This window comes from Pelobates fuscus, chromosome 10 (genome assembly GCF_036172605.1).
Source record: "Pelobates fuscus isolate aPelFus1 chromosome 10, aPelFus1.pri, whole genome shotgun sequence".
NCBI lineage: Eukaryota > Metazoa > Chordata > Amphibia > Anura > Pelobatidae > Pelobates > Pelobates fuscus.
In genome coordinates this window covers 92955978-93100156 of record NC_086326.1, presented here as the reverse complement: position 1 = coordinate 93100156, position 144179 = coordinate 92955978, and the positions used below count along the sequence as shown (strand labels likewise).

Below are 144179 nucleotides of genomic sequence, written 5' to 3'. Positions count from 1 at the left end.
ATTGCAAAATATGTTTAATTTAGAATGTCTTATCTCCTGTTCTGTTAGTAGCCTGCTAGGCACTGCATGAGCCTCCTATTTCTGATTAAAGTTAAATTTTCAGAGCAGTGAATAAAAACTCCTAAAGCAAGTTAATATCGTATTGAAAATGAAACCATACTTTTTTCATGCAGGCTGTGTCAGTCACAGCCGGGGGAGGTGTGGCTAGGTCTGCATAAACAGAAACAAAAGTTATTTAACTCCTAAATGGCAGTGAATTGAGCAGTGAGACTGCAGGGGCATGATCCATATACAAAAACTGATTTATTAAGCTAAAGTTGTTTTGACTATAGAGTCCCTTTAAGCCAGTCATATATACGACAGTGTACCTCCCAAGAAAATTATGAGGAATGAATTCATCAAGGAGTGTTTATTTTGGTTTGAAAGCAGTCAATGTCCTTTCACTGTACCTTCTCGGTCTCTATCACCATGTGTTAATCACATGCCTACTGACAGCAGATTTGCAAACCAAATCAGCTTGTCATGAAAGAGAGATACATTGAGCTCCTGCAATATAATTTTATACCAACTCTGTGAGGATATGCAGAATAAGAATATTGATGTCTTACCAATATTGCAGATATCAAAGTAATGAATCTGTTAATCATTACTAATATCTGGGGCAGACACAGCTTCTTCATGAACATACAATTTAAAACCCTATCTCATGTCTCAGTGTCTGACACTCTTTGTGTGCCAAAATCGCACTGCAAATTGTATAGATGTTACATAAAAAAAATATATAACAATAGAGACATAGCTTCCAATCTCAGGCTAGCTAGTGGGGCTATTAAATAAAATGAACAGAGTGGACCTAGAGTCTCTTGCAGTCTCCACCCATTATATGTAGGTGGGGGCTCTAATACAATAATCAGGGGGAGGGAGGTTAGCCAGGGTTTAAGAAACACTGTTCTAAAGTTAGAAATATGTCGTTTATGGGAATATATATATTTTTCCAATTTAATTAACAATGTAATTTTTAAAAATATGTTTATTGAGGATGTGGAGCAGTAATTTTGCAGATATCGTGGTGTAACAACAGAAAAGCAGTCATGGTTGTATTTCAATGCAGAAATACAATTGTTATTCATGTTTTAGATATAATACAAAAAGTAAACACAAACAAACATACACCAAACAAAACAAAACAAAAAATTAAAATAATACAATTCCATGAGATGTTCTAAATACAATGTCTTAAGATGTTCTAGATACAATCGGAGTCACCTATTCTGTATCCCTCTAGCGCCCCACCATTAATTATTCTTGCCATTGTCCCCATGCTATGTCTCTATTGTTAATTGCCCCACCAGGAGGGCAAGGATTATCGTCGGGGCAGTAATAGCTACCCAGTCACTACTCTCTTTCATGATAGTTAGAAGCCACTGGGGGAGATAAAATTTACCTTACACTAAAGTAATATACTATTAACTAACAGCTGAAAGACCAAATTAAATAAAAGGGCTTTTCTTACTATTGATCTTCCGGCTGTTTAATACAGGGAGCCCCGAGTTGTATATGGGGTAGATCAGGGGTGCCCAAAAAGTAAATCCCCATGTGTTTTAAAACAACAGCTTCCATGATGCTTTGTCTAGTTCTAGTTTTACAACATATGGGGATCTACCTTTTGGACACCACTGGGTTAGATATATAGCTCAAAGCTCCCTAGGTACAGCTGCAAAATGCAAACGCGAATTGCGGAATTTCTTTAGTTGGAATGAAATTCGATCGGAAAATAATTCGCCAATTTTGTCCAAATCGAGCAGTTTAATGGAGGAGTATCGGCTTTGGCAAACAAAACTTCTGTCAAATATATGTTTAGTTGCAAATGGGTATAATATATACCCCTTAAACCTCTGCCATTAAGAGGCATATTGAATAGGTTTGGCACTCCCAATGAAAACACGAAGATGACGTATAAGAATTCAGCTTTGCCTGGACCAAACTGTATTGTATATCACTTGCTAATACTTTAATATACATATACAAATAAAACCGAGCATCACATAAAATGTTAACATAAATTATAAAGGATTTTCTGAATTGTAATGAATTATGTAATTTCCAGAGAAGTGACAGTTTTACTCTAATATAATATGTTGATGTTATTTAGTTAAAGGGACTCTCCAGGCAGCCATTTTTACTCGCCTGGTTCCAGCGCCGGGAGCCTCGTGAAGCCGCGCCCCCTATTTCGTCAAATGACGAAATAGGCGGGCGCTGCAGGGAGCAATCAGACGCTTCCATTTGGAAGCATCATTGCTCCCTTGTGCGCATGCGCGGCTTCGCCGTACATGCGCACATACGTCAGAGGGCGGCATTTGTGCCGCCCTCTGAAGTCCTGAGCGGACTACCGCGCATGCGCGCAGTGTGCACGGCCGCGAACTGAGCTGACTGACAGCTCAGCTCGCGGTCTTTGCCCGCCCCCTCGCCTCTGCTGACAGGCTGGAGAGAGAAGGCGCGCACACAGTGCCTTCTCTCTCCTGCACACGTCAGACGGATTTTAATCAGGCTGAGGTGTACAGGGCCTTTTTAGGGCCTACATGATAGGAAGTCCCTCTAGTGGCCGTCTGAGTGACGGCCACTGGAGGTATTCCTATCAATCAATGTAAACACTGTATTTTCTCTGAAAATACAGTGTTTACATTAGATTGCCTGCAGGGAGCTATAGATCTCACCTGAACAAATACATTAAGCTGTAGTTGTTCAGGTGACTATAGTGTCCCTTTAAAGGTACATACGTTTGGTAGGAAGTTCAATGGCATAGAATTATTTAGTTTTTTTATAAATGTCATATATATGTTGGCATATCCAGTGTTTTTTTTTTTAGAAAAATATATAGCTTGTGTTTATCTAGATATGCCAAATGGAGAAACACGTTGGTGTATTGTTGACAATGGTTGTTATATAGTTTTTAACCTGTTAAAAACCCATTTCCCTTTTATGCTTATGCAATTAGCTTGATGATTTTTCTTGTTTAATATCTCCTATTTGGTGCTATATGGTACCCATTGCCACATATAGACTGCCCAGTTAAAATGTAAATAGAGCATTAGGGAATGATTGCTTTACTAGTTATTAACGATGCACAGAAGGTGACTGCATTGAGAAGGAGCCCACTGAAAGTCCTTCAAGCTTCAAAGTGTTTCCATTATTAATTATCTGAGTTTGGTAACCCCAAGTCACGGATGCTTAATAGCCTTCTGCAAATATGTGAACATTAATGAAGTGTTTTGGAATTTGCCCCTTTAACAGCTGTTCTGCATGTATAAGCTCAATGTAGAGCATCCAGGGCTCTTGCAAGCTAATTGGAAATTACTTGACACCAGTGAACACGTAGGCATGTGAACATATTGTTGCTCTCACTAGCTGCTGGTCCTATGCACAAGTGACCAAGTATTAAATCTATATTCAAATGGCAAAACAGTTCAAAAAGAGTAAATAGCTTTGTACATAAGAAAATGGTGCATGTGCACAAATGAGGGAAAAACATGAAAATGATCACAAGAAATGTTATAGATAACCACCATCATATCTCAGAGTCTTTAAAAAAAAAAAAAAAAAAAAACAGATAAAAAAGATGCAGCTAGATTCACTTCATTTACACATTTTGCCTTATCATTCACTGTGATTAGCATACCACCCAAGTGTCTGGCGTTCGGGAGTGTCAAGTGCTCAGGACGAACAGTCCATGTTTCAGGCACTAATCCCTCTGTCCCTCTTTTCAGTTCTAAAGTCTCCCTTATTGTTGGTATTTCTGACTTCATAACAGAGCTCTACGTCAATACTCATAGTACTGCGTCTTTAAACTGCATTAAAATGTGTTTAGAAATTCGCCTGTTTAAATAAGGCGTTGTTATTGTTATAAATTACAATTTAAATGTGTAAATTGTTATTAGTAAGCCTCCTAAAGATTCTCAAAACAGCTCTGTCACACCACCACTAACACCACTAAATAAGTGTCCCTTTGTCCATTTGAAATATTAGTAGGCATGTCTACCTATAATATTGTACAGTAAACAAAGAACAGTAGCTCAGAGGTCCATATTTTGTTTAGCACCTGTTCATTGTATGTTCATATAAGGGGTGGAAGGATCACCTGGAGATGTCTTCAGGTGATAGAGATATAGAATGATAAGAAATTACAAAATTAGAGGTAGATAGTGTAGTAATTGTATACCCATCAGCCATGAGACAATTCTCTTTAATGTTCTAATGCATACTAAATTCAGCTATGTCACAGCTGGCTAGAGCATAATTAACAAGTACTGTTTATTTTGTGTACTTTGTTTGTCCGCATTGGACAGTGTTTACAATTAAATGTTGTAATTAGGAGCTTACACATTTTAATCAATCCATGTTTCGTTTATTATCAATTATATAAATCTGCTGTTGTATACTGACTGGCCTGAAACTACCATGTATGTGACATCTAACAGTTTAAAGAAAAAAAAATCTATTTTTTTTATTTTTAAGGTTTTATATACAGAATTCAATATCTAACACAGAGTCACTCAATCAAGTGTAAATTTGTGGAAATTAAAAGGGAATTTCAAATTTAGGCTAAAATCATTGAATTGAAAACATAGTGAACTTGGAAAAAAATTCCAGTTTGGCTGTTCTGGTGTACAATTTTACATTTATTTAGAATTTCTTCAAATGCATGCTTTAGTTAATAACCCTGATGAGATTTTACATAAAATGAAATGTATCAATTGGCACAGTGGTTCCCTGCATGCCCCCCATAATTTAATGGGTGAGATGAGATACAACAGTAAAGTCCCATCTTCGGTGAGAGAAGCAGATCATCAATCTATCCTTCTATTCTTGTAGAACCGTTGTGTATCCACCATATGGTTTTCCGTGACCGTGATGATGTCAAGTGTCGTGTTTGGATGTCATTTTTCATCTTCTACAGTGTACAAGAACAAGAAAGCAGTGCAAAGGATATGTGACAGTGGAAACAGAAACCCAAGCCCTCACATTCGACTACATGCAAGGTGGAGTCATCATCTGTGTAGAACCAACTAAAATCTGGTGGGGACAGCCTTTATCTCTTGGTCACTTAGGGATCATATATTAAGCCATGCAGTTTTCTACAGACAACATTAATATAAGACAATTATATATGATTGTTAGAGAGTCTATTAGTAGAATGGGAAAACCAATTATTTTAAGTTTTGTTTGACTTATCATCCTTGAACACTAAAAATATATGATCTTTAAAACTACACCAGATTTTCTTGAGGCATTCACGTCCCCCGATACCCTTTGTCCGTACACCCATGGGAATCACCAATACAATGGTCCTGCTGGTTCCACTAAGAGCACTTTTTTTCAACAGTGATAGTTTTGACAGCAACATTTGAGTTAGTTTTAGTCAATGTCTTTTGACTAAAATGTAATTTAGTCATCTGAATTGTTTTAGGTTTAGTCTAGTTTTGGTCGACTAGCATGAGTACCTACAGTAGATTTAGTTGACTAAAATCTAATGGGTTTAGTTAAATTGCAAAATGCATTATTTAAACATTTCTCTAGAATTTCCAAACTCATTATATACTCCTGGAGGAGTAAACATTGATTAACCTCTTATTATTCATGGTATTAAGGTTTGAATGTGCAATACAAGTTGCAATGATAAAGACAGGAGCCGCACTCAATCCCAGCAGCCACCCAAACTGTCAATACCACAACGATAATAAAAAAAAAAAATTCTCCAGGCAGTATTAATAGAACAGGAAAGCAGCAACGTTTCGACCTGCTTAGAGGTCTTTATCAAGCTTGACAAAAACCTCATAGCAGGTCGAAACGTTGCTGCTCTTTTCTGTTCTATTAAAACTGCCTGCGGCTTGAACACTTTGAGTGCCTGGAGAATTTCTTGTTTTGTCTGAACTGCTTTGATGTAACATGTCTTTATTATTATCAATATTATAGAAGCCTCAGAAAGAAACAAAAGAGGACCTTGTTTTTTCACAAAACACCAGTAATTAGATATGTATTGATTATAACAAGTTGCAAATGATATTCTTTATTCTTTCAAGCAGAAGTGCAACTCTAAAATATTAATAAAAAGAAAAATTGTATTGGCTGTAAAATACTTTTGCACCTATTACCTGAACCTGAATATAGAAAATGAAACCGTTATCTATTAAAGAGACACAGTGGTCGAACTCATGTACAGAGGGCCCTAAAGCAAGAATTTGTTTGGGCCCTCTTTAGCACAAACATGTCCAAAAGTTAGTTCTCCATCTGTTGTACATCTCCCACAATCTACCATGTAGCTATTTTTGCAGAGTTGCATTTGTGAACAGCGTTTGTGTTTTAATGAGGGAATGTCATGTTTTGTGTGAGTGTTTGAATGTATGTATGTATGGATGTGTTTGTGTGTAGTGTTGGCATTTGAATGCAATTGTATGTTTGTATGTTTGTACTGTTGCTATTTAAAAGCACTGGTGTACTTGTGTTTAGTGTTTGCGTTTGAATGTGTTTGTATGTAGAGTTGGCATTTGATTGCTGGGATGTATGCACATGCACATGCACTGCCCTGTACATACACACTGAAACACACAGATACACACACTGTCACATAAACACACATATATGCACACACAGGGCCGGCCTTAGGCATTTGGGCGCCCTGTGCAAAAAATCTTCACAGCGTTCATTATAATTTTTGCCATAATGATTTTATTTTAATTCAATTATAGTATTGTTTTCATCACTAAAAACATAGTTTTAACGAAAACTATGACGAAATGTTCATGTCTACGAAGTGAACCCTGCTTTTAAGAACACAATACTTTTTATACATACCTCGCAGGGTTCTCAATGGAACTAAATAGTGAACCTGGGAAGCTTTATGCATATTGAATTTGAGGAACCAGTAAGTAGCTATGCATTTTTTTTGTAGAGTATGAGCAATAAACCAGGTTGATAAACACAAATAAAAACACATACATAAATACAAAGACGCAGAGACACACAAACGTATTGGTTTATCTACTAGACATCAAACTGTAGTAATTGAAATGCTAATAGTAACATTTAAGCAACAGTTGCTGATTTGTTAAAAAAAAAAAAAAAAACAACTAAGCTCCACTTGACACAGCTTGGCTTTTTTCTGTCTTCATTTAACAATTTGTTTTTCAATTTACTACAATTTGTTATTAAATGAATAAATCCCTATATGAAATTTCCTGCTCAGGTGACAAAACAGGAGAAAATTTACCAAAACACGCAACCTTTGACTTTTTTATTGGTATTTCCTAATTTTGAATTTAACACGTTTACTTCCTGTGGGAAACCATGAGGTAATGTTGTAATTCAAAACAATGTAATAAAGTTTTTTATATTGTGATTGGATGCATATTTTCAAGCACAATATGCTAACAGCTAAACATAGCCCGTAGCACATTTTTTTCCCTGAAGGTTTTGTGTTACTTTGTTCATAATTATTGCATCTTTTATCATTATTTGCCTCTACTGTTTAAGGTTACTTGGTCAGTTGAAATGTTTTAAGCTCGACTCACTCATAATTTCTGTTTTACATTTCTGCATCTATAGTGAATGCTTTAAAATATGTGAGAATCGGAACTTCTTATTCATGTATAACATCGCAACACATGTTAAACTTGAACTCCGAGGGCAGGCACTTACGTAATACTGTGTATACCATTTAATATAACATGTGCTTAACAGATTTTCATTGAACCTTTGAGAAAAACATTCAGGGGAATAGAAAATCCACTTTATTACAAGAGTCAAGACATAGCTTATATATTTTAATATTATATATGTGTGCGTAGATAGATGGATAGATAGATATGCTTATATTTTGCAAAGCTCTTGTTCCATTTGAAGTACTACTTCCAGTCTAGTTTCCTTGCTGATTCCATCACTTTTATTTGTTTGCCCTACAAGTGCTCTTTATCAGGGCCAAATAAATGTAGGAATTGATGCTCTAGACCAGTAGTTCCCAACCCAGTCCTCATGTACCCCCTAACAGTCCAGGATTTAGGGATTACCCAGTTGGGTCTAAGGTGTTTTTTTTTTTTAGAAAGAAAAAAACAAAACCTTTTAGACACCACAGTGTAATCCGTAAATCCTGGACTGGTAGGGGATACTTGAGGATTGGGTTGGGTACCCCTGCTCTAGGCCCACACCATCCAACAGACTCAAGTTGCCTGCTGCGGATTGTTGGGTGCCAAAGCATAGCTTGTAGCCATGAAGGCACAGATATCTTACTTGACCTGGCTATGTATGAAATGTCAAGTGCCAAAAGTAGCTTTGGCTTAGTATATCCTAGTCATTATTTGATCTGTATCTTTGTTAATAACTGAAGGGACCCAAAAGTGCCTTAGGCCCATTGCACATATGAGGAGTCTGTCTCTTCTCCAGACGCAAGTTTGTCCTATAACCCATAGGGTGTATATTCTGACTAGACATGTATGCCACCATATAGATCCCTTGATCCTCCAGAAGGTTTCACTGTGCTTCAGCTTGAGTTGTGAAGATGGACTTTATACTTGAAAACTCCAATTTATAATGCACATAGAAAATGTGTTGCATATAGCTACGGAGTCTAATTGCAGATGGAGATCAGGCACATGATGTTCTAAGCACAAATTAAATGTTAGTATTTAGGTCCACTTTAAATTTTAGCTCTAGGCCAATGAAGCTCGTAATCCTGTTATGTTCTTTATACATTACTCAGAGTGTGCTCTCTAACATACCAGCATTCTCATTTCAATGAGACTTGACACAACACTGTAAGTAAATTGTATTATTTATAATCTTTATGCTGGTCTGTTTGTAAGTATCTGCCGATCCACTGAACTATCACTGCTTCTAAATGTAGCATGTACCTTTTTCCCTTGTATGATAATTACATACTTTGGGAGACATTTGTTAGTAAAAATGCACTTAATAAATTAGGATTTTATGTATGTATCTATGTATCATAGCATCAACTGTTATTCAGTTTAGTACATTTAATAACACAAATGAAAAATATTTTGCATGTTGCCTTATATCATGTCAAATACATATGGTATTGTGTGTGTTGAGCATGTGTATTTTTTCAGCTTGTAATTTTATATATTTCCCATGCTTTTTCCTATTAACAATTTTTACAGTAGTGTAATCATAAACACTATTTACATTTTTAGAAACAGAAAAATAGAGAGAATTATCCTTGCTGTGACTTTCTTGATTTTATTTCTATAATTATAGTTTGATTTGTTTATGGTTACTATAGTATTAAATATTTAGCTTTTCTTTATATTTTGTATCAGTTCTCTGATATGATAATTATATAGTACATGGACTTCTGCTATGCACTGAAGAATAACATGTCACTGATATTAATCCTGATCTCTTCCAGAACTGTCTTATTTTTATTTAGGTTTTCTTAATAGTTTTATATATATATATAATATAGTTTATTATATATAGTTTATATATATTTTTTATTATATATAGTTTATATATATTTTATTATATATAGTTTATATATATATAATATAGTTTATTAATAACTTATAAACTTTAATAAACTATACATATAAAAATTATAATATAGCATTATTTCCATTATAATTGTACACTTGCCCTAACTGGGAAGATCTCTAAAACATCTTGGGGGTAAGTTGTAAACAGCTTTAAACAAACAAAAAAAATGAACAGTGTACAAAAAGGTCACAATAAGGAATATTTTATCTACTTTAGACTTCGATTTAGTATTGTTGGATAAGCTTTTCAAATTATTGAACATTTTTGGATGAACTTCACATGATTTAAAAAATATATTTAAAAAATTTGAAAAAATATATAATGTATAAGACCTTTAACAATATATCAACACATTTAAAAATATCACAACATTAAAATATTTTTCATAATATTAAATAATTTTAAATGTTTATCCAAAGATATTAAATAATTTTATGAGCTTATTCAATAATATTATATTGAGGCCTTAGTTATTTGCACCTTAGCTGTCAAAAAAATATATAGTAAATATCATAGCACTGCTGTAATGAATAGTGAATAAAAATCTGCATGGTATCGATTGCACAAAATAGCTTGTTAAAATTATACATTACCGTGTGTTTTTAATGTGTGATCACCCAATGCATTAGAAAAGGGATATCCCATTCGTACCCATAGTAAATTATACTACTATTATTTTTAGCCAGAATTCTCACTCACCCTATACAACAACTGACTTCACCCCTCAATGTATTTAATGTAGAACTGAAGAACAGTGGTGGGAGTCTTGAAATAATTTCTGTACTCCCTCGCCTCCCCAATTAGCTGAAGTATACTTCAGAGATAGTCATTTATTTATAGTTTAGTAACATTAAGACCTGCACATTCCCTAAGAAAATAAATTACCAAATCTACATGCTCTAGCATTGAGTATATAATATATAGCTTTAGTATTCTGGGCAGTGGGGAGCCGTGCCTATTACAGTTGTCCTATAAACCAAATGGTCCATTTGGAAGAAGTCTGGACCTTTGGGCTCTGTGAATTCAAAGTTTGAAAATTGATCAGAGAAAGAAAATCTCTTTTTCTCAGAAATATTTTTTCAGCGTCACATCAAAAGCAGCCTATGAGAAGATGAAGAAGCTGATACTTTAGGGTAAATTCGAGCTTGTAAATGCTACGGTAGCACAGAGGTTAAACAAAGCCTCTTCACATAGTCAAATCAATGAAAACACTTAAGATTATAGCTAGGACATCTGTCCCTTTTAGTCTGTGATGCTGACGGCACATATATCCATCCTTGCTTTTGTGTATTGACTGGTCATCTTATTTCTTTACCATAGGGGATTATCTTGGCCATCTTAACCAAGTTCACAAAGGATGAAGGATTTATTCCCATCAATAAATATCTTCGGTAACTTATTTGAGTTCCAGCTGAAAAAAAAAATGTTTCCACCAAGAACGATTAATGGTCAACTATTTATCATACTTTCTAAATATCATCTGTTGACAGTGGTCATCCAGAGTCGTCCACCAACGTGAAAACAAGAAAATTATTACCATTAACCTTCGTTGAAACTAATTATGTTGTTTCTAAAAGGCATCTGTTTCTGATTGATTTTTTGGGAATGTAAACACAGAATAAGTCCATGTAAGCTATACCTTGCATACCGCAAAAGTACTGAGCTGTTAAATATATTGCATACACAGATCATGCCATATACAGTACAATACTTCTGTAGGTAACCAGTGTTTGTATGTGGGGATGAATGTTCTATTTATCAGCCAGGAAGCAATATTTTAAGCCTATGAAACTATGCTTTACAGATGATCAGAACAGTATGCAGTCAATGGGAGGAAGTATATTTCTCAAATTCTGATCTCTGCATTTTTAAATTCACTAACATGTAGTAAGCTTGATAGATTTATATTATTTTATTTATAAAGGTCTATTTCCAATAGCAATGCAGAGTAAGGAGCCAGAAGGCATTTTATCCATAGATTGATCTCAGATATAAAGCATTATTTAGAAAATGTGGACATCAGTGGACATCATTTGTTTTATTTTAAACAATCAATCAAAGCAAAAGTCACTGCTGAAACCATATTCTTCCTGTTATTTAAAATGTTTATTAAATATTAAAGACAGAAAAAAAATGACAATGTGTAACAGACAGCAGAATCAACGTCTTTATTAATACCATTAAATAATTAATAGTCCTTTGATTACAGCATAGCTGGAGAAATGGAAGAAACATCATTTATTTGTCCATCAAACTGCTTACCAGCACAAATATACGCACACACAGTACAATGCTGTGCAATGTGCACTCTATACAAGCCAAATATTATATTGGGATCTTGTTACAGCTGTTTGTGTCTACTCCAGGGCATACCTCAGTGGGCAGAATTTGTTGCAGGTTCTTAAATTCCAAATGGCCCCCAAATCTGCAGGAACTGGATCTCCTAATCTTATAGATACTTGTAACACAAACTCACTTTAGTTTTAAAGGATGCGTTCTGAAGAAAATAATATAACCATAACTTTACTATATTTCAGTACAGGGCTGCTCGGGATATTTTTAAATATATATTGTCATTACTATACTTATAATGACTCGTGTTTAATGCGGATATATTAATTGCTAAAGGCAAAGAGACCAAGTCTCAATTGGTCACCTTGGTTTTCTCTAATCCAGTGGTTGCCAAACCAGTCCTCATGGCCCACCAACATTCCATATTTTGTCACTATCTCCATTGGAATAAAAAAGGGAAATATATAAGTCTTGGATTATTGGTGGGGCACAAGAACTGGGTTGGGAACCACTGCTCCAATCTATCTGTGATTAGATCAAGCATTCTACAGTATAAGGAGGCAAGAGAAGTGTGTCTCTCAATCTTCATGGTTCTCTGGTACAATCCCTTATTTTGTAGGCTGGTGATCTGCAGGCTGGTTGAGAGGAGTTTAGTTTAGTCATGATGTGTACAACATTATCATTGTATGGTACCATTCAACAAACAATAAAGAACAATATGAGTAATACAGGTATGTTACATCAAGCAAGAACAAGAGCTGGGAAAGTCATTACGAAGACTATTTTAGTTCCAGAACTTCTTAAAGGGAAACTCCAGTGCCAGAAAAACGATCCGTTTTTCTGACACTGGAGGGTCCTCTCCCTCCCACCCACCAATCCCCGGTTACTGAAGGGGTGAAAACCCCTTCAGTCACTTACCTGAGGCAGCGGCGATGTCCCTCGCCGCTGTCTCCGCGACGCTCCTCCCAGTGATTGCGTCGGCCGGTGGGCGAGACTGATCTCGCCCACCGGCCGAGGAGACCTAATGTGCATGCGCGGAAATGCCGCGCATGCGCATTATGTCTCCCCATAGGAAAGCATTGAAAAATCATTTCAATGCTTTCCTATGGGGTTTTGAGCGACGCTGGAGGTCCTCACACAGCGTGAGGACATCCAGCGACGCTCTAGCACAGGTTTCCTGTGCTAGAACCCAGGAAGTGACCTCTAGTGGCTGTCTAGTAGACAGCCACTAGAGGTGGAGTTAGCCCTGCAATGTAATTATTGCAGTTTATAGAAAACTGCAATAATTACAGTTGCAGGGTTAAGAGTAGTGGGAGTTGGCACCCAGACCACTCCAATGAGCAGAAGTGGTCTGGGTGCCTGGAGTGTCCCTTTAATTATTTTCCTGACACTTTTAAAATTGGAAGGACCCTACTATGTATATTAACCACTGTGTGTAAATAATTGGTTTGAGGGTGTGTCATTTGAAAAAGGGTCAACTATGCTCTTCGTAAGGCAATTATTTCTCAAGGTTTAGTGTGAGAAAATGGACATCGGTTTCCCAGGAGGTATAAGGCCCTCTTCCCTGTTCCCTCCCTAAAATGTTCTAGGGAAGCCTGACTGTGCTAGGAATTGATAGTTGTAGGATGGATTTACACAAGGGAACAGTGAAGACAGAACAACACAGTAGGAATGCCTTGAAAACCCGTGTGAAGCTGCCATGGTATGCACTAAGACAGAGGTTGCCCCCAACATTTTCTTGCTCTGTTCTGCCAAACCCGTCATTAAGCTGCTGTCGTGATTTACAGGCACCCGAAGCAGCTCTATTTACCTCTTTTTGTCTAGCATTCTTACACCCAAGAAAGCACTTGACAGCTTTACAGGAGAAGTGAAAATCAATACACAGCTACTTATAACCATTCAGTATGCAGATGGTGCAGCCAGCTCTTTTACGCAGAAATAAATGGCTTTTAGGAAGTATTAAAATCAAGTAGTATAGATGAGTACTATCAAGGAAGAGGTACATGTTGGAAATGTACCATGGCGTGATTTATTTAATTTCTATAATGCATTCACTGTGTGGGTCCTGAACACGGATTGTAATGTTCAAGCGAGAAATGCATTCATGTGAATGAGGGATTGTTACAAAAATATTCCAAATTGTAATGGATTGAAATGTAAACTGAAATATGTCAGAAAAAATAACTAATCTGGAAAATTCCACCAATACCGCCATAATTGGCGTATGTAATTAATCCTTAATTCTGAAATTTGGTTTTTAATTCGATTTTCAATTAGATCCCATTTGGATTTTAGTGAATAACACAGCATTTTGTAGAAAAGGATAATAGAATATTTTATTGTTGGGCTGCCTTTTTGTTCCCAGACCAGATTCGTGTTGCCTTCTTTTCCCAAACAACAACACACTATTTTATTTCTCTTCCCAAGCTTCACTGTTTCCCCAGCAGAGAATTTTGCTGCTTTCCCCAGCTGTTTAATGCTTTGCCTCTCTTCTGTACTAGAGCATCTTCTCACTGTGAAATGCTCTTTCAGTACTCCACAGTCCCGATATACATGAATCAACGCCACTATTGTCTCCCAGTTCCAAGCCAACTCTCAAGGATCTCAAGCATCAGTAAAGCCTTAAAATTATTTAATATAAATGCACTCTTCAACAATTTGAACCAGGTATGTAAAATGAGAAATGTGTCTGCATTTTATAGCTGCAAAAAGCCTTGTATTTTTAGGGCTGTTGTGGAAAAAAATTATCCATTTGAAATCAAAGGTCTATTCGATTGTCTTAAAGCTTGAATCAGTAATAAGATGCTGAAATGCATCCAGAATCCAAATAATGGTCAGTGGGTCCACAGTAGATGATACATTCATGGCAGTCAGAAGCCAGTCTAAAATTAGATATATTCTGTGCATTTGGCATATTTGTGAATGTCACTTAAGTATTCCGTTACTTAAAGGTGAGATACTCAACTTCCCATCATTCTGTCCGTATCCTAGATTAGCTTTCTCCAATATATTCTCTAGATCAGAGGTAGGCATCCTTTGGCACTCCAGATGTTGTGGACTACATCTCCCACAATGCTCTTACAGTCATAATGCTGGCAAAGAATCATGGGAGGTGTAGTCCAAAACATCTGCACTGCCATAGGCTGCCTATCCCTGCTCTAGATCCACCCACTTCTCACCACCATATAAGATCTCTTGCTCCCTGTTAAATCCACTCCTTTTCCATCTTCTATAAGTGTGCCTTTCTTCCTCACCACATCAGTTTTTCCCCGCAGTTGTTTTACACAACTTCTTTTTTATATTTCATATTAGTAACCACACTCTTCCATTAGCTTCTATTTATCAATATGAACTGCCATGCCCCCATAAGTCCCTTCTCAAGCAGGCTTACTTCTAATTGCCTGCCTCTAGCTTCCAAACTGCTGATATCAGACCTGATGATATCGTATTTAGTACCATGCTTGCTGTACTTATTTTAAGTCACATCCCCATTATTATGTTACTGAGAGCTATTCCAGCTGTTGAACTGCCTTTTGTGGCACCTGTGCCATACATTCTCCATTCTTGGTTCATGCACATTTTGCTACAATTAACACAATTTTATGCTATTTTCAATGGGAAGCACCTTTAGCTCATTGCTTTCTCAAAGATGGCAAATTGGTGAATAAGTTAAATTTGGTTTAGGTGAAAGAATTGTTATGATTCCCAGTACTAAATATCAGCTCAACTCTTAAGAATATTTAGATGAGTTCTTCAGGACTGACCGTTTCCTGGCTATTCCCTACCAATAAAATAACACGAAAGGGTGGGTAAAGTAGTGTTTTTAGCAGTGGACACATTTGTCATACTCATTAATGCAGTGAACTAGCAGGGTCTGTACATTACATAATAAATCAAATGTTGTTCCACGTGGCATATGTCACATAATGTATCTAACATAGTTCCATGGATGAGATGCATGCTATCTGCTATAGGGAAGCATTTTTTTAAGTCAACTCATTAATACATGCTTGCTTCCAGACCTGCTTTAACTTTAGAATCATTCCATGGACTGAATGACAGAATGTGCTTAGATAAATGATACACTTAGACTCCTTTGTCACAATGCTGGGGTGCTTATTCTTTTTCCTGCTGTGCCTAATGTTTTATTTACAATTGATGTGAAACACTGGTGGGTAGGTCAACTATTCATCTATTCAGGTTCTAATTCAGCTTCACGTCTTCTGTAAATCAATTAGTTCTGTATCTCGTTATAATTATACAATTTGTTTAAGACTTTTAGAGGATATTTTTTGTCTGCTTTTTCAATGATTATTCTTGACTTGTTTTATTAGTAAACTTAGTAAACACTAAGAAAATGCAATGATAGGAAAATGCCTTTCGGATCAAAAATAAGCAGAGAATTAATCTAACTATGACCATATACATGATGATATGGCAGTGCTCCTCAATGCTCTCCTCAAGGTACACTTAACAGTCCAGGATTTAGGGATTACCCAGGTGTGTCTAAAGTAATTTAATAAAATAAAAAACAAAACACCTTAGCCTCTAAGGTGTTTTTCTTCTTTTTCTAAACACCATAGAAACACCCAGGTAATTCCTAAATCTTGGACTTTTAGGTATGCCTTGAGGAGAGCATTGAGGAGCACTGTGATATAGGACCAGTTGTCTGATTGAAAGCCAGGGGGTGTAACAAAGTTAACGTACAAAAGTGTAAATTTCTATTGAAATCACTCTTTAGTTGCATCCCCAGCACACGTGGCATTGGCAAGGCAGAACTCTGGATTCAAGATGAGTTGTTTGCAGGTTTTACTGCAAATCGAGGGACAGAGGCGGCTCTCTAATTAGGCGGTTTAGGCAGCCGCCTAAGGCCTTGAGCTGTGTGGTGCCTTGCGCTGTGTGGTGCCTCGCAGCCGCCTAAACCGCCATAGGGCAGACTGACATGTCGGGTCCTCGAGGACCCGACACTGGAGGGGGCCCGGCGGCTTGCCCTGTATGCCGCCGGGTGCGAGGCCCCTCCTGTCAGTCTGCCCGGGAGAGCCAGCCTTCAGTCTGCAGCTCCGCCGGGTGTGAGCTGCAGACTGAAGTGTCTCGCGATCTCTAGCCAATCAGAGTGTTGCCGCAGGCTACCATGGCAACGCTCTGACTGGAGATCGCAAGACATTCACCATGTGGTCTGCAGCTCTGTATCCGGCAGAGCTGCAGACCGGAGAGCCCACTGGACCACCAGGGAGTCTGACTGCCACCACTGGACCACCAGGGAGTCTGCCACCCCTGGACCACCAGGGAAAAAGGTACCTGTTCTATTCCTGTGCCTGGAGGGAACCCCCTGTTCTGTTCCTGTCACCCCCCTCACCCCATCTGTCACCCTGCCACCCCACCTGTCACCCCCTCACCCAGTCACCCCCCTCACCCCATCTGTCACCCTGCCACCCCACCTGTCACCCCCCCTCACCCAGTCACCCTCCTCACTCTGTCACTCCCTCACCCTGCCACCCCACCTGTCACCCCCCTCACCCTGTCACCCCATCTGTCACCCCCTCACCCAATCTGTCACTCTGCCACCCCACCTGTCACCCCCCCTCACCCAGTCACCCCCTTACCCTGTCACCCCTCACCCTGCCTCCCCACCTGTCACCCCCCTCACCCTGTCACCCCATCTGTCACCCTCCCACCCCACCTGTCACCCCATCTGTCACCCTGCCCCCCCAGCTGTCACCCCCTCACCCTGTCACCCCATCTGTCACCCTGCCAACCCTCCTGTCTCCCCCCTCACCCTGTCACCCCACCTGTCACCTTCCTACCCCTGCCACCCCACCTGTCACCCCCTGCCACCCCACCTGTCACCTCTCTCTCACCCTGTCACCCCCTCTCACCCTGTCACCCCACCTGTCACCCCCTCACTTTGTCACCCTCCATCACCTCTTGTCACCCCACCTGTCACCTCCTCACTTTGTCACCCCCGTCACCTCTTCTCACCCTACCTGTAACCCCCTCTCACCATGTCACCCCCCTCACCCTATCACCCCACCTCTTACTCTGTCACTCACCCTGTCACCCCCCTCACCCTGTCACCCCCCTCACCCTGTCACCCCACCTGTCACCTCACCCTGTCACCCCCTCTCACCCTGCCACCCCACCTGTCACCTCCCTCACCCTGTCAACCCACCAGTCACCTCCCTCTCACCATGCCACCCCACGTGTCACCCCCGTCATCCCTTCTCACCCCACCTGTCACCCCCTCTCACTCTGTCACCCCACTTCTCACCCTGTCAACCTGCAACCCCACCTGTCACCTCCCTATCACCATGCCACCCCACTTGTCACCCCCTCACCCTGTCACCTCCCTCTCACCCTGCCACCTCACCTGTCACCTCCCTCTCACCCTGCCACCCCACCTATCACCCCCTCTCACTCTGTCACCCCACTTCTCACTCTGTCACCCCACCTCTCACCCTGTCACCCACCCTGTGACCCCCACACTGTAACCTCCCCTAACACTATGTCACCCCCTAACACTGTCACCCCCTCTCACCCTGTCATCCCCCCTCTCTCACTCTGTCATCCCCCATCACACTCTGTCATCCCCATCACACTGTCACCCCCTTTCACTCTTTAACTCCCCTTTTACTCTGTAACCCCCCTTTTACTCTGTCACCCCATCTCTCACACTAATGTCACCCCCCTCTTACTCTGTCACCTCACCCTGTCACTCCCCAAACAATATGTAACCCCCTTTCAGCCTGTCACCCCACCTCACATTGTCAGCCCCTAACACTATGTCACCCCCTAACACTGTCCCCCCTCTCACTCTGTCATCCCCCTGCCTAGGGCAGCACAAAACCAGGATACACCACTGCCTATCACACTATTACCACATCACACTGTCTCCCCCCTCTTACTCTGTCACCCCCTCACACTGTCACCCTCTCTCACTTTGTCACCCCTACACAATGTAACCATCCCTCTCACGCTGTCATCCCACTTTCACTCTGTCACCCCCCCACATTATGTCACCCCCCCCTACATTATGTCCCCCTCCCTCTCACACTAGTTCTCCCCCTCTCACACGGTCACCCCCCCTCTCTCACCTCCTCTCACACTATGCCACCATTTCACACTCTGTCACCCTCCCTCTCACTCTGTCACCCCCCTACATTATGTCACCCTCCCTCTCACACTAGGTCTCCCCCTCACACCCTGTCACCCTCCTTTCACCCTGTCACCCCCTCTTACTCTGTCACCCACCCTGTCACCCCCCCCACACTCTCACCCACCCGTACTCTGTCACCTCACCCTGTCGCTCACCACACACTATGTCACCCCATCTCACACTTTCACCCCCTCACACTATGTCACCCCCTCTTATTCTGTCACCCTCCTCCCCTTACACTAATGAAACCCTCTCACACTGTCACCCCCCTCTTACTCTGTCACCTCCCTACACTATATCACCCCCTCACACTATGTCATTTTACCCACACACTGTCACCTCTCTCTGCACACACTGACACCACTCTCGGTGCACACTGTCACCCCTCCATACACATTGTCACCCCCCTCCATACACACTGTCTCTCCCTCCAAACACACAGGCACCACTCTCCGCACACGGGCACCTCCCTTTATTCTCAATGTCAACTTTCAACACTCTGGCGAAGAAAAGGAATAAAAGGAGAGGAACTGATAAAATTTACTTTACCCTAGAGGGAACAAATGGCATTGAGCAGTGGTTCCCAAATCAGTCCTCATGAACCACCAACAGTTCAGTTTTTGTCAGAATCTCTTTTGTAATATAAAGGAAAATGAATCCCACTCTGTTGGTGGGCCATGAAGATTAGCTTGGGAACCACTGGCATTGAGGATAGGGAAGAGATATACAGGAAGAATAGACAGAGGCATTTGCATTAAATTATTGAAAAGAAAGATGCTTGCTGATATGCTGTATGTGTCTGAAATATCTGTCATATTTGCGGCCAGTGTTAATTTTGTCGACTAATATTCTTAGTCAAATTTTAGTCGACTAAAACTAGACTAAAAGTAAAACAATTCAGATGACTAAAATGGCTTTTTTTTAGTTAATAGGACTATGACTAAAACAAAAGTAAAATTTGCCCCCAAAATTAACAGTGCACAGAGGGGCTGTGGTAGGGGCAAAAGAGACAGACCAAGGCTTGGGAGAGAGACACCTAGAGGGGCTGGGAGGACACAAAGAGACACAGAGGCAGTGGCGGATCCGGGGGGGGGGGGCAACGGGGCAATTGCCCCCCCCCCCCCGAGATCCGATGCTTTCTCCTGCAGGGCCGGTGCTATCCAAGCGCCGGCCCTGCTAAGTGTCTTCACGGACTGGAGGGGAGATCAAAGATCTCCCTCCCCGGTCTGCAGGCACATTACTGGCGGCCGGCAGGGAGGGAGGAGGGAGAGGAGACCCGGGAGCTCTTTCCTGCAGCTGAGCTCCGCCAGGTCTCCTCTCGCGAGCACGGAGTGTTGCCGCGGTTACCACGGCAACGCTCCGTTCGCGCGAGCGTGAACTCTAGCCTGAGCTGCAGGTTAGAGTTCACTCCCACTAGAACCGCCAGGGATTCACCACGAGGACCAGCAGGGATTTGAAATAATATCCCCCTCCCTGGGCAAAGGTAAGAAGGGAGGGGGGATATAAAAAATATAAAATAATGTATTTTTTATTTTAAAAAAAATTGTTTTTCTCTGCCCCCTCCAACTACACACACACTTCCCCCACAGCCCCCCATACACACAGACTTATCCTCCACACACACTGCACCCCCACACACACACTGCACCCCACACACTTGTCCTCCATACACACTGCACCCCACACAACACTGCTCCCACACACACACTGCACCCCACACACAGTGCTCCCCATACAAACACTTCACCCCCACACTCACACTGCACACCACACACACACTGTATGGGGGCACTGTGTGTATGGGGGTGCAGTGTGTGTGTGGGTGCAGTGTGTGGGGGGGTGCAAACACTGCACCCCCACACACATCTCCCACACACACACACTGCACCCCCATACACACAGTGCTCCCCATACAAACACTGCACCCCACACACACTGCACCACACACACACTGCACCCCCACACACACTTCTCCTCCATACACACTGCACCCCCACATACTTATCCCCCCCACACAAACGCTGCACCCCCACATACATCTCACACACACACACACACACACACTGCACCCCTATACACACAGTGCTCCCCACACAAACACTGCACCCCCATACACACACTTCCCCAACTGCACTCCCATACACACATTGCCCCCACTACAATCCTCATACACAAGCTGAGCCCATACACACACAGTGCTCCCACAGCACCCCACATATACACACTGCACTCCCATGCACACACTGCCTCCTACACACAGTGCTCCCACTGCACCCCCATACACACACTGTCCCACATGCACTGCCTCCCATCGACACACACACACTCTGCACCCCTCACACACTGCCTCCCATACCCACCATGCATCCCTCACACACTCAGTGCCTCCCATACACACACACACACACACATTACTAGAGGCCCTATCCCCTACTACAGCCCCTATCCTAGCAGACAGCAGGTAAATTGTCAAACTGTTCTTCAACAGTTTGACTATTTACTCTGGGAGGGCGCCACGTCACTCCTGGCACCAAAACCACTACAGAGAGCTGTAGTGGTTATTGTGCCTGGATTGTTTCTTTAAATAATCTGAGTGCCCCTCCCGAGATAAGACTCTGGATCCGCCAGTGCACAGAGGGGTTGGAAAGGGGCAAAAGAGTCAGACAGAGGCTTTAATTAAACCCATTTTTAGTCACGTCCTCTCACACTCCTCTCACACTATGCCACCACCTCTCACACTATGCCACCATTTCACACTCTGTCACCCTCCCTCTCACTCTGTCACCCCCCTACATTATGTCACCCTCCCTCTCACACTAGGTCTCCCCCTCACACCCTGTCACCCTCCTTTCACCCTGTCACCCCCTCTTACTCTGTCACCCACCCTGTCACCCCCCCCACACTCTCACCCACCCGTACTCTGTCACCTCACCCTGTCGCTCACCACACACTATGTCACCCCATCTCACACTTTCACCCCCTCACACTATGTCACCCCCTCTTATTCTGTCACCCTCCTCCCCTTACACTAATGAAACCCTCTCACACTGTCACCCCCCTCTTACTCTGTCACCTCCCTACACTATATCACCCCCTCACACTATGTCATTTTACCCACACACTGTCACCTCTCTCTGCACACACTGACACCACTCTCGGTGCACACTGTCACCCCTCCATACACATTGTCACCCCCCTCCATACACACTGTCTCTCCCTCCAAACACACAGGCACCACTCTCCGCACACGGGCACCTCCCTTTATTCTCAATGTCAACTTTCAACACTCTGGCGAAGAAAAGGAATAAAAGGAGAGGAACTGATAAAATTTACTTTACCCTAGAGGGAACAAATGGCATTGAGCAGTGGTTCCCAAATCAGTCCTCATGAACCACCAACAGTTCAGATTTTGTCAGAATCTCTTTTGTAATATAAAGGAAAATGAATCCCACTCTGTTGGTGGGCCATGAAGATTAGCTTGGGAACCACTGGCATTGAGGATAGGGAAGAGATATACAGGAAGAATAGACAGAGGCATTTGCATTAAATTATTGAAAAGAAAGATGCTTGCTGATATGCTGTATGTGTCTGAAATATCTGTCATATTTGCGGCCAGTGTTAATTTTGTCGACTAATATTCTTAGTCAAATTTTAGTCGACTAAAACTAGACTAAAAGTAAAACAATTCAGATGACTAAAATGGCTTTTTTTTAGTTAATAGGACTATGACTAAAACAAAAGTAAAATTTGCCCCCAAAATTAACAGTGCACAGAGGGGCTGTGGTAGGGGCAAAAGAGACAGACCAAGGCTTGGGAGAGAGACACCTAGAGGGGCTGGGAGGACACAAAGAGACACAGAGGCAGTGGCGGATCCGGGGGGGGGGGGCAACGGGGCAATTGCCCCCCCCCCCGAGATCCGATGCTTTCTCCTGCAGGGCCGGTGCTATCCAAGCGCCGGCCCTGCTAAGTGTCTTCACGGACTGGAGGGGAGATCAAAGATCTCCCTCCCCGGTCTGCAGGCACATTACTGGCGGCCGGCAGGGAGGGAGGAGGGAGAGGAGACCCGGGAGCTCTTTCCTGCAGCTGAGCTCCGCCAGGTCTCCTCTCGCGAGCACGGAGTGTTGCCGCGGTTACCACGGCAACGCTCCGTTCGCGCGAGCGTGAACTCTAGCCTGAGCTGCAGGTTAGAGTTCACTCCCACTAGAACCGCCAGGGATTCACCACGAGGACCAGCAGGGATTTGAAATAATATCCCCCTCCCTGGGCAAAGGTAAGAAGGGAGGGGGGATATAAAAAATATAAAATAATGTATTTTTTATTTTAAAAAAAATTGTTTTTCTCTGCCCCCTCCAACTACACACACACTTCCCCCACAGCCCCCCATACACACAGACTTATCCTCCACACACACTGCACCCCCACACACACACTGCACCCCACACACTTGTCCTCCATACACACTGCACCCCACACAACACTGCTCCCACACACACACTGCACCCCACACACAGTGCTCCCCATACAAACACTTCACCCCCACACTCACACTGCACACCACACACACACTGTATGGGGGCACTGTGTGTATGGGGGTGCAGTGTGTGTGTGGGTGCAGTGTGTGGGGGGGTGCAAACACTGCACCCCCACACACATCTCCCACACACACACACTGCACCCCCATACACACAGTGCTCCCCATACAAACACTGCACCCCACACACACTGCACCACACACACACTGCACCCCCACACACACTTCTCCTCCATACACACTGCACCCCCACATACTTATCCCCCCCACACAAACGCTGCACCCCCACATACATCTCACACACACACACACACACACACACTGCACCCCTATACACACAGTGCTCCCCACACAAACACTGCACCCCCATACACACACTTCCCCAACTGCACTCCCATACACACATTGCCCCCACTACAATCCTCATACACAAGCTGAGCCCATACACACACAGTGCTCCCACAGCACCCCACATATACACACTGCACTCCCATGCACACACTGCCTCCTACACACAGTGCTCCCACTGCACCCCCATACACACACTGTCCCACATGCACTGCCTCCCATCGACACACACACACTCTGCACCCCTCACACACTGCCTCCCATACCCACCATGCATCCCTCACACACTCAGTGCCTCCCATACACACACACACACACACATTACTAGAGGCCCTATCCCCTACTACAGCCCCTATCCTAGCAGACAGCAGGTAAATTGTCAAACTGTTCTTCAACAGTTTGACTATTTACTCTGGGAGGGCGCCACGTCACTCCTGGCACCAAAACCACTACAGAGAGCTGTAGTGGTTATTGTGCCTGGATTGTTTCTTTAAATAATCTGAGTGCCCCTCCCGAGATAAGACTCTGGATCCGCCAGTGCACAGAGGGGTTGGAAAGGGGCAAAAGAGTCAGACAGAGGCTTTAATTAAACCCATTTTTAGTCACGTCGACTAAAACTAAAGCAATTTAGATGACTAAAATTAACACTGTTTGTGACAATTTTTAAAAGTGACAATTTCAATAGACATCAGAACTTGCATAATTAATTGGGGGCAGAAACACCTTCCTGACTGTCACTCAGACAACCTGGGAGATCTTCTTCTGCTTCCATTAATCCCACAGTGCACAGCAAGCATATGTTTCACCTTTCTCAATGAACTGTAGTACAACTCATTGAGAAGCATTGTCAAGCCACAATTTTCATAAAGGATCACTATAGGGTCAGGAACACAAACATGTATTCCTGAAACCTATTGTGTTTAACCCACCATATAGGTGGCTTGCCCCTCTCAGCTCCCTATAAAAGTATAAAACTCACCTTATTTCCAGCGCCTTGTGGGTCCGCCGGCGCTGGCTCTTCCCCCTTTGTGACATCATCAAAATGGCTGATTTTTAGCAAATCCAATGCTTTTTTATAGCGGAAGCATTGGATTGGCTAAAATCTGTTTTGGCTAATCAGGACCTCATCATAGAGATGCATTGAATCACTGCATCTCTATGAGGAAAATTCAGCGTCTCCATGCAGAGCGTGGGGACGCGGAACGGCAGGGCTGCTTACTGTGCAGCCCTGAGCCAGGAAGCCCCCCCCCAGTGGCCATCTGAGGAGAAGCCACTTGGAGGTGTCCCTAGGGGCAATGTAAACACTGCCTTTTCTCTGAAAAGGCAATGTTTACATGAAAATGCCCGAAGGGAGCTATTGTACTCACTAGTAGTAGTAGTAGTAGTTAAGTAGTAGTTAAGCTGTAGTTGTTATGGTGACTATAGTGTCCCTTTAATACGAGCCTCTGATTGGTGTACTGTCAGTCTGTTCCTGGGAAAGATAGAGAAGGCTTGCAAGAGCTGCAGATAGCAGGTCTGCAGCTCTTGCAAGCTACTTTTGTCATATATTCCCAAATAAAACATGTATGAAAAATATACATGTTTGGTTTCTTTGGGGGTATATCTACTAAAGTGGTAAAAAAAAATTATATTAAATTGAGTGTTTTTTTTTTTAAATGTCATGAAGACAAAAAGCTCTGATCTTGCCCAACAGTAAAAATGACTTTACCACATTCACAGGTTCAGGTTCTAAAGACATAACAAACCCACAGCTTCCCCCCTCCCCCCAATTACATTATGGGGCGCAAGCACAAGAAGCCCTAGATTGCCAATCACGAACTGGGATGTGACCTTGCTGGAGTCCTGTCATAGGCAAGGTATACCTGAGAAAGTTAGTGGGGATGCACTACAACCATCCGTCCACAGGCTGATCACCTAAATAAGCCTCAGGTGTTGCACGGATCACACTATGCTGTGTTCAACTTTCCGAGTTCGCAAGGCTGCAGGGGCTCTGACTGGGGCTCTCAGAGACATTATAGCAGTTACAAGAGACGTTGCGGTTCAACCCACTATCATGGCCCACTCCAGAGAGATGGGAAATATACAATTTCAGGAATGCTCGGTTGCAATTTATGATGGTCTCCCATTTAATGGCAAACCTGACTCCCGTTGCCAAGAAGCTGTAGGAACATTCAATTAAGTACCGCTGGGGAACTGCAGGCTTTTTAGTAGTTCCGCATGGAGAGACGATACTCACATTGTCCTCCTCTGGAGAGTCAGAGGCATTCTTGCAGAGAATGAACCTGTAGGCTTTAAAACCATAGGGGGTAGTGGCTCAGGAAGAAGGGATGGCATAAAAAAACTCTGGGGAATGCACATCTCAGGGCAAGATTAATCTACCTGTTATCACAGCTTATTGGCAGTGATCCAAGTCCAAGTTAAATGAGTCCACTTGTGTTGTTTTCAATCAGGTGTTACTTACTTTAAATGTGTTTAAGAAATTAATAGGAAATTCCAAACTAAACAGAATTTACAATAAAGGAAGTATAAATATTAGATGACTCTTTACAGGAAGTGTTTAGGAGAGATGTGCAAGTCACATGTAGGGAGGTGTGACTAGAACTGGATAAATAAAGTGATTTAACTACTCCTAAATGGCATAAATTTGATCAGTAAGAAGGCAGGGGCATGATCTATATATCAACACTGCTTCATTAAGCTACAGTTGTTTTGGCGACTATAGTGTTAAATTCTTAGGAACTTTCTATGTTTTTGTTTCTTGCTTTGCTTGATGCTTCATACCTGTAGTTAACATATAATTCGTAATATTCCTATACCATGAAAATGACAAATACTGTGTGTACTAATTCAAATACCAATAAGAATACCAATAAAAAAAATAAAAGGTGACTTTGAATAAATGATAAAGAGAGGAAAGTAGGAAAATAGCAGGACATACATTAAGGGTTCTGACATAAAAGGAAGACAGGATTGATGGCCTAGTAGAGAAGGAAGGGACAATGCAAGAGAACTGACATCAAAGTAATATTTCTATATAATGGACAGAGTGGTGTGGTGATGGTGGGGGTAACATGGGGAGTCACAATTAAAGGGATGGGTGAATATGGTGGGCTAGTATTACATGAAAGGAGTATAGAGAGAAGTGGCATAAAGGAAATAGAGGATAGAAAGGAAGATAGAGCAGTCAAGACGAGAAGCGAGAAGGGAAGTTAGGTATAGCAGGGAGAAGAAACTAACGAGGTCAACATAGGGGGGAAGAGATGATGATTTTGTAGTCCGTATGGCCCTGTATGGAGCTGGATGGTTTTGCCATAGGAATTTGATAAATAACCCTGAAAGAAAGCAAAATCTGCACTTTGCGTATCAACACAGTAATCATTTATTATTAAAAGGTGCATAGATATTCACAGTTAAAAAAAAATACACATATATAAAATAGAGTAGATGTTACAAAAATAAGCACAGTGTTATCAGACAAATAACTAAATATTTCATGGGTATTGTAAATTAAAGCCTCAGAGAGCTTGCAATCTAATTTCACATGCACCCTTAATGATCTGATTACTAGAAACCACTAAGGCTTTGGAATTAAGATCAATGGCTACAAGCAAAATATCAGCAGAAAGGACCATAAAAACAGAGTGTCTCTTGGCCCTGGGAAATTTGTCTTTTTAAATTAAAAATACCCCCAGCTCAAGAACAAAAGAGACATATGGTAAATGAGATCAAACCCACCTTACAACACAGGGTAGTGACAAAGTGACATCAGATGTGCACTTCTCACCGAAGGGTTGCATAATGATTAGAAAAGGCATGCGGCCCATTCATTTCTCATGTTATCCCTCCAGGGACATCTTCAGCCAATTGAATCTCACACCCACACACTGTCCATATTTCATAGCTTGTCGCCCCCTGTGTATTTTCTGGGAGCAGAGGTTATACCACTCTTTACACAGAGAGCTTGCAAGGCACTCTTCAAACGGCCTGACATTTATTTAGCCGAATGAAATAGAGAATTCCACAGCGAGCCTTGTATTCCATGTTTGAGTTTCATTAGTATAATACAGAAGCATTAACTACACTCCTTCCTCTGTCTCAGTTCTGAGCAGACTGGCAGATAGCTGCATATAACTGCATGTTACCAATAAGGTAAAGGAAAAACACACTTATTTCAATATTTAAAGGCACATTTTAACGAGTTATCACCATTTCCAGTGAGACTTCTTGGATTTACATCTGGGGCAACATTTAGATATCATAAAAGGACAAATTAAAAAATTAATGGGAAACTATCGGGTAAAACTATTCCCTATTTTATATGGCTATATAGATAATGCATTAAAAACTGCAACAACAAAAAATTTAAATAAATGTAAAAGATAGATTTCATTACATTTTCCCTTGATGTGTAATTTGGTGGATCTGCCTGTAAGCTTCATTTAGATCTCACCTAACCAGGAAGAGTTTATTATTACTCCATAAAAGTCTCTCCAGCAAAGGTCCCCAAAGAGCAGTTATCCCCGAATATCAGTTATTCAATTAACTTTCCCACAGCCGTTATTATTTTACCTATAGTCCAGTTCATTGTTTACTGAATCGGGCATTGATCCACAGTGTCTACGGAGTGTCTACGGCTTGAAACGAGAGATGGCTTAGCCCACATTGTGTTTTAGATATATTGATGCCAAAATGTGGACATAATTGATAGCAGGTAGCTGGTACGAGAATTCCAGCTGCCTGGCTGCTATGAGAGGCTTGCTTAGAGCTGCAGCAATTTTTACCAATCGATCCAGTTCCAAACTACTCTCAAAACCGAGAGTCGACTTAAAGTGCTCTAGACACCATCACAATTGCAATCATGCAAAGTTGTAATGATGATTAGAGTGACCCTTTAAGTATATATTTTTTCCTAATCTATCGATGTGTACCCTTTTCTGCTAGCACCTTGTTTACATAATACATTTGGACTATGTTTATGTCACTTTAATGAAAATACCCTGTTCTTCTCCATAAAGCTTTGGGCATACACTTTTTATTTAATATGCATAATATATATAATCATGAATTTGTCTTCTCTTCACGGGGGATGAGCAGATGTGGAATTACACATATAATCATATTACAAAAGGAGAGAAGAGGAGACTGTCCCTAAATAGTATGTAAGAAAATCCAGAAAAAATAATAAATAAATAATAAATATTTTATTAGGTAAGACTAAGAACACACACAATTACTGACAAAGTTGCTAGTCACTACTGTCCCAATAATGGATAACTGGGGCAGACACGGTGGCTGCAACTAGACAAACTAAGTGAGAAATATATGCAAACGGGAAGACAGTGAACAAAATGTAGATAGACAATGACAGGGCAAAAACCACAAAGAGGTTTAGTAGATAAGTTCCCACCCCAAGAGTAGTACAGTGCACACGATACTATTGCCCCGAATTAGACAGTTATTGGGACAGTAGTGACTAGCAACTTTGTCAGTAATTGTGTGTGTTCTTAGTCTTACCTAATAAAATATTTATTATTTATTTATTATTTTTTCTAGATTTTCTTACATACTATTTAGGGACAGTCTCCTCTTCTCTCCTTTTGCATTTATCTACTTAGGGTTACCCCCTGTGCTGTTCCTTCATTTCTTTATCCATCGCTATAGGGCCAACCGATTACTGATCTGGTCTGATAGCAGTACAAATATTTGGAGACTTACTGCCAATTGCACTCTAACTATAATGTATTCAATGTATACATGGAATATATATCTTGAAAAAATAATTCATTTTATTATCATATAGAATTATTAGATTTTATGATCTAAATTACATTGCCATTTTTTCTCTTAAACCTAGGAATTAATTCAATCTTTGTGTATATTGGCCATTCCCTTCATTTGGGTGCTCATGTCATACTCTACAAGACAAAGTATTTCTTCAGGATCTGAGGGCCTGATTCCTGCCATTGCCTTGTGTTTTAACTGCATGAATTCTTATGTACTTAACCAATGATACTAATTCACATTTCTTTATGATTTATACAAGAACACAAATACTATATAGACACTTGCATATACACAAAAATATTAACCATATAAAACTTTAATATGCTTTTTCTTCTGTTCTTCTGCTGTAAGAAGTATATATTCTAACAATGGATATCCGCTCTTTAAAGGGATACTATATGCAAAAAAAAACTTTAACCCAATAAAGCCATTTTTGATTTATAGATCATGCCCCTGCAGTCTCACTGCTGGATTCTCTGCCACTTAGGAGTTAAATCACTTTGTTTATGCAGTCCCAGTCACACCTCCGTACATGTGACTTACACAGCCTTCCTAAACACTTCCTGTAAAGAGAGATCTAGTGTTTAAACATTCTTTATTGCATATTTTTTTTTTAATTTAGAATTTCTGAGCTCCTGCACTGTTAATAGCCTTTTAGACACTAAAGGAGCCTCCTGCGTATGAGTAAAGGTCAATTTACTGAGCAGGAGATAAAAATGTCTAAGGCAAGTTAACATCTGATTGAAAATTAAACCATTTATTCATGCAGACTGTCTGAGTCACAGCCAAGGGAGGTGTGGCTAGAGCTGCATTAACAGAAACAAAAGTAATTTAACCCCTAAATGGCAGAGAATTGAGCAGTGAGACTGCAGGGGCATGGTCTATAAATCAAGACTGCTTTGATGTCTATAGTATCCCTTTACATTAAATGACCACATGAAAAACATAATTTAAACCACACAAAAATATCTCACAATGTAGCATTAAAGTATTGATTTCCAAGGCTCGGATCTTTGCAAGTAGTAGTAATACTGTTAATAATGCCATATTTAGCCATTATTGCTTATTTTAAGCTGAGTAAGTGAAATACCACCTTTGGGCCCCTTAGAGACAATGACATATCAGGCTCATCATCAAGAACGACATGATGATCAACGATGTGCCTGTCATTTTAGGCACTTCATGTTTTGTTTTTTCATTCCTCTTTGTTCAAGCAGCCATTCCATTTATAATTTTTGACATTGCTATCAACAACATCGAGCCTATAGAGTTACAATATGTTGTGTATGATACCAAATCTTGACTCAATGACTTGCATTTAAAAGCAAAGTTACAAAATGAGAAAAAAAAAGAAAGGACATCTAGTAATACTACTTTATTCGGTTAAAAATCTAGCATTATATAAATTACATGAAAATTATAATTTAAAGTTTATGATTTAACGTTTAAATTCACAGATAGCACATGAATGGGGCAAAAGTTAAGTGTGTACATTATTGTGAAAATTGTATTTAGAGAGACCGTTAGTTTTCCATGCAATATCTGTAAAATAAAGTATAACGGTGGCTGATTTGTTCTTACAAAAAGCAAGATGCATTGCATGACATTTTCTCAGTAGCAAAAAACAGGCAAAAGTTGAGTCAAGCTCAAATTAAATTCCTACGACTTAGAGTTGTATGTAAAATTGAGAGTCATTTTCAGTGTAGCCATGCCTTTCACATTATTGACCTCAGCAAGTATGCTATAGCTGAACTCCTTAAGGACCAAGACTCGTCTGAGATGTAACATGTTTGTGACCAAGGCATGATTCATTAACTCGTCCTGATTGTTAAAATGCCCAAAATATCTAAAATTTCAACTAATGTTTAGAAGTTATAAAATAAATATTGCAAGGAGGGAATTGCGTTCTAAGGCTAATACTTTGCATACTTTGGCATGCAGAGATTACAACTTTAAAAGTAGTTACAAAATATAAAACCACAACAAAAAACGCATATATTTGTAGAAAGTAATTTCCCCAGGCTATTTGACTACTTAAAGAGTATGTTGACACTTTTCATTTAAATATTTTATTTTAAAAACTCAGTCAAATTTGCTGGTTATTTTTATCTTTTTTTCCTCAAACCTTTTTGGGAAATTCACAGACCACATGTATCCCACTACTGTAAAGATCCTAAATTTATATTCAGCTACTGTTCTCGAGTACCATTATACACCACATGTATACCGATGACCCTAATCTTACCCACATTCCTACCCCAAATCCCCCATTCTAACACCTTATCCAACTCATAACCTAACCCCTAATCCAGCCTCTAGTACCACCAGTAATCCTAACACCTAATCCCACCCTAGAGGGATTCCTTCTGATGATGTCAGTACTGACATCAGCAGTGGGATTTTCCCAGTTTATACAGTACAGAGCGCTCTTTACTGTGTGATTGCAGCATGACAAGGAAATCTCCCTCTCATTCTGATTGGTATCTCTGCCAATCACACATTGATCAGTGTTGGGCAGTTGGCATGGATATTCTTAGACCCTGGGATCTCCCTCTCTCTAGGGACAGGCCCTGAATCACTGTGGCTGAACATAAGCCCTTATCAGTCAGTATCAGGCCACTGCTGACAGAGAGCACCCTCAGGTATCAAATGATACCTGGGACTCCCGGGTGCCAGAAATGGTTTAACTCTGCTGGTACTTTTAATGCATGGCATTCTATGCTATATAGGGGCGTTAAAGCCCTGCACTGCATGATGACATAGACAGTCGTGTTGTCATAGCAACATGTTTATTCTCACATTACTATGCGGCTGTAGTCTTTATTGCTTTATTTGCCAGAGAGCATACTGTGACCAGGCAAAGTGCAGTTTGTCCAGTTGACCATGATGTGTGCCTCAGCAACCATATCTCACATTCACAGGAATAGTGCTACATTGCCATCTGCAAAATTCACACACTTTTCAAGACGAAAAATTACCGAAAAGTGTCCGACCTCACAGAAAAGGCGTGTCTTTAAAAAAATGTAACTTGAAATGGTACATAAGGCCTTTAAATGTCTTGCCACATACACAAGGGCTTAAAGGGCAAGTAACATGCAAACACTGTGTTTATTTCCTGCTGCCTTTAAATCAGGCTGTTAATGTATACATCCGTCTGTGGTCATATCTGTGCTGCTCAACCTCTGCATGTACAAATCCCACTCGTTCCTTGATAGTATCTCTTTAAAGAGTTGATCTCATCTAGCTGTCGGAATAGTAAGAAACTGTTTCTGATAAAATTTGCTTTGGTTCTACATTGCAGTAATGTATATAACAAATAGCATTTGAGAAATATTGTAATTTTATTCCTAATTAAAAATAATTTAGATGCAATTTGTTCCTATTGAAATATATATTTTTAAACAACCATTTACTTCTAAAGATGTTATATTCTGAGTTATTAGTCCTAAAACTTTAACTTTTGTATGTCCTTTCAACATTCACTTTGTTTAACCCCTTAAGGACACGACATGTGTGACATGTCATGATTCCCTTTTATTCCAGAAGTTTGGTCCTTAAGGGGTTAATATATATAAAAAAAATTGTCCGGACATAAACAGGTGTCAGAACAACAGGGTTAACCCAAGTGTAACTAAATTAGCATTTAACCTCCAAGGCAAAATTACAGATGAAAGTTTCCTCTGTATCCTGACAGTGTGATTACGGTACAGCTTGCCAATTAATATAAGAAGACATTGTGTGATTTATATCTGTTTGGGACGTGCAGTTTCCCCGCTCTCCTCCTTCCTTAAACCTTTTGCTGGGCGGTAATAATTCTACTTTCTCTTGCAATATGTGTATGTTTTAATTAAGGAGGGCAAATAAATCTTAATACATGACTTGATTTGCAAGTACTGTCCTGTGTATCTAGCTAAGGGTGCTCAGAGAACAGAGATTAATCAGAAAGCATGCTTATCATATACACAAACATTTAGGGCAATTAAGCATCTGTTTCATTTAACAATCATGTATCTACAATTCTGGTGATCTGAGTGGCTTTTGAAAGGCTTGTGATCTACATAGGATAAGATATTGCTGCAATACAGACATTTGCGTCGCTGCAGAGGGTAAAGTGGGGGCAAATGCCTTGCTCCTGTGTGCCACCTATAAACATCTATCTCAGAGGGCCGTGGCAGTCAGGGGCTCAGACACATATCTACGGCCCAGCTGGGGAGATCAGAGGAGAGCCCCAACTGTCCTAGCATAATTTAAGCCAGCAGGCTTTAACTCATGTAGAGCGAGACCTGGCAAACTGTGTTCTTCCTGACAGATTTCTACAGGTGCTTATATTACACCCTATAGCCCCTACCTCCCGTGCATCCACTACAGCCCATAGTTCAGGGGTTCTCAACCTTGTCCTCAAGGACCCCCCTACCAGTCCAGGGTTTAGGGATTACCTGGGTGTGTCTAAGGTGTTTAGAAAAAGAAAATGAAAAAAAAACACCTAAAAACAGTCTAAGGTGTTTTTTTCCCCTTTTTCTAAACACCTTAGACACACCCAGGTAATCACCAAATCCTGGATTGGTAGGGGGGTCCTGAGGACTGGGTTGAGAACCCCTGCCATAGTCCATGCAACAACTACAGCCCCTATTACCTCCTGCACCCACTACAGCCTATGCTATCCCCTATACTCACAACAGTCCTATTACCCCCTGTCCTTACTAAAGCCTATTTTAATCACTATAGCCTCTATCACCCCTGAAAAAACTACAGCCCCGATCTCCCTGCACCCATTAGAGCCCATATTATCCCCTGCACCCACTTTAGCACCTATGAACCCCTGCTACACTACAACCACTATGCTCTCTATGCCCACTAAAGCTCCCTGCACCCACTACTAGACATGTGCAATTCATTTCATTCCGAATGTACATTCAGATGCTTACGAATGTCCGAAGTGCAGAAGTTCTGAAGTGCTTTGGATATCTGAAAAGTGGTAAAACATAAGAGAGGTAGGAAAAATAACTTGAAGGATGACAGGAATCTTGACCAATAAGCTAATTCCTGGCACTGGGAGCCCCATAGATGTGTAAGTTGTTGTGATGGCAGTCCGGGCACTGGGAGCCCTATAGATGTGTAAGTGGTTGTGATGGCAGTCCGGGCACTGGGAGCCCTATAGATGTGTAAGTGGTTGTGGTGGCAGTCTATAGATGTGTAAGTGGTTGTGGTTGCAGTCCTGGCACTGGCTGTCCCCTGCCCATTAGAGTAATGGGCAAGGGGCTCCCATTGCCAGGACTGCCACCACAAGCACTTACACATCTGTAGGGCTCCCAGTGGCAGGATTGCCACCACAACCACTTGCACATCTATAGGGCTCCCAGTGCCTGGACTGCCACCACAACCACTTACACATCTATAGGGCTCTCGCCTCCTAGTGCCCAGACTGCCACCACAACCACTTGCACATCTATAGGGCTCCCGCCTCCCAGTGCCCAGACTGCCACCACAACCACTTACACATCTATAGGGCTCCCGCCTCCCAAACCCAGGACTGCAACCACAAACACATCTATAGGGATGCCGCCTCCCAGTGCCAGGACTGCCACTACAACTACTTACATCAATAATGCTCCCAGTGCCCGGACTGCCACCACAACTACTTACTAGACATGTTAAATTTGTTTAATTTGTTTCATGTTCCAAATTGCCAAAGTTCGGTAGTTCGGAAGTGCCGAACCGAATGCCATTGGTCCGAATTGCCGAAGCAGGCAAATTTTTTTACTAACCCAAATTTCACTACAGCACCTTATACACCTTGCAACCACTACAGCCAATAACCCTCCCTGCACCCACTACAAACTCTAACCCCCTGCACCCACTAAAGCCCCTATTACTAACTGCCCCCACTACAACCCCTAACCCTCCTCTACACCCAATGCTGCCCTGCAATCACTACTAATATGATTTAGTGGTGGAAATTATTAGTGCCCATCCCTCTAGTTTTGACTGTGGTATATTTGTGCCCCCCACTAGAGTCGCCACTGCAAACAATGGATGAAGTCTGAGATATATAAACTGCGCACAACAGTTAGTTCTGAATTTGCATCAATCATGTTTTGCTCTCACCACAACATTTTAATACTCATGCTATATACTATAAACCTTCTACACCAAAACCAACCCCAAAGCCGTACAGACGATGGTTGGTTCCTGGTCCTTGGTCTCTTCGCACTATAAATCATGCTTTGAATTAAAAAGCTGTCAGCAGAAATGCAGAGTGAAGTCTGGAACACAATGCTTGCTTGTGCTCATTTGCGTATCCAGCAGGGCATTCTGGAAGAATTGTGGAAACGTGGGTTCTCTGAATTGATGTCTGACCTGAGATATGTAGATAATACACAACAGCACACTTTTAATATTAATGCTATATAATTTCTGCATTTGTATTGCAGACCGTAAGCCTTTATAATTTTTTTCTAAGCTCACATTGAGTTATTTCACTTTTGTGCATGGATGATGTGCAATAGTAGTTTATTTATAGACTTGCATAGAACATTAGAGACAGATGGGTGCATCTAAATGGTAAATGGTCCCCAGTTCTGAGCTCTCTCTTAGGCCAATTTGTCTTATTTTTCTTCTACAGAGTCAAAACTATCATCCAGCCAAAATTCAGTTTAATTGTTGCTTATAATACTATTTTGTGAATGTGATGGTCCAGTGCAATATTCTTTTATACGGGCCCTTGGGATTGTAATATATACTAATATTTCATTATTGGAGAAGGTAAGTAGGTAATGTATCAAGCATAGGCAGCCTTCAGCACTCCACATGTTCTGGACTACATTTCCCCTGATGCTTTGTAAGCATTACGGTTGTAAGAGCATTATGGGATGCGTAGTCCAAAACATCAGGAGTGCAGAAGGTTGACTATTCCTGGGAGGTTATAGTTGTTTTTTTTTTTTTGTTTAACCCCTTAAGGACACATGACATGTGTGACATGTCATGATTCCCTTTTATTCCAGAAGTTTGGTCCTTAAGGGGTTAAGCAATAAAGAACTCACTGTGTTTGAAACCTCTACTGTAAATTAAATTAAAAGACGAAGGCCGGTACAACAACCAATCACAGAGCCAAAGAGCTGTCCAATGAGAATGTTAACAGTATATTCTTGGGAAATAAATGTAGGTCTTATAGTGCCATAATCTTTATTGATTCTCCACATGAAGTAGAACTGTAAAAGAGTAAATCAGACTAAACTGAGCATTTAAACCCTAAAGACTGGAGCTGGAAGGAGGGGGGTGTAGGGTAAGGTTCTTAGTAATTCCTGATATTTCACATTAATACTACATCCTGCAAATTAATGTTTTATTCTTCTGATTGTTATCCCTTCTTTATTAACTTAAAATTGTCTCTGCACTTTTATATTTCAGAATGAGTGATGACCCATATTGTAAAAATCCCCTTGATCCTATTAAACCTATTGTGACAAAAAGGAATAACTCTTTCTCTTACTAAAAGCCCTTGGAATTCAATGCCAACGTGCCACTTTTTTTTTTTAATAATCTCTAAATTGTATCAAATGAAACCTCGAATTACAAAATTTAGGGGAAAGTCTCCTTTTTCGCTATAGACACAGATCGTTTTATTCAACATTAGTTTTATCATTCGTATTTCAATTTGTTACTTTCCAGACTCTTGTGAATAAACCTGTTTGTTAGGATTTGAGAACTCGAAGACCCTTCAATTAGAAATTCATTATTTAAAAAAACAAAACCTCCTCTAACGATAAAGTTATTAGAGTAACATAGCAAATAAGAGTAACTGCTAGAACACACAACAAAAAAAATTGTTTGGCGATGGTGTCAGAAATGTGAATTATGCATTATGCATTGGTGATGCTGGTTATACTGTTTACCAAAACTTGGTTTGAAGATAGACAGAGGCAAACAGACTGGGAACTTATTTTAAAAGGTGTACTTAAAGGGACACTCCACTGCCCAAATAAAAAAAAAATCACGGATTTGTAGGTGATCTGAGCAATGGCTGTCTCTTTAGGTCAGCTGCATTGAGCTAATGAAACCAGGGAGTAACAGGATCTGTTTTCTGCTTGAAAACCCGGGGGGTGTAACCAGGTTAATTTATAAAAGTCTCAATTTCTATTGAAATCTGCACTTTTTGCAAAATTAAAAAAGAGGACACACTCTTCACACATAAAGCTTTTCAGAAAGCTGAAGTTGTTAAATAGATCTGTCACATTATTAGACTCACTTCAAAATATTTAAGAATATTTATTAATTAGGTATTTATCTACACCACGCTACGTAGATAAACCTGCTCAAACAATAAATTCATGAATCCAATCCATTTTACTTCTATGACTGGATTCAGGATTGTGTGTGGCTATATTATAAGTAGTCCTTTAAATGATGTACTGGGTGAATTACTATCACATGGTTATACTTGCTCTTGTTTACCGTGATGTTTACCCAGGAGCATTGAGAATGTGTTATGTCGGCATGACCTGATTAACTAGGCATAAGGATTCCACAGTGACAGACAACACTAACAGACACCAACCACAAATCTGCCCTCAACTACAAATAAAGGAATACATACCAAGTAGAAACTGATGTTTTGTAATTTGCAAGGAATGTCTAGTTAATAATTAGCCATTTATTGTGAATCAGTTAATAACTCTATTTAGTCATCTGTTAAAAATGCAATTTACAATGTCGTTGTTACATTATGTATGTGTTACATTAGTAAAATCGTATTAAAAAATAACTGTGTGGCAATGATCCTAATGTATATGTGAATGGTTGTCGATAGGAGCACGCAGGGCTGTGACCCCCAAGTTGGGATACTGGCTTCAGAAAATTTGAGGTGGGACATTGGAGATCCCTGTCCACAGGAGTACAGTTCTAGGAACAGCTAAGATACAGCCCAGAAATTCCCTCTGGTAGTGGAATCGAGAATGAGGAATACACAAAAATACCACCAAGATGGGTGAGTGAGTAAATAAAAATGTTTTATAGTATAAATATACATTCCTGGCTCATCCTTAATAAAATCCAGATAGACCAGCAAAACAAACCTATTTGAGATGTTAGGATTGCAAAGATGCAAAGGGATAGAGGGCAACATGCTAGTCAATACGAAATGTAATAAAGAGAGCTTGTGGTGCACCCTTCAGTATACTAAGTTACATTTAATGATTAAAATAAAAAGCTGACACTTACAAATCAAAGTATTTTCCTTACCCATAGCTCTTGGCAGTCCTGTCTTTACTTGCTGCTGGTTGACATTCTGCCAACATTCGGATTTTTCAGGTGCCTTTTGTGCCACATTGCATCTTTGGGGTTAATATTAATGTAATCAAAATTAGCTTTGCCACATGATATCCTTCATTTCTTTTCACCCTTCACAATAATTTCCCCCCCCCCCCCCGTTCCTCTCTTTACTGCAGTCAATATGAAGAATATACTACAGCTTAAAAGAACACTTTAAACACTATAACCACCTCAGTGTGCTGTAGTGCTGTAGTGGTTATGGTATCAGTAGTGCCTCATGTCAGTAGCCTATCTGTTTTCTAAAGATACTTGTAATTTTCTTATCTGGGGTCGTCCAGGCAATTTGCATTTAAACTGATTCCACTTGTAAGGGCAGTTCAGAACCGAAATGCCAGCAAGTTCTGCATGAGATACAGGAACACTTCAGGCCTTCTTTGGGCCTCGTTAGCAAGGTGTGGCAAATATCCCTCTAGGCACAGTGAGCATGGGGCCCACCTCTGGATTTTGTTTTAAACTTACTGAGGGCCCATGTATTATGATTACATCTAATTTTCAATATAATGATTTTTTTTGTTTATTTTAAATTTTATTGATCAATGCTAAAAATTCTAAAAGTAGAAGTATAGACAAGCTTTTAGATCTAACTAAATTGTCTTGATCCAAAAAGCACCCATTGTATTAGCTTAATCTCTAGAGGATGATATGTTGCCAAAACATCTATTGTGGTTAGAAAGTAGATTTTATAAGACAAACTAGGTGTGTTATCAAGACATTTACTAGGAAAACATCAAAATAAGACTGCAACATATGCACCTATCATCCCCTTCTGCAAAATAAATTGTTATGCTCTTGATGAGGATTTGTTGTATTTAAAAAGATCCAAAGTGCTCTGTGCATATATAAATAATGTACAAATATGTCAGCAGCTACTACACAAATTTGAGTCTTTCCCTGACTCAACACAAAAAATACAAATACCACAAATGACCTGAGTGGCATGAACTACCACCAGCCTATATAGTGGAGCACTTATGAAAAACACTTACCCTTATATAAGGGACAAGGTCACCAGAAATGCTTTATCTAGCACATCTGGTAACCATTTCTAGATCTAGCATTTTTGGTATTTTTACCATTACATGATTAATAGAGCATTAATGAATTTTATAGGACAACAGCATGATAATAAAGCAGCAAAACTGATTTGCATGAAACAACTGTGATGTCATGATGTCATAATAACGAGAATTCCAGTCTTGTCTCTCGTGAAAAGCAGGACAATTCTACTGTCCATTGCTGGTAAAATCTAAGATGGAAAAAGCAAACTTGCATAAGAGAAAACAAAATTACAGCGGATATGTCAGCTCAGCCTTTGTCTAAAGGTGAGCTGCAGTGCACTATGAAGTTCTCTCAAAACAAGAGTTTTCCTTACACCATGAAAGACTACAATCAGATGCCGGTGAACTTTCTTGAGTCATTGTGGCAGCAGCAAAAATGAATTGGTGATTAAGAGATTCGTAATTGGCATTCACCACTAGGCAAAATGAAACTGAAGAAATCACAGCAAGAAAAGAGAATAGAGTGATTTCCAGGGCAAATGTGGAAGAGCAACATTTCGAGTATTTCAGAAGGAAGGAAGGAGGAAAGAACGTGCACTGATATCTACAAGGAGATGGCCTAGGAACGCATGCGTTTCAGGGGACACAAATCACCAATTTGGGGGGGAAAAAGTAGGAATGATGTTTGGCAATTAATAATTAGAGCCCAGTTTGTCATGGAGGTAAAAGAGGAAGCGGTTGGGGATGTCAGATAAACAGAGGCAAAGGATAATTTGGCCACAGGAGAAGACAGGATTTGGAAACATGGCCCAGTCATCCTAAAATAAACAGAGTAACATAGGAACTTGATGAGAAACTGGCTGCATTTACCATTAAAATACAGAATGCTGGGGGCCTGACCGCCGGCGGGATCAGACGTGCTCTGTCTGAGCTCCCGCTTCAGGGCCTGAAGAATCGGAGCCAACTAGGAGCCAAAAGCAACTACAGCTCCATACTGGTGCCCACCGGGACCTCCAGCTGATGGGGCACACGGGGATACCTCATAACCTAGACTGGCATCCAAAGTACTCCGACGAGGCCCGAAGCTCGCTGGAGCTTGAGCCGGGCAGAGACGGCCGCTCTCCCGGGTCTCCGGCCGGCGTCTCGCCTTCCCCCCCCCCCTGGACCGGGGGGGTTATCCCGGTCTCCACGGGCTGCTACAGAAACGCTGACCTGGGCCCAAACAACCGCCCTACTGCAGAAGACTTACAGGGCAGGGCCCCTCAAGATGGCCGCCGCACGTCAACCATGTGCGCGACCAGCAGGCACGAACAAGCCGAACGCAGGAGAGACCACCCAACACCACCCGACCTTCATGACAACCTGCCCAGAGCATGACCGGATCCAGGTACATACAACCAAAGCTCAGCAGAGAATAAACGGGGAGCAAGTCGTGCGGGACTCCACTGACCTAGCCTCCTAACGCAGACTCACTGCTGCACTCGGAGGGCCTGCTCAAGCTGCACTTCACCTGAAAAAGGTACCTGGCACAGCACCCTACGTATGCCTACAAGCCCCATTACAACCTCCCACCTTTGCAAAGCGACCACCTACTTACCTGCCCGCAAGCAAACCAGCGCCCGCGCAGCCGCCCAACACCCACACTCACTGGGCATGGCGCCAACGCAGACCCTCTCACCAGCCTCATTGCGGCTTTACCACACGCTGGTTAGGAATAGACCGACCCCACGCTCCCAAATCAACCTGGCAGAAGAGACACGTGCAACAGCGCCCACTACAGACACGGAATAGACCATGGGGAAATGGTCTGAAACAAGAACCTTGCTGCCTGACGGCAGCCAAGAAGCAGCGGTGTAAAGGACTTTGGGACTTTGAGACCTTGGTGCTCTGGGGTGGTAGCCTACCGGCAGTGGGCATCGAACGAGCCACCCAATACACAAACTGTCAGGGCAGCGCGCAATAGTGCAGGGACAGCTAGGCATAAGGCGGCTAACCTTTCAGATTAAGCATCCCTGCTGACGAAACCTGATAGTCCACAGTGCCTGATTTTAAGCTCCTACTCACTAACATGCTGGCAATATTAATATTTACCTGGTCCACTGTAGACATGTGCAAACCACACAGTACAGTAGTGCAGTCTAACTTGAGGGTAACCTGAGAAACGATTCTCAGACAGTAGACCAACCCTATAGCCTGGAAATCCTTGTTAACCTTGCAGAGTCAATCTAATACCACAACACACTCCTGCATGTATATATAACATGTAAATGCACAGTATCCGCTTTAGCAAATGCAGGAGTGCATGGGCTAGCATGTAACCTCACATTTATTTTAGACTCCAGCAGTTCCACCCAAGCGTTGCTTATCTTACTTGATTCACAAATGCTATTCACAAATGCTATACTACTGCTTCACAGCTAAGAGATACCAAAGCGTGAATAATCCTACCAAACTGCTTATTACTTATAAAATTGTGCATGCATCAACATACCCCTTATTGTTACAAATGTTTATTAAAATAAAGCATGAGGATTGCCGTTGGGGTACCCCATGTACGTTGTTAACTCATATGCACTGCTAAAATAAAGAATATAAAAAAAAAAAAAGTAAAAAAAAAAAAAAAAAAAAAAAAAAATACAGAATGCTATCCAGATACTAACATATCCAATGCAAAATGCTCTTCTACTTAAAAAAAACATGGATATTGTCCCATTTTTAAAGTCCTCCTGAGGTTGAGAAATATGCTGGAATTTTCAACAATCAAGGTCATCATAATGCACCGCAGTATGACAGCATGTTCACCTCCATTACAATGACCTGTTATGTGAAAAAAATGTTTCAATTAAACATTGAATGAATTATACAGCATTAAAGGCTGTCATCAGAAATTTCGGGGCTCCTTTCATAACTCAAGGCCTGGGACCCTGGAGCCAGTGGCGGATCCAGGGGGGGAGGGCAACGGGGCAATCACCCCCTCCTCCCTGAGATTCTCCCCTGCCAGCTATGCCAGCCCTGCAATGTGCCTTCAAGGATCGGAGGGTAGATCAGAGATCTCCTTCCCCGGTCCGCAGGCACTGTGCTGACAGCCGGCAGGTGAAGGAGGTAGGGAGGAGAGAGGACACGGGAGCTCAGCCTGCAGCTCCTCCGGGTCCTACTCTCGCGACCACGGCAACGCTCCAATTCTCGCGAGAGTGAACTCTAGCCCTGGAGCACGGGGACCACCAGGGAATCCCCACCGGACCACCAGGGATGGAGAAACGTCCCCCCTCCTCCTCAATAAAGGTAAGAAGGGAGGGGGGACATAAAGTACATTCATTTTATTAATAATAAAAAATAAAAAAAAGATATATTAAAAAGCCTCCCTACCCTCCTTCCCCCCATACAAACACTGCCCCCCATACACACACTGCCCCACAAACACTGCCCCATACACACACTACACACACTGCCCCACAAACACTGCCCCCATACACACACTACACACACTGCCCCACAAACACTGCCCCCATACACACACTACACACACTGCCCCCATACACACACTACACACACTGCCCCACAAACACTGCCCCCCCATACACACACTACACACACTGCCCCACAAACACTGCCCCCATACATACACTACACACACTGCCCCCATGCACACTACACACACTGTCCCCATACACACACTGCCCCACAAACACTACCCCATACACACACTACACACACTGCCCCACAAACACTGCCCCCATACACACACTACACACACTGCCCCACAAACACTGCCCCCATACACACTACACACACTGCCCCACAAACACTGCCCCCATACACACACTACACACACTGCCCCACAAACACTGCCCCCCATACACACACTTCACACACTGCCCCACAAACACTGCCCCCATACACACTACACACACTGCCCCCATACACACACTGGCCCACAAACACTGCCTCCCATACACACACTACACACACTGCCCCACAAACACTGCCCCCGTACACAGACTACACACACTGCCCCACAAACACTGCCCCCATACACAGTACAAACACTGCCACCCATACACACACTACACACACTGCCCCACAAACACTGCCCCCATACACACACTACACACCCTGCCTCACAAACACTGCCCCCCATACACAGTACACACACTGCCCCACAAACACTGCCCCCATACACACTGCCCCGCAAACACTGCACCCATACACACACTGCCACACAAACACTGCCCCCATAAACACACTGCCACACAAACACTGCCCCCATACACACACTGCCCCACAAACACTGTCCCCCAAACACACACTGCCCCACAAACACTGCCCCCCATGCACACAGTGCCCCACAAACATTGCCTCCCATACACACAGTACACACTCTGCCCCCATACACAGTGCCCCACAAACACTGCCCCCATACACACACTGCACACCCATACACACACTACACACAGTGCCCCCCATACACACACTGCACACCCATACACACACTGCTCCACAAACACTACACGCACTGCCCCACAAACACTGCCCCCCAAACACACTGCCCCAAACGCACACACACAGCAACTCTCACACACACTGCCACCCTCACATACACACTGCACCACTCACACACACACACACACTGCCCCCTAACACACACACACTGCAACCCTGACATACACTGCCGCCCTCACGCACTCGCACACACACTTCATCAATCACACACACACACTTCACCCCTAACACATGCCACTGCTCCTATGCCCTATATCCCAGCAGACCCCAGGTAAGTTGTCAAACTGTTCTTAAACGGTTTGACTACTTACTCTAGGATGGGATCCTGGCACTACTGGCACCATAACTACTACACTGAGCTGTAGTGGTTATTGTGCCTGGATTATTTATTTCAATAATCTACAAGTGCCCCTCCCGAGATCAGGCTCTGGATCCGCCACTGCCTGGAGCTTGACCCCAAGTCCACCCACAAAGATAAGTAAAGTTGATGCAGTGTGTGTTTATAGTGGGTGCAGTGGGTGTGTGTGTAATGGATGTAGTTTGTGTAGTGGATGCAGTGTCTGTGTTTGTATAGTGGATGTAGTCTGTGCTATGGATGCAATGTCTGTGCTTGTGTAGTGGATGCAGTGTGTGTGTGTGTTTGTAGTGCATGCATTGTCTGTGTTTGCGAAGTGGATGAAGTGTGTGTAGTGGTTGAAGTATATGTGTAGTGGATGCAGTGTATGTAGGTAGTACAGTGTCTGTGTTTGTGTACTCCATTCGGTGTGTGTGTTTGTGGTGATGGATAAGGGGGTTCAGGGGTCTCAACTTCTACCTCCAGCAACAGGTCCCCTTGCAAGCCACAAATTGCCAGGCAAGCAACTGTGTATGTGTCTATATACACACACACACACATATATATATATATATATTTGTGTGAAGGGCTCATGATGGTATAGAGTAATAAGACCTTAATAAGTGTAGGATGGTATAAAAGTAGCAAGTCGGTTGTGGTGTGCCGGAACCGACGATGAGGTAGGCCTGTAAACAAAGAGGGCCCACCAAGAAGAAATGTAATAAAAGGAGTTTGATAAAGACGAGTGGGTGGGAGGGTGATGCAACGCTGACGTCGAAGGTAAGGAGCCAGGTAAGGGGTGTCCCTTAAGTAGGGAAGGGGTGTGTCATACGCCCCTCCCACAAACACAGGCCAAAAGGCCTTACTACTTGTGTGAAGGGCTCATGATGGTATAGAGTAATAAGACCTTAATAAGTGTAGGATGGTATAAAAGTAGCAAGTCGGTTGTGGTGTGCCGGAACCGACGATGAGGTAGGCCTGTAAATAAAGAGGGCAAAAATAGAAATTTCAATATTTAATACAAACCACCAAGATACATACTTTTAACAAGACATGTTCTGAAAAGCATTTCTTACTTCTTGTACAGGGTTAGGAATGTATCGTGTGTAAGCGGATGATTTCCAGCGCCCCAGTGTCTTGATAACATGAACCGGTATGTTTACACTGGAGGCTGTGGAGGCTGCTCCTATGCGGAAGGAGTGGCCTGAATAGTTAGCTGGCTTGAGTCCCAGCTGTGTCAGTAATGACCTGACGTGGGTCATGAAGGTGGTAGTAGTGAGTACTGAACCTCGTAGCACAAAAAGTGGTTGTGATGGCGGTGCCTTGTTATTCTCTGTATACGAGTCCAGTATTTGGACGGGGCACCATCTGTTGTGTGTCGGATAGTACTTAACCTCTACTGGCGGTGCATGTTGATTGTTTTTAGAATGAGGTAGTGTCAGGATATAATAGTCCATATGTTTGGTTAAGTGCAAATGAAGCAGGAGGTGAGTGGATTGTGTTGTATTGATGGCGGTAAATTCTCTAGGTCTCAAAAACCCATAAAAAGCTACGTAAATTGCTGTGTTGATGACTAGAGTTGTGCTGATGGAAAAGGGTTTTAGATCTAGTAGTTGTGATAATTCTTTAAAGATATGAAAATCTATAGGAAGCCTCTGTGCTGTATGCATGGGTTCGGATCTTTGTATACCCCTAAGGATGTTCTTAATTTGGTATGATGACATAAAACTTGAGTTGTTGGGTTGTAATGTTAGCATGTGATGTTGGATGCCTGTTAGATATAGTTTGATTGTGTTGTAAGAAAGTTTGAGTTTGATGTGGCAAAAAGAGGCAAAACCTAAAAATGATGTCATGATGAACGGTTGTAATATGTTGTGTTCCAAAAGGAATCTTTTAAATAAAATGAAAGCTCTGTCGTAGGTTTTCCGGGTATTTGTAGATAGAGCTAGTTGGGACAACGTTCTGCAATGTTGCATGTTAACGTCTAGTCCATTACTAGCTGATGGAACAGTGGAGTGGCCGTGGCTGTGAGTGCGGCTGACGGGAGAAGTTGATGAAAGGCCTGGAATTTAAAACGAGACAAATTATCAGCTGCCTCTTACATATACCTGGAATATGAACACAATGCAAGAAGAAATTATGACATGCTGCCAACCAAGTGAGTTTCCTCAGAAATCTCATGATAGTAAGGGAATTGGAGCGACCTTTGTTAATAATGTAACAGGTTGCTTGGTTGTCTGAGTAACACCTTACTGATGAACCTGTCCATAGATGGCCCCATGCCACGGCAGCCGCCACGATGGGATATATCTCAAACAGAGCTGAGGTAGAGGAAAAACGCTCCAGGTCCTGAACCTCTGAAGGCCAGCTGCCCCAAAGCCATTCGTTCCCAAATATCGCTGCAAAACCTGTGGTAGACGCCGCGTCTGACCAAACAGTAGGAGAGGTGTCAGACAATGGAGGGAGGAACATGCTTTTACCATTCCAGGTGGTTAAAAAGATTCTCCACATGAGTAGGTCTGCCGTGGCTTGGGTATCTAGAGATAATCTGTGTGCATCATGTAGAAACAGTGGGAACAAGCTGAGGAGACGTGAGATGAAAGCACAGCCTTGAGGTATAATACGCATGGCAAAATTGAGTGACCCCAGTAAAGATTGTAATTCTTTGCGGTTACAAGTGCGTAGTTGTATATAAAGATTGATGTTTGTCAGGATGTTTTCTACCTTAGTGCGTGGCAGGCTAGCTTGCATGTTGGCCGAGTCTAGCATGATGCCCAGGAATGTGATGATGGTATCTGGGCCTTCGGTCTTGGTAGGGGAGACTGGGACCCCCAACTGGTTGAATAGGCTGACGGTTTCTTTGAGGCTACTGGGAGGGGAAGAATTCTCCTCGACCAGTAGGAAATCGTCCAGATAATGTATGACTGTAGGGCATCTGGATATATTGAGTAGTAACCAGCATAGGGTTTCGGCAAATGTGTCAAATATGGCTGGACTACTTTTAGAACCAAAAGTTAGGCGTGAGAAAAAGTAGTAGTTCCCTGCCCATTTGATGCCATGTAGGTGCCACAGTGTGTGGTGGATTGGTAGTAGTTTGAAAGCATTCGTTATGTCAGTCTTGCTGAGCCATGCACCAACTCCTGCCTGTATGATAGCTGTAATGGCGTGATCTATGGTGGAATATTGCAGGGAGCATTCCTCCGATGGTATTAGGGAGTTAAGACTAGGAGTGGGAGAGGTGTGTGGTGCCGATAAATCGATAATAAGTCTCTGCTTGTTGGAAGATTTCCCTGTGACAACCCCGATAGGGTTTGTCCTCCATGTAGTGAAAGGAGGGGATTGAAAAGGTCCCAATAAGAAACCTTCTGTGACTTCTTTAGCTATGAGTGTGTCAACAGCTGTAGGGTTGTGTTGGGCGGATTGTAGATTTGGACATTCCAGGATACCTGAAGGCATATGTATGATACCCGTGTGGAATCCTTCTGATAGACCAGAGATTATGAAATCTACTAAATGTGTAGATGGATGCTGTGACAGAAATATCGCAAGTAGGGATATGTTTATAGACGTTAGGTATTGTTTAGGATACATTTTATTGGGACACATGATTTTAGCATGTGCCCTAAAACATTTTGAGCATATATGCAATAAACGACAACCGCTGTAATTACATGTTCCAACATTAAAGTTATTACATATCTGGGATTTGCCCAGAAACTTGATAGGCCTTCCCAGTTTGTCTTTAGATATTTTCTCCATAGGACCAGCGGAGCTAGGTACTTGCAAGTGGGTATGCTCGTTAGCAGTGGTGGGACAAAAATTTGCGGAATGAGACATGGAGGAGCAGTATGCACAAGCCGGCGTCCTTAGACCTGCAAAGTGTCTGCAGAAAATCACTGTGTCAATCTTGCTCCAGTTGGACCTTGTCCCGTACTGTGAGAAGGCGCCTGACACTTTCGCAGAAAAAGATCTATGGTAATCATAGAATGCCGATCCACCATATTTATTGCCCAGGTCCACCAGCCTGTGCATATACATGTCAAATTCCTCACGCCTGTGTGGGTAAACTGCACATATGACATCCCGGTAGATGCCAAAGGCCAACACAAATTCCGGGATGGTGAGTTCCCTATTTAGGCGTGCATCCCTGGACTTGACCACCAGAAATATCCTCATACGCATAAGTTTTATGCTCCACTACATCCTGGGAGGCAATAAGTAGTGAAGCTAAGTTGACATCTTTACCTTCCAGGATGTCTTTCTTAAGGTGCTCAGGTATCATATGGGCAGGATTAACCTCCTGCTCGTCAGAGGTGGTAGCTGGAGAAACTAGTGGCAACTCGACCAGTGGCGGAGGGGTCGCGGTGGCTGACCCAGCCAAGGTAAGGGCTGTGGTGACCGATTCCAGTTTCTCCAGCCTGGAGTTGACCTTGCCCATGGATGACATGAGGGATGTTAGCATGCCGTGTATGTCTGTCGGGTTAGATTGGCTAGTCCCTTCCCCTGCATCAATGTTATCGGTTGAGGCGTGCAACAATTTGTACAGTTCTGCTTTCCTGGGCGTAGCGGGGAAAGGAATATGTCGCCTCCTGAGTTCTCTGGTTATGCGAGGGATTGTCCAGGACTTGAATGATGCAGGACTAGCCATGTCTTCTTCCGGTGATGGGGTGTTTGGTCTAGCCGGAGTGCTCGGGATGGAGAAATCCTCTACCCCTTGAGACATACTAGATGAGAAAATATATCGTTAGTGTTGAACCCCAGGGGATGTACTGGCGGGCTAATTATGCCGTTTAAGGCGAAAAAATTAATCTTGTTCTTTGGTGACAGGTGAGGCCCTGCTAGTTGCCAAGTGGCTATGAGAGGCTCTATCTATGCGTTGGCGCGAGGGGATATTGAGGCCACCCATCGTAGTGGCAGGAATTCGTAGGCCTCTCGGTGACAATAAAAGAAAACAGGGGAAGGGAGTGACAGGTGACGCCCTCTCTATACTTTGCGAGGCGGCTAACTTACGTGTGGCTCGAGGGGTGTTTGCCTCCGAAACGTTGAGGCGGGGTGTTGGCCTTGCGGACCTCTAAACTATAGGCGGTATGCCAAGAGGGGAGATACCTATTTGGGCCTATACCCCTAACCTGCCAGTACTCTATGTCCTATTTAGGGAGAACGTATGTGATACGTGAGCAGGCTTACGTATCTGATAGTATGTATACGTATATGATGCGTCAGGTATAGAAAACTTGGATAAACCTAAATGGGTAGAAATAGATATGATAGTATGAGAATGGATCCTGTGATACTAATGTAGACTAGATATGCTGTAGTTGATTTTATTAACCGTATGTGTTGAAGGGGGAAAATATAGAGCATGGTAGTAACCAGCCTGATTGTTATGGAATAAAACCGTAACGCAGGGATTACGCTTTGTAGTGGCTACGTATAATGTGTTTACATGGTGACCAATTTAAAATATATATATATATATGGCCATGCTACTGTAGTAATCATGGTGCAGGGAGTATTACGTGATTTATCCGGTATGGATTGTATAAGTCTGGATGCAAAACGACAGATGGTTTGGGTGAGGTATAAAATATGAAAATTGACCATATGCAGAAAAAGTTGACGTAAGAGAGGTTAAACCAAAAAGTGTGATTCAACCCGAAAGTTTGTGATGTTGGGACCGTGTTCTTGTATACTCGATATATTGTTTGAGTACATGCAGAAAGGTCAGAAATTGTACGTGCCATGTAATCGGGTGTACATGGTTGTGACAACGTAATATACAGAAATAACTTTAAAGAAAGCTTATCACATTTATGTACTATACCTATTATCTGATTTAATGTGAAACCAGAACTATAATACAAAGGCAAAATAACATGAAACATAATGAGATCGAAGTAACATATCATAGATTGTACCTAAAACGGTTAACTAACCGACCTATATCTATATATATACGTATACAGTGCTGTATTGAAGATATGAAAGGAATAGCGATGTGAATGGCCCTGCCGAAAGCATATATATCGCTGAATGACCTGAACTGTATGATACAGAAATAGGCGAAAGATATGTGTTTTGGAATTACAAAACCGACAGCCAGTCATTCAAATAAGTACATATGATATGAGTAAGTGCATAGAAAACGAAGTGGGTACTTGGTAAATGAGTACCAATCGTATAAAAACAACCGAAAGGATTTTAGCCGAAAGTGCGGCTGGCCGCAAAGTGTTAAGGCCGCAAAGTAAGGCCCGTTTAACAGCGCGACGCCGTGGGAATGATCCAGGCGTCGAACTTACGATTTTGAAGTCACTAGGACGTAGTCAGCGACGAAGACCGGATTTGTGAGGAGCTGGACGGGCGGAAAACCTGTAAGGAATCCTGGACACAGCTACACCAGACGAAAATCGCGGGTTTTTTGAAATGCAAGATGGCGCCGCACGTGAGCCGGAAGTGGATTCTCATGCAACGTTGACCTCGAAGGTAAGGAGCCAGGTAAGGGATGTCCCTTAAGTAGGGAAGGGGTGTGTCATACGCCCCTCCCACAAACACAGGCCAAAAGGCCTTACTACATATATATATATATATATGTACATTGGTGGTATAGGGCCTTGGCTCCACAGGCGTCCCGGGTCCTGTTCAGCTTTACCCCCCTGATGGCGGTCCTGTACAGTCTTATGTGTTTTACCTTTTTACCTGTATTCCTCCCCACATTACTACACTGGTAGTACTGGAGCTAATTCCTGAAAGTTGCATGTTTGAGCCCTGAATTTCTATGTTGCCACTTAGATAAATTGGTGGCTTCTAAGACAAGTGCAGTTTTTCCACATCAATTGCATTTCATGGCTTTAGACTGACGTACCCATTTTTTTTTTTACCAATTGAGCACTAAATATACATTAAGATAAAAGGATGGTTTGTGTAGGCGCTTCAAGAAATAGAGTATAATAATAATAGTACAATTGGGAGTAAAAAAAGTATACTCCCTTATCACCTTTATATAGAAATCATAAAGTATAAAACAGTATACACCCAATGTGAATACACACTAAATATACTTATGTGTGTTGAAGCAGAAGTTGTGGCGAGTTGTGGCATCTAGATATGACCTCCATCGTGTCTTTTAGTCGATAAGGCTGGATCTGGGGGTTCAGGGACACTTGGGTGGAGATAACACTTTTTAATTGTAAGTACTGAAAAATACAAGAGTTAGGTATATTAAATTGTGATTGTATGACCGGAAATGGCTTGAGTCCCTTTTGTGTACATAAGTCGTTGATAACTTTTATATCGTACCTGGCCCAAGTTTTTAAGGACAACCAATGGGTCAGTCTCACTAGAGCTTCAATAGGAGCATTTATGCAGAATTTCCCCTTCTCTGTGATTGTAGCCATCAACCTGTCCCAATATTTGAGCATCAATATGGAGGTGGGTTATAGTGACAGCTTTGGTGGACGATGAATCTTAGGAGACCACATAATGTGAAGTAAGGAGTGTGGGCGGGATTTATCAGATTCCATGTCGGCTCATTGAAATGTGTGTTTAGGGGCATGGAAGCGAATGGCAGAGTCTAGAATGGCAGCCTCGTAGTACGTGGTTAACTTGGGCGCCCCTAGACCACCCCTGGATTGGATCTGCTGCAGTATAGATATATGGAGGCGTGGTTTAGCTTTGTTCCAGATGAATCTGGATATTATGGATTGTATGGTCTTGAGAATTTGTGGGGGTACCTGTAGCGGCAACATTCTAAATACATAGAGGATTTTTGGTAACAACACCATTTTGACAGTGTTTATTCGTCCTAGCCATGATATATTGTAATGGATTTTATATGTCTAGATTTATATTTTTATTTAATAAAATATTTAAAAAGACAAAACTTTATTGCTTCTAAGACAATCCGTATTTTATATTGTATTCTCAATTATTTAGATATTTTGAGATCTGATTTAAAATTAATTTTACTTAAATTACATTAAATTTGAACAGAAACAAAAGTGATTTAACTCCTAAATGGCAGAGAATTGACCAGGGAGACCCCATAGGCATGATCTATAAACCAACACTGTTTAATTATGCTAAAGTTGTTTTGATGCCTGTGGTATCCCTATAAGGCCATTGTCGCCAAATTGAAAGCATAGTTGACTTACCGTATATATTTTCCAGTTTGGATACTTTGATCGTAAAGTAAAATTTCACTTTGAATTCACCTAGAATTCTCACTTTCGTGAATAGCCCTGTATTAATTTAATAAGCGCAGCTACAGGTCCATATCTTTGAATTGGCATGTGTTAAGTAGTCCTTCTCTTCCTTTACTTTTTAGAACTCAGAAAAAAAAATTTATCTTCAAGAAAAATATTTTGCTAAACACTAAAACTATTTTATCTGTAGAATTATAACAATAGCGTATGTTTGTTTTTTTAATCAAAAACCTGCAGTAGAAACAGAGAAAATTAGAAGAATAAGCTGTGTCATTTTATAAGTTGGACTGTCAGGTCCTGATATATCTCCAGGCCTCATACAATGTCTTTTGAAAAATGCGATAATGTATAAGATTAAACATTTTTTTTTAAAGAGTGATTTATGCACAACCCCTTATTTTATATTCATACAAAGAGATCTTTGTCACTGATATCTTAGTTACCAGTAATTTCACTTTAGTGCACTTTATTATGATTTAGTTTTTAGATGGCAGAGGGCTTCATCAGTATGACCACAAAAAAAAAAGCCCAGCCCTAGCCAACCATACTGCTAAATGAGTGCTTACATTCCCCACTCTCCTTAATGGAATGGGTTTTTGCACAGCTGACGTCACGTTTTCATGATAAAATGAGTCAATTTCCCTGTCTTCCTGCTCCCTGGTCTTTACCTGGTTCCATTTGCATGGTCAAAGTATCCCGCCCCTATTATCTCTAATCTATCAGTTGTATCCTTGAGAACTCTATTATGTCACTCAGCCGTCCGGCCAGTTTCTTCTATCAGTCTTCTCATCAGATTGTTTTCCTTGTGTGCTCATTTCCTCCTGTGGTTTACCGCTTACTTAATTTCTCAGCAATCTCTACATTCAGAGCTTTTGACTTTGGCTCATTTCAAGGGTTTCCCCTTTATTATGGCAAATCTGATTCTGCTTCAAATTTCTTTTCAAACTGCTTTACCTTGAGGCACAGATATCATTAACTCTGTTATGCAGATAAAAAATATAAGCGTCATTTATTCTCTAAGTTTGTATAATATCTGGATTACTCCATCCATAAGTTCACTGAACCCATCAACAATCTACATTTTCTAAATTTCTTTAAATGTGCGCAAATAAAGTGGTCATTTTGACTGTCTGTACATTTCTGAAACACAGAGACTTCGGAGGTGTCACTAAGACTAACAATACATACCTGGTCCTCGCGCTGATCAGGAACCTCGGAACGGGCTGCATGTGCCCAACAAAATAACCATCTGTGCGGGTCGAATCCCAGTATTGACCTTAGCATAGTTCTTGAATCTGAGTTTCTCTGTAACCCTTTCCTGACTAATTTACCTATTCTATTGATATACCGTTTACCTGACTCAGGCTAGTTTTCGTTAATTCTGTCTCTCTGTTATCCTGACCCAGGCTTGTATTTGACCTCTCTGTTGTACATTAAGCATGGCCACTCTAAGGACTGGCAATACGTTTATTCTATCCAATCTCCCAATCTGTTATTGTTAGCCTTTGCCAAAAAATTAAGTTACATATAAGAAAGCAAAAGCTTGACTAAATAAAGTTTCTGAATATGTAAAATTGTAATTTTTCCAACATATTCTAATAATCCTCTCACACTGGTCCCATTTATAACCTGTATCCTTTCTGTATATACTCATATCATCCTTAATTGTCATACATGTTCCTGTTGTGCAAAGACATTGGCTCTTTGGACACTTAGACACATACACACAGATACAAACATGCACACACGCTTACATCTTGACAGGAAAATACACACAGTTACACAGACACACACACTGATAGATGCAAAAGACCCTTTGTGCCACTTTGTAACCGTCTGTCCCCCCGTCCCCCCTCCATAGACCTCAGGGACTTTCCCATCCCTCTGTCAGATACCCACTATGCTCTACACTCACCTCTTACCTTATTTTGCAATAACATTTTTTATTTGCACTTATGCAAATTGTGTATACACAACAGTAGGGTATGACCAGTGGCGTGCCTACCACGGTCGCAGGGGTTGCAGCTGCGACCGGCCCCTCACTCCAGGGGGCCTGGCCGCAGCCACGACCCCTGCGACCGTGGGCCGCCTGGATACCTTCTAGACCAGTGCACAGCCGCACCGGCCAAGGTCCACGGCTGTCTGACAGGAGGGGAGAGCTGTGTGCCAGGAAGTGCTCACTAAGAGAGCACTTCCTGTCATACCGGGATGCCACCATTCCCCCCAGTGTTTCCCCTGTCATGGACCCCCCTGGCAGGTGGCTGTGTTCCGGCAGAGACAGTTTTATCCCTGCTCTGCTCTGGTCCCTTGCACGCCGTTTGCTGATGCCGGAATATGACATCATATTCCGGCTCCCGACATCAGTAGACATCCCACGCGGTACGAGGGAGCAGAGTAAGGAGAACACAGCTCCCTCGCCATCTTTAAAGCCCTACTGGGCCCCAGGGACAGATCCACGCCAGCTCTCCAGGTAGGGAGGCTGGGTGGGCCTTTTTTAATTTAAAAAATATGATTCATTTGTGTGTGTCTGTGAGTGTATGTGTGTGTGTGTCTGAATGTGTGTGTGTCTTGAGTGTATGTGTGTGTGTGTCTGAATGTGTCTGTAAGTGTATGTGTGTGTGTGTCTGAATGTGTGTGTGTCTTGAGTGTATGTGTGTGTGTGTCTGAATGTGTGTGTGTCTGTGAGTGTATGTGTGTGTGTGTGTGTCTGTGTTTGTCTGTGTCAGGGTATCACTTCCGCTTCCCAGCTCGTCCCGGTTCATTCCGCCCGGTGGGCGTATCTGAGAGGGGGGGTACTGTCAGGGTACCTGAAGTCTCTACCTCTGGGAGAGGTAGAGACTTAGACGTCTATCCATCCGGACGTTCTGTTTCCCCTGTTCCTCGCGGTCCACCCGGTCACATAAACGCCGGCCGCGAGGGAGTCACTTCCTTTTGTAGCATGACGTCCGGAAGTCGACGTCATGACGCCAACCCGGAACGACCTGTCACTCAATTGTTTGGAGACTAATCAGGACTCGTCGGAGGCGTGTCTACCCTTCTGAGCCAGGGTATTTAACAGTGCTTCTCTCATTTGCTCATTGCCCTGTCGTGGTTCTAGCCTGCCTAGTCACACAGTGCTCTGGTATTTTCAGTTATCCCTTTGGTTCCGACCCGGCTTGTTTGACTTACTCTGTTTACCTCTGTTATCCTTGACCTGGCTTGTTCCTCGCTTACCTGTCCTCTCGTTCCCTCGACCTCGGCTTGTCTCTGACCATTCTCTATATTCTCCGTACGTTAGTCCGGCCATTCTAAGGTCCGGTATACGTATCCTGTACCTGTTTGTACTCTGCGTGTTGGATCCCTGTCCCGATCCTGACAGTCTGTTAGTGTATGTGTGTGTATGAGAGTGTGTGTGTCTGAGTGAATGTGTGTGTGTCTGAATGTGTGTGTGTCTGGGTCTGTGAGTGTATGTGTGTATATGTCTGTGAGTGTGTGTATATAAGTGTATGTGTGTGTCTGTATGTCTGTGTGTCTGTGTGTGTGTGTCTCTACATATCTGTCTGTGTGTATCTATGTGTGTCTCTACATATCTGTCTGTGTGTATCTATGTGTGTCTGTATGCATGTGTGTGTTTGCATTTGTATCTGTTTGTCTACATGTGTGGGAGGGCGGGGACGTGTGGGGGGGCAGGGATGTACGGGAGGCGGGGACGTATGGGGTGGGAGCTAGATGTATGGGGGGGAGGGCTGGGCAATTTTTGCACCGGGGCCCTGTGGTTTCTAGCTACGCCTCTGGGTATGACTGCACAACCTGTAAATGTTATATATACAAGTGCTGGGGTGAAGGGGCTAATGGTCCCCAGCACTCAGCCTTTACTATGCACAGTAACTTGGTTTGATATTGTGTGCACAGTTTCAAAGCCATCACAATCACACAATTACATTACAATCAAATGGGGGAGGGGAGTCCAGAGGTCATGCCTCCAGCAGTAGCCTTGCATCATGTCACACATATAGTGCATACAACTACGACAATCAAACCTTAAATTATCTTCCGTCATTAGGCCAATCAACATTTTCAGCTCCAGGCCTTTAAGCCTTAAATCCAGCATTACATACTGCATACCTTAATCTTAATGTAAAAGTGATTTATTCTGAAAAATAAAAACAAAATTCCCACCTTATTGGTAAGTATTACCTTAAATATCATAAAATATTATTGTTTATATTCTATACATTTTTAAAAAAAATAGATTTTTATTGTAAACCGTTTTAAAATAAGTTGACTTGAAGAGTTCTTGAAGAGAAGAGCAGTATAAGTAAACATTATATTCTTAATAATAGTGTTTCAATAATAAATCACATTGTGGCACAGCATATGTATAGATACATCGATCAATCCCTGTCTTAATACTCACAATTGTTTATTGTAGAAAGATCCTATATTCCAGATATACACCTTTTTGTTGGGTATCGCCCAGCCTAAACGTACATATTCTAATCCTTAGACTGCAATGTCACTCAGGTAGATCCTTGTCAACGTTTTTCTACTGCACCAAGGTAAGTCAAAATCTAACTACATCCACTGCAGGAGTTGCAAGATATCTCTTTCTGTACTAGTCATCATTTATAATTAGCACATGTTTCAAACTCGCAAATAAACTCTCTTTACTTGTGTATATTGCTAGGTTTAATACGGAACTAACAGTACAGTCTGTTATACATTTATAAAGGTTTAAATGCTGCATTATCATTATTTAAGTGGGGTAAAGGTCTGTTCTTATCTACATAAAAAGGCCTGGTGTCATTGCGCAACCAGTATTGACTGGCATCCCTCTAAGATAGATCATTTCCAATAATAGAAAACTAATATTTGCTATTTGTTGTCATGGAAAAGCAGAAAAACTGCAAATAGAAAAAGGAGATGATTAGCAGGTCCCACTTCAAAGTCATGGGGACTTCCTGAGGACCTCAGGTGATGCATGGGTCTAGTCCACAGAGTTACTGGAACTGCTGATTCAATTCCATTCACAAATTATTTCAAATGACTTGCTGTATCCAAGCCACAGCTATAAATTAAAATTAGCACTCCAGAAAAATACAGTGTAAATCTTGTCTAAGTGTAGAAACTGTAACAAAGAATGACACATATAGATCAATAAAAATAATGCTGTGTTTCCCATTCACTGAAAACCTGGATCCCCTTATGTTTCATGATCCTGAAGAGGACTCCTTCTAAGGAGGAATTCTAAAAGTCCAGTTTTAAAGTGATTGTTAGCAACATAATCTGTATCTTAAAATCTGATAATATATATATATTGGTTTTCTCACTTCATAGAAAAAAAAAGTTTTGAAAATGCCTTTTTTTTTTTTACTTTTAAAACCTTATATACCCCTTAAGCCTGTTTTTTCTGTTTTGTTTTTTTATTTGTTGTTGTTTGTTTTCTGAAATCTGTTCTGCAGGTGTTTTGGCACCGAATGGGTTAATCCCAGCTCAGTCCAGGCAGCCTGCGGGTTTGGCAGTGCATTTTCTGCCTGATAGATTTTGATTGTTCTGGCTGCTCCTTCCTTCTGCCCTTTTCACTTCAGTATAGTACGTATGTGAGTGTTTTTCCCCTGTGCCTGTCCCCTCCCCTGCTTGCTCCTGGCTGCAGTTTATTAATTAGACTGGGTGTAGCTGGATACCCATTTGCTGCTGGCTTCATTTGCTCTCTGCTTCACTTCAACTGAATGATCATCCCAGAAGCATCAGCAGCCTTCTTTATCATCAGTAGTGAACACTGAGTACAGCATCTCAGCTAAATGTGCTCTCAGGACCTTTGGTAGGTTTCTCAGAGCCTTATTTAACCCTGAAACCCAATACCTCCCATTCTCAAAATTCCCTGAACATCCTAACTAGTATTTAAGAAGCAGTCAGTCTCTGTTTAAACTGCAAGAAAACTAGCAACAAGCTGTTTTTTTGTTTTTGTTTGTTTGTTGTTTTTTGTTATCATTATAAGAGCATCAGACTGTGTGTACAGCTATAGAACCCAAGACAAGCCATGGTCCAGCCTTTTGAGGGTTAAGCTGGTATCTTGCAGCATCTTTGGAAGATTGCTAGTGATCAGGGGAGTGTGCATTACAGCTACATTGTAGCAACTTTAGTTCTGGTGCTTTGATTTGTGGTCCTGTCTTGTGACATCTAACCTGCTGCTTCTGCACACCTCAAGTTGTCTGTCTCCTTGTCCTCCAATTGAATCCAAGGAAGGGACATGCAGCCTGTTCAATGCCAATACACAGTGCAGCTCCTTGGTGCATGCTGAATCCTGTCCAGTGTGCTGATTGTGATGAGATAGATACATCCAGAGCTCAGCCTTGGTCTGGGCGCATCCACACCTTCTTCTGCTCTTGGCATCCCATCCCTTGTTCTGGGGAAGGGGCTGGATGCTCTTGGACAGCATGGGTCAGTCTAGCTGAGGAATTACAACATCCAAATCCAATTCTAGACCCTCTAGAATACTGCTCAGACTGGTTGCAGACACGCCCTGGACACACCAGAAGTGGACTGTTACTTACTGCTGGTCAACTTTCAACCACCTGCAGTGAACCAGGATGTTGGTCGGAACGTTGGCACTCTGCGTGCTCTGTTTATCTCAAGGTAGGCTGGGGATGCTTAGGTAATGGGGGAGTGCCATGCAATCATGTATTTTGACATTGAGCTTTGGTGATTTACAAAATATCCCATATTATTTAATTCAATTATTTTGCTCTTGGGCTTTTCAAAACATGCAGCCCTCACTTAAAAAAAAATAACAAATAAATGAAAAAACATGAACTAAACACCGCTGCAGTAGTAAGGTAGTGCAAAAATTAAATAATCAAGTATGATGTTATAGCATTGTCTCCTGGTTTCTTAATTGAGCTGCTCATATCTATTTCCATTTGCTTCTCCTGCCAATATGTGTTTTTTGGCAAGACAGTAGTGTTAACCACTTGGCTTCCAAGCTAATGCCTTTTATGTGTCCACCTTAACACTAACAGCATGATGTGTTGGCTTTTTTTTCTGTGTTTTTTAAGATGGACCTGAGTGATTTGTGAAGATGCTGTTTAGATGTTGTACCAGCTGTGATGAGTAACTGACTGTCAGGATACTGCATGTCACGTTGCAGATTTAATAGAGTTTATCACACTGTAACTTTGTTTGTTTCTTTACCTGTACATCCATAGATGGAGAGGCCAGTTAGCTGGATCTCAGATAAAAGCCCATAGCAGCTGCTAGTTTTAACAATGTAAACACACCAGGCTTGCTGTGTCATTATCACCATATGCCAGTGTTTGCTAAAAGCATGCATACAGGTGTATAAATCAGAGCTGGATCCTCCTGTACAGCCTTTATGACAACCTATTAAACCATGGATTCAGCAAGATGCAAAACTTTAGCACATGCTTAACACCTATTCATTTAACCCATACCCTGCCAGACACTTGCTGAAGTTATTTTGTCTGATTTTTATATATATTAAAAAAAAAAACAAAAAAAAAAAAACTGGCAATTACAGGGTTAACGCCTCATCCCTGTTAAAATAATCTGGACTATAATATATATATTTTTGTATTTTTTTTTTTTTTAAATGGAAGTTTTGCAAAAAAAAAAACTCCAGGTTACTCGGTGATCTCCAACTTGCCATTTCCGTTTCATCCTGTGTCATTAGAGATTTTATGGCTTGAAATGAATTTTATGGAAAGCGCCCTCTTTCCCCCCTGTGCACAGTCATTAACACCAGTGATTCATTAATACTCCTCTTTGTTGCCAATTTGCGTATTAACGTGGCTAATGACATATATCAAGGTGGCTAATGCTTTAGCATGAGCAATTTATTTATATGCATTTTTGCTTGCATATACTTTCAACATTATCGGTACAAGACTGTGTGTCATACATTGCATTGTCATTATTGGGAAACTACATTCTGTGAGACCTGTTTTGTCTAACACAAGTGAATCTTTCAATACATGAACCTTGAACTGCATATGGTTGGTGTAAAAACAAATTCTATGTATAACATACTCAGACCAGAACTACATTTTATACTTTTTTTTTTTTTTTTTTTTTGTAGTCAATGATGTTGTTTACGAATTGTGATCTGCCCCTTTACCTGTTCTAAATGTTAATACTATTACACATAGGCTGCCATGCCAAATACTTGTTACTGTACATTTGTATTCCATTATTTAAAGAGCTACAGATATTTAAAATAGTGTAAGAATTTGGTTAAAGTATGCATGGCTACACATAATTAGTTGAGAATTTTCTCCACAGTTTAGCATGTAATTACAAGCAACGTGATGTTTTGGAACATTAAAAATTGCAGGATTTTACAAATGATAATGGTAAATAAAGTGACAATATTCTGAATTTGCCAAAATAATCCCACTCACAAATTAGAAACATTGGTTAAATAAAATGTAACATACAAAGCAGCTCTCTTTTTTGGCAATCCAACCCCTTAAATATAAAGGTAACATTATATAAAAGCAGATCTGTAGTTCTTTGCGTTTTCATTAATGGAACAACAAACTGAATGTTGAACTGGAAGTTCTAACACAATTCAGATATTTTCTAATACACCTTTGCATCCCTCCTGTAGCAATCTACTCTAGGAACCTTTAAAACAAAGAAAAAATGTCTCATAGCTTTTCCTGATGTTTGCCCCTTAGAAAAATGGCTAAGGTGCTTATTGTAAAATTGTACAATTTCCTAACAGAAGTCAGGGGATGAACAGATCATTATTTAAAGTGGTTTTATTATTTTACCTACAAAAGCAATCTCTCCGCTTCCTACAGATTTAAAAAGTATGCAAACACAAAACTAGCTAAGTACAAACATTGAGATTCGGAATAGATTACTCCAAAAACAGGACCTAAAGTTATCACCTCTCTTTCCAAATGACTGTTTGCAGAACGTAATGTAAATAACGTGTGAGTTAGTTATTACAGTTTGAGGATCAATTACATTACAAGCACTGACAAAGTAACCCTGAATTTCATAGACATAACAGAATAGTGTTGCATGCACTGAAAGGGTTAATTAAGTATAACTTAATGCATGGTACTGGGGTCAGAAAAAATCCATTGGACAAGAGTCGTGACTTTGAGAAGTATTAATGCTTCTGCCAAACTTTTAAAGCATTTTTTTTTTTACTTGAGCTCCCCTAAAGTATATCTTGCTTAGGATGACTCCTAGTTAGGCGTTTTGGTTGTTAAAGGGCAACGTCACTACTTTTGGAATGTTACAACACTGAATACAATATTGAAAGTCCCCTTTATTGTGTTAACGGTCAGTTGTCATGTGATGCATGTTTTCTTAAATTTATATTAAAGATTTAACACATGAAGCCTCAGTCCAGTTTAAACAAGGCGAGAAAAGGGGAAATATTGTAAAAGAAGAGGAGAAACAGAAGCGTTGATTAATTTTTCCTATTCCCTATATGCTATCAGGTGCTAAACACAAAGCTTCTACCATGTCTGATAGAGAGCTAAGATGGAGGCGCCCAATTGCAGGTTAAAGAGATGTCTTTTTCTATTTTCTACATTTAATTTTTCATATCGCACATATACATATTTCTTAAATATATGGATAAGTAAACATAATGTTAAATACCCTGGAAAATGACAGTGCCCCTTTAAGACATCATCCTCCCCCGAGCTAAACTAATCCCAGTCCACTCTGTAGAAGAGGAATCTGGTGCTGCTTCATTTAAATGGCATTGTTAATGACCATTGATTTATTACATGGTAATGATTGCATTTGTCTATTTGTGTGCTTGTCCAATGACTGTGTGTGTGCACTGTATTCTCTCTTTACCATGTTGCAATTGATACATATTCTGTCTGCCTGAGGCAAAGATGCAATGATTTGACCTTGCCAAATGTAGTTAATGTGTGATCTTAGCAATGTCAAGCTGCTGTTTGACATCACATGGGAAATTAGAAGGCATTTATTAGGGTAGTTACTGTGTTGTATCACGTGCTCTCATTACGTTCTAGGGTGTGATGCATGTTACTGGACATGATGAGAAGACTTAACAAAAGGTCATTTTTATACCCACAATATCCGTTCAGTGGGAATAGAAAGTGCTAATAACTCAGTAATGAATGTAAATGGATACCTCCCCACTCCCCCTCGCACTCCCCCCTTTTTGTTTTGTTTTGTATTATCATAAAATACAGAAATGTAACCTCCCCACTGCCCACTAAAAACATTTCCTACCAAATTAACCAGATCTGATAATTCTTAGCCAGTCCTGATTTCCATTGCTTCCAATGCGACTACTACATAATGACATTATGAGTTATTGGAATCCCATAACCAGTACTAGGTCTGTTGAGCTTTTACATTCATTGTACTTCTACAGAAACACAGAATAAGAATTGTACATTTTCATTAAAAGTTTACACAATAGGCTATAATTGGAAACTACACGTTGTCATGTATACACTATCTTGTTCCACTCTTTCTTTTGGAAGTTGCAGATTATTTTATTAATCTGTATGGAAAACATCCAAACTCCACCATCCAATAAAAATATACACTTTATATGTGTTTGTGTTTAAAATACAAAAAAAGTTTTTCTACAGTTCTTTAAAATGTCATGGTGTCACTTATAGTGTGTCGAGTGCCGCTATGTTCACAAATTTCCACTAGCACATTCGAGTTATTTTTATAATAAATACCGTATTGCTACCATCTATAAAATGTGTTCATTTATCTGGGGTTTATCAAACTGAACCAGGAATTGTAGATAATTGACCTGGAAATTTCAAATTCTAGGCAAAATAGCCAGTTGGCGATTCTTTTCATGTTTGCTAATTTAACCTAGACATTTCAATCCCCCTGTTAATTCTTCACTGCCCTCAGTTAAGTGAATAACTCCAATTAAGCTCTCTGTGCATTTTAACTCAAAAGGGAAATGTTGACTTTAAAAGCCCAAAAGAATGTCATCTGCCAACACCAACCATCTTCAATTAAATGTTTTCTCTCCCCCCCCCCCCTTCATTGTTTCCTGCCACTGAAACTGTCACAACTTGTATTGTTTTGTTATATTGCAGTTTAAATGATGCCTCATGGAGTACTCCAATAGTAATCTATAACTTTATAATAAATACATCATTAACAAAACAAATTCCGGTGTTTTATTATATATATATATGTCGCTTTAAGGGACACTGGGATAATTCAATATAATATACTATTTAACTGATGAAGACTTATTTGCACAAACGCAACATGTGAAGAAAGAGAATTGGTTGGTGTTAACATGTTGGCAACGTTTATCCTTCATTGTTAACTTTATTATTTTATAGCGTCACTTTTACCACCACTACCTATCCCTGGGATGTATCCCAGGTGTACACAACCCACCCATCATGGGTAAAAGAACTTGGAAGCCTGTGCAAACTGTGATTTTTGGCCCCCTGTCTGCTAACTATCCAGGTTAAAATCCCATAATCGGGTATGAATTGGATAAAAAAGAGTCAACAGCAGTTTTAGGCAAATGGTTACTTTGTCCACATAGCAAACCATGCTGCCTTTCCATCTGTGTATTCAACAAAAACATCTTAATCCAAGAGTTTAGAAAATCTAGTTCCTTCCTGCAATTTAAATTTCCCATATTATATACGATACATATTATATACGATACATATTATATACGATACATATTATATACGATACATATTATATACGATACATATTATATACGATACATATTATATACGATACATATTATATACGATACATATTATATACGATACATATTATATACAAAAACACTGCATATGATCACATATTATTTGGCTAATATGGTGTTAGTGCGATCAGAAATAAAGGAAAAAATGAAATCAAACCTGATCTGCATACTCATTAGGAACTGTACTGGTTTAAATCTGCTGCATTTTGTCTTGTTTCCCAAAACCTCCTATATGTTGTAAACTCGCAGGCCATCTTGCTATATACTTTATAAAAAGCGTTAAATGTGCCAGGTTTAGGTTTCCTGTGCAGAGCTGTCCTTACTTTTTTGTTAGTTTGTCTATACTTTATTCTGTGAAACACTTACTGTTAACACAATGCAGCTCTTCGGAGACATTTGACACATAATACATTCAAACCGTAATAATCGCGACAACATAATTGAATCGGTAACCCAAAGTGAGCAAGGAGGAAAAATGTAGCAAGGGTGAATTTAAGTTTGATGGCTGTACAATTTTATGGAGCGTATAGAAGTTCCTGTAAATAAATTAGTGAGGAGATGGGCTGGAATGAATGATTCCAGACAAAGTGCCAACCTTGCTCTAACAGGTTAAACGAAATGGGCAGGTTAGTGATTAATGCATTTAAATTCCCACTTTAGTAAATAACCCTATTTGTGCTTTGAGGGTGACTGTAGAGTGTAATTCTTGACTGCTCTATCTACATTTACTGTAATCGAGAACAGGCAAGGGTAGATTTTAAGGAAAACAGGCAGTTTAATTTTTCCCTCTAAAACGGTTTTGCTTTAGTAGAATGACGTTTGAAAAATAAAACCAATTTCTCTGATAAAATAGGCGCTGCATGGCCTAGTTGTGTACCTGGATGATAAACAACCTGTTCTACAACTTCCAACAGTAAAGGATAAATGTCCACCTGGGATTTCATGCTGAAACAGATTTCCAAAAGCACATTCAATGATTCTTTCTAGGTTACTGAAACAATCCCTTGGGGATTTTAGGGTTTCCTGCCAATGGCAATTAAAGTGACTTTACCAGTACATCGTGTTTACAGTGAAAAGTCGAACGTAGGGAGCAATCTTCCGTGTTACTAGAACTTTGGGCGAACTTGTATATTAAGATGCCCCTACTAAGCACAAGCCTGTGTATGACATAATCATCATCTCTATAGCCCATCCATTTTCGGTATATGACATTGAGGGATCAGAAGACCGAACAGGTCCCTAGGAGGGAAATAAACAAAACACATACACAGGTCGGTTTGTAATGTATCAACAAAAAGTGTGCTATAGCCCAACTAAACATTTCACTTTTAGAAACAAAAGCAGAGTTATTTAAAAGGTTTTCGCGTCTTTATGACATCACATGCAAATGTATTTACATTTGGGATGTCATTGCATACTGTGCCTCCTAGTTATACTCCGGGCCGGATTAACATAGGGGCTGATGGAGCTGCAGCTCCAGGCCCAGGCCCATGGAATAGGCCCATTGTTAAAAAAAGAAAAAATATATATATTTTTTTTTTTTACAGACTACTCTTAGGTTTACCACCTGACTGGTATTTTAAGGCACAGCTAGTATTGGAGGCTGCCTGGCCATGATGGCACTGCAGTAATACCAGCAATACAAATGCAAATAATTTTCTCCGTATAAACGGAGATTACTCTGCAATACCAGTGTGGCGAAAGTAACTTCGCCACTGCTTTTTGGAGGAGCCTGGTTGCCCGCCTCCTACCTGCTGACTATGGCCCCTGGTAAATTTGTACTTTGAAATAACTGATTTGGGCATGTTGTATTATATTATGCTGCTACTGGCCCTTTAAGAACCATCTGGAGACATACTGTGGAGTTACTGGGTGGCCACCATTTCATGTATCAGAGGCACATGGTGAGAACAATGGATGAAGCACATGGTGAGAACAATGGATGGTGGCCATTTTAACTCACAAATATTGTTGTGACTTTTCTACACGGTGCCACCTCGACGGTATTTGGTACACAAAGACATCGTGCAGTAGTTTTACACTATACAACAGGGGACACATTATACAGTAATTATTTTTTATATAATCTGTATATGTTCTGCGGAATCTGCATTAAACTGTATCTTCCAAACTACTGAATGGATCTGGGTGAATTTTGGATATGTGGTTCACCCAGATCCCCTGGTTCTGAGGATATACTTTATATGGGGTTATTGCATGTTTTGGGGTCCCTGTGATATGTTTTATAAAACTGTATTCCTCTGCCTGTGATAATGAGATTACCCATTGTGTTCAGTAATCATATTACAGGCAGAGGGGAGGATTTTGTGTGGGAGTGTCTGTGTGTATTGTACGGATTGATTGGTTATTTTATACCTCCCTGTGGGCGGTCACTGTATGTACCAGACCGTAATAAAAATCAGGCTGGGTGTGCCAGCACAGTCAGTTCTTCTTCACCCTCAATCTAGAGTCCTGTCTCTTATTGGGGAATTGCTATATCACTACAAGGGATTGCTATGTTCTGCATGCTCCCTTGGATAATCACTTCTAGGCTCACTTCACTCTCTTGGAGGAGAGGTTCACCCACTGGAACCTGGAGCCTTGTCGTAGGTCCAGGGTGGGTAGGAGACGGAGACGGTCTATGGTGGTTGTGGTGTCTACGGAGTGCTTGGAGTCCTCTGTAAGTGCTAGGAGCATCCTTCAACGGAGGTACCCAGTTGGGGAGCCAGGCGATCCGTTACAACCAGCACCGGCCAGTAGGGGTCACTATGTGTGGAGAGAGGCACCCTGCCTCTCTCTACTCACTGATCCGCGGGGGAGCAGCTACACAGCACAGAGAGTCCAGACAGCAGCTCCCAGCCTGCAGAGACAGACTAAAGCTCAGGTATGTGAAGGATGGGGGGGAAAGGCAGCAGAGAGACGTGTCCCCATGTCTCTGTGTCCCCATGACTCCCAGCCAGTGTATCAGTGTCCCCATGTCTCCCAGTGTCTGTGTCCCCATGTCTCTGTGTCCTTAGTGTCCCCATGTCTCCCAGTGTCCCCAAATGTCTCAGTGTCCCCATATCTATGTCCACAAGTGCCCCATGTCTCCCAGTGTCCCCAAGTGTCTGTGTCCCCATGCCTCCCAGCCAGTGTCCCTGGTGTCTGTGTCCCTATGTCTTTCAGTGTCCCTAGTGTCTTAGTTTCCCCAAATGTCTGTGTCACCATGGCTCCCAGTGTCCCCTAGTCTCCCAATATCTGTATCCCCGTGTCTCTGTGTCCCCATGTCTCTGTGTCCCCGTGTCTCTGTGTCCCCATGTCCCCGTGTCTCTGTGTCCCCGTGTCTCTGTGTCCCCGTGTCTCTGTGTCCCCGTGTCTGTGTCCCCGTGTCTGTGTCCCCGTGTCTGTGTCCCCGTGTCTGTGTGTCCCCGTGTCTCTGTGTCCCCGTGTCCCCGTGTCTCTGTGTCCCCGTGTCTCTGTGTCCCCGTGTCTCTGTGTCCCCGTGTCTCTGTGTCCCCGTGTCTCTGTGTCCCCGTGTCTCTGTGTCCCCGTGTCTCTGTGTCCCCGTGTCTCTGTGTCCCCGTGTCTCTGTGTCCCCGTGTCTCTGTGTCCCCGTGTCTCTGTGTCCCCGTGTCTCTGTGTCCCCGTGTCTCTGTGTCCCCATGTCTCTCAATGTCCCCATGTCTCCCAGCCAGTGTCCCTAGTGTCTCAGTGTTCCCATGTCTCCCAGTGTCTGTGTCCCCATGTCTCTATGTCCTTAATGTCCCCATGTCTCCCAGTGCCCCATGTCTCTGTGTTCCCATGACTCCAAGCTAGTGTCTGTGTCCCCATGTCTCTCAATGTCCACATGACTCCCAGCTAGTGTCTGTGTCCCCATATCTCCCAGTGTCCCTATGTCTCCCAGCCAGTGTCCCTAGTGTCTCAGTGTCCCCATGTCTCCCAGTGTCTGTGTCCCCATGTCTCTGTGTCCTTAGTGTCCCCAAATGTCTCAATGTCCCCATGCCTCCCAGTGTCCCCATGTCTATGTCCACAAGTGCCCCATGTCTCTGTGTCCTCAAGTGTCTGTGTCCCCATGCCTCCCAGCCAGTGTTCCTAGTGTCTGTGTCCCCATGTCTCCTAGTGTCTGTGTCCCCATGTCTGTGTCCCTGGTGTCTGTCTCCTCATTTCTCCCAGTGTCCCCAAATGTCTGTGTCCTCATGTCTCCCAGTGTCCCCATGTCTGTAATCACCAGTGACCCAATGTCTCTCAGTGCCCCCATGTCTCTCAGTGTCCCCGGGTCTCTCAGTGTCCCCTAGTATCCTAGTGACATGGGACACACTGAGACATGGGGACACTGGGAGAAATGGGGACACAGACACTGGGAGACTAGGGGACTGGGTGACATGGGAACATTGACACTGTGATGCACAGGGACACTGATTCCAGGCTGGCTTCCAATTCTTTGGACAGACATGCCCCCTTTTTGGGCATGTTCGCCCCTTTTGGCAGTTCTGGTCACGTGATTTGCGTAAGTGGTACAAACTTTTTACCACGCCCATGGGGTATGGATTTACTTGAAAGATGAAAAGCATTAATTAGATAAAGAGATTAGCATATAGTATGCTTTCTTATAGCTGCATCCTTTGAGTTTCCCTCCAACCCCAACTCCATCAGATACATGACTCTTAAGAGGTATGAATGTTTTAGTGTTTTTTGTCGATAAGTTTCTGTAATTAGGCCCCATCATAATTGTCAGCACCAGGCCCACTGGGCTCTTAATCTGGCCTTGGTTATACTACAAATGAGGTATAGACAAAATAAAAAAAAACACTCATGAACAAAGTATATTTACCTTCTACCGTGTTACCACAATCTATATTAGGCTGACTAGAACCATAACAAATTTAATGGAAGCCTGCGGTATACATTAAATGTGTTTTTATTGTTGGAAGTGGCAGAGACACGCTGTACAACCTACAGGCGGACACATATAAGTAAAAGAGAGGCTTGGGCTTACATCCTTAATTAGAATTCTGTAATTTTGTAATAAAAAAGACCGTATGGATTTCTCAAACAAACTGGTTTCTGAAGAAAAATCCATGGGTGGGTGCAAAGACCACCGCCAGTTCTGTGTATTGAGCAAATATAAGGATTGGCGGAAACTTTTAAAAGTTATAGTTATAGTTTATACCTTACGTACACAACTGCCAAGTTCAAGGGACACTATAGTCACCAAAACAACTTTTGCTTAATGAAGCAGTTTGGGTGTATATATCATACCCCTGTAATTGTACTGCTCAATTCACTGCCATGTAGGAGTTAAATCACTTTTGCTTCTGTTTATGCAGCCCTAGCCACACCATTGGCTGTGATTGACAAAACCTGAATGAAAACAAAATAGTTTCATTTTCAATCTGATGTAACTTACTTTATCTCCTGATTTTAAATTTAACTTTAGTTACATACAAGACATGCTCATGCTGGAACTAGCAAGCTATTAACAGAGCAAGAGATGAGACAATCTAAGTTAAGTAGAATTTAAAATAAAGGAAGTGTAAACATTAGCTGACTCTTTACAGGAAGTGTTTAGGAAGGCTGTGCAAATCACATGCAAAGAGGAGTGTCTAGGGTTGTATAAACAAAGTGTTTTAACTCCTAAATGGCCAAGAATTGAGCAGTGCGACTGCAGGGACATGATATATACAGCAAAACAGCGTCCTTAAGCAGAATTGTTCTGGTGACTTTAGTGTCCCTTTAGTAAAGATGGTTTGTACTGAAATTTGCTCTTGGGACACATCTCAACATTTGCCAAAATGCATATAATTTCATTCCATGCGGCATTTCTGTGCAGAATGGAACAGGGGTTGAAAACACAAAATTTTGCATTCAAACAGTTAAAGCAAATTTTACATTATGGAATTTAATGTTCTGGGAAAAGCAAATTTTGGCTGCTATATTAAATGCTGGGTTAAATGAGGGTTCAGTAACTGTGCCTGTATAATAATAATAATAATAATAAACATGTTGAGTTTACAGTAAAGTGAGATTTTCCATATTTGATCTTATTCATGTCTATGAAGATATTGTGTCAGGGTTTGGATTTGACTCTGAATAGCATGCATTGTCCAGACCATTAATTGGGAATTCCCTTGCAATGAAAAGATACTACACCGGGGTTACAGGGTGGGCTAATTTGCAAATGATATACTGGGAAAACCCCAATTCTTTTACTCGTTGTATCATTCTGCCAGCGGAGGTTGTACTGCTAGTGGACAAAGTAAATCTCTTTTTAATTGCAAAACCACAACAGGAACAAAAGATGTACGATAACACAGACGGCTAACGCAGGACACAACGGGCAGGTGGGAAGCAGGTGTGGAGTTCTTTAAACAAACACAACTTTGATAAAAATAAAAAATAGGCATAACAGAGAGGCCCTACGTAAGGCTTCTGTTTACATTAGATGCAATCAGAAATTCAAAAAGCTGGGTGTAATGCACTCTCTGCAAACTTCTGAATTGATAGAGGCCCCAAATAAATTTTAGGATTACCCACCTACTGATTAAACTCCCTGAAACCAACAAATTAATCTCCAATTAACCCTCTAGCACAAATAATTTGTATATGTAATTTGACTATCCGCCCAGTAAGTATTTAGAATATAATAACTGTAAACCTAATTATGCAATTAACTGGACTGTGCTTATTTGTCTTTATTAATGTTATAAAATTACTCCAATATTTCAGAATTTAATTATTCGTGCAAATCCACGAATGATTATCTTCAAAAGAGAAACAAATGTGTTTTTTTTTGTGTGTGTGTGTGTGTGTGTGTTTTCACATCTGTGTTTTCACAGTGTTAAGAGAGAACACCTAGAATACGAGGTAAGCGTTTGTTCTTTCCAACACTAGATTTTATACACGTTTTACTTTAGTTTAATCTTTTATGGACCATTGACATTCTGGGCCAATAATCTATAAGCTAGAAAGGAATGATTCTCAGTACTTCGTTTAAAAAACCTCCCCCACCAAAGATGCAATGCTTGCATAGCGTTAATATGATTGTGATGACAGAACTGAATGTCTCTGTTTCCTGTGGGTAAAGGGTATAAATCTAAATTTGCCTTCTTTTTATAAGATTCAGCATGCATTGGTTCTCTGGCTATTAGTGCGTGGCTTTCATAGTAGCTTATGAAGGACTTTCCTTAATATAGATACATAAAAAAAGAAATTTAGACGTGTTTGTATTTCTGTATGTGCACTATACATCTTTTTTTAATGTATATCTTTTTTTTTTTTTAACGTTTAACTGAAAAAGTGATTTTTTTTTTTTTTCCCACCTCAACCAAAAGACTTTATTTGAAAGAATCAGACCAAAACAATTTGAACATATAATTGCTTTCTGCTGATGGTGGTTGTGGGGCAAATCTCACAATGCCTCTTATGTAAAAATATATTGCTCCATATATATTCATGTGTTTTACAATACCAACATACCCGGATTGTCATTAATTATATCGCAATGACCTATTCTGCAGAGCAGTACAATGAGTATATAAAATCTAATTGACAAACCATTTAAGATAAAAAGAAGCCAGTAAACTGACCGATTTCAGAAGTAGATGAAACTTGGGGACGGGGGGGAAGCACTGCAACATGGGGTTATAGAATGACTGTCTTAATGGTAACATTGAAGTTTTGAAACAGAAAAATTCAATAAATCAGAATGCACATAAAATTGCAGATAATTAAAACTAAAGATTAAAACATTAATACCAGATTATTGCATGCCAGTATGCCATATCACAATTTAAAAAATAACAGCCAAAGCCAAAAATGTTATAATTAATGTGTTAAATATGTGTCCCTATATGACATACCCACCTTCATTAATAAGAACACTGTTTTAGTTTTTAAATGTTGGTCTCACTATCTTATTTTCACATAGTAAAGGCCTAAATATATTCGCCTAACACATTTTGATGCAGTATGTTTTGTTTATACGTGTATTCATGACATCTTTTATTTTAATACCAGATGAAAAGTGATATGAAATTCTTGAAAACAGATCTAGATTTTCAAAATGTTGTAGACACCTAGTGGTGTATTTTAAATATACAAAGACTCCATGGACATAACTTAAACTGTTGGCATCTATATGCTTATTATTTTTAAATTTCTGATTGTTTCTAAACTTAAATATGACAAATAATTTGGTAAATGGTTTGAAATATAAAACTACGTGGTAACTATCCATGGTACTTACCGTAGGTGAGATATGTCAGATCAACATTTCCAGCAAATGTTAAAGAAAAATAAACCCTTCCATTACTTGGGGTAGTAGAAAAAGTGTCACGTTTGTGGCATTACTTGCCTCCGCTGCGCCGCGCGGTCCAACCGCTCCGTGTCTGCTCGGCACACTGAGGGACACTCTCCTCCCTCGATCCTAGCAGACCTCCTCCAGCCGCGCGGTCTGACTAAAATACGCGGCAGGGTATATATATATATATATATATATATATATATATATATATATATATATATATATATATATATATATATATATATATATATTGTGTAGACGTGATGTATGTTTTGGATTGCAGTGATGATGTGGACCTATCAGAACATAGGTAAGCCTATTTAAGGCTTGTTTTAGCCCCCCTTTATTTCTCTATCGTGGTGTGTGTTAGTACCTCGTTTAGTGCTCCTAGTGTTTCCCTTGTGATTTTCTGTGTTTGACCCCGACTTCGTATTTGACTTGTGATTTTTGGTATCCTGACCCCAGCTTCGTATTTGACTCGTGACTTCTGGTATCCTGACCTCGGCTTTGTCTTGACTCTGAGTATTCCTGTCCTTGATTATTCTTGACCCTGTTTCTTGTTGTATAGTTACGTTAAGTCCGGCCATTCTAAGATTCGGTAATACGTCTTTCGGACCCACCTTTTGAGGTTTCCTCTTTCCTGTGTGTGTGGGTTACGACTCCCGTGACAATGTTAAAGGACAAATGTCATATACATGAGTACACCCCTCATGTACTTGAGAACACCCCTCACATTTTTGTAAATATTTTATTACATCTTTTCATGTGACAACACTGAAAAGATGACACTCTGCTACAATGAGTGTACAGCCTGGATAACCATGTCAATATTTTGTGTGGCCACCATTATTTTCCAGCAATGCCTTAACCCTCCTGGGCACAGAGTTCACCAGAGCTTCACAGGTTGCCACTGGAGTCCTGTTCCACTCCTCCATGACGACATCACGGAGCTGGTGGATGTTAGAGACCTTGTGCTCCTCCACCTTCCGTTTTGAGGATGCCCCACAGATGCTCAATAGGGTTTAGGTCTGGAGACATGCTTGGCCAGTCCATCATCTTTACCTTTAGCTTCTTTAGCAAGGCAGTGGTCGTCTTGGAGGTGTGTTATGGGTCGTTATCATGTTGAAATACTGCCCTGCAGCCCAGTCTCTTAACCCCTTAAGGACCAAACTTCTGGAATAAAAGGGAATCATGACATGTCACACATGTCATGTGTCCTTAAGGGGTTAAGGGAGGAGATCATGCTCTGTTTCAGTATATTACAGAACATGATTGCCAAGAAGGGTTTTGCCACCAAGTACCAAGTCAAAGGGGTCATATACTTATTTCACTTATTGACATGCAAATCAATGTATAACGTTTTTCTGGAATTATTTTTTATTTCTTTGTTATTCTGTCTCTCACTGTTAAAATACACCTACCATTAAAATTATAGACTGATCTTTTCTTTGTCAGTGGGCAAACGTTCAAAATCTGCAGGGGATCAAATACTTTTTCCCCTCATTGTATTAAACCCCTTACATGTTTACTATGTTCCAGTATAAGAGCAAAAGTATCTACTAAATGTTCTTGCTAGGAGAAAATGTAAAATTGATTTACTACAAAGGCCAGAAATATGATGTTTTTTCTGACTTCCATAATGTCCATAGCTTTATTTCCAAGAGTAGGATATTAATTCGCTTGCAGTTGACGTAGTGACGCAGTGTTGTAATATGCCCAAAGGTTGTAGGTTTTCCCGACTTTTTAACCTTTTCTCTGTGAGCATCTTCCTTTTGTATTTTGTAAGTGTGGTGAGTGCTTTGTTTTCAGATGTAAAAGTATAATTCATTGTCGCTGCACTCACAGTTCTCGTTACAGTTCCCTGTGGAGCATGCTACAATTGTGCAAGAATTGAAGTGCACGAATTGGCTTCTGTCATTATGTGAAAGGAGATCTTAAGCCCTTTAAATCTTTAGTAAATTAGTAAAGCTATTATCATGTCCAATGAGAAATGTCCTATATGGAAAAGAGTTGCTGCATCTGTAGCCATCTCTTATAACCTTTGCACGTGGTTGAATGAGAACTAGGACATTTTTACTAATTTCATTTATGTTGAAACATAAGGTAGTTTATTTCCGTGGTATAGTTTAACAGAAATTGTTCTCTTCATGCTACCGAAACATATTCATACCATTTAAACCTCAATTACTCATCAAAATGTTTGTTTTTACCCCCTTTTAAGGGATATAATTAAAGGACCACTATAGTGCCAGGAAAACTTACTCGTTTTCCTGGCACTATAGGGTCTCTAGGTCCCCCCCACCCTTAGGGTCCCCCTCCCGCCGGGCTCTAGGGTGAGGAAGGGGTTAATTACTCACCTTTTCTCCACCGCCGGGCTCCCTTGGCATTGGAAACTCTCCGTCTCCTTTCCCCGTCATCGGCTGAATGTGCATGCGCGGCAAGAGCCGCGCGCGCATTCAGACAGTCCATTGGAAAGCATTCTCAATGCTTTCCTATGGACGCTGGCGTCTTCTCACTGTGAAAATCAGTGAGAAGTGCGGAAGCGCCTCTAGCGGCTGTCAATGAGACAGCCACTAGAGGCTGGATTAACCCATATGTAAACCTAGCAGTTTCTCTGAAACTGCTATGTTTACAGCAGGCAGGGTTAACCCTAGATGGACCTGGCACCCAGACCACTTCATTGAGCTGAAGTGGTCTAGGTGCCTATAGTGGTCCTTTAAACGGTTGATTAAAAGAAACAAGGGGACTCCTCTTTGCCTTTTGTGTTCAGAGGTGGGAACCATGTAAAGTATTTTTCTGAAATGGATCCATGTATCCAAAAGAAACTGCCTGATGTGATGCAAAAATAAACTGATGTATTTTGATTCATCAGAATTCTTTTTTTTTTTTTTTTTTAAAGATTTTTCTGAAAAGTACTATAACATTCTTTACTCTGAAGTCAGTTTGTACTCCAGTTGGGTTTTCATTATTCACCAGGTTCACTCAGTGAACCCATGATATTCAAATGAGATGTAGACCATGCCCTGTTTAACCAATTATCTTATTAGCCTTTTATTTGCCTTTTCCTCCCTGGCAGTGCAAGCTGAGACTGGCATATGGGCACTGAGCAGGACATTCACAAACTCCTACAGGATCTTAAACCATTATTTGCAGCAAATCTATACCTGCTCAAGGCTGTTGTATAGATGTTCAGGTGGTGATTGCTCGGATGCAGACCTCTGAAAAAGATATCCTAGAAATACATCAAGACGTGTCTGCTGTGAGAGAAACCCTGTAACGTGAGGTATCTCAATTTGCCTTAACACTGAAAATGGACTTACTGGATGACCATAGCCAACAAGCCAACATCAAAATCAAGGGCACACGGATTCTACTGATTTGACCACGCCATGTTCAATGCATCACCACTTTACTCCCTCCACCTACCCATGCCAAAAAAAATCAGGTGTGATCAAAAAATTTTACATTAATAATTTAATAAAGGCTCCTTCATTAGCTTCCCAAGATGTAATTATCTGATGTCATTTTCAGACAAAATCATATTCTGTCAGTTGTACAGGGAATCTTTCCATCTCACCTTTTCCAGGACTAAAAGATTTTTAGGTCCAGTAACTCGTCAACTTTGGGCAGGTGTAGGGTATCGGTGGTTGGCACCAAGATCCTCGACTGTTACCAGGAACAGTTCCATATTGAGGCTGTCCTCTTTGACTGAGACCACATCATTCCTTCAGGCATTGGGGTTTCCGTTTAAGCCTCAGACTGCAGTTACACATGCCTGGGCCACAGAGAGAGTAACTCTCTTGATTCCAATTTTTTTTTTTTTTTTTAAGTTTTGTTTAGCTAATAATTCTTTATTCGGGCATCCTGGTATCCTTAATATTTTACTTAGCCAATGGGAGGGCTTTGTGATCTCTTATGTTGTGCTCGAGCACACAGGGGCACACCTAGAGCATTAAACACCCCTGGCTGGTCCCGTTTTATTTAATGTTTTTACAAATATTTACTGCACAAATTTGTAAACTATATGTTAGAGTTCCCTCAAGGCCCCATTAGAGACTACAATTAAATCTAATGGGTCCTGGAGAGGGGTCTCTTTGGCCCCCATTCAGCCCATTCTGGCTCTTCTCACCTTAATTACTGTGGCTGGCAGGCTGTTGAGGTTGGCTGGCAGATTGGCTGCTGCGGCCAGCAGACTTTTTTTTCCCTTTGTGTGTCTGTTTCTCCCCCACAGCCTTTCTGTGTGTCTATTGCCCCCGCCCCCCCCCAGCACCTCTGTGTGTCTTTGGGACCCCCTAGGCCCTCTCAATGCCCTTCTTTGCCTTCCTTTTGACCCACCTTTTGTGCCATTATTTTACCACCTACTGTGCATTTCTTTTTTCCTTCTCCTGTGCCCTTCTTTTGTCCCCTTACCTCCTGTGCCTTCTTTAGCCTCCTTTCCATCCTGTTCCCTTCTTTAGTTCCTTTCCTGTGCCCTTTTTAGGCCCCCTCAACTTCTGTGCCATTCTTTTGCCCCCTCCCCTCTTTAGCTCCCTTCCCCTCCTGTGCCCTTCTTTTGATCCCCACCTGTTCCCTCTTTAACCTCCCTCTTTTGTGCCCTTCTTTTTATCCCCTCCTGTGCCATCTATAGTCCCCCTTCACCTTCTTTGAATTCTTTAGCCCCTTCACCTCCTGTGCCCTATTTTACCCTTCTCCTGTGTACTCTTTAGCCCGCCTTCACTTTTTGTCCTCTTTTGCCCCCTTTAGCTCATCTCCTTCTGTGCCCTCTTTTGATCCCCTCCTGTGCCCTCTTTAGCCCCCTTTTGTTCTGTGTCAACTTTTGCCTCATTTAGCTTCCCTCCCCACTTGTTCCCTTCTTTAACTCGCCTCACCTGCTCAGCTGGCGGACCGCGGTAGAGCACTTCCTTTTACCCCCCATCCCCTTGCGGACACCCATGCCTGAGACCCACATTGGTTAGGTGTTGTTAATCTGGGTTAAGTTACCATGCAATAGCCCCACTAGGGCACTTTGAGACTAAATACAATTCAAGCATTGAACCAAATTCCTTTCAACAGTTAATATGTTTACACAGGGACATACTAATCTTTAAGTTGATATATGTGGGTCCAAAATATGTCAAGAACTATAAACTCCATGCTTGCTATTATCTAGCTCACGGTTAATACTGTTAAGTCTTATCAAAGTACTAGATTATATCCAGTGATTTGTGTTCCTTTTAAATCATTTAGAAAAAGTGGGAATATCTCCATACAGTTGTTTTATGACATTAAGGGTCCTGTATTGTACTGCATTAATACTTTATTATGCTTCATTTCAATTGTTCCAAAAACACTCATTTTATTATTAGAATTAAATAATGAGGTATGAGTTTGACTGATTTGTATGCACATTTCTCATTGGCAATTGTTAACTGTCAATTCATATATTGTCTGATATATCTCACATATACCTCAATAAAAAGAGGATGCCCAATTCGGAGCGCAACTTAGAAGCTAAGAAATATGCAGAACACAAAAAGAGAGCGAAAAAACTAAACAAAATAAACACCCACCAAAACAGGGAAAAGGGAGGGGAAAGGATGGGACCACTAAGGGTCATAGAGAGTACCCAAAATGTAAACATCTCCTCATTTTAACATCATCAATGCATTGCGCCATCTCATGTGTGTTTCCTCCTGGTCTTATTGAAATCCACGTTTTCATCATCTGCTTTCTACCTTTTTTTACATAACCATTAAATTGACTTTGTAAAATTATTTTTCTCTTCTCCTGTACGCCGAATGCATACCTCTAAACAATGTTGGAAGTCTGTCTAGACTCTAGTGTATGATGATGGCATACATTGAAAAGGTAATGTAGCTGGATTTCCAGTTGTAATCATTTGATGATGGCTTTCTCGTACATGCAGGGCTCTTTTTTCCTTATTGTTTATGGCCCGTACTTTTTCGAGCCACACACAAAAGCCTGCTTCGCAAACTATTGTTGAATTTCTCAGGTCTCCCACAGATATTCCTCCATACAATTTTTTTTTGCTCATTTAGGATAATGATTTTCAGCATAACAGACCGCGTTCCACCCATTAATGAATGAAGAACAGAAACCATACAAGACACTGAATTTGTATCCTGTCTAAAATTTAGCTTAACGTAATTATTTAACCATGTAGTCAGGCATTTTTTTTTTTTTTTTTTAAATGTGCACTTAAGAGAGAGAATTTCATTATTAACCTTAAAAATGTTTTCCCAACAATCTGATACTTTTAGTTAATAATAAGGGGCTATAATCCTATGATACTGTGACTAGTTATAGAACATGATAATTGACACTTGAGCCATCTATAGAATTAGTAAGCAGATTCCAAGCAAACACACGGTAGAAGCTTCCGTAGGGATCAGAAACGTTGACTAACATAACACAGCTGTTCTGTAAGTGGTTTTTGACTATCCTTGTTTATGATACTTAGTGGGAATCTGACCAGCCCTTGTTTTGCAATCCTTTAGAATTTCGGGTCAAGTACCATGAAATATTTAATTTTAGGAAGTAATTAGGCTTTAATTAACGATGTTCTTAAAAGGCAAGTTAGAGCAACATTTGTATTTTGGGAATAACATTTAGTGCCTTCTAGCATAATTGTTATTACATGTATGGGTGCAATTTTCTAGAATATATGAAGGCTCTCGAAATTGGTTTTATAGTGCAAGAATTGACTCATGTCATTCTGTGAAAAGAGATCTTATGCTCTTTAAATTTTTAGTAAATTAGACACTTGGTTCAACTCTTGCATTTCGTACATTTTTAACCATTGTCTCTTAAATGTTGCATAAAACCAAATAATGTGCAATTTTTTCTTGTTCCTATGTTAAAAATTTATAACCGTACCCAAGGCCTCTTTGATCAAACAAATGGGATACCAATGGGGCAATGATTAGAATAAATTTAGTAGTGTACAAACACATTTGAAACATGTTCCAATATTGCCAGTGTTTCTCATGCTACCAAATGTCTTGCCTCTACTGTTTATTTAATGAAGCAAAATGCCAGTGAATGGTTTCATATGATGGCTCTCTCTCCATGCAGGAATATAATAGAGGTGTGTGTGTGCCTTCTGTGGGCACAGATTTATAGTGTTTGTGACTTTAAGGAACACTCTGTCCCCATAACAACTTTATTGGAATTCATTTATTATGGTACTTGCTTACCTTCAGGTGTTAGCCTGTCATGATTCCAACGTCATTTAGCCCTGCTCTGCTTCTGAGATCCTTCAAAGAGGAAGCCTTGGACAGGGGTGCCGCTGATTGGCTGAAAGCGGCATCTGATGATCTTAGCCAATCAATAGCTCACCATTCATAAAAATGGCTTGAGAAAAATATGAAAGTTTCTCAAACCATTTTGTGAATGGGGAGCTACTGATTGGCTTATAGCTTCTGCTCATGCTCTCCATCAATAAGAAGCACACCGATATGAGGCTTCCTCTTTCAATAATCTAATAGTGAAACTACAAGGGCTGAGCTAAACGACAATGGTTTCAAAACGTTGGGATTAAACCATTTGTGAATGGTTTAACAACTAAAGGCAGGCTGGTGCCAAATACCAACTTGCACCATAACCTAATTTTTATTATGTTGTTATGGTTGTCGGGAATGTTCCTTTAAGAGGCACAGGAGGAAGTGTCCAGTACTTGCTGTACGATTGCATCGTAATGTATAAAAAATAAAATAAAAAAAACCCTCATAAATCTGCAAAATACATTAGTGCTGTGAGTCTAGTGCTGCAAGGCAGAACATATTTATTTTTTTCTTTTGCAATGAAGTGATGCTCCATACAATCTCATTCTAAGATAGAATTGTTTCCCAAAAGGTGAATGACATAAACAATTTTTCAATTAGCTGGTATGGTTTGAGATTTCCAATTTCTTGGATTTTCAAATATCCTGAAATTCACCGCCTATATGATTTAGTAAAAGGGTATAAAAATAATTACTTGTGGTAGATTTTGCTATATCAGGACATGTTAAACAAATACGTGTTTCAAAGAATGTGTATGTGCTGTTGTTGTGATGGTACGAACCTAGAAAAGCCAATTTAGGATTTTAATTATCCTGAAAATGTTTGTATAACAAAATTAAGTTGTGCAGGCAACAAACTCTTTCAAAATGCTTTCTTTGCCCACAAAAAACATTCCTATACCTATTTGTGACATTACATACATTTACTATCTCCAGCTTCCAATGGGTTAACCTTTTTGTGATTAAAATGCACATTTTAGTATCGTTCTGCTTAATAAGACACTTAATTGATTACTGAAATCTGAGGCTGCTTTGGATATGGCGTAATATTAATAGATTACTTCTATAGTTGTCTGTTCATGTCATTAGCTCGTCCACCTAACAAATGCCTGGATTTCCAGAGGGAAGTGATAGGTATATAATTACATTAATAACATGCAGATCATATTTTAGTTTTTTCTCTCTTCTTCCAGTAATACTTACTGCTAATTATGTGCAATGGGTTTTATCCCATATCCCAGTAACACTATCATTTTGACTTTATTTTCCAAGAGTTTCAAGGACATTCTTATATAGAAATTAAAATAGTAGTGCTTAAAATGGGAGTAATTGAACTATTATTATTATTATTATTATTATTATTATTATTATTATATGGACACTCAAATGGTCTTGTTTTGCTAAATAAACAGCTTACTTATTTTTGGCTGGGGTTTATAATGCTGGATTCTTTGACCCTTTAAGACTGCTTTTTGGTTTCTTTTATTTGTTCCTCACTCAATAACTTACCATGTGGTTAAATTAGCATTTAAAGGTTGGTAGTAGTTGGAATATACAGACCATTTACAAAAGCTGTTAATAGCAACTAATGTGCATTCATGACATTCAAGGAGTGCTATGAAGAATGAGGGTCATAGAAGGGAAGGTGGTTCCCGAGCTCCTAATATAGCACATGCACTTTCTAACCTCATGGCAAAATAAGAATTATAACAAAAATAAAACGTATTAAACTTTTCTCCATAACAAAACTTTTTTTTTTTTGTGTGGTATTCTTCTTTATATTTCAACATTTTTCTTTTTACCTGCACCATCTTTCGGTAGAGTGCCAGCTTGCCATTGTATTGTTTATATACAGAACAAATGTGTCTAAAGAAGGAAGATACACTCCAATGATACATATATATTTATATACATCTTCATTAATAACCACTCACACACTTATCTTTTACATAATCGAACTATGTGATTTTGGTGGTAGTGGTTAGATGTGAGTGAGTATGTATCAGAGGACAGGGCAGACAGCTGGAAGTCCAAGGGTTGGGGAGATCTAGAAACCAGGAAGGACCATAGAAGAATTAGATCCGGACCAGTAGAATAAATGGAGGGAGGTATAACGGTTATCCAATCAGGTAGACTGGAGCATGAAATCTAGGTGCAACAACTTAGAGAGGTATATTGGAGGAGCACAAATAATAATACATACACGCAAAATGTTGCTGAAGAATATTGGGATACACAGCTAGCAAGTTAATGAGACCATTAGAGGATTTAAAGGACCTGGTAAGAGCCTAGGAACAGGATTAAGAACAGGATAAAGTATGCAGGAGACAGTGAGAAAAGCTGCTGGAAAGCTATGAAAAGAGCTAATCGTTGATACATGTGTATCAGAAGGTAAGATAGGGGTGGCTTGTAAGCAAGAAACACAGGTTGTAGCACGTATTGTCAGCATCACCTAGAATTAATGGGAATAGATGTTGTGGAGACCTTAGAGGAACACTGCAAGCACCAAAGAACCTTCGCTTAATGGAGTGGGTTTAGTGTGTGTGTGTGTGTGTGTGTATATTGCCCCTGCAGTCTCACTGCTGAATTCAGTCAAAATTACTTTGTTTATGCAGCCTTAGCCATACCTCCCCTGCATGTGACCTACATGGTCTCCCTACACACTTCCTGTAAAGACAGATCTAATGTTTGAACTTCCTTTATTGCAGAGTCTGTTTAATTTGGAATTTTCTATCTATTGCTCCGTTAATAGCCTTCAGGAGCCTCCTGTGTATGATTAACGTTAAATTAGCAGAGCAAGAGATAAAATAATCTAAAGTAAACCCATTGGATTGAAAATCTATATTTTTTTTTTCACGAAGGATATGTGTAAGGCACAGTTACTGGAGGTGTGGCTAGGACTGCATAAGCAGAAACAAAGGTGATTAAATCCTGAATGGCAGAGAATTCAGCAGTGAGACCGAATGGGCATGATACACTAAAACGGCTTCATTAAGCCCAGGTTGTTTTGGTGTTTAAAGTATAACTCTAATAGTGGGAAAGCAAGCTCTTTAATGGCACTAAAGTGGTCATGCTGCTAGACCATTTACATACATCACATCACATACCATCATCAAATTAAATAGCCGATTTGAACTACATATGCATCCTTTACACCTTGCCAAAGCACAGAGACCGCATCAGCCTTAGGCCCAGGCAATAAACAGTCCCTGGATCACCCACAATAGCACTACTATAATTATTAGCTGCATACAACAAAATTAATAATCCGTATGCATGAACCAGACAGATGGTACTAGAGAGAACCCAGATTAATGACGTATTGGGAATGGGTAATGGCTTATGACTTGTATGTATATAGGTTCCATGAAGCGTTATTTTATTTGACACAATGGAATGGGTGAGAATGAACAATAACCCTGATAAAATTCTTAGTAAACTGAGAGAAAGGGGGTTTGAAAGCAGTAGACATTTGAAAGCAGGTCGATCTTGAATGGTGTTAGATGGTCGTAATGTGTCAAAGTTCACAGAGTAAAGATCAATGGAACTGCAAAAGAGTATTGTGTGTGTGGACAGAGTGGTTGGTATCTGTTAAGAACTACAGTAGAACGGTGATGGAAAGTCCTAGTAGTTTGGCTAATTTATACACTGCCAAAATGAAGCCTGTAATGGGTCAGAAGTCTAATGAAATAATACCCAGTTTCTTGTAAATACTTGATTGTAATAAATCCGACTGCATCTATGACCTTTTCCATTGTCTTTATTTAAAATGTTTATTCCAAAGGACATGGTGGAAAGGTTTTGCAAGTAATGGATGCAGTGTTTTTGAATTTATGGCTTTTAATTGTAGCAGAAAACAGATTGAGCTGTTGTGAAAACCAGAGTAAGCAAAGATCTCCTTAGCTGTCAACGCTTGAAGAATTAAAGTTAGGAGGGGAATTTTAATGTTTTTATTTTTAAGGCTGGATGCTACAGAGAAGAACGAAGGTGATGAAACGTTCTTGGTCTCATGTTGTGGCTCCATTACATCCATACCCTGGAATGAAGCCACATAATATTAAGTTGGAGCAATAGAAGTTTTATGCTTGCCTAATATGAAACTGGTATTATCATAAACGTCCGTTTATCTGGATATTAATAGACTGCATTGGGGCTCTTCATTTAATGATCGAAGTTACTAGCTAAGGCTTGAAATGACTTGCCACCCAAATGCATGTACCAAACAATGGCTGAGGATCGAGGCAACAATGAAGAGCGGTCCAAACTAGTAACCTGCCTATGCCTCCATGGAATCTTAAATCTTCTCTGATATAAACCACTTAATGTGCCTGGAATCTGTCATTTTCTTGACTGTTTATAACGATGCTGGCTTTAGTAGAAATCAGCCTTTTTTATAATTGGAGAGAGAGGGGGGGAGGGGTCTCTTCCTGGGCTTTCAGCCAGGTAGGTATTTTTCCATTTCTATTTGCTCCACGGAGCTAATGTAGCAGCAGGCATGCCTGCCCTCTCTCCTTTTCAGTGAACCATAAGAAAGCCACCATTGCCGCTCTAGAGGTTTCTCAATGGGTATTCCCCAGCACTGACCGAAAAGAAGACGATGGCTTACGAAGGCTGCATACAGCATGTCTGCAGCTCTTACGTGGATAAAATAATACTTGATGGTTTTTATTTAGAGGTATATCTTATCTACTCTTACATGCTGTGTGGTGTTGGAGGGGAGTGGGGGCTTCTACAATTGAAACAACAAAACAAGCTTTGCTGAACATTCCAGTATATACAGTGCACTTACAAGATTTGCTCCTGCCTTGTATTTGACTGTTTCTATTTTAAATTTCATGTGTGTTAATCTTGGATTTGTAATCCACTCATAGCCGTTTTTAGTCACCCTGAACTCATGAACTATTGACAGCTAATGATTAAAGATGGCCCAATGGTCACTAAATATAAAGCACACTTAAGTGACTAATGTATATTATGAATGACTTCATCAGTCGGTGATAAAGGTGTGACACAACTGTAAATATTCACACTTATTGGACTAATGCTGCTGTTTAGACCCTTTCTGACAACACTTTGTGTTCCAGTAATGTTTTGATGGTGTCAAAGTTCATTGCGGATGACTATATACCATTCCGAGGCATTTTATATATGGTCCAGACACAAGTTTTATGTTAGTACTTTATTTTTAAAAAAGTGCCAATATCTTCCACAGTACTGTACAATGGATAAACTAAACATAGAATATGCGAATAATAAATACACCGGGAAAAATGAGACCAGGACAGTCTTGCAGGCAGTCCACGGTAAAGGAGTAAAATTACATAGAAACTGAAAGTATAGTAAGAGAGCGGGTTCTTGCCATGCTTGTACAGGGAGTGCAGAATTATTAGGCAAATGAGTATTTTGACCACATCATCCTCTTTATGCATGTTGTCTTACTCCAAGCTGTATAGGCTTGAAAGCCTACTACCAATTAAGCATATTAGGTGATGTGCATCTCTGTAATGAGAAGGGGTGTGGTCTAATGACATCAACACCCTATATCAGGTGTGCATAATTATTAGGCAACTTCCTTTCCTTTGGCAAAATGGGTCAAAAGAAGGACTTGACAGGCTCAGAAAAGTCAAAAATAGTGAGATATCTTGCAGAGGGATGCAGCACTCTTAAAATTGCAAAGCTTCTGAAGCGTGATCATCGAACAATCAAGCGTTTCATTCAAAATAGTCAACAGGGTCGCAAGAAGCATGTGGAGAAACCAAGGCGCAAAATAACTGCCCATGAACTGAGAAAAGTCAAGTGTGCAGCTGCCAAGATGCCACTTGCCACCAGTTTGGCCATATTTCAGAGCTGCAACATCACTGGAGTGCCCAAAAGCACAAGGTGTGCAATACTCAGAGACATGGCCAAGGTAAGAAAGGCTGAAAGACGACCACCACTGAACAAGACACACAAGCTGAAACGTCAAGACTGGGCCAAGAAATATCTCAAGACTGATTTTTCTAAGGTTTTATGGACTGATTAAATGAGAGTGAGTCTTGATGGGCCAGATGGATGGGCCCGTGGCTGGATTGGTAAAGGGCAGAGAGCTCCAGTCCGACTCAGACGCCAGCAAGATGGAGGTGGAGTACTGGTTTGGGCTGGTATCATCAAAGATGAGCTTGTGGGGCCTTTTCGGGTTGAGGATGGAGTCAAGCTCAACTCCCAGTCCTACTGCCAGTTTCTGGAAGACACCTTCTTCAAGCAGTGGTACAGGAAGAAGTCTGCATCCTTCAAGAAAAACATGATTTTCATGCAGGACAATGCTCCATCACACGCGTCCAAGTACTCCACAGCGTGGCTGGCAAGAAAGGGTATAAAAGAAGAAAATCTAATGACATGGCCTCCTTGTTCACCTGATCTGAACCCCATTAAGAACCTGTGGTCCATCATCAAATGTGAGATTTACAAGGAGGGAAAACAGTACACCTCTCTGAACAGTGTCTGGGAGGCTGTGGTTGCTGCTGCACGCAATGTTGATGGTGAACAGATCAAAACACTGACAGAATCCATGGATGGCAGGCTTTTGAGTGTCCTTGCAAAGAAAGGTGGCTATATTGGTCACTGATTTGTTTTTGTTATGTTTTTGAATGTCAGAAATGTATATTTGTGAATGTTGAGATGTTATATTGGTTTCACTGGTAAAAATAAATAATTGAAATGGGTATATATTTGTTTTTTGTTAAGTTGCCTAATAATTATGCACAGTAATAGTCACCTGCACACACAGATATCCCCCTAAAATAGCTATAACTAAAAACAAACTAAAAACTACTTCCAAAAATATTCAGCTTTGATATTAATGAGTTTTTTGGGTTCATTGAGAACATGGTTGTTGTTCAATAATAAAATTAATCCTCAAAAATACAACTTGCCTAATAATTCTGCACTCCCTGTATATCCAGAATATGCATGTACAATAGAAAAAAATAAAAATATTTTTTTTCCATTTTATTTTTTTGTTTGTTTGTTCTACTATCTGTGTATAATGGCAGGGCTGTAGCTACTTTCTGCAGAGTCACTTACATCCCACATGTCACCAAGTAGATATCAATTCACATTCAATATCAGTAAATCATTTAAATATTCACCTAAATTTAATATAAAGAAATATGACCAGGAAATGCTTGAATATATGTTAGAAATAATAGAGCTGTTTTTGTTTTTAATTTTTTTTTTTTAGGCCAGATGTGTATTTACCAGTACTCCTGACGTAATGAGCAGTCTGCATTATAAGTCTTTACCTTTTTGGTTGTTGTTTTCGTCCTTCTGGACAATCATGTCACCAAAAAGAAATGTAAAAATCACAAATAACCATAGCAAATGCATAGTTACATCTCAGCATCATAAATCTTCCACATCTGGCTCCCCACAGGAGGTGACCTTGTTCAACCCAGCTGTCAAAATCTGCAACTGTATGACTTCTTCCCAAGTTTGAATTTTGAATTCACTCACTGCGTTCAGTACAGAGTACAATTTTATTTTACACAGCTATTAATATTTTTTATTTTATTTTGTTAGATTGTTCTGCGTGCGTTGTAAACTTTCATTGTTTGTGCTCTGATAAGAAACATAATCAAATTAAACCTGTGGCATAATAAGCTTTAGATTTAATCACCTTCCTCAACTAACCTCACACCTTTTGTGCTACGTATGTCGGTGGACTTTGGATTGTTCCTGCTGCCACTGATGTTGGAGGTCCAATGATGAGAGCTGGAGGACCTCCCTCTGCATACTAAATCTCAACTGTATGTGATAAATGTTGTGACCTCGTTCCCAAAATCCATCTTTACATCTGCAGATTGTCTGGTTAAGACAAATGGAAACGCAACTCAGCCACACTACACTACCATGACGTTGTACCTAATTGTATGTTTCTTCATTTTTTTCGGAACCCCAGATAAACTTTGCAGTTGACTATTGTCTAAATGTGTTTTTATAATGTGATATTTGGAATTTACAAAGGTCACCAGCTTTATCTCGGGGTAAAGTAAGTCAATGGGCATTTATTAATTAAATGATTAATCTGGGGCAATGACGATTCTATAAATTTTTCTTTGTGTTAAAGCAAAAAACAAAGATGTGCAAATATCATAAAGTTAGTTCTAGATGAGAACTTTGTACACATATTAGAAAAGACAGCAGCGAAATACACATTATTTTATTAGAAATGTTATCTTTATGTATTATCTCTGCATTTTAAAATACAATAACACGTGATTCTGCAAAAAATAATGCTATGCAATCATGCTTTTGGAAAAACACCAATTCTATCATAAACATTTCTGTGTTCTCTAACTGTACATTTTCATGACATAACTGGTGAATCTTTGTGTTACGTTTTTCCGGAGGTTTTTTTTTTTTTTTTGTATGTGTTTTTTTGGGGGGTTGTTATGTTCATGAGACTTTTGCCTACACTTGCTCTTAACTCTGAAGTTTGCCCGTCTGTCCCTAATCACGAAGATTAATAGCTGCAAATATAATCATTCTTTTTAACTAAGTGGTTGACTTAAGTGAAGGACACTTGGTAAAGATAAAACAAACACCCATGAGAATGGATGGACCTCGCAGAAGTGAATACAAGCCATGATGCACTGGAGGCTAAAGTTTTTATGTTTGAGGTAAAAATGTTACATGACGAAGGCCTTCCTGATAGGTCCAAAGCCTTTTCTCTTCTCTGCTGGAGCCTTTTCGTTTTTTTCCGACCATCTAGAGTTAAAACAAGACTTTAATTTTATTTATTAGTATTACACATTACTCATCAGACATGTTGGAAAGGATGTCTATAATACCATATATTTAAATACATCGCCACATTCACAAAAGAAGCGTATTTTTTTTTTTTTTTTTGAGGGATGGGTATTTGCTCATCTTTATTTGGTGTTGAATTTCTGTTATAGAAAAATCCATTATCAATAAGTAGTGGAATAAAAAAAAAAAAAGAGTAAAGATGAAGCATTCAAAAACTATAGTTTAATGCAATTAAGACACTCTTAACACTCTACTGCTTTTTTCCTGTCTTAATTTTTTTTTTTTTTAAATTAGCAAATCGACGAACATGGTTTGATTTGTGTTGATGAGAATGTGCATTGACTTTAGCATTATCATCTTTTATCAGTATGTAGTGCGATATGTAAACCTTTGCTCTGAACTGTGGAGACATCATCAACGCGACCTCTTCTGTGTTGCTGTATATGTTTCTATCCCTAGCTGGATAGTCTTATTTTCAATCAATACCTCCCCACTGGGGATGTTATTTATTGATATTATGCCAGCTCTCATATCTATATGCTGACGAGATACAATTGCAAAGCAACAGCCCGAGCCAGCACTGGGCCTGCGGTCGTTTTTACTGTTCGTTCTTTCTGTCCTCAAACTAATAGGTAGAACTGTAATAAATACAAACTGTGCAGCTTACAATTAATAAGGGGAAGTGCATATATTGATTGATACTTAATATGAAGAATGATACTTAGTTACATTTTCTGTTTGTCATTGGCAAAAGATTCTTCTGACTTGGATGCAAACAATAAGTATAGCGAACAAATTTAATACAGTCTCTCAAGTTATTAATACCAGCAGAATTTCATTATGTTTGAATGTGTTGTAAAAAAGGCAGTATTCGAAGATGGTCACTACTGGTATGGTTTTCTTGAGCAATCAGTCTAACACTGATGATTTATCAATGCCTTCAATAGTGGTGATTGTGTAAAAGTGCCGTATACTCTAAGCACCAAAGCCACTATATGTCTATACAGCGACAAACGTTGGAATTGACATTTGTCAGAAGTCAGAATGCATCTAGTGCCTGCCCATTAGCTAATTTGGCTTTGCCAAACATTTTGCCTGCTTCTCATAGATAAGTATTGGACCGCCAATGTTTTTTTTGTTTTTTTTTCAGTCTTTATTTTATTTGTGCATAGATGTGCAATCAGGCTTTGTAAATTTGTAAATAAACATGTTCACAAAAGATGTCATTAGAATAAAGTAGCATAGACAATAGCATGTTGGAATATGAAATAAAATTAGAGAAAATATTTCTAGTTAAAGAAACTGACTACACCGTGTAGAATACATGAGAGTGGAGCCACCAAGTAGTTGGGACACTGAGCTCAATTGCTAGCCCTGAAGTGTGTATTAGGTGAAGGAGCACAAGACAGACAAGCTAAAGTGATGCTGCCGATAGTAGTTAGGGAGAAGCATAGACCATTATATAGAGCCTGAATGCTTTCCCAGACCAGATGAACCCTCGAACATAGTTCACTCAATCTATGCTTGTTTCAATCAGATCCAGACAGGCAAAGTAAGAGATTCATGCCTCCAATAGTGCCATATCGTACGGCATTACCATGGTCCCAGGTGTTATCGGGAACCAACTCCTAGTATCCAGAGGCCTCCACCACCTTAACTGGGAGAAAGCCTCGAGATCCCCGATGGTGGTGTTTCACTCCAGGTCGTGGACCACGGGCGGTGACATTAACCTTCTTGGTTCCCCACCTAGGAGGGGTGTGCCAAACTGGAGTTCTGGCTGGATGTGGTGTCTTTGATGTAGGTAGTGTAATTAGCTTCTACCGAGCCTTACAGCTTCTCCAGGATTGCTGACACACTGCATCAAACCTTTGCAGAAAATCTGCTTACCAGAATCTGAGGACTGCCTGCTTCCCATGAGTAGCATTGCTGTCTGCCATCTTGGAAAGGCTGCGTGTAGGCTGCTTTCAAGGGTTTGTCCAGGAGCAGTAGAAAGGTGACTGCTCACTTGGTGGGGGCCGGGATAACCCCTGCCAGCCTGGGGGGGAGGAAGGGCGCGAGTGCAGAGCTCTGGAGACCCACAAGAAAGGAGGCCTTGTCCGCCCTGGATGTAGAGATTGGCCGCTTATTCCACCAGGGAAACACCATGCCTCAACAAGCTAGAAGCCGCAAAAGTTTCTTAGCAAGAATAGTGTGCCTGGAACCCACTTCAATGTTGTCACCTCTTTGCCAGACAAAAGTCAGGAAAATCAAGGTATTTTGCCCTCTAAATCACATTTTATGGTAAGTGTAGTCGGGAGCTTGTGCTTTCTGCATTCGTTCAGGATGGCATCCAGGCCTCGCCCCTGGACTGCCTAATGATGATTTTCATTTTTTTATTTATTTTTTTTGCAAATTTATTTATGTATGTATTTTACGTTGTGAGCTGGATAATCTAAACCTTCGGGTCCAAAAACATTAAAATTTATTTACTTTTAATGTTTGTTCTTTTTAAAAATAGGCCAGTCAGAAATCAATACACAAAAACACAATTAATAAACTCTATAAAAACCTCAATCAAGGATGCATCACATGCAAAAAAGGGCAGAGCAGCATGTAGGTAATTGGATCAGACCTGGAAGCATTAATTAAAATCATGGTAAATAGATGGGATATCACAGTATTCATGAAATTTAATATTATTTTTTATTTAAACATTGTGATAACCACAGACAAAAAGAAGTGATATCATAGCATCATCCAAATTCTTGCATTCTTGAGGTTTTTGTCTGGAATTATGCTGATTAAAATACTATCCACAGTTGGATTCTCTCCCTCCTCCATGCATTCTGTCAGTGGAAAGGGGGAGTGAGGCAGCTGTAAGTTATTTTTTAAATTTTATTTATCTTGCTCAGGACATGGGTGTTGGTCTCTGAGCATGTAAGGACTTGTGAGCGTAACTCCCATATTTTTATCCTTGTATGATGTGTTTTGCTGAGGTATGTGTCACTTTTCACTAGTAAGAGTCACACTCTCATCTATCCTTTTCTACCCTGTGGGCTACTTTGCATTATTATCTTTGAGTAGTTACTCAAGTGGTACGTCAGACTCTGTGTGATGGTGGGCTCCCCTAGTTTGATGTGTCATTTTTTTGTATTTATTTTGTGATTTTGCAATAAATGCTACAGTTTACTACATAAAGATTTAGGTTGGGGGCTGGGGACGACAACATTTTCTCACCCAGTTGGTGGAAGTCTAACTACTGTTGTGAATAACTGTGCCTTATCCCTGCAATCCTTATCCTTATCTGAAAAAACATGTGTGAAATCCAGGTTATTAACTAAACTGTAACGTGTGTGTATAGTTACATACATACATACATACACACACACACACACACACACACACACACACACACATACTGGAGACACCTCGCTGACCATAAGAATGTCTACAGCATCCTCTGTGCAGGTACCTTAAACCATTGCAGATCGTTCTCTAAGCATCTAACCATAGAAAAACACATTGGCATTAGTAAACCGACCGTATCACTTCTTTGAATATAGAGACATTAGAACGTTGCTCAAAAGGTGTTAAATATTTTATGTATAACAGTCTTGTGCAGTATTTTCATGTGTACGGCAACTTGTAAAAGGAATTTTAATTGAGTCTTGTAATCCAAGCTTTTTACAGAGATTAGTGAGTGTATGTAGACATCGTAAACTTTATAAAATTTTGACTCAGGTGGAATCAGCCAATTGGATAGTAAAACGTTTTTGTGTCATATGATGGTTAATGATCTGTCTCTCAGAAAGTGATGGTCAGTGGCTGTTTCCGCCTTGGTCTCAAATAAAAGGAAATTATGAACTATGAGAATAAAGACACATTTACCAATCTTTGCCAAAGTTAAAGGCATTTTTTTTTTCCAAATAAGATTTGGGGACATTATCCAAAACGTGTTCAACTACATCACAAAATATAAACAGCCAGTGATATGTTATTTTGCAACAATGAGGCCTAGCCATGGCTGTGTATAACACTCCCTTCTACTTGACTTCCCTCTTTTTCTATCAGTGCTGGTTACAAAAATATTACTGGTACTGTAATTTGTAACGAGGGGCTCCAAATCCCCACAGGACAATGAATTATTGGCATGTAAATTAAATGTGATTTTACAAAGTGTATTAACCAAACAAGTAGACCTTTTTTCATACACTAATGAAATGGAAAAAAAAAAAATATATATATATATATATATATATATATATATATATATATATATAGTATGTTTTTACATATAATGCACTCTTGTTTTTTTTTTTTTGTAGTCGTTATATTTTCTGTGAGACATTTATTTCCTATACCTGAGGTACATTTTTTACAGAATGAAGCAATCACTGAATGCATAAAATGATATAATTGTGGTACTTTTAAAGCTCATATATAGATATCTTGTTTACTCAGCAAAAATGCATGCACTCAGACCTGTATGGAAGTGTGTGCACAGTGACATCTTGTGGATATTTGTAGTTAAGGAAAGCTTACAGGGCTGGTAACTAAAGTGAGAACATATTTTAAAGAATGAATTTCACATTTATGACCAAAGTAGCCAAACTGAGCTAAAGTTAGAGATTTTTTTTCCAGATCAGCTATTTTGACCTTAAACTAGCAGCTGATGAAGGAAACCAAAATGCCCCATTCTTACAAGTAAAATTGCATTGTGAAATGTATTTTATTGATTTTGGTTTTTATTAATGCATTTAACAGCCCATCCCTCTCTGTTTGTCAAAATATACAACAAACCATGAATTCCAAAAATCACAATATTAGTCTTGGAAATAAATTCTCTAAAATACAGATTTTTTTGGGGGGGGGAGGGGGAAGCTGTCAAGCCGTTGTTGATGCATTTCTCTTGAGATACCATCTATTTCTTCTCTTGCATCATATCTACAAACAAATCAGTAACAAAACACCTACTAAAATGGTTAATAAATACATTGGCACTACATACGTAACAACATTCCTGTTCTGTTAACTGATGTTCCGAGTTGAGCAAATGAAATCTACAGACGATTTAGGATTTACACCTATAAAACATACCAGTATGTCCATTTATTACTTTCTAGTTAATTCTTTCTGATAATTTAAAACTCAATCTGTCAGGCGTCTCCAGACCACACATTTTCATGCTTGTCCACATTACATATGGACAATATACTGCCCAAATACTAAAAAGTAAACTCTGTTTAGTAGATATACCTCCAATGAAAGCATGCATTTAATTATGTGTTGAATAGTAATTTTATTAAGAGTGTCCATTGTTTATATTCCTTGTTATTAAAGTCTTATTAGCATAAAAAATATCCTCAATCACGTCTGTTCTCTGTTTTGTGATCCCTACAGCTGTTTCTGGACTTTACTTTCTGAGAAAGGACTATCATGAAAACCTAAACATAGATCAGCCTGCAGGGACACGTCTGTTGCAGGTCCATGTCATGAAAGACACACCAGAGGAGGTTCCTCACTTCCAGCTCTGTCAAATTCTGATGAGTTCTAACCCTTACTTCCATTTCTTCCACGTTGAAGAACAAACGGGGATTCTGTATCTGAACCGTAGTCTAGAAAGGATAGATTTCAACCATTTCAGTAAGTCTGATATGCAATGTGTATTATGTTTAACCTGTTCTATGTATCATTAGATACTTTTTAATTTATTACTGACGTGAACTGCAACATTAGTGAATTACCATGAGAAATCTAAACTCTATCACTTTCCATATTTCTTGATCTATATATTGAGGGTGCTCATCACTTCTCCGCAAAACTACATCACTAAATACAACTTTTAACACTGAAAATCACTTACAACTTATGTTAATTTTTTATTCATATGATACTTTGTAAAAAAAATATATATTAAAGATGTATGATTATAAACCAGTTATTTTCCAAGCACAGCCAGGGCACTAATTGAAAACGAGGGGGTTTTATTCTATTCTCTCTGTGTTCTATTAGCTTTTAACAATGATGGACATGGAGCTAAGGTGTATGGGCCTAGTTGCAAGATAAAGCAATGTGGATTTCTTATTTAATTTTATTTTTCACACCTAACAAATATTTCTATTTTTTTCACACCTCTCTTGATGCCAAGTATGTTACTGAGATCTGAAGGTAGTGCTTTGACCTGAAGACTGACCTCAACCATGTCATCGAACATGCTGTAATTTAAGAATGTATTGTAACAACGATATTTATATATATATTTTTCCAGTGGCAACTGTATGAGAGAAAATTTTATTTTTGTTTCTCCTATACCTCACGTGCATTGTGGGGAGTTGAAAAGCCAAAAAAGTTTACATAATGCATGATATGTGGTGTTTGATTTTTCTTTTCCTGTAAATTTTTAAGGGAGCATATCATCTTCTCAGAGGATTAATCTCAAGGTGTCCATCTTGCCACGGCCATTTGAAGATGAAGATGACTGTGACAGAGCTCCTTCCATCATGGTCCGTCTTATCCTCAATAACCTCACATCTCCAAGCTGCTCCTCGTTACAGCCCAGGCATTTTTGTTTCAGTGACACAGAACTCTCCTTTCACATCAAGGAAAACAAACCTCCTGGGGACTTCTACAAATTTTTCCCTGATCCTGCTGTGCAGCGCTGTCCAAACATTACTGTAAATTACATGCTAATATCTGGTAAGGGAAAAGGACATTTTGAGGAAACTAAAAGAAGGTAGCAGGGACATTCTTCCTACATTATTTCACTTGACTTTATTACAATTTGCTTAAGATGCTCTCTTCATTGTGTTTTCTATTTTTTTTATTTTATTCATTTCTAGTATATTTTTCTAAACCTTTTTGATTTTATTCCACATTACACCTTAAATTATGGTGTCCACTAATCATGGCTTCCATTTTTTTTTTTTTTTTTATTGCTTTCGTGTTTTCTTTCTCTTTTCATTTCTCTCCATCCTCTTTTCCATAGAGATTTCCTTTTCAGTTTTTCTCTTATTTCTTCAATTCTCCCTCCACCCCCATTTTCCATTTTTAGATCTCCTCTTCTGGGTTCCTCTCCCTTTCCATCATTTATCCCCCTATTATTTTCCATTCTCCCTATATTTGCATTCTTTCAATTTAAATTTCACTTTGTCATGTATCTCGATCTTTTGCATTGATTTTCGATGCTGTTTTCTCCCTCTTTCCTTCCATTGTCATTGTCCTATTGTTCAATTATTCTTACCTTTTTTTCAATTTCTCCTTCAATTTGTTCTTCCTCCTCTTCCATGCTCCTCTTCCACCTTTTGTACTGCTCCACACGACTTCATACCTCTCTGCTTTCAATCACTTCTACATTAACCCCTTAAGGACCAAACTTCTGGAATAAAAGGGAATCATGACATGTCACACATGTCATGTGTCCTTAAGGGATTAACTGGAGCTTATGTATACAGATGGAGGGAGCAGCTCCTAGTAAGGTCCTCAGGAGTGTGGCAAATATGAAAGGAGAGCAAATACTTGCTTTCATTTCATATTTGGGACACTCCTGAGTACATTCAAGGTGCTCCACCCTCCATCTGTATATATCCGTTCTTTAAAGATGACTAGAGAGACTTTGGTTTGGGTTGTTCCAGCCTGCCTTCCATTACTCAAATCACTAGTGCTAGAAACGTACCCCTTGGTTCTTATTAACTGGAGTGTGTTTAGTGATCCATCATTCACTCTTACAATTATTAGTGTAATGGAAATTTGAATTGTGATGTGTTGAGTTTCCTTTTGTACATACATTTACACAGTTGAATTTCAGATTGCTGATAGATGACATGTATTCATGAGAAAAAAGAGTCAAATAATAATGCCTTTGGGTAGGGGAATTCTACACGTAGACATCACAATTCTTCTAATACACCAACAGTAGACCCTGTTAAAAGCTCCGGGTTGCAAGATTTAATCCAGACTGGGTTTATCTAGCTTCCGATCCTTTCAAGACTAACCGAAAAACTGCCATCTGAATGGTTAATTTCTACATACATTTACCAGTTGCTTATTTGGTTCAGTGTAATAGTGTGTTAAATGTGCTCCCATTTGGGTATGCTCTATAAATGTGTTATTATTTGTGTATTAATTATCCCTGCTAGGTGTAAAATGCAACCATTCCCATACATTGGTCTATATAGTAACAGCAAAGCAGTCCAGGCACTCAAGGTCTTCATAGATCAGCAGATTTATTGGAAAAACAGGACAGATACAGCAACGTTTCGATCCCTTCAGGGATCCTTATCAAGCATGATAAAGATCCCTGAAGGGACCGAAACGTTGCTGTATATGTCCTGTTTTTCCAATAATTCTGCTGATGTATGAAGACCTTGAGTGCCTGGACTGCTTTGCTGTTACTGTATGGATTAGAGGTTTGCCAGCCCTAGGTACAGTGCACCAAGGTCTTCAGATGATGAGTGTAGATCCCTCCCTTTTTGCCACAATCCACCTCAAAAAGCACCTTATGGAAAAGTTCTCTTTGTAACGTCTAGCAGTAGTCCTAAATTTATGATAATGATGCAATTTTCAATAAAAAACATATACATCCATAATTTACTGCTACTGGGTAGTCATTTTAAATCTAAATGTTCCTACTTGTAGTAGCGCTTGCCAAACTAATTGCAATGTTAAAATGTTCTGATTTGTTTTTACATAGAGAATGGTTTCCCATTCCGGTACAACTCAGATACTTCTGAAGTTAGCCTCTTACAGTCTCTGGATCGAGAACAAAGAGAGAACTATGATCTTGTGGCAAAGTGCATATTTAGGGATTTAAACGCTAAGGTGGAAGTAGACGTAGAACAATCGTTCCAGATCATGGTGGATGATGAAGATGATTCTGCTCCATTTGTTCTCAATGGGACCGACATCATAAATGTTGTTGTGGAATATGAGAGAATAAAGGTGAGAAATTTCCTTAAAATTACAGCGTGGTTACTTGTAGGCTTATCTGGTGGGTGAGTGATCCAATGTTCTACCTTCTTCGCTTTCGTTGATTTAAAAAAAAAAAAAAAAAATGTTTTATATATATATTTATAACAATGTCCAAAAGCTTGCACTCCAGTATAGTTAGAAATTTATAGCCCGGTGCTTGTCGGCATCAATAATATACATGGTAGTTTGAAAAGCACTCCAAGGACTTCATATAAGGTGAAAATAAAACTTATTTCTGCAACAACCAAGGTGATCGACGTTTCAGTCCTACAGCAGGACTTTCATCAGGATAACAGTGCATTCAAAATGTGACAATATATATAACAAACATAATTATTCAAAGTACATAGGATACAGCTGAATCTTACCTGAGTTTGTGTGTGCTCCAGTGTCCTGCCTGCCGAAAAAACGCGGGCAAAAACAGGTTCTGCATATTGTATTCAGCAGCTGGTGCTGCTGTGAACCTCTGCGTGTTGGAGGTTGTCATGGCAATTATGTAAATTATGTTATTTACATTATGTACTGGACACCCCCATGAATATGAGTATGTATTAATTGATCCGGAATATCTCTTGTAAATTTCTCCGGTTTAGCATTTGTACATATCTGCTAGCTATCTCTCTCCTACTCACTAGGTATTACTGTGCAATACTGTCAGCCCGATTGTATTAAACATATATCAGTCCTGTGTATATCTTCCTCCTATACTGAGTGTTGCGCTGCTGCCGTTTCCATGCTGCCGATCGCACTTGCGGCTATTATCAGGAATGTAAACACGCCTCTAAGCGTCCCGGTTGGTTGCCATGACAACCTCCAACACGCAGAGGTTCACAGCAGCACCAGCTGCTGAATACAATATGCAGAACCTGTTTTTGCCCGCGTTTTTTCGGCAGGCAGGACACTGGAGCACACACAAACTCAGGTAAGATTCAGCTGTATCCTATGTACTTTGAATAATTATGTTTGTTATATATATTGTCGCATTTTGAATGCACTGTTATCCTGATGAAAGTCCTGCTGTAGGACTGAAACGTCGATCACCTTGGTTGTTGCAGAATAAAGCTAAGTTTTATTTTCACCTTATATGAAGTCCTTGGAGTGCTTTTCAAACTACCATGTATATGTGTATTAGCTATCAAATATGCCATGGTAACTGTAATGAAGCAAAGTTGGGTCAACTGTCATTATTTACTAGATAATAATGAAAGATATGATACAATAACTCCAACAGTTACTAGAGAGACTTCAGCCCTGCAGAGATTGCAGGTGCAATGTTCAGTGTCTCCACACTCTACATTGGGACATTTAACTCCCCCTATAGAGTTTCATTGATTCAAAGCATCTGACTGAGAAGATTCTGTTTGGAGCAGAGTGGTGATTGCTGCACATGCACACTAGCCCTCCTCCCCCCCCTTGTCAGGGTACCTGTAGTCTCTACCCCTGAGACGGGTAGAGACTTAGACGTTGTTCCATCCAGACGCCGTGATTCTTCCGTTCCTCGCGGTCCCCTCGCGCATGTAAATGCCGGCCGCGAGAGAACTATGCCTTTTTGTAACGTGACGCTCAATAGTCGACGTCATGACGCCATTCTAGCCCGACCTGTCAGTCAAATCCCGGACACGAATCAGGTCTCGGCGGAGGCGTGATTAGTCTCTAGAACCAGGGTATTTAAGGGAGCTCTCAGCATTTGCTCATTGCCCTGTCGTGGTTCTAGCCAGCCTAGTCACACAGTGCTCTTGTATTCTCTTGTCTTTTGGTTCTGACCCGGCTTTGTTATTACTTACCTGTCTTCTCTGTTATCCTTGACCCGGCTTGTCTCTCGCTTACCTGTCTTCTCGTTCCCTCGACCTCGGCTTGTCCCTGACCATTCTATACGTAGTTTTACGTTAAGTCCGGCCATTCTAAGGTCCGGTATACGTATCTGCTACTCTTTGTACTCTGCGTGTTGGATCCCTGTCCCGATCCTGACACCCCTCCATGCTTCCCTATGTGGAAGCATTGGATTGGCTGAGATGATCAGTATGACTTTCAGCCAGTGAAGGCAGGGAGGCACAGCAAGACCAGCACTCCGATGGATATAAAGTAAATAACCTTCATTGTATATATTCTGAGCAGCCTGATAATCTAAAATATTATAATACTATAGCGTCAGGAATACATGTTGTTATTCCTAAATCTATAGCGTTCCTTTAAATATTTACCTAAAATACTGGAATTTTTTCATTTCAAGGGAGCCCTGGAGAGAATGTATACAGTATCTCACAAAAGTGAGTACACCTCTCACATTTTTGTAAATATTTTATCTTTTCATGTGACAACACTGAAGAAATGACACTCTGCTACAATGTAAAGTAGTAAGTGCACAGCCTGTATAACACTGTAAATTTGCTGTCCTCTAAAAATAACTTCACACACAGCCATTAATGTCTAAACCATTGGCAACAAAAGTGAGTACACCCCAAAGTGTCAATATTTTATGTTGCCACCATTATTTTCCAGCACTGCCTTAACCCTCATGGGCATGGAGTTCACCAGAGCTTCACGGGTTGCCACTGGAGTCCTCTTCCACTCCTCCATGACGACATCACGGAGCTGGTGAATGTTGAGATCTTGCACTCCCCCACCTTCCATTTGAGGATGCCCCACAGATGCTCAATAGGGCTAAGGTCTGGAGACATGCTTGGCCAGTCCATCACCTTTACCTTCAGCTTCTTTAGCAAGGCAGTAGTCATCTTGGAGGTGTGTTTGGGATCGTTATTATGTTGGAATACTGCCCTGCAGCCCAGTCTCTGAAGGGAGGGGATCATGCTCTGCTTCAGTATGTCACAGTACATGTTGGCATTCATGGTTCCCTCAAGGAACTGTAGCTCCCTAGTGCCGGCAGCACTCATGCAGGCCCAGACCATGACACTACCACCACCATGCTTGACTGTAGGCAAGACACACTTGTCTTTGTATTCCTCACCTGGTTGCCACCACACATGCTTGACACCATCTGAACCAAATAAGTTTATCTTGGTCTCATCGGACCACAGGACGTGGTTCCAGTAATCTATGTCCTTAGTCTCCTTGTCTTCAGCAAACTGTTTGCGGGCTTTCTTGTGCATCATCTTTAGAAAAGGCTTCCATCTGGGACGACAGCCATACAGACCAATTTGACGCAGCGAGCATCGTATGGCCTGAGCACTGACAGGCTGACCCCCTTCAACCTCTGCAATGCTCTGCAATGCTGGCAGCACTCATACATCTATTTCCCAACCTATGGATATGACGCTGAGCACGTGCACTCAACTTCTTTGGTCGACCCTGGCGAGGCCTGTTCTGAGTGGAACCTGTCCTGTGAAACCATTGTATGGTCTTGACCACCGTGCTGCAGCTCAGTTTCAGGGTCTTGGTAATCTTCTTATAGCCTAGGCCATCTTTATGTAGAGCAACAATTCTTTTTTTCAGATCCTTTGCCATGAGGTGCCATGTAGAATTTCCAGTGACCAGTATGAGAGGAGTGTGAGAGCGATAACACCAAATTTAACACACCTGCTCCCCATTCACACCTGAGACCTTGTAACACTAACAAGTAATTTGACACCTGGGGTGGAAAATGGCTAATTTTGCCCAATTTGGACATTTCCATTTAGGGGTGTACTCCCTTTTGTTGCCAACGGTTTAGACATTAATCGCTGTTTGTTGTTGTGTTTTTTTTTTTGTTTTTTTTTAATTCTTTATTTTGTTTGTGGATTTGCACATGCAAAAAAGGTACAGTAATCTTGTTATCCACTTTTGTTAAATGGTAAGTATATTAACAAATACATGCATATTTAACTTTCATAGATAACTTTACAAGCAAAATAGCAGCAAAATAGCGTATATGCGGTTGGTTTGCATGAGTTAAGTTTTGCTATTGTGTTGTGGTATGTGAACTAATCCCTCTGGGGCTTACCTTGTTTTATATTCTTTAGTAAGGTAAATAAGGTAAATACAGTACATAAGTAGACATAACATACCTAAATAGCTAAGCATCAACACTGATAACATTTTTATTAAATTATATATGGGCTTGTGGTATGTGAACTAATCCCTCTGGGGCTTAACATGTTTTATAGTCTTAAGTAAGGTAAATAAGGTAAATACAGTAAATAAGTAGACATAACATACCTAAGTAGCTAAGTATCGACACTGATAACATTTTTATTAAATTATATATGGGCTTGTTTTCTCACATGTACTGTGCCGTCTTAGTGTCTGACCCTCTGGGACTGTGGTGAGTGCCTCAGGAGGTTGACTGGTGGTTCCACAGGGCCGGCATTCGACATGTATATAGGGCTTGTTTGGGTGGGTGCTGGCGTTTTCTGGGGCTTTGGGTTAGTGTATAAGGAGGTTAGTTACAGGGTTCCAAGTTGTATATGGCGTGTGGTGGGGCTTAAGGTGACCTGCATTCTCGTGAGGTGGGCGCTCATGTATCGCTGCCAGCAGGGAGGTCGTCCTCTACGGAGCCATCCCGTGTTTCATCTGGGGTTTACCCTTGAACATAGTATTGTGGTAAATGTATGGCTGTGGGTGTTGGCGAATTGGCATGCGCCGCTGGTGTAAGTACTGTCTGACCCTTAGTTGTTTTTAAGTGGTAACATTATCTATGCGGTAGTATAAATGTAAGAGAAGGGGAGCAGCTCACGTAGGGCTAGCCTGCGCTGTGCTCGGTCTGGTCCTGGCTAGGGAGGGTATGTAACTTGGTAGTGTCCAGTGCCTCTATGAGGCTTAATGGTAACAGTCTCTATGGATCAGTCCTCTGAGTCTGCAGTGGCCGTGTGGGGACCTCTGCGCGGTTCAAACGGGGTGATGTTGTCCACATCCCATTGCTGTCGTCGAGGGCTGCCTCTTCCTGGTTCAGCCTGTGTAGCGATGCCCCGCTGGGTTATGAACCGTTGGCCCTCTGCTGGTGAGTGTAGCTTGTGGACCGTTCCCTCCAGGGTGACTTGCAGGGAGCGTGGTGTGCCCCAGCGATACGGAATCTTCTTCTGTCGTAGTACGCTGGTGACCTGGTGCATTGTTTGTCGCGGTGGTCCTGGAGAGATCGTTATAAAAAGTCAGAGTATGTTGTTCGAATGACAGAGAGGGTGTTTCCCTGACCACCGACATTATTGCCGCTTTATCCAGCTGTGTGACGAGTTGCACTATAACGTCGCTGTGTGTTTGCTGGGGCTGTCTGCCCTGCCTGCTTGTTCTGTATATGTTGTCCACCAGGATGCTTCTGGCTTGCTTGTGGGGAAGAATATGCTGCAGTAGGTGTCTCACGAATTGTGGCAGTTCTGACCTCTCCACCGTGGTAGGGATGCCTCTGATTTTAATATTTCTGCTGCGACTGCGATCTTCACATTCAGCCAGTTTTTGTGTTAATGTAGCTTGAGAGTCTGTTAGTTTTTTCTGTTCCGCGGTGAGTGAGGCCTGCTCAGCCTGGAGGTGTGTGGATGTCTCCTCTGTGGCTTTAATACGCCCGGTGAGCGTGAGCATGTCCTCTCGCAGGATCGCTAGATCTGCCTGGAATATCTTGCGTATGTCCCGGAGCAGTGTTTTTATGTCACCCTTTGTAGCTGGGATGTTGTTCTCCTCGTCGGAGGATTCGTTATGTAGGCCCCCGGCCGGGGTGATCTCATCTAGCGTGTCCAGAGAGGGTTCCTCATCGGACGACGAGATCCCTGTTTGCTGGTCCGCCATCTTGGGCGCCATGCGCTGGAGGCCTCCCTGCATATAATCGCCAATATTTCGGGAACCTGAGGCCAGGGCTGTTTTGTTCTTCTTGGCCCGTTTCCCCATTATATTGTGGGGGTGTATAGTCATAAAACCGGTGGTGTGACACCCGGTTCGCTGCGGTTATTGGGCTTAGTAGCACGGAGCTTCAGCTCTGCACGTCTGCTTGGTTTGCTGGTCGGCTCCGCCCCCCTTTGTTGTTATTTTTAAGGGGACAGCAAAGTTATACAGGCTGTACACTTACTACTTTACATTGTAGCAGAGTGTCATTTCTTCAATGGTGTCACATGAAAAGATATAATAAAATATTTGCAAAAATGTGAGGGGTGTACTTACTATTGTGAGATACTGTAATCCATACATTTGCACAAAAATTTTAACCAGTTAACAAAAAGTTATTCGTTGCCATTCATATTCAATTTTATGCTAGACTTAAAACTACATTTTTCCTAATGCCAACTTGTAATCAGTCCTTTTAAAACTTCTGTATTGCCCTCCAGTAATCGACATTTAGTGGTTTAAACATTGCTCTGAGTTGGCAAAAATTATAGGCAGACAAAAAAAATCAATAACATTCAGGTTTCTGATTTTATTTTTATATATTTTTTTCTTAATCTAAAAACACTGTTTGACTTCAACTGCACCATACCAGCACTTATTTTTGAGAGTGCTCTGCCACCTAGTGGTAAAAAGGTTAATTTTATCTTGTATACGGCTATATACGAAGCTTAAATCAAGAGAAGGTCGGCAATTTTAATTGTTAACTTGGATAAAGCATAACCGTATTCAGATAAGATCTGATTTGGAACAAAATAAGGGACCTCTGCAAAGTTAGTTACGAGATTGTATCTATGTAATTATTTTGGTTGATGAGTAGGTAGATGTGCAAATAGAGAAAGAAATATAGATCTCCATAATGGAAGATCCTCGATTGAACTTTGTCACTTTTTTTTTTTTGTGGGTTATTCACACTTAAGCTGCAATAAATGATTTGTCACTTTAGCTCAACTCAGTATGACTAATTTATTATTTTTCTCAGGGTACAGTTCTCGGAGTGCTAGCAGTATGTGACGCTGATTCCACTACCAACTTCCCTTTTAAAAATAGTCCAGAAAAATACACGGGGAGAATTATCAGCAATGACCCATTTATTCTGGAAAACTTTGGTTTAAAATATAGCTTTCAAGAGATGAAATTCAAGCCCAAAGGAAACTTAATCCGTGGGACACTGCATGAATACAGTAAGAATTTTAGAAAAATAATGTTATATGCTCCAAATTTGACCTTACACGGTTGGGCCTAATTGGTCTATGCCAATAATTTATATGTAATAAGGTTGCTGGATCAGCAAAACACGATTCCAGTTTGTTTATGATTACGATGTTAATGAGAAACAAAAATCAAGAGTAGCCTTGGCTATAACGAAGCCTTGTATTCTGTTTATATGTTAATTTTTTGTGTGTATTTATTTTTGTACAATGTTTTGAGAATAAAGTCCACAATTTTACTTGTCTTAATAAACTGAGGGATTTATTGTCTAAATATAGAATCATACTGAATTGTATCAGAAATTGCTAGAAAATTTAGGCAAAAAGTGCTAATTTAGAAAAATTGTCAGGTTATTTAGTCTAAATTATGCTGATTATTCTCAATCTGTTTTCAAGTGATTGCAATTCAGTGTTCATTGAATAAAAACAAAATGTGTATTGCCTATGTAAATTACCACAATAAGATATAGTGAAACATAAAGATGATAGAATATTCATGTCCAGACTGTGTTTTGGCTTTCAGATTATCTTCATATCACTTTTAGATTCTTATCTGCTTCTGTCTTGTCATTCTTTACTCCATATCAGGGTTAATACTCAATAATAATGTGACCATTAGCAAGACTGGATTCTATCATGTTATCGTTAAGGTGAATGATACAGAATTTAATGGTCCAAATGCAGAGGTGATGTTGCACTTCAATGTTACAATCCTTCCGGTTGAAATAAAATTCCCAAATATTACATATCGCTTTACGCTCAACCGACACGCCTACCAATATGCCCAGGTAATTAGCAATAACATTCTATATTGTATGTTTAAAATATACACTTTGACTATCGACATACAATTAAGTGAATTCTAATGATGCAAGGTGCCCAGAATGCCTAATAAAAAAATGTTTATTTTTTGATTGTTTAACAAAAAAATACAAAGAAAACAAAATATTGATTAGAAATAATTACCACACAGTATAAATGCTTTATTAAAGTATTATATGATGGCACATATGTTCTGATGCCAGTGCAACTATTTAGATTGTCTTTTGAACATTTTTAACAAATCTATCAAATCATTTTTTTTTTGTTTTTTTAAATGTCACAGAAATGTCATACATTTATTTAAAATCTAGTATGTATACTAAGCTTAGACTTTCCTCCATATTTATTCAGTTGGCATGAAAATTGCCTCTTTCATGCTTTACATATTCATATTTACCAAAGTGGGTGTTGTCTTGAATTCAAAATGATTTTCAAAATTTAAGCCAAAATATCTGAAATTGAAAACATAGCTAACTTGGAAAATATTTTTCCAATTCAACTTTTTTGTCTTCAGAATAAAACAACCAAATAGGTAAACGGTGCTAGAAATATAATGCATTCATACAAAAGATGGCAGTAGTTTCCACAATAGCGTATCTTAAAAAAAATCCCGAAAATATGGATTTCTCCGTTCAAACTCCTTAAATAGAACTTGTAAAGCTCTAAAAAGCGTGAGTGTTCCTTTGGCACCATATACTATATTTATCACTATTACCATTGCATGCTGCACCATTATTGTATTTTTTTTTTGTTTTTTTTTAAGATACGCTATTGTGGAAACTACTGTCATCTTTTGTATGAATGTATTTATTTATTTAAATCTCTATCGCTCTCACACATCAGCAATAGACAAATGCCTCTAATTTGAAGCTCTTTTATTTTAATGAAAAAGCTGAATGATTTAATTTGAAATAGATTGATACAGTAATTCGTATGGATATATTTCACTTATGCACCATTTGGCATTATAAAAAAACATGTTTTTATTTATTTGCTGAGATATAAGGTATGCTATTAATAATTTTGCTTGTTTTTTTGTTGTGTTTGTGTTTCTTTTGTTTAAACACAAGATCGGAAAAGTCTATGTTGAAAACTACTTGTTATTCAAAGGAGTAAATGTAACTTACAAGCTACAGATTGCAAATAGCACCCGTGCTGTTGCCCTTGTCCAGGGGCCAGAAGAATCGTTTGCTACTCTCTTTGTCAACCATTCATCTGCCTTAGTGAACCATGAAAGTAAAGAGATACAAGGCACTGTAGTTGCTTCAAACCCAAACCTCAAAAAGTCAGTGAAGACTCCAATTACCATATTACTAGAGGGGAAACGTGAGTATTATTTTTTCATGAAATGTTTTTGCTGATTAAATATTTTGTCCGAATTGCGGTGTATAATGCAATCAACAGATATGCCAGTCGTTTTTTAAGTTCCCATGCCTGTTGAAATCTTTTTTTTAAATGATAAATAATGTAATCAGTGCTGATTTGGGCTTTTAGCATTACTGGTCACACATAAGAGCCAAAAATAATTTAAAAATTGGAAAAAAAAATACGCCAGTAATGAACATTTTTGTCAGATTTTCTTAATTTGCGTCTTAGAGCTCCAAAAATAACTTGAAAATTTGTGCCACTGTGATAAATATTGAAAAATGAACACCGTCAATATTACATGCACAAAATTGGCTGTCGAATTAGCACATTACAGTGTTTTGTATGACGTGATCTAAAATGGTTCTGATTGTGAACATACTAGCGCAGTTATAGTTCTAAAAAAAAAAAAAATCTATTTCCTTTTTTGTAGTGCAAAGATGTAGTAATTATTTAATGCCCCCTCACCTCATGTTATTAGTACTTTTTATGATGTGTGTGTGTGTGTGTATATATATATATATATATATATATATATATATAGCGATAAAAGACTTGGAATACATTAAGGAAACAAGGATAGGAATATGGATAGACATCCCTAAAATTATGACTTATGATTTGGACTTCTAATATCTATGCTATTATTGTGAAAATTTGTGAAATGTGAAAATGTGCAGAATCGTGTTAGAGAGAGCATATCTGTTGCGTGCTTTCTGTGCAGTCACTTGTCAATGCTAATATGTGATGGGTGTAGACCTGCCAGTTTGCATTGGACTTGAATATGTAATTTAACTTTTGGGTTCCATCAGTGAACCATTTTCACTTGTCCTTAGAGTTCAAAGTCCTCTGCATTCCTGATCATTGATTATAACCATTACATGAGAACTGATGTTCCTCAGGCTGGAGGTGACCTTGATGTGTGACCATTTTTGTCTCTCACAGCTGGAAGAGATGAAGAGCAATGCGATGTATCCTGTTCAGAAAACAAACTGCGTTCTGAATGTGAGGAATGTGGTGGGACAGGATCTTTGACTGGACGGTGCCAGTGGAGACAAGGTCATGGAGAAGGTAACTTGTACTTAATTTATTGGCTTCCTAAACATAAGATAATGTAAATTACAAGATACTTGAATAGCACAAAGGGTTAGGGAAAGTGTTTCAAGTTGGAAATGTATATTGGTAGGTTAAACAATTTTAGAATAACTTAGGGAAAACTTGCAAATATCCAACCCCAACAATCATAAAACAGAACCTTTATATGTTACTTTAAAAAATATAGACAAAAATGCAAAAAACTGTGATACCCGCAAACAAGGGAACTAGATAGGACATCACAGAAAAATTAGAAATGTGAATCAAAACCTGAATACACAAATATTAAAGTATATAATAAACAACGTATGCAAATGTAAACTAGCCAACATATATGTATCGGATTTATATCCACATTAGCTTTAGAAACCACAATTTTACCACTTGTGACAATAATTTCTCAATGTTAATGATTGATCCTATCTAAGAAAAAAAATATGATAAGCAGGGGTGAAAGGGAGAAGGTTAATATCAATGCACGAAAATGTTATGCAAGGGTCACAAATGTAGAAGAAATTGTCCCAAAGATGACTATTGTTTTAATGTTCACACCTCATACCACTAAACCATTGCAATGAGAGAAACTCAAAACAAATAAGCCATAGGCAGCCTAAATAGATGTATAGTTCACACGTGTACAAGACCATTACTGTTTGATCATGAATTGTCTTAAAACTAACTAGGCAATGATAAACATCTCTATCTTTCTATCTCTCCCTCTCTCTCACCTACTATTGAACATTGGATATTGTTTTTGGAAAAGGAATCACCACAAACTATTCTACGTGCACACCAGACATTAAGACATGTCCTGATGGGGTCTGTGATGCTGTGGAGCGTAAAAGTGGGAAAATCTGTCCACAAGACTGCATAAGTATGGTTCATTCTGCACTGGGAAAAGCAATGATACAATCTGATTATTGGATAGATTTCATAATTCAAGACATTTATTAATTTTACCATCTCAAGTGCTCAGCATGCCATCCAGCAAAAGACAGAAAATATATTTTTCACTTTGTCAATTTGTAATGCATAGTTTTATTTACTGGATGTGAAACTGAGTAAACAAGTGTTTGAAGTTTTGTTATTTACAATTTAAACCTATTTTTCAGAAATCGTGTAGAGTACTTTGGAAGTAATTTGAAATTACCTAAATTACATAAATTGGGTTGGGTGGTTTGTTTAAAAAAAAAGAATAGACCTTGCTAGTCTATTGTTGGTATTTAGAACCATGTTTTCGCTTACAGGCTATGGATGACACAAAGTGAATTTTTAAAGTAGGAATATTCTATATGTACAATAACGTTCTCGATGACCAAGAATGCCAATTCCAATATTATCTGTATAGTAAAGCAACGCAAGGGGGTGGGAATAAAACTCATACATACAAAATCTTTTTCAAATAAATATTTGATGGTGTCTGGAGGTGGACAGCCTTTCTCTGGGCAGAGTAAAAATAAAGAATCACAAGGAATACATGACCATCAAGGATTGTTGCCTCACCCAAGTTTAGAAATAGAAGTATATAGATTATATTGTATTCATTTATTGTAACGGCTTACCTTGGTTGGGAGTCTGTAGCGCAGATATATGCTCACCCTTGCAATTAAACACAGACCAAGGTGGTCAGGTAAGAACTCACCTGGCCTGTGAGTCTGTGCACGGGGGCTGTGCAGGTTAATGCTCCAAGTCGCAGTACAGAAACGGATAAACCAGTAGAATAGTCGTGGGTAAGCCAGAGGTCAGTGGGTGCCAGAAATCAGGATAAGCGAGTAGAGAGCCGAGGTCAGAGGATGCCAGAAGTCAGCGTACAACGAAATAACAATCCAAGGTCAGGAGAACACGAAACAGCAATACTTGAACCAGAGTCAATGAATTGTCACTGCCCTCAGGGAGAGGCAGTGTCTTATACCTGGCTAATTGGTGATCAGCCACAGGTGTGCTGAGAATTTTGGAGCAGCCACAGAATAACGTCCAGCCCCCAGTGCTGGATACAAGGCAAGATTATACCTCAGGCAATTTCTCGAGCTGTATAGTGGCTCAGAGGCAAGAGAGCAGGTCCAGGAGTGCAGAGTACCCAGGTTCAAGTCCCTCATCGGGCACTTCTGGGGCGACCTCGTCTGGCCGTCTGGATGTCGCGGTGAGAACCGTGACATTTATTAGTTATACCATTTTTTTTTTTTTTGACAATCTTTGTTTTATTATTTGACACATACATTATTTATAGCGTAAGTTGAGAATTAACAGAATCGTTTAATCAAGGCAAGATAAAACATTCAACCGTAAAATGCCTCGTTTAAATTTTTTCTCTTCGTGCGTGTCTGTGAGGATGTGTGATATGTTTAGTAATGTATAGTTGCGAGGTGTGTGGGTACCACTGGGTTGAGTGGTATGCTAGGTCAGTTGTCGCTAGGTAGTCGGGTCTGACTTTGTCGTTGTGACACCATCATAAGTGTGGTTGGTGGTACCTGTCACGTTGTGTAGTAGATATACCCCTAACCAAGGAGGCCTGCGGGGGGTAGGGGCTCAGCTTGGTAAGTTGGGGCGTTAGTGTGGGAGTGGGTCGTCTGTGGGGGTAGAGAGTGTGGGTTTAGTCATGGCTCGAGTATTCCGAGGATGTTCCACAGTGTGTGAGGCGTGTGTATAAGGCTTAGTTGTGGTTAAGGCAACTGTTGTCATGGCAAGCAGTGGTAAAGGAAACAAAAAGAAGAGTAATAACAGCTTAAGGCAGCATAGGGTATTGGGTCTCTGCGTCTGATGTCTCTCCCTCTTCCAATGCGTGATGAGTCTGTCTAGCCGGTGCGTTTGGCTGTGCATTGGCAAGAGCCCCAGGTGCCTCTGGGTGTAAGCTCAGTCCCAGTGTTTGAAGGAATGCTGCTGCATCTGTTGTGGAGGTGAGTCTTAGAGTCCTGCCATCTGCAGTTGTGGCCGTGAGAGCTCTCGGCAGTTGCCAACGATATTCCACTCCGGCTGCCCTCAGTTGGCTTGTGATTGCCCCTAGAGATTTCCGCCATTGCAGGGTATTCCTGGAAAGATCTTGGAAAAAAGTCAGTTTGGATGACTCAAAGTCCATGGGGGTTTTGCCCTTCACGGCTGCTAAGAAGCGGTTCCTGTCCGACACCGAGTGGCAGCGTACTATTATGTTGTGAGTGGCTTCCGTGAGAGCCTGTCTAGATTTGTTGATCCTGTAGCAGCCATCAAACTGGTGATTTTTAGCCTGTAAGTGTGGGAGGATCGTTTCTATCAGTCGCCGTAAGTAGTGTGGCAGCTCTGTCTGGCTTATTGTATCCGGGACACCTCGGACTTTGATATTGGGTAGTCTGTTGCAGTCCTCAGTGATATCGACCTGCTGTGTCAGGGAAGTATGGGAGTGCTGTAGGCTGTGCATTTGACCCCTCATTTCACGTACCTCCCGTTGGAGCTCCGTAACAGTGTTCTCTGTGACTTGCGTGCGAGCCTCCACCGCCTTCACATCACTGCGGACCATGTCTATGTCGGCCGCTGACATTTGTCGCAGCTCCCTTAGGAGGTTGGCGATGTCTTGTTTGGTGGCAGGAGCGTGAGGGTCCTGTTCAGTCAGTGCCTCCAGGAAAGTCGTGGGAGCATCGGCGTCGCCGGTTGCGTTTAGGGCGGCTGGCGGTTTTGCTTTGTGCACGCTAGTGTCTGGCTGGGCCGCCATCTTGGGTGTCATTGGGCGCTGTAGTATCTCCTGTATGGGTCCTGTGCCCCATGATGTCTGTGTGCTGTGGAGGCCTGTCAGGTAGCCAGGGGGAGCTGTAGAGCTCTAACAGTTCTTCTTCCAAGTCCCGTGCGGCGGCCCGCGTGGTCTTGTACGGGTACAGGAAAGGCATGTGCCTATTGCTCACCCTTTCTGGGGTATGGTGAGTGCCTTCTGGGGTTCCGATGCCCGCGGGGTATCCCTTATTTTGGCGTTTGTTGCGGTCAGCGTCCTGGGCTCCTAGCAGACGCGTCCGTTCGCCGTAGGTGCTAAGCCCCGCCCCCCAGTTATGCTAAATTTATATTACTAGATAACATTGTAATTCAGTCATTGGAAACTCAAGGACTTTGGTTTTAGATGTTCAAGAACCAACCAATTCTATCCTAATGGAGATATTAGTAAAACATGGACCTATGTGTGAACTGGTTTAAGTCGTATGTTATAATTTACTTTAAAGAAGTTGTTTACAACCTGACTTTCTTTTTTCCAACAGAGGATAATATTATTGGCGGACATGAAAAAGGAACTCCCTTGGGAATTAAGGCAGGTTATGGCACCTGTTACTGTTTCCAATCTGAGAAATGTTTCTGTGAGAAGAATATTGTTGAGGGTAAGAACAGATTTATGTTTTTCTTTTAGTTCTGAACGAAATTTTACTTCACACCCTTTGTTTGTGTGAAATCAATTTCCTGACATGTTGGAATGTGTATTTTTAACTCAACATATGTCACATATTTAAAGCTGTATCCATGGACCATGAGCTTCATCATGCTACCCAAGAGTGACCAGGGTTGCATGACTGGAAATTAAGAGGAACAATACACCTGTGTGTTTCACCCTCACTTGTGTCCTGTATGCTAGAAACTAAATCAGTAAAATTTAATTTATTAATCAACAACTCCTCCGTGTAATGAAACTCCATTTTTTTTTTTTTTTTTAAAGAGTTTCTCGTGTAATGTAAATCAACATGCATCAAAAGAAGTCTGTTAAGTCTCAACTGCAGACTGTTGCATTACATGGTGAAACATAGACCATTTGCCCATCATATTTACATTTGGAATATAAAGTGGTCAGGGACTTGCTGTGCACAACTACACTGGTATTTTAAAACGTTAACACGTTAACTTAGATACATTATTATCTATCTGGCAGCATATGAACAAGGTGAATTTATATTCTATTCATGATAGTGAGGATTTTATATATATATTGAGAATTGGAAGTGGGGGATTTCAGGCCAGTGATTATAGTTATTTTTTATTACCACAATATAATGTATATATCTTTTCACATTTCAGCTCCACTGTGTGATGACACCTGCAAGACTGTAATTGCATGTGGAGTCTTCCTCTCATTCATAATCTCTGTGCTGCTATCGTCATTTTTCATTCACCGTTATCATAAAAACTCTCCCAAGCCTCCTATTGCTTCTGCTGAGATGACTTTTCGCAGACCTGCTCAATCTTACCCAGTCAGCTACTCTTCTACCAATGCTCGGCGGCCTTCACTGGATTCTATGGAAAATCAAGTTTCAGTGGATTCGTTTAAAATACCTGTAAGGTTTTGTTTGTTTTTAATAAGCATCATCAGAACATTTGTAATTATAGATCTGTTTCTAGATACATATGCATCTGTTTTGAGGTGTTACTACTTCGTCTAATACCACCACATAAGCAACCCAGGGCCGTCTTTAATATTGATTGGACCCTGGGCAAGCATCTGCTTGGGCCCCCTGGGCATGCAATCACTCCCTCCCTGGTGCAAACAAAAATTCAGGCCTGCCCTGTAGCACAAGAGTAAAGAAAAGATAGATCCCCATCTGTCATACAACTCCTGCGATGCTATGCCAGCTGGTGATATACTATCCTTGCAGGGTTGTATTTTTGAGCAGTGTTTGTGCAATTGAATGTCAGCATGTTATTGTATAGAGTGTATGTGTTCATGTAGGGGTGTATTTGTATGTACTGTTACCATTGGAATGCAGTGGTGTACTTGTGTGTAGTGTTTGCATTTGAATGCAGGGATGTGTGATTGTCTGTAGTGTTGGCTTTTAAATGCAGGTGTACTTTTGTGTGTAGAGTTGGTGTTTGTATATAATTTTAGCGTTTTATTACAGGAATGTGTTTGTATGTAATGTTTGTATTTGCATGCAAGGGGGTGTTTTAAATGCATATGTACATTCGTGTGTAGTATTGGTGTTTCAGCAAACTGGTGTGTTTGTATGTAATGTTTGTGTTTGCAGGTGTCTGTTTGCATGTTGTGTGATTTCTATAACACATATACACATACACATTAACACGCAGATACACACATAAGCACACTGACACATGCTCACACCTTGACACATACTGGCACATTCATACACACACACTCAGATACAAACAGATACAAACACTTTGACAAACAGATACAAGCACTTTGATACACACACACACACTGGCACATCCACACACAGAGATATACACACACACACACACACACACACGGACACAGGTATGTACACACACACTCAGATACACTCATACATAAAGGTATAAATGCAGGGGTGTATATGTGTACAGTGCTAGAGATGGAATATAGGAGTGTATTTGTATTGGCATTAAAATGCTGGGATGTATGCATTACCACACACTCAGATGCACACTTACACACAACGACACATACAGACACACACACACAAACACACACACAGGTACACATACACACTGACACACAAGTACACATAAACAGGTATACATACACACAGAAACACTGACACACAGACAAACACAGCCAGATACACACAAGGACATAAACACAGCCAGATACACACACACATATATGTGTACATTTACATATTTTAATCTCTGCCTTCTAGCAGCTCTTGGACAGCAACTCCCAGCAACCTTGGCCAATATAATGTCTCAACTCTGTTCTTTCATACCCTGGTCCAGAATTTGGCAAAAGTGACATTTGGAAATGGTGTACAGCCTTTGATAACACTTGATGCAATAATATGTTAAAATAAATACTTTTTAAATTTATATTTAATAGGGAACTGTCAGGTTCTTCTAGGATTTTTAACATGTACTTATTCCCTGTGTGTTACATTACAAACACCAACACTTCAAGTGATATCAGAAATAAGCAAAACAAAAAACAAACAATATTTAGCCACCCTCCTGTCTCCTTACCTTTTGGGTACAGAAAGGTGGCTTCCCTAGGGTCCAGTGAGAGCTTGCTGGCCCAGGCTGATGGGAGTCTGCCATCAGCTTTCTCAGTCCCTCTCCCTCACAATGCTTGCACTCTCCTCCATGTTGTGTGTGCCTCCTCCCCAGCGGCACTGAGGAGGAAGTGATCTGACCTTCCTCCCAGCATGCCACGGAGAAGAAAAGGGATCACAGGGCAGTGTGTGAGGGGGCTAGCTGTGAGCATACACATAGAATGTCTATGGCTGTGAGTATGTAGTCAGCCACCCCCATATTACAAGGGCCAGGTCTAGAGCAGTATTAAAGGGCTGTGGCCCCTGATTACCTCAGGTGCTGCAGGGGGCCCATGGGGCAGCTGCCTTAGGGCCCCCAGGAGTAACTGGGCCCGGGGCAGCTGCCCCTTTTGCCCCTCCTTAAAGACGGCCCTGAAGCAACCTAGTTTGTTTAACAACACATTAAAAGCGCAACTCTGTACATAGATAATGGGGGCGACAAAGGACTATTTCAAAGAATTTAAAGGTAGGAAAAGGATCTTTCTAGCAGAGCAATGTAGCTGCAATCTTTGTATTAAAAGTCTAAAGACACAGGCATAGGCAAAATCTAAAACCTACAATAAAGAAGCAATCAATATAGCCATTACACCAAGGGTAGACAAGCTTCGGCACTCAAAAGATTATGGACTACATCTCCCCTGATGCTTTGCCAACATTATGGCTGTAAGAGCATTACAGAAGATTTAAATCACATCTGGAGTGCCGAAGGTTGCCTACCCCTGCCATACACCATTGCTAGCTGGTGAAAGATGCCTTAAACATTACCTTGTGGAAACTGCTCTTAGGTCTTGGTAAAATCCAATTTTATCATGACAGCCCTACCTCAGCATCTAACATTAAATGGATTAGAAGAAAATTAGAAAGTTTGGGCTATGTTTTTTTTTTTTTTTAGAAATATTTAGTGTCGTTTATCCTGCACAAGTGCAATCTTCAATTTATATATTAATACATCAAACAAATTGGTGAGAAAAGCAAACAAATGTTCTAAAAAAAAGAACTACACAATTGGTTACCCTTTTGCAAAAATTTTGTTTTCAGACCTACATTAAGAAGGATATATATATATGGACATGTATTTACATATCACAATATTTTTATTTTCTTTAAATACTTTCTCTTTTTTGTTGTTGCTTAAAAGGAGGATCCAAAATGGGAATTTCCAAGGAAAAACCTGGTTTTGGGAAAAACACTTGGTGAAGGGGAGTTTGGGAAAGTGGTTAAGGCAACAGCATTTAGACTGAAAGGAAAGGCTGGTTACACCACCGTGGCTGTAAAGATGCTGAAAGGTGAGCACTGATTTGTTGGAGATCATCAAATACGAATCTTGCATGATGTAAGTTAGACCTAAACTTTTCTTTTAAAAGTTTCTTTACAATTGGCTTTTCTTATGGGTGAATTGCATATTGTATAGGCCAATGAGAATATCCATGTATGCTTGGTAACTGTTCTACATTATGTTATACCCAAATTGTTTTCTACAAGAATGTTTGAGCTGATGGTTGAAATTAATATTGATTTTCTCTTCACAGAAAGTGCTTCCCAGAGTGAACTTCGGGATCTTCTCTCCGAATTTAACCTTCTGAAACAGGTTAACCATCCGCATGTAATCAAACTTTATGGGGCCTGTACACAGGATGGTAAGTCCACATATAGCATTCATTACATTACAGTTGTGTTGATCTCTGGCATACCGTTTATTTGGTCTAGGGACTGTATCATTCATTTGTAAGCACCATATGATGAACAAGGCAGTTGTCTGTAATACAAACATCTGAGTGTTTGATAAGGAGTCCATTGCAAATTGTGCTAATTTTCCACCAAGTAGCTTAAGGCAGACTGTATTCAGGACTTTAGTTATATTTAAGCTGTTTTACAGAACCCAGTCACAAAAAGATCTAATGTTCTACCACTTCTGGTAGCTAGATGGGCATTTAGCGGTAAATTACAACCCAGCTTTAGTAAGCAGTTGACAAGATTTTCTGAGTTTTATCAAGTATGGCATAAGAGTTATCAAAGCGATCAGAATACAAATTATTTAAACAATTTATATGAAAATGCCTATAAAATCAGAAAATATTATTGTGTTAAAGCCAGACCTAACCAGGCCCAACTCAATTTTGATAAGCTGATATTGAAAGGTTACCGGCAAAAAAAATTGGCGCCTATTACCTATTGGCATCATCAATGATTGTCATAAAAGTCAACCAGTCATGTAAACGGTCCAATCCTATGCTCCCCATAGAGGCTTCCAAGCTTTTAAATGATTAAAATATAACACGTTGGAGGCTAGGATTGAATGGGATTGCACCTGAAGAGAGAATGCATCCAGATGTGGCAGGTTTTATCAAGAGTTTGGAGGAGGAATTGAAAAGTCACATGCGTGAAGTTCATGCAAGCCACTATTTGTAAATCAACACTAAAGGACAATCTGGCTTTGAGGAGTAATACCCTGCCTGTATGGAAAGACAAACTGAAAACGTGATTTACAGTAGTTTACAAACACAAAGATTATTTTTCTGAAAGGAGAGGGTCGTAAGTCAAAGAAATATGAAAAAAATTAGTGTCACTTTAATTTTGTTATAGGTTTCAGTTCCGTATGGCCCTCCCCCTTCATTGGTAGCTCTTCAGAGTTTACTTGATCGCATCTGGCCATGTAAAAAAATTGGGCTAGTTTGAAATCTGTCTGTTTCAGCAGGTTTTGCACATACCTAGTGTCCTTTAGGAGGGAATTTTAGGAATTAACATTGAGTTGCCATTTGTGCAATAGATCCAGCTTCCCATTAGTGGAGGCATGCTATTTCCTCTCTTTTGAGGAGAAATCCTTGGCTCATAGCACCAGGGGGTGGGGTTACGGTGCATACAGTAAAGAGAAGCAAGAAGGAGGCCATCTTGGAAGTAACAGAATGAGAGCATTCAGCAGCAGCTCCTGGTCCCTACCAAAACTAAGTTTATATTATCTTTTTTTTCTGCTCCCAATAGCTTCAGTGACTGCCTGAGAGCGGATTAGGCAACGAAATTTACTCAAATATATAATTATCATATAAAGCCAGGGAAGCACAGGGATTGCCAGAGAATTGGCCAATATATGACACAGAGCACTGTACTGCCTGCCACTAATAGTTTTAATAGCTCCTACTGCACATACCCACCATCTTCTTTAAAGTACTCAGTCACTCTACAGCTGAGACCAGAGACACTCATGCTGTGGTTAGCTGAAATGTTGTAAAGTTTCAACCTGCAGGACTGGGGCTGTGACCCTGAGGACTGATCTGATTCTGATTTCAATCTATTTTTATTTGTAATAATTGTTAATTCTGTTAACCATGTCCGCTACTTTTTGGCTCCATATTACCACTGAAGATTAATTATATTGCCAGCTGCAAAGGTAATGATTATTTCAGTGTCCTGCTGCTTTAACCTTGCATACACTGTGTGCTGATAATAGTGAGTCAGGAGTAGCTAAAATAGTTGGAGTCTATCCGTATCTTGATGACTTAACCTCTGTGCACACTGTTATAGCTCTGTGTAATCCATTTCAGTGATCCTGACTGTGTAAGATAATTATGGCTATTTCCTTATTGTGCCAAGCTCTGTGTGTTATTTCTCAGTTTTTTTTTTTTTTCTCAGCTCTATTTGTGGTATGGTTATCTCTGGGTTATTATTTATATAGCGCCAGTAAATTCCATAGCACTGTACAATGGGGGGTTATACTCTTATCTATGTATTTCATAGATATGTTTATGGTGTGCCCAGCTTGTTTTATTGTTTAAGTATCTCTATATTATCCTCAGCTCTGTGAACTAAGAGTATCTATGTACTGTGTCAGAAGGAGTAAAATTATGGGAGAGGAGTCAGGTACCCCATTACCTTAAGCTTCACTAGTCACCACTGCACACAAGCACTGAAGTTCAAAGTTTCTCAAATGAAATTCAAATGGGAAAAACTGGAGTCAAAAATTGCTAATCTGAGAAAAATCTCCTACTCAGCCAATTTTCCAGCAAGGCTGTTCTCATCTCAAATAGTTTGTTTTCCTCGATTTTGGCATTTGGTATTCATTTTAGTAAATGACTTTTTTTGTAGTTTTTTTTATGTGTACAGTCTAAACAAGAAACCATCAGCAATAAGTGAAATAGCTACGTACTTTAAGCTTGCCTAGAGAGAGCATCAGTTAATTAATCTCCAAAGGTTTCTAGGATAGGACCTGCCAATAGTGGGGTACATTGGTGTTGTGGCAGGCTTATGCAATGTATAATAATTTACTTTAAATATATATGTTATACCTAGGCATCAGCATTTCTCTACAAAATACAGCTAAAGCAATGTGAATATAGGTAAAGAACATAAATTGCATACACATCATCAAACAATGAACATTCTACACGCAAATGCAAACAGTAGTGTCACTGTTGTCTTATGTAATCCCTTCTACCCTTCACTGGTTCTTAAAGATCCCTGACATTCTTGAAGTCAAAATGTTAATTAGGTATAATTTTATTGTTGGTGTACAGTCTTTTTTTTTTTTTTTTTTTTCTTCTTCCAGCTTTAAAGTTTAATAAATATAACAATAAAGATAGTACAGTATATAATGGTGCAGAACAGTACAGAACAGTATAGGCCTCAAATATGCAGCACTTGTGAACAAGAGAACATCATTGGAGTTCCACAAATGTACAAAGAGTTATGTGGCATCCAGTGTCAGTAAACCACCACAATAATAAAAAGATACAGGATTCTGTACAACAAACTACTTGGAATATTTTGTCCATGAAGTTAATATTGCATTTGTTGGGCTGGATTTCCCTTTCTTCTGTCTCAACATTCGAAATATATATAACAGAGGGCCTATGTCTAGGAAACCATATTTCTATAGATCTCATGGGGAGCCCTTAAAAAAACCACCATAGTCAAGTAGTATAAAGTATGTCATGGTTGGGAAGTCAAGTGTCCAGTCGTAGTGCTAGGTGCCTCCAATATCTGTCTGAAGCTGGAGTACAATGTCATTTTAAGACTGGGATTTAAGACTGGGAAGTGCCCGAGGTTGTCACTTCCTCCCAGCGACTGACGTCATCACAGGGGGCCTGGTCGCGCTGTTAAAGTGCCACAGCGCTGACCGGCCCCCTGGATATTATTTTCATTGGCCGGGGCCGCAACACAGGGCAGTGGGGACCCAGTTGCAGGGCGCCCAGGTCCCCTGGAGTGTCGGGCCCGTCGCAGCTGTGACCCCTTGCAATCGCATTAGTTCCGCCAGTGCGTGTTGTTAACCAGACCTCTCCAATTGCCCTGTAAGTGGTAAGATCTTCTTGTGCTTTCACTTTATCTTTAGCTCTTGTGAAGGAATCCAAGGGTTTGGAAAGTAGTAGAACCCATGGATCCAGCAGCAGGGTTTGGTCAAGATTCTGGTTAGGATTGATGTAATGGACTGCCAGAGTGGTTTCAATTTAGTGAAGGTCCACCAGAAATGGTAAAATGTTCCTGTTTTGCTCCAGAGCTTCCAAGAGAAGTTAGTTGGTGAGCAGTGCATGATTGACAAAAGTTGGGTGCCAGGTACCATTGGAATAATATTTTGTACGCCTGCTCCTTATCGGTCACACGCATTGTAAGGGAATATGTCTGGCCAGTCTGATGCCTCATCGGGTGGTCTTAAGACTACTTCCCAAGCCATGATATATGGCAAAGAAATCTGTGTGGAGTGTGTTGCTAATATTATGTATTCATCAGATTTTTGTCCTTTCCTGGTCAGAGAGATTATGCAACCTCTTTTAAATGTAGTGAGTGGGACCTTACCTGCCTGTTGGATGATGGGTATAACTGCAGAGGAGTTACATGTACCCAAAGTAGTCAAATGTGGGTAGGGAGGCATTATCTGGGATGTCAATGTAGTTTATCATTTGGTCATTAATGTATAGGTTTCTGAGTCGTGTGATTTCTCTTCTCAAACTGGGCAAAATGTTTAACTGCGAATCCCAGTGGGAACAGTCTATTTCTTAGAATAGGGGTTAATGACAGGTATGAGGAGAAGTCAAATGTAATGTGTACTTTGTCCCATAGGTCCATTGAATAGGGAATTATGGGTGCAGTTGGTGGCGCAGTTGTTGCCTATATAGCCACATATACAAGGAAGGGTGATCCTCCCCCTCCAAAGATAGAATGGTCTATGTCTACCAATCTTCTCTTGTTAGGCACAGTGGCGAATCCAGAGGGGGGGGCAACGGGGCAATTGCCCCCCCCCCGAGATTCTCCCCTGCCGGCTAATGCAGGGCTGACATTGCCCAAGTGCCAGCCTTGCATTGTGCCTGCAGACCGGGGAGGGAGATCAGTGATCTCCCTTCCCGTTCCGAAGGCACATTGCTGACAGCCGACCGGCAGGGGAGGGAGAGAGGACCCGCGAGCTGTTACCAACAGCTCCTCCGGGTCCTCCTCTCGCGAGATTTGGAGCGTTGACGCGGTTACCACGGCAACGCTCCAAATCTCGCGAGAGTGAACTCTAGCTCTGGAGCGCGGGCTAGATTTCACTCCTACCACTGGAACTACCAATGAACCCCACTGGGACCACCAGGGAACGAAAGATGTCCCCCCTCCTCCCAGTAAAGGTAAGAAGGGAGGGGGGACATAACATTTGTATTTATTTTAATTAAATAAAAAAAAACACACACACATTAAAAAAAAATCCTTCTTATCATACACACACACATTGCCCCTGCCCCCCATACACACACACATTGCCCCTGCCCCCCATACACACACACATTGCCCCTGCCCTCCATAAACACACACATTGCCCCTGCCCCCATACACACACACATTGCCCCTGCCCCCCATACACACACACATTGCCCCTGCCCCCATACACACACACACATTGCCCCTGCCCCCCATACACACACACACATTGCCCCTGCCCCCCACACACACACACACATTGCCCCTGCCCCCCATAAACACACACATTGCCCCTGCCCCCCATAAACACACACATTGCCCCTGCCCCCCATACACACACACATTGCCCCTGCCCCCCATACGCACACACATTGCCCCTGCCCCCCATACACACACACATTGCCCCTGCCCCCCATACACACACACATTGCCCCTGACCCCCATACACACACACATTGCCCCTGCCCCCCATAAACACACACATTGCCCCTGCCCCCATACACACACACATTGCCCCTGCCCCCCATACACACACACATTGCCCCTGCCCCCCATCCCATACACACACACATTGCCCCTGCCCCCCATAAACACACACATTGCCCCTGCCCCCATACACACACACATTGCCCCTGCCCCCCATACACACACATTGCCCCCGCCCCCATACACACACACATTGCCCCCGCCCCCATACACACACACATTGCCCCTGCCCCCCATACACACACACATTGCCCCTGCCCCCCATACACACACACATTGCCCCTGCCCCCCATAAACACATTGCCCCATATACACATACACTGCCCCCCATAAACACATTGCCCCCACACACATACATTACCCCACACATACACTGCAATACACACACACACTGTAACTGTCACACACACATACTGACCCACACACACACTGCACCCCTGACATATACTGCCGCCCTCACGTACACACTGCAACCTTCACACACACACTGCTGATACACTGCCCCCCTCACACATTGCACCACTCACACATACCACTGCTCCTCTGCCCTACTACAGCCCCATTTCCCAGAGGACCTCAGGTAAGTTGTCAAACAGTTCTTAAACAGTTTGACTACTTACTCTGGGAGGGGGGGTCTTGGCATTATTGGCACTATAACCACTACACTGAGCTGTAGTGGTTATTGTGTCTGGATTATTTATTTAAATAATCTACAAGTGCCCCTCCCGAGATCAGGCTCTGGATCCGCCACTGGTTAGGCAGAAGGTGCCCTGCTGTACCTGTGCTAAGTGGACTGCATATAAGCAATGTAATACATTTGGTAAGCCTAGGCCACCAGATTTTCTGGGGACATAAAGTGTATCCCGTTTGACTATGTGCTTGGTTCCATTTCAAACAAATCTGTTGACTGCAGATTGTAGTGAGAGAAAGTCAGCTTTATGGAATGGGACAGGGAGGGCTTAGAAGATATACAAAAATCTAGGGAAGAGGTTTATTTGATAAAGGTAACACGACCCATGCACACAAATCTCCAGTATCCCCCAATTTTTAAGATTTATGTTTGTCTTATTCAGCAGATGGACATAGTTTTCTTGATATAGAGAGGCCAATTCATTGGTTAATTGTATACCCAAGTACGCAATGAAAGATTCACATATGCTCAATGTGAATTTATTTTGAAGTTGAGTAAGGCTATTATTATCTAGGTGGATCGGGAGAAGTTCAGACTTTGCAAGATTCAGTTTGTATCCCGAAATTTCAGAGAAGGATTGTATCAAGTATTATAGTAGGACCTCAATAGAGGGAGCTGGGTTTATTAATGTGAGGAGGACATCATCGGCATACACTGAGACTTTAAAAGGTTGTCCTCTAATGGTGACTCCCTCTATTCAAGGGCTGGACCTCATAGACTCCAGCAATGGTTCTAAGAAACGCAAACAAAAATGGGGTTAGTGGACATCCATGGATAGTGTAGCCCATAAAAAGTGATACAATTGAATTGTAACAGTACATATTGGCAATAGCGTATGCGGATAAATTATCATAACTTCTGTATGTTTTACGTTTGTATTTAGGACCCTTGCACCTTATTGTGGAATATGCAAAATATGGCTCCTTGAGGAGTTTCTTGAGAGAAAGTCGCAAGGTGGGACCAAGCTCTATAGGAGGTGACACCAACCGTAATTCCAGCTACCTGGACAATCCTGATGAAAGAGCACTTACTATGGGTGACCTCATATCATTTGCATGGCAGATATCCAGAGGCATGCAATATTTAGCAGAAATGAAGGTAAGGAATGCATTACTATTTAATTCCCGCAACATTCTTGATCTAAACAGCTGAACAATACTTAATAATGTCTTTAGTACCATATTTGGACTGTTCAACTGGTCCTCTTTAAATAAGATTCAATTGTGTGCATTATTTGGAATTAAGTACATGTTATGAAAAGATTTGATTAAAACAAATACTTGGTGTGCAATGTATAATCGTATCCCTTAGTTTAAAGGACAACTGTCACTTAGAGTACTAAAAGTGGGGCAATCATCATAGAAACCAGTGAAACAAACAGAACATTCCTTTAAGTGTAAAAATGTTAAAGTGTAAGACTCAACAATTTGTAGAAAAGAACACTTTCATACATTCTGCCAATATTTCGGTTTATTCTGCAATGCAACGTGTGCCCTGGACGTGCATAATCCGAAGCGGGTTGGGATGTAAAATTGTTAAATCTTTAATCTAAATTAAAAATCACAATTAAAAAAAAAATGACCAGAATTTAGTTTTGGGATGTTTTGTCTATTGGTATAATGTTTTTTTGTAAAGTGATTGTCTCTTTTAAATGTCTTTGCACTTTTTAGAATATAGCATTTTGAGAAACACATATCTTTTATTTTATATGATTCGGTGTTTATTATTTTCTTACCGGTCTCTAGCTTGTCCATCGAGACTTGGCGGCCAGAAATGTACTTGTAGCTGAAGGGCGTAAAATGAAAATATCAGACTTTGGTCTTTCCAGAGATGTGTACGAAGAGGACTCTTACGTAAAGAGAAGCAAGGTAATAGATACTGGCCCTAAATGTCTTGAAAAATATCATTTAAATATCTTTATCTCTACTTTAAAAAGACCATGCAAAGCATTTCATTGCACTTTAATGTCATTGGGGGGAATTTAAAGAGACAGTAATGCTTCAAGTTATTTTTACTTTACCTGTGTATAGATTCTGAAATATCAATCATTCTTAATGAATGACCCAGGCAGATAAAACTCCATTAGGATACTTATCAAGGCAAAACAGTTGTGAATTTGGATGGAAAGAGCTAAATGTAGACATACTTTTGGCTGTCATGCCAATTGCACTTTATTTCACAAATTTCCACAGAATAGTTCCATTTAAACTTTAGTGTAGGCAAGTCCACCCCCCTCCCCCCCTTCCCATCCCCCTTACCCCCACAACCCCTGATGTTGCTGAACTGCATGATTCCCTGGGTATCTGTTTTATTGAAAGCATCATGGGAGTTGTAGTTCAGCAGCATCTTGGGGGTGGGGAGGGGGGGGGGTGTTGCAGGTTGTAAATGGTCCAGGTTAGTGCCTCTCAAATATTAACAGTTTGATAGTTTTATGACATAAACCATTCACCTACAATAGGAACATTGATTTTATAATTATAGTGTTTCACTCACTGTTGCAGGAAGGTGGGCGTATGCCCTCTGGTGTAAAGTAATTACATTAATACTTGGTGCACAATGTACTTGTCTTGACCGCGTAGCACGTTATAGCATTATTCTGAATCAGATTTAATTAAACCCGTGTTAAATCAGTTGGGTGATTTTCAACAGCGCCTTGTCTTTCCTACTCAAAAATCAACAGATGAGATTATCAACCACTACGTTTAAGGAGTTAAAGAATACAATATGGCTAAAACAAACAATCAACACATTCACCACACTAATTTTAAATTCTAATTTTGTTGCCTTTTAGGGAAGAATACCAGTTAAGTGGATGGCTATAGAATCTCTGTTTGACCACATCTATACAACACAAAGTGATGTGTAAGTTGTGTTTTGTTTTGTTTTTTTCTCTTTGTCTTTCCAATGTAAAAGAATATTTTAAAAAATTCCATCAAATTTTATTGGATCCCAGCACAACGTTCATTGCTAAATTTTATTGTGATCGATGCAGATCATCGAGATCACAGTTTTCCAAATATGTCCCATCTTCAAATAGATTGTTGGGTTATTTAATATAATTTTGCATTGCTTAAGATGTTGGCCTAAAGTTTATCCATGTACAGGAGATTTAAGTTGCACTCATAAAGTAATTGAATACACATATGATATACATTTAAGAGGACAATCCAGATCTCTAAAGCACTTTAGCTTGCTGAAAAGCTTTATGTGTAAATAGTGGGTCCCGTTTTTCTCATTTTGGAAAAAGTGTAGCATTCAATAGAAATTGTTAGCTTAATTGCACTGAACTCATGAGGCAGCAATTGCCCAGCAATTGCAATTGCCCAGAGCACCTGCCTTGCAAAGTTCATTGAGCTTGTAACGGCTACCCTGGTAGTGAGAGGATATCAGCCATTGGGGACGTCCTTTTCCCCGGCAAGTCGCTGTGTAGTAATAGAGCTGGTATAATCCCATCCACAAGATCCAGGGGGAGAGTCAGGTTCAGCTGTAGAAAAAGGCAAGGTAATAATCCAATACAATCCCCTTCCAAGAACGAGACGAGGCTACGTCTTGAAGGGTCAAGAAGAACTGAGTGCTGGTACACCAAGCCTGGTTTTTATTACAGTTGTGCACATACAGAACACACCCAGGGGGAGGTATAAAATAACCAATCACATACATGGTACAACCCCCACGTCTCCTCCCCTCAGATAAACATTTAACATAATTAACACACACATAATTTTACCCAAGTTCTGGATGAATCCCAAAAACAGGGGGTACATCTTTAAATCCGGTATTCCCAGATAGCCCTGGTTCAGGGGAACCACATATCCAAAATCCAGATCATTCGGTTAAAGGATTCGGGAGTTATGGATCTTTGAAGTTTTGACCGACCGCACAGACTTTCTGGCCGAAAATAGTTCCACAAGTTTTGGCCTTGTGGTCGGTCTCCGTTGGTGCATAAAAACCCCACAAAATCCTTGCCATCCATAGTTATCTCGGTGTTCGATGGAATCCCCATGTAAGGTGTACTCTTTCTACCGAACGGCTGGTCGTTCGGTAGTTCCAGCACGTAGCTACGTTATCCTGGAGGTCTAAGCGGTGTTCGCCTGTTTGCGTATCCGTTTTTAGTTCCAGGCGATTGCTGGCAAACACCGCTGTTCATGCGTAAGATGGCCGCGAACACGTGCAAAGTCCCGAAATGGCGGTCACCTATGCTTAACACAAATAATTTGTGCTGAACCATGCGAACGGCTGAAATAGAGCTGGGAGGTAAAATATCACTTAATTAACAGCAGGGTGGTCCGGTGTTCGGTAGTTTGGTTCGTTCTTTTACAAGTTGAATTTCTACCGTACAGATGGCATACAATACGAATCCCCCTGATTATTCCACAGGAACCAGGGAATTGTAAGGTTCTGTTATAGAACTGCAGGGCCATAGTCGCAGGGCAGGAGGCTATCAATAAGTCTTCTCCAATGCCCAGTGGCAAATGGCAGTTTGTCACAGAGCTGTATTGGGAAGTCTGTGATTGGACAGCCACAGAAAGTCTGGGAGGGGTTAGAAGAGGAGAGCTTTCAAAGGCAGCAGACAAGAGATCTGCAGTTTTTGCAAGCTGGTTTTAGATATAACTCCCAGGAAAACATGCACAATTAAATACATGCAAGTTTTCATGGGGTGTACGGGTTATATCTGCTAAACAGTGATTTTTATTTATTTTGTATTTGTGAAGTGGAGTCTCCCTTTAAAAGGTCATATGGACCATCAAGAGAAAAAATACCAGAAATTTAAAATATTTGTAAACCAACATTTACATATTTTTGGACATTCACACTACGTCAACGACTTGGTATAAGATGGTGCTCATTTTTTACCTTCTGTACTTATGAGCAAAGAGTTACAGAAAGATGCATGACCTGTGTAGTAATCAGGAAATAAATATAAACATGCACTTATCTCCCCATCACGAGCATAATAAGCAGTCACAAGGAAATACGATAATAAATTGCTGATTTTTGTAATTTTTAATTTTGCATTGGCAAACGTTCTTTGCAAGCTTTGCTTTTTTTTTGCCCTTTTGAAGCAGTAAACATTATTTAATTTTCAGATGCAATGTTCCTGTTTACTATTAAAGTATTACGAGAATAAGCTATACATTTCTGATTTATTGCATGTATATATATAACATGTAGTGAAATAGCATATAATAATAACAGGAATTTCAGAATTTGAATTTATGATTTTTTTTTTAATTGCTTTAACGACCTCTACAATTGTCAACTAAATAATAAAAGAACAGATTGCCGTCACAACTGAGCACCAATAAACAGGTAGTAATTGTGTGGTTCCCAACAGAAACAATGTATGTAGTGTATGTATGTAGTGTATATATATATATATTATTTTTATTTATTTTTTATTTTATTTTTTTACATTGATCCATATATGCACGAATAGATGAGATCTTTTGCTTTTATTACCAGATTTGCATTTTACTTGATTAGTTTAAAAAATGTCTTTAGACATTTTATTTTCTATATATCTTTACAAATTGCTTGTGTTTAAACTTTTACCTCTTGTCACCAGAAATATTTATTACAAAGTAATATTTTTGTATCTTCTGCGGTGTAATGTCACTTAACATATTTAGTGGCCCTAATTGTTTATGACTGACGATAAAGATGACCTTAGACTCTCATATTACACAGAATTACTTTGTTAAATAAAAAAGGAATTTGTTTTCCTCTTTGCCTTTGTACTGACTTAAACTTGTTTTAGGATGTCTATTACAAGCTGTTAAGACAAGCACATCTTCAGGTGCTCAGAATTTTACATCTTAATAGCAGAATCTCCTACTACCATAACAACCTTTTGACTCCACAGATGTTCTAATACTGATTAAGTGGACTAGTTGGGGAAAGTTTACTACCCCCCCACCCCCCATCCTCAATAAAAAGAGTAAAAATTTACCTTTATTCCAGTGCCGCAAGCCCTAGCTCCACCCATGTCCCACCCCTGCTAGCTGAGATTATCAGAATTGACAATCTCAGTCTATCCAATGCTTTTCCATAGAAAAGCATTGAAAGGCTAATGTGCATGCACTGTAAAACGCCTCGCTGTGCCAATCTTCATAGAGATGCATTGAATCAGTGCATCTCTGTGGGGAAAATTCAAGACCTCCATGAAGAGCGTGGAGACGCTAATTGTCAGTGCTGCACATTGTGAGTAGACTAGAACTAGTTCCAAAATTAGTGGTATCAGGTAGAAAAAAGATTCTCTTTGGATCCTGTGATAACAGCATAGTCTTTTCAAGTAGTTCTGCTGTATTTGTACGTTTGGAGGGGACTCTGTTCTTTTGTTTTTTTTATATTATTCATTGGTCCACAGGAGCAACAGGGGTGTGTGACAGTTAGAATATATAATCTCTTACCCTCAACTTTTATGTTGTGTTGATACAGTGTTACAATGCAATAGTGTCATATATGTAAAATTATAAAGCGATGTGGCACTATATAATTTATAATCATCATGTGCTTTGCACTTCCAATTATATTTCATTGTCTTCTTACCAGGTGGTCCTTTGGGGTGCTTTTGTGGGAGATTGTGACTTTGGGAGGAAATCCATACCCAGGAATTGCTCCAGAGCGGCTCTTCAACCTTCTTAAAACTGGCTACAGGATGGAGAAGCCCGAGAACTGCAGTGATGAAATGTAAGCAGGGTTGTGTTTTTTTTTTCTGTAACGATAAAATACTTAATGCTGTTCCACCAACACAAATCACTAAATATTGTGTGTACCTGTTTATATGTATGTATGTGTGTATGTATGTATGTATCTGTGTGTGTGTGTGTGTGTGTATATATACATACACACACACTCCTCCACTCATACTTCAGTTTTGCTTGCCAACGTGCTCCTCCAGCCTTTTAACAATACATACACTCGAAGAAGGGCACTCACTGGTCTTTTTAATTTGCAAACTTTTTATTTACAAATGTTCAGTGACTGTACAGTATTATCAACGTTTCAGTCCTCATCGGGACTTTACTCAGAATCCTGATGTAAGTCCGGTTGAGAACTTAAATGTTGATGATACTGTAAAGTTACTGAACATTTGTGAATAAAGCTTGCAAATTAAGAAGACCATTGAGTGCCCTTCGAGAGAGAGAGTGTGTGTGTGTGTAGTATAATATATATATATTATTTTACTGTAAGAAAAAAGAGATTTGTTTGTAGTAGGGCTGATTATTCTTGGCAGAGTTCACATAATGCAGTCATTTACCAAGAAAATGCAATACCCTCTTAAAAAGAAAATACATCCATTACAGTCTTGCACCACAGAGAGGTTGTAGGATTCTACTACTACTTAGTGCCACACTATCTGTAAAGTATGTGTACACAACCATACCTGTTATGGGTGGCCTTTCATGTACCATAGTTAATGGTGTAAAATATGTGCCTCACAATAACTCAACTGACAAAAATATTTTTTCGAAAATAACCCCAGGGTTGTTCGCTATTGATCAATGAACAAATTGACCTAACCATCTAGTTTACACCAAATCAGTGGAGGGGGGAGAAAAAAACCTTCATTAATGCATAAAAGATCATTAGGAATGGGAGGACAGGCCCTTCTCACCTCCCTGGAAATAACATTATCTAGGGCATCCATCCCCCGCTCCTGTTGCACATATGGCTATTAGCAAAACTTTAATTGGAGTCATTAGGTCACAATTTGTCAAACTGAACAGAAGCTTGTATTTATTGAGAATGGTCTCCTCGTGGACAGTCATCTAGGTCATAAAGAATATATATATATATATATATATATATTAGTGGAACGCTTATTATAGTGATCTTGATGAATATGTAGATATTTCAATTTTTACCTTATTAGTTTAAAATAAGGATATTTCAAATGTCCCAATATCCTTGGGGTAGGAGAGATTAAAAACTTGATAATGTAAACCCTTTTATTAAGGTACACTCTGGTATAATTCAAGGAAAGGTTAAAGGATCGTAACGTGTATAGCTTAGAGGAAAGACGAGACAGGGTGATTTGATAGAAACATTTAAATACATAAAGGGAATCAACACAGTAAAGGAGGAGACTATATTTAAAAGAAGGAAAAACTACCACAACAAGAGGTCATAGTCTTAAATTAGAGGGGTAAAGGTTTAAAAATAATATCAGGAATTATAACTTTACTGAGAAGGATAGTGGATGCATGGAGTAGTCTTCCAGAAGTGGTAGAGGTTAACACAGTGAAGGAGTTTAAAGGGACACTATAGTCACCAGAACAACTATAGCTTAATGCAGTTGTTCTGGTGAGTATGATAGTTCCCTTCAGGCTATTTTTCATGCAAACACTGCCTTTTCAGAGAAAAGGCAGTGTTTACATTTCTTCTAGGGACACCTCCAAGTGGCCACTCCTTAGATGGCCACTGGAGGTGCTTCCTGGGTCAGTGCTGCTGAAAAAACAGCCCCGACGTTCAGCGTCCCACGCTCTGCATGGAGACGCTGAATTTTCCTCATAGAGATGCATTGATTTAATGCATCTCTATAAGGAGGTCATGATTGGCCAAAACGGCATTTGGCCCCGCCCCAGTGCCGATTTTAGCCAATCCAATTCTTTTTCTATGGGAAAGCATTGGATTGGCTAAAAATCTGCCATTTTGATTGTCACAAAGGGCGCTGAGCCAGCAACGGCAGACCCACGTGGCGCTGGAAATAAGGTGAGTTTTAAACTTTTATAGGAGGGCTAAGGGAGGGCAAGCCACCTAAATGGCGGGTTAAAAACGATAGGGTCAGGAATACATGTTTGTGTTCTTTAAGCATGCGTGGGATAGGCATAAGGCTATCCTAGCTATAAGATAAGGCCAGGGACTAATGAAGGTATTTAGAAAATTGGGCAGATTAGATGGGCCGAATTTTTCTTATCTGCCGTCACATTCTATGTTAATTCGCTGTAGCGTCCATAAAGGCGACCCTTGCCCTCCTTGGTATCCTCACGGATAATTCTATGAAGTAACTCAAAGGGGTATACACATAGGGTAGTATTGCAATGCAAAAGTATATGTATAAAATATAAAACCGGACACTCACAAGTGAGGAGCCTTTAAATTCAGCTCACTCTCTGTGTCTTGTGTGGCTGAGGGTCACACCATTGTGTAGAATCAGGAACCAAAATGTAGGATGTATGCACAAAGTGAAAAATAATTTATTTCCAACACTTAAAATTAATTAAACAATTAAAAAAATATGTGTGTGTGTTCATATATATATATATATATATATATATATATATATATATATATATATATATTAAATAGATCAATAAATAAATAAAAAAAAATTATCTCTTTGTCTGCTCCAATCTAAAAGGATTTGTCATGTTGTATACAAGATTTAAAAGGACACTATAGGCAATGTAATAGATTCATCAAATTGAGGAGGTTGTAGAATCTGGCATCCCCTGACTCCATCCTTCTATTCCGTGTTAAACAGTTTTTAATAGTCTAATTGTAACTGAGAGTTTCCAGTAGCCCAATCTCTGTGCTGCTCATACTAATAAAGAAGCCATAGCATGAGCATGTCATTGGATGATAGTGTCAGCTGACCTGTTTGTCACAATCCATTGCTGGCATGAATTGGCATGGCTAAGAAATAACGTAATCTAAGCCTTTGCTGTAATTCTAGTAGTCTAGTAGGGGCCAGGTGGGTAGCCATCGGCTATTATTCAATGTTAAACTACTCATAAATGGTTTAATATGAATGAAGGGACAGTGCCGGAATACTGTAGACACTATGACAAATGTATTGAGATGAAATTGTTATAGTGTCTACTGTGCTTTCCATTTTAAGTTTATTATTCCATTACTGACTGTCTCCAAATTTTAGGTACAACCTGATGTTGAAATGCTGGAAACAGGAACCGGACAAGCGATCAACATTTGGGGAGATCAGCAAAGAACTAGAGAAGATGATGGTGAAAAGCAGAGTGAGTGTGATGCCTTGTTTTAAATGTAAAATAAAATAAAGTACAGCCACATTGCTCCATGGATAGGATGATTTAGGATTGATGCTCTGGCATGCAAGGTGTAATTTATCATTTCAAATATATATATATATATATAGCAATTGTCACTTTTTTTGTTCTCCTCACAATACATTTTTTTGCTTCCCTTTTTAATCTTTTTTTAACAGCATTTTGTTGTCACAAGTCTTATTTTTTTATTTTATAATTTATAATATTTGAACAGTCATCCCTCCAAAGATTATAACATTTTCCTTTCCTTCGCTGTTAAATATGCAATAAAATGTTATTTATTTCTATTAAATATTATTTATATGTATATTGTTGGCAGCAGTGTTAACAAAATGGCAATTCTTTTTCATATGTTATCAGGATTATTTGGACTTGGCTGCTTCTACACCTGCAGACTCCATGCTCTACGATGATGGTCTTTCTGAAGAAGAGACCCCTCTGGTGGACTGTAATAATGCCCCACTTCCTCGAACGCTCCCCTCCACCTGGATTGAAAACAAACTTTATGGTAGAATTTCCCATGCGTTTACTAGATTCTAGCTGCACTATCAAGTTGCGCAAGTGTGATTTCTTGCTGCACACCAATAGCTCTTTGCTTCCTTCCCCCCCAGGGGCTTGGGCCTGAATGAAACCAATCAAAACGTTGCTTGAAAAGCTGTGTTTATTTTATGTAAACAAAAAAAATATTTTTTTATTCTTTTGCATATTTAACTGCCTATGTTCCCAGGTATTTTTGCTGCTGTTGAAAAGAAGCAAATATAATAAAACAAAAATGTATACACAACTATAAACAAAGAAACAAACAGTCACAACAGCATAACCAAGGAACGGAATTAATGGAGACATTGGCAGGACTCTTGCTAGTTAAATTTGCTATTTTATGGCATGAACAGGAGCACCTAACCTGTATATCTTCTGTAGTAGCGTGAAAGAGTTTTGGGGATGATCCCACAACTATATAAAATGTAACATTTGGGAAAAATATTCATCTAGCATATCTGAAAATTTTAAAACTTTATTTAGTTTAGGTGTAATAATTGCTACAGATTTTTTTCTTTACTTTCTATAACTTTTTTGCATACCAACTAAAATCTGTAGCTGACGTACACTTAACATTTATATTGAAGCTCACACCGATCGTTCAAGATTGACATAAATACGAATAAAGTAGGTTAGGTTCATGCACTAGAGGGTCTTCAACCCATGGTTACATGTGTGTTTAACATATTGGCATTTCGCTTTGGCCTTGAAACTTGTGCAAGAATTGTTTGATATTTTTTGTTGAGTTTAACTGGCTTGTTTGGATTCATTGAATACCTTTTTTAATTTTTAATTTTATTTTTTTATATAGTTTATTGTATAAGTTTAATGGTATCTGGATTTCTGGATTTTTTTTTTTAGTGTTCATTTTCCGCACAGATAAGTTGAATGTTTGCCAGTTTCTTTTTTTAGCTGTAAAGATTAATACATTATTTACATAGAGACAGAAACAAGTAGAAAGAACCTTTTTTTGGATCTGAGCTCCAGATTACTTATCTTCATAAGAAGTGAAGGAAAAAACAGCCTATGAATGTAGACAGTAGGCTCAGCTCCTTATTGGCTGCAATCACATAATTACTATAGCCATGAGGCATAACCACTGTCAGAAATTTCAGGTAACATATCTATTGAGATCTTGCCATCCCCCATATTTTCAGTCCCTAGAATTGCAAGTGTTGCCAATTTACCCTCAATTCCTGATCAAGTTCCCTCTTTATTTTGGTATTCTCTTACCATTCTGTTTTTCCGATCTTCCCACTCTCCATTTGACCATTTCTGTCACTTCCTTTTCAGGCTCCCTTTGCTAATTTCTATAACTTCACAGAGTCCTTGTCCTTATGGTACTGATTGTGGCAGTGGAATTGGTCTACAAAACCTTCGAGTCCAAATCAGAATAATCAATTTATGGTACCTCTGACCCATTGCACTGTAATAATATATAATCTACATAGTCGGAGTCGAAGGTTGTGTGTAACAATTCCACAGCCCAAAGTACTTTATTTTTAGTTTCCTCAACAATTCTTATGATATTTGTCTCTCCACCATGTTTTAATACATCCCTTCTCCTCAATAAGCTATTTTATTGCCTTTTATCATCACTGTTTCCCCGTTTAGTCTTTGCCTATTTTCTTTTGATAGTTGTTCCTCTTTTTTTCCCCATTGTGTTTCTTGATAACGCTTGTCTTCATTTGATTTATTTTTTTTCCCACATTTCCACATTTATTTACCTCCCTTCATTCCCTGTGCTTTGCTGTTTATTGTTCACACTTTTTTTTACATTTATATGCACTAACTTCATCTTTGAGCTTACTTAAACCCTCATCAATACCATCCACTATTAACCACAACCCATTTATTGAACTCTCAACTTGACTAAATGTATTCAAAATTTATTTATTATCTTGCATTTTAACAAGATTCTGTCCAGATTATTTCTTATTCATTCTGGTTGTCTGGTTCCTCATAAAGTCATTGCATATACCCTCTAATTTTGTCCTTAGCATGAATACCCCTATCTTACATGAGTTTTTGATATTATACTTTTATATTGGATGATCTGAACAGTGCTATTAATATTTTTAGTGTCAGCAATAATACTTCCAATAGTTCACAATTTATTTATACTCTCACCACTTTCAGTTGCATTTTTTTCTGGCTTGTTTGTATTTTTTTGTATTTTTTTTTTACACTTTTGTTTTAATTTTTTAACACACTAGGCAACCTTGAAAATATGTTCCTACACCAGATTTTACAAAAGGTCTCAATTTACAAATGCTACAAAGAGTTGATATACCTCTTATCTGAGCTCACAAGGTGAATTTGCAAGTGGCATGTGATCAAGTGAGATTTTTTTTTTTTTTTATTCATGGGAATCATTAATGAGACCAGTGTGTCTTTTATCTTGACCACCACAGACTTGGTTTTTTATTATTATTATTATTATTAAATACTACATTATTGAGAACAATACAACAAATTGCAAAAAAGGTTGCTAAATTTTCCAACTAGGCCGTGGTCACAACTTGATTATAATTTTAGCGTGATTTTCAAGTTTGGTTTCAATCAACTACAAATAGGTGTCTAGTGAATAAATTCTATTATGCAGAACATTTGTGTAGTTGGACTTAATGCCTGGATCTATTTCTTCTATCTGCATCGATCAAATGCATTCAAGTCTGTTTGGTTTCTCACCCTATAAGGTTACGATTTTTCTCTGGCCAAAATTATTTTGAAAGGATACCAACTCATTAAACATAGGACCATATCAATTCAAATACATAATATTCACTCCCATTGGTTTGTTAAGGGATTTCATTGGTGCCCAAGCCCTATAGCCTGGTTGTGTTCCCATTAATGACTAAGCAGCCTTTTTGTAGACCTTTTTTTTTAAGATAGAAAGTGTGCAATGAGTATTTACCATAAAGAATGCAACATGTAGTGATAAAGAATGTCAATGGTTAAAATTAGACTGTGGTTAAAATATTGTTTACCCATATTCTACCCTTTAGAATATATGTCTTAATACTTATAGCAATCTGACAAATATGAATGTAATCAGTATTGCTGTGCATGATTGCTTGCTTAGACTTAGACATTTATTGCCAGGTTATAGGGCTTTGGCAGAACGGGTTTATGTTCCTTGTTAAATCTGTAGTGAAATAATTTGACAAGTTTCTTCTCTATCATTAATTAAAATTAGGACTAATGGTTGTGAACTAAAACGCCTGCCCTTATCAAATTTACTTTAAAGTTTAAATTTATTAAATCATAAAGTTTGTGTAATTGAGCATCATATAGCCATTTAGTATTGGCATTATTTAACATTTTGAGATTTGTTCAATATAAAGATATGATACTTCAGAGGGAAGAGAGATTATCAATAAACATAAAAAATGGGAAGAACGAGCCATTTATTATTACAATCTTAAAAACTGTTTCCTAAATAGATGTACCTTTTTATGATACCAAAACTTTATAGTCCAATAATAATGGCCTCAAAATTCTACTATATAACAGCATTAGGTTTTGATGTTTTTTTTGTTTTTTTTATTTCCCCATATGTTTCATTAAAATTTAAGTAACCGTTTCAAATACCGCTTCTATGGTGGCTGTAGAAGCAACATTTTAAGGGCCAGTCTCCCTAGATTTTTATCATATGTAATCGTGACTTCTGGACTTTAAATTATCTCATGATCTTTCAAAGTCAGCTGACAACCTTGTGGTTTGTTTTTCTGTATTCTAACTTATTTTAGTATTCCTGTTCTGCCATATTGTCTCTCTAGATGTCAGTCTGTTGTATAAATGTCTATTGTGGTGGTGGTGGTGGTGTAATGAGACAGTAAGAACAGTTCTTGCCAAAACTCCTTTTATTTTTTTTTATTTTTTATTTTTTTTTTACCTGAAGTTTTTTTTTTTTCATATGATGAAAGAAACAGACCTAGGATTTTCCATTATTCTGTGTTTTCAAACGTATGTATAGATGTCAAAATTAAAGGAACCAGTCTGGTAAATGCTTGGAAAAAAATCATGTGTTTTTCCATGGCTTTACAAAACATAGCATAATTGTCAAATTACTCACATTTTACAAACAAACTTATAATAAAATTAAAAAAATAAGACTGGCATTAACTGATTGTAAAGTGGCCTGCAATGCTATAGTGTGGTGGACTTCCTGTTAGTATATCCTAATTAACGTACTACATTTAAAAAAAATAAAAAAAAATACTTTCACTTTTTTATTTATTTTTTAAAGGGATTAGCCATTGATGTTGCCATGGGAACTAAATCTGCAAAACACGAAATATACATTCCTAGTAGCAACACCTTTTTTTGTGTATCTGTAAATATATCAAATGATTTATTTTGCCTTTCTAAACATATGCAATGCAGTTATGGTTTTTACGTAACTGGTATTTATTTATTTTATTTTATTACAAAATCAAAATGCACCTTTCGTAACAGACTAAACATGCTCAAAATTTAATAGAGTGTAACAGAAATAAATGATCTTGATTAGGATTGTTTTCAAATAACGTTGCCAGGATATCTATCTGAAACTGGTTTCAGTGAAGATCCCTTGCATACAAATAAATATTTTAGAAGTTTTTAAAAATATCTAAAACATATATATTTTGTTCCTTTAGTAAACACAACGGGCAGCAAGTCTGATTTATTTGGTAAGCGAAAAAACAAGACTAACAAATATATCTCCCTCAAAACCATCTTTAAAATAGGTTTATAAATGGTTTCAGGGATACCATGATTTTAACTTGCTCCTCTTGAGTTTGGACTGGCATGACATTTACCCTTTTCTGCACCCTAAAGGTGGCTATTAATTCTTCTCAATGGATAGGCTATCCTTAGCAGTTTAATGTCCTAAATACTTCACATGACACCCCACTGCCCAAATGACATAATACAAATCACTGTTTAGTAGATATACACCAAATAAAAACACGCATGCATTTAATTATGCACTTTCGTTGGGGGTATATATAAAAAAACTTGCAAAAGCTGTTTTATGTATCTCATGGTCTTCCCTTTCCCAAGCCGAGACTGTGTGGCAGTCCAATCAGACTTCTCAACAGTTAGATGAAAAGTCTTTGCAAGGCAGGGGTTCTGGACAATTGGCTGTCTGAGTTTAGCTCCACTGAGTGAAACAACCAGGAGGTAACAGAACTGGTTGCCTGACATGCCAGTGGTGTAACAAGATTAACGTATAATAGTGCACATTTTGCAAATTTTGCATAAAATCTGCACATTTTGTAAAATGAAAAAACACACTCTTCACACATAAAGCACTTCAGCAAGCTAAGGAGCTTTTAGGGGTCTGGAGTATCCTTTTAAAGGACCACTAGGGGTACCCAGAGCACTTCATTTCAATGAAGTGGTCTGGGTCCAGTGGCCCTGAACCTTTAACCGTGCAATGTAAAACATTGCAGCTTTATAGAAACTGCAATTTTCTATTGCAGGGTTAAAACGCCTCTAGTGGCTGTCTTTCAGACTGTCATTAGACAAGCTTCCACTGTGAGAACGAAGTAAAAGTCTGTTCTCCATCAAATGCTGCTCAGAGATGCCACGCACGCCAACTAGCCTCCCAAAGCTAGCCTATGGGAAAACATTAGATTGGTTGAGATCATCAATCTTTATGATCTCAGCCAAGGACGTGGAGTGGCAGTACATAGACTAGTGCAGTGAAGGCTGAAAGGTAAGTCAATTTCACCTTTCAAACCCTCGCAGGGGTGGGGAACCTAAATCGTTAGATTAAAACTTTAATGTTTGGAATACATGTTTGTATTCCTAATGCTGTACGTTCCTTAATCTAAACCAGTTTCCTATGACTTTTCTGCATGTGTAAATTATTTTTAGGAACTGAGCAATTTCACGTTCTCTGAGAATGCAAAACATACAAAAGGTTTATTATAGTGCAAGAGTTGAGTTTTTAATATATATATATAATATCTATAAAATTATTTTAAAATATCTCTGTTGTAACCGTTAATTACAACCTCAAACTCTCTGAAACAAAATCAGCAATATCCTTTTTTTGGCTAAGTAATTGGAAGTAGTTAATTAATAAGTGAATTTAATTAAGAAGTTGTCACAGTTTGCCTATTGTCCACACACATTATCAAGAGATGAATGTTAGGCTATGCGTCTGTCGGTTTGCTTGTTTGTCTCTAGCAACACCAATGGCTTATCTATTAGTATAAAAAGGGAGTTTTGCCAAGGGCCTTACTGTCTGCACGTGAAGCTATTATTATATCATTTTTTTTTTTAATTCTTCAGTGCAGAACAAATTATCTCTTTTCATTTTTAGGCATGTCCTATCCGAACTGGCCTGAAGAAAGCCCCGTTCCAATCCCAAGATTCGATGCCAATAAGTCTGTTTTTTCAAGATATGCCAATGACTGTGTTTATGCTAATTGGATGATTCCACCCTCAACGGCAAAATTTATGGACAAGTTTGATAGCTAATTTCCTTTTTTTCCCTCTGGAAGGTAACAAATTGTAAATGAGGGGAGAAATGAAAAAAACAAAACAAAACAAAACAAAACAAAAACCTCAAAGAATAAATGGAAAGTCCATTGGCTGGTTCTTTGTTCCAGTGAAAAGTGGTTACACCAAATTTGCTTTTGTGTGTCAAATGAGCCAATGTTTCCTGGTCTACCTCTCAAACTGCTGGAGGGGACTGCACATAGCTTTAGACTTACCCAAGTCTCGATCCCCTACAGCAGCAGAAAGGGGATATATAATGTTTCCAACATATCAAGTCTGTAAACCACAACTCAGTAGAAGTTTCTGTATATGCTGCTCTTGCACAAATATTCTGTATTCAGTACACTAATGTATATGTTGCTGTGAAAAAAAAAATCTACATATATTTTCTTTTAATCAGGTGTTCATAATTTTAAAGATTTTCTCTTTATTGCTAGACTGTTTTATCTTCATAGGGAACATGATGGTCAAGGTCAAAATGGGGGGATGTTAACATAATTTACAAGTTAGACTTAATGAAAAGCTCTGTGTATATGTATGTACATATATCATCTGTTGTATATTGGATTTGTATTCTTGCGTACAGTATTACATGAAACATACACACCACATCGAGTTTATGGATCAGTGGGATTTTAAATTGATTTGTGCTTTTCAATCTTTTGAAAGTTTTTTTGTTGGTTCTTGAAGGCCAAGCTTAGAATGTATGGAGAATGAATGGGCTGTTGGCCCTTAATATCCAAAGTTGGAAGTATAAAAATATATGGGTACATAACTGTAGGAATGAACACTGTAGGCATAGGGTTTTTCACTCATTGCAGACCTTGCATTAAAAAAAAAAAAATCCATGGTTTAATACCAAGATCTCATCATAGTCACATACATTTCTATCCACTTTGCTGCTAGTTGGACCTTCAACATATTGCAGAGCAGAAGTTAGTAGATCCTCTGGCAGTAAAGATTCTAAGTAGTGCTATAATTTTATGGAAGGTGTTTAAAGTCTACACTTCTTTTAGTAGCTAGCAAAAAAAGCCAAATAGAAGTTCTTTGCAGAATTTCAGTTTTCTGTTTTATATTAGTTTTATATGTATTTTTTTAAGTAGAGAATGTGTATATTTTGGATAATTTTGTTTCTATTACACAAATGTCTAGGTTGGTGGCTCTTAGGATGAGCTATTGGGGAAAAAAAATACCTGGTCTCCATGTTCTAAATACTTACAACTCCAAACTCTTTAAGATTTATTTATTTAAATCTTAAATGTTGATAGAATTTAGCACATTTTTTACATTCGTTAACATATTCTACAGTATCTGCACCATGTGTGATTTCTCTATTTCTCTTCTACAGTTTTGTTTTTGTTTGTTTTGGTTCATTGTCTATTAAAAGGCTCTCAGTGAGATCTGTTGCCATCTTGAACTAGAGGTCAATTCTTTCCCAGTGGTATAAATATAAATAATTAGAATTAACAGCCCGCCCAATCTACATGAATCATACCAACAAAGAGATGTATTACAATACAATAATATTGCCTATAGAAACGCATACCAAAGAATATCGCCACTTGTATTTTAATCTTTTTATCATCTTACCATTGGGGGGCGGGGGGGTTTTGGACTCTGATCGAAATGATTTTTTGTGTTTTTGAGGTTGATCTCAATTCACATTTTAATGCAAGCATCTGTCTTGCACAAGTCTCTGGACATTCTACATGCACAAATCTCTTGGGTTTTATCATGACTTCATGCACCATTTTTGTTTGATGAAAACTTTCAATTGGAAGGGAATCCAACATTTTTGGAACAATCCTGAATACGTATGTACTTATTTTCGATTATGCCACCCAACAGTTGGAAAGACAAAAAAACTAAACGTATTGTACATCGAAAAAATAAAAGATATACCATATATAACAAATGAGGGCAGGCTTCAGAGTAACAATGCAGCGTAGGTGAGATTCACAAGGAAGACTGAACTGGATCAATATATCTTCTCTCACCAATAAGTGACAATCCTATATTGGTAACAGAAATGTATACACTATGTCTACTCGTCCTTTTTCATGGAAAAAAATGGACTTACCTCACACTGGAGCATCACTGCTAAGAGATTGAACTGGCCAACACCCAGTAGATCTGCACTAGTTGTCATAGAGGCAAAGCATTTAAAGGACAATATATGTATTATTGCTTTTAATAGTGCTGCACAAAATTAGATATTCTGCATACTATCCCTAAGCAGAGGATTACGACAGGAAGTTGAAAGAAGCTACATTGCTTAGGACTGTTACTGTGCAAATGTCACTGGTCTGTGACAATACAGTCAATGCATTACCTAACCGGTACCAAATTATTTTCCTTCATGATTATCGATAGAGAAGAAGACACGTGTAATGCTTTGGAGTCTTCAGGGTTAAGTACAGATATTCCAGTAGTTTTCTCTAAACCATCTCTGATCTGTAACATGAACAGTGAAACGAGGAAAAGATTCTATCTAATTACGATCATTATCATTCCTTTTAAAAACGCTGTAGGATGTATAGCATTCTATAGTAATATTTATTAGTGGAGATTTTTATTTGAATGTGGTTTTATCTTGTATTTCAGATTTGCTGCTAAATTAATCTATGGGGGGGGGGGTGGGGGAGGGGGAGCGGGTGAAATTGGACAGATTATAGTTTATGACAAATAAAACTCCCTTTGCCTCCTGAAATAATGTTTTTGTTCTTTGGAATTTAGGTTGTCTCTAATATTCCGGTAGTTGATTAATCAACAAATCAGAGAGGAATGTGTTGCGTACCCTCCCAGCACTTAAGGGGTTAATTTCTGACAGCACAATGGGAAATTCAAAATTTTTAGAGGGCAACATAATATTAACTGCAATTTACAAATATAAACAAATGGGGCAGAAACATAATACAAAACTGCCCTCTCTGCCAGTGTATTAGTGAAAGCTTTTAACCCATTCTTGTATTTTTATAGCCTCTGCTAGCGGCAATTGGGTCACGTGCTGTTCGTAGCAACATCTCTGGAAATGTAATATATATATATAAGATATGCAATGCTACAAAATATTTAATATAACCTTCACAATTTACAGATATAATGCAATGCAATGGTCTACTCTCACTGCTGGAGGGGAATGTAATGCAAGGTCTATTAGGAGGTTTAGATGTTTTTGCCAAACTTTAATTTAATATATGCAGTGATATTTCCCCCAAAGAATATTCTTGTGTATGTTTATTTATTTTTATTATTTTAATTTTTTTGTGTCTGCCACTAAGAAATTCTTTTTGTTTCTATTTATTTTACTATGTGTAAAACTGATGCAGTGAAACACCTGTCTCTGTTTGTATTATTCGTATTTCAAGTTGTGACTGAGAATAAAGAATATCTAAAGTCTGAAATTCAGATATATAATATGGCATGGTTTTATTTATTTCAATATTATGTAGTTTAAAAAAAATATAGCAAGCTTTGGTACAAACATATTCATCTTATTACATTGGTGGTCCATGGTGGTATATACTTAGAACTGTTAGGGCACAGTGTCAGATATGCATTATTCAGGGACTATTTTAAAGGAGAACCATCTCTTCTCTGGAATTTATTGAATAAATACATTTTGCCTATAACTTGTATTAACTTTTTTTTTTTTTTTAGGAGATGCTCTGGTTTTATATAAAAAAAATTAGCAAATAACAATCCAGTTCAGATAAGACAAAGACACAGCAAACATTGCAAATCAGAAGAAATAATGATATTGTTTCTCTTGTGTGTATGCTTTATCAATACTAACTGACAGGTGTAACGGACAATAAAGAGGCATCCAGTTGCAGAATAAAGAGGTGTGGATTTCTCCAGAGAATGTTATCTTTCACAACTCACAAATGTTTGTTGGATTTAAGGCATCATGTAAGTCATGGAAAGTGACATTTCCCCCTTTAAGATGAATTTGAGTTAACATCCCACTTTTTGAGGACCTGTGGAGGTCATATCACTGTTGATCAA

The 144179-nt window shown here is 39.9% G+C and overlaps 1 protein-coding gene across 1 annotated transcript; it reads left to right on the top strand.

Annotated features, from left to right (window-relative positions):
* Positions 1–58736: 58736 nt before the first annotated feature.
* On the top strand, positions 58737–142791 carry RET (ret proto-oncogene). Its single transcript, XM_063434067.1, has 20 exons — positions 58737–59629; positions 94451–94693; positions 95456–95746; positions 97740–97987; positions 104799–105000; positions 105616–105815; positions 106920–107175; positions 108160–108285; positions 109073–109183; positions 112521–112637; positions 113326–113582; positions 116407–116554; positions 116798–116905; positions 123989–124203; positions 124851–124973; positions 125897–125967; positions 129658–129795; positions 132986–133085; positions 133494–133641; positions 139993–142791. Exons 1-20 carry the CDS (start codon positions 59584–59586, stop codon positions 140148–140150), a joined length of 3306 nt encoding a protein of 1101 aa, XP_063290137.1. The 5' UTR covers positions 58737–59583; the 3' UTR covers positions 140151–142791.
* Positions 142792–144179: the final 1388 nt, after the last annotated feature.

What these genes read in the sequence shown, in the direction of transcription:
- RET (XM_063434067.1), top strand. Translation starts at nt 59,584, where the DNA reads ATGTTGGTCGGAACGTTGGCACTCTGCGTGCTCTGTTTATCTCAAG. An exon ending in GATAGATTTCAACCATTTCA is followed by an intron (nt 94,694 to 95,455) that starts GTAAGTCTGATA and finishes TAAATTTTTAAG; the next exon opens with GGAGCATATCATCTTCTCAG. An exon ending in GAGAACTGCAGTGATGAAAT is followed by an intron (nt 129,796 to 132,985) that starts GTAAGCAGGGTT and finishes TCCAAATTTTAG; the next exon opens with GTACAACCTGATGTTGAAAT.